This window comes from Myxine glutinosa, chromosome 1 (genome assembly GCF_964187855.1).
Source record: "Myxine glutinosa chromosome 1, kmMyxGlut1.1, whole genome shotgun sequence".
NCBI classification, from domain to species: domain Eukaryota; kingdom Metazoa; phylum Chordata; class Myxini; order Myxiniformes; family Myxinidae; genus Myxine; species Myxine glutinosa.
Genome location: NC_136261.1, coordinates 16898042 through 17040340, shown reverse-complemented (window position 1 = coordinate 17040340; position 142299 = coordinate 16898042). Strand labels below are relative to the sequence as shown.

At 42.6% G+C, this 142299-nt stretch overlaps 1 protein-coding gene across 1 annotated transcript; it reads left to right on the top strand.

Moving 5' to 3' along the window:
* The first annotated feature begins 57601 nt into the window (after positions 1-57601).
* Positions 57602-115537, top strand: LOC137421522 (uncharacterized). Its single transcript, XM_078785075.1, has 7 exons — positions 57602-57657; positions 71555-71608; positions 89036-89089; positions 90717-90767; positions 108372-108416; positions 110769-110819; positions 113957-115537. The coding sequence occupies exons 1-7, from the start codon at positions 57603-57605 to the stop codon at positions 115195-115197; spliced, it is 1551 nt and encodes a 516-aa protein (XP_078641201.1). The 5' UTR covers position 57602; the 3' UTR covers positions 115198-115537.
* Positions 115538-142299: the final 26762 nt, after the last annotated feature.

The following is a 142299-nucleotide window of genomic DNA, read 5'->3' as shown; positions in this document are numbered from 1 at the left end:
TCACGGAAACCCCCAATATTTCTGAAAATTGTGGTTCTACCTTGGAGACTTGGAAAGATGGTTATATTTTTGGAGACTCGGAATGGGGGTTTTTGTTTTGATGACTCGGAATGTGATACCTATCTTGGAGGCTCAACAGGAATGTGGTTATACCTTGGGAACTTGGAAAGTTGGTTTTATTTTGGAGACTCTACCTGTGGGGTCCATCTTGGAGACTCTTTGGATTCTAAAGCAATGAACAATGTTCTTTGTTTAATGACGCTTGATTTAAGCAATATCAAGAAAGTTCGAGGAAGAAAATGCTGGAAAATTCTTTCTTCCCATTTCTACTTCTTCAAACTTGAAAGCCTTGAAAGACAGAATTGGAGGAAGAGGAAAAAAAAAAAAAATACGTATTTAAAAAAAGAAGAAAAAAAAGATTATGTTAGGGTTTGGGTGGGATTTTGAATGTGAGGGTTAGGGATGGGGTTGGGTTAGGGATGGGATTTTGAATGTGAGGGTTAGGGTTGGGGTTGGGTTAGGAATGGGATTGGGTTAGGGTTGGGATTTTGAATGTGAGGGTTAGGGATGGGTTGGGTTAGGGATGGGGTTGGGATGGAGTTGGGTTAGGGATGGGGTTGGGTTAGGGATGGGGTTGGGTTAGGGATGGGGTTGGGTTAGGGATGGGTTGGGTTAGGGATGGGTTTGGGTTAGGGATGGGTTTGGGTTAGGGATGGGGTTGGGTTAGGGATGGGGTTGGGTTAGGGATGGGTTTGGGTTAGGGATGGGGTTGGGTGAGGGATGGGGTTGGGTTAGGGTTGGGTTAGGGATGGGGTTGGGTTAGGGATTGGGTTGGGTTAGGGTTTGTATATTATTATGACTCACTCACACATACACACACAAAAGTTAAGCCCCAACTGAAAAGTTGAGGAATTCTGTGTTTGGGGTTCACAGATTTAAAAACGTATCCCCATTATACATACACAAAAGTTAAGCCCCAACTAAAAAGTTGTGGGATTCTGTGTTTGGGGTTCACAGATTTAAAAACGTATCCCCATTATACACACACAAAAGTTAAGCCCCAACTAAAAAGTTGTGGGATTCTGTGTTTGGGGTTCACAGATTTAAAAACGTATCCCCATTATACACACAAAAGTTAAGCCCCAACTAAAAAGTTGTGGGATTCTGTGTTTGGGGTTCACAGATTTAAAAACGTATCCCCATTACATTTTATTTATTTATTTATTATTTTCAAGGGTATTATCTGCCTTCTTGTGTTTTTTGTAATTCTTGCGAGTAAAATGAACCCAAGATTTCTTCTCCATTTAAATCATATAATTTGTAAGTCCAAGGGACTGTATCCATTACATCAATGATTTTAAATAATTCACGAGTCCATTTTTGTGTATAACCTTTTTCAAAATGGCTTTTCCATTTGTATATTCTTACCATATCACCAACTTTGAACTTGGGTTTTTTCAAATTAATCTCCATTTCATATTTTAATTTTGTAAATGTTTCTGATGGTTTTGATTTTGTTGATGAATGAACTGTATTATTGTAATTATCAACAATATTCTGGATTAAATACACCCATTTTTGAGAACCGAGTTGTGTGAATTTTTTATATAATTTCTCTTTTAAAGTACGATTAAAACGCTCAATAACAACTGCCTTTCCTTCATTAAAGGTGCTGTATAATTTAATATCCTCCCCCTTAAGAAATTTCATAAATATTTTGTTGTAGAACTCTGTTCCCTCATCAGTCCATAACTTCTTTGGTTTCCTTTTATCCCTATCAAATATTAGCTTAAAGGCTAACATTAAAGTATTACCTCTCTTGTTTTTCAACGGAACAACCCAGGCAAATCTACTCCTCAAATCAATAACGGTTAAAGCATACCTGTATCCCCTGTCATTATTCAATTCAATTAAATCAGCGGACCATATGTGGTCGGTGTATTTAGAATAAACTTTCCTTCTTTTAAACTTTGTGATTATAGGTTTGTGTAATTCATTAGCCAAAAGCTCCTCAGTCTTGATGACATCATTGGAGTCTAATAGTTTTTTGAGGGTGAATAACCAAGACCAAGTTTCAATTTGACACTTATCATTTTTTTAACAATAAACCGATCAACTTTCTCTCTCAATGTAGGATTTTGTATCAAAGACAAATTATATAACATTTCTCTGTCTGCTTCATGTTTTTCATCCAATGTAGTGGTTTTCCCATAAGCAATATCATGCTTCATACACACTTCATCAACCCTATTTATAGGTTTAGACCAAGGTTTAGGATTGTCAGCCTCATCTAATCTTTTATCTAGGTTTGTTCCAGGACCACAGAACAAATATCCAGGTAGATGTAGTTCCCCAGGAATTCCAGTTGTTGTAAATTTACTTCCTGACAGAAACCTTTGTATGTCTCCTCCTCTTTTAGGAGAGATGAATTGGCACTTTTTAGAGCCACACACTTGACATATTCCTTTTTGATAAACTCGATTATTTTTAGCTTTAACATAAGAGATATTTTTAGATTTAGTTTTCTTTTTACATTTGAGACAATAACTCATATTTATTTATCAGAAAAATTCCGACAGAGGATCAAAACCTTTTTGGTTTTCAACATATACATTTCTATCTTAATTTTTAAAACATAAAGAATCCTAAGGAATGCCTTCACACTCTCCTCCATTTATTTACAAATAAAACTAACTAAAGTCAATAACACCAACATCATCAACCACATAATCTTTTCCTTCTTCTTCTTCTTCACCACTTTCTCGTTTAAATCTCCTCCCTGAAAGTGAAGACATTGACGTCGTTATTCTTGAAAATAATATTTCCATTAGACTTTTCATTTCTTTATTTTCCTCCTCAGTGCGTTGAGTTTGATTTATTTGCTGTAATACCTTCAATATTTTACGAATCTCACTGATTTCCATCTTTTTATATTTTTCCTCCCTCTCTCTTTGCTCCCTTTCCTCCCTCTCTTCTTTCTCTCTTTTCTCCCTTTCCTCCTCCTTTTTCTCCCTTTCCTCCCTCTCCTTTTTTTCCCTCTCTTCCTTCTCTCTTTTCTCCCTTTCCTCCCTCTCCTTTTTCTCCCTCTCCTCCTCCTTTTTCTCCCTCTCCTCCCTCTCCTTTTTCTCCCTTTCCTCCTTCTCCTTTTTCTCCCTTTCCTCCTTCTTTTTCTCCCTTTCCTCCTTCTCCTCCTTCTCTCTTTCCTCCTTCTCTTCTTCAACTCCTTCCTCATCCCTTGCTACCCTTGAGTTTGAGCCCCAAAGAATATTATACATATACTCATCTGGATTTTGAGATATTCTTGTGTCTATAATTATTTTTTTCATAATAGGATACCAATAAGATTTGTTGACGATTTCTAAAAGAGTTTTATATTTCATAACTTTGAGAAGTTCATTTTTATTTAATATTTTAAACAAGTCTCTATTTGTGGGTTTAGCAATATCAGTATAAGGCCAGTTTTTAATGACAAAATTCCCATGTATATGCTCCAAATCATAAGGTATGTAATACCGAGCACCCTTTTCTTGTAGGTATCCCTGAATACAAAAATTATAATTCTCTTGTAGCCTTCTTCCTGCCATTTATGTATCAGAAATATATGTGAGATTAATATTATGACAGGAAATACCACCCCATCTTCCCACTACCAAATTGGTTTGTATTCCTTGGCTTTCTAATCCTTATCTCATGACCTTCCTTCTTTGTCATGCTAACCATCGCTATACTATCATATATTTTTCTTTTCTTAAAACCATGTATTTGTTGTTTATTAATTGTACTTCCACATAAATCCTTATCCTCACCAAGTGGATAATATTCTTCTTTACGAGACTGATTAAAATCATGTAGGTCTTCTATGTTTATTGAAAAAGACCAATTATACCCTAAATCAGGCATATCATACCCCCATTTATTAATTCGCATATTAACTATATGTCCTTCTTTATAAAATTCAATTGTAAGCAGGTAGTTAAATTCAATGAGGAAAGGTGTATGGTCAGTATAACCAGGTGTTGTGGTTGTAAATTTTACTTGTTAAACAAAACGTGCTGTTTTCTTTAAAAATATATATTGTGATAAATCACTAAATCTAATTAAGTCATTCGCATCTGTAGGGTTTGGATAATTGATTAATTTATAAGTATTCTTCATATTAATATTTTTACTTACACTATATTTTTGTCGTTCAGCCTGTGCCTTTGTATAATAATTTGATAAATCAATATCCTGAGAGGATTTTCCAAAGATAGAACCATCTTTTCCAACATAAGTCATTTATATTAGATTTAAAATGATATCATAAAAATTTTCATTATTGTTGAGTTGAAATAATACATATAAACATAATTGACCACAACATTTAGAATTAATTTCTTGAACTTGAAATGTTTGATAAACACCATTCTGTAAGAATTGTATTACTTCAACAGGTGGTGGCATACCATAACTATCAAAATAATATTTATCCTGACTATTATGAATACAAACCCAATGAGAACCATTCTGTGTGTCTAAATTCATAATAATGTTCTTTGTATTCTTATTTATATGTATTAATTCATCTCTCATACAAATAACCACCTTATCAATTTTTAGTGTTTTACAATACTTAGCTAGTTCTATATTTGACGTTGTATTCTTTCCAAATTGTTTAAACCATTTATCCATTTATTTATGAGAAAGATACAATCCATTACCCCGTTTAGTTAGTTTAACACCCGCTTGAGCGATAGAGGAAAGCATATCTCCAACCAACAATCTAGCTTTATCAGGTAGACTTTCAAGTTTTTGAGCAAAATCTACAATTACACCATTTCCACTAATTTGTTTCTCCAACTCCTTGTTATGTCTTTCCAATTCTTTTTGAGCTTTTAGTTGTGCCTTCCTTTCGTTAGCAGTTTTTACCGCTGCTGAAATACCACCAGTCAATGCTCCAGCCGCACTCAAACCAGCAAATAAAGGAATTAGAAACGGGAGAAATCCTCCTCTTGACTCGTCTATTGAATATTTCTTTAACATAGGTTTTGTCATTTTAATTTTAAGTGAACCAGTATCATTTAGTGTTTTTACTTGTGTGTGTGTGAGTAAAACATCAATTCTTCCTGCTCCTTTTCTTTGACTGGTATTAACATTAATAATACAAGGCTTTTGATTTTGAATTCAAGATGTTAATTTATTAAGATTGATTTGATTAACATATACCACAACCATTTATTTATGAGAAAAAACCTATGTGATATTAATCATAACACCATTATCTGTATTAATCTGTAATTCTGTTTCCTCCAAAAGCAAACAATATGCATTAACCTCTTCACTCTCCCCTCTTTCAATGTATAGAGAAGTATCCACTCGATTAGACTTTATAGTTTCCTTTTGAGAACTCAGGTCAATTGCGTAGATTGTATAAAGTTTTTGAAACGCAACCATATCCAAAATAGGATCATTATTACCATTACTTTCACACACCTTTTGGTAGGACTTGTAGGCTTCCGCATAATCATTTTTTTCCCAATCAATTTCCAATCTATCTCGCGGATAAAATGTGCCATCAAGAGAAACCCGAAGTTGTTTCACCTTAGCATTAACACTCAGGGCATTATTCTTATTCGTACCGTCCTCTCCATCTGGTTTTTTAAAAATGAGCCAGAGGTATCGTGGCTTTCCTTGAAGAACACCCAAATTCCAAGTGTAGGTAGTGTGTTCCAGTTTAACGTGTTGACATCTTCTTTTAAGGTATGATACATTTAGCGGTTTCTTTGAGTTAAGTCTTCTATTTAACATCTCTTCCGTTTTAAGATTAGGAGTATATTCACTGATATACCAACACAAATCATTAATAACAAATTTATTATTTTCTCCAAAAGCATTTTCAACCCCAAAAAGCAATCTATTTACATTATCATTCCTTTGTAGTTGAAATCTAATTTTAAGCCCATACAAAACTATATCATAATCACAAAATCCAAATATACCTTTCAGAGGTACTGCTACGGTAAAACTATTCTCAGCTTTTGCGTCATCATTATACATTGACTTCCTTTGACTATAACCAGGGTCTGCGTTTGTACCCGTTGACATATCAGGAATAAAACCTTCAACAGCTCCCTTACCCATTCTATCACTAAACGAATATAGTGTAAATTTCATCATTTCAGATGTAGCAGAGACATAATCAACCGCTTCAACCTCTTGTGTTCCAATATACAGGCGGACACTATCAAACATTTTCCAGAAGAAATCATTTACGAGTGTAGCATTAGTATTATTCGCAGCCTTAGTGAATTTAAATTTACACAGCAAGAAACTATCAGCTATATTCAAGTAAGTTTGTTGATTATTTATTTCAAAACTTTTTGTTCCGTTTGAATTCCAGTCTGTTCCTGTAATAGCATTTACCTTAAAATAGTCTTCCTTTTTAGTGGAGTTTGAAATGATAATCGTATCATCCAAATGATAGATACTATCAATCGCTTCCATACTTGTATTTATAAAGCATTAAAATTGTTGAAACCCTGACCCAAGTATTTTAATGATTTTTTGTCGTTCTTGTGAAGATAGTTGAGTTTTACCTTTTTTAATTTCTTTGATTGCTTGTAATTTATGAGACTCCTTTTGAGCATCTTTTATACTCTTTATAGCACCCGCAACTGAGCCCACGGCAGAAGCAGTTGAACCAATTAGGTCTTTATGTTTAAGGATGGTTGAACCAATACCCATTAGAGTATCAATTATACCATCTCCTTTATTTCTAAATTGATGTCCCACACCCTGTTGTCTCTTTGGTTTATAGTATCCTCTACCCACATACCTTGAATAGTATGGTGAAAGGAACATCCCATCCCCTGTAATTATTTTATCTTTTCCAAACTCGTGTTTTCTCACAATAACCATTATTTATTTGTTGAAAAACTTCACGTAGGTGAATTCTGATGGATATAATTTCATCATTGAAGGAGATCATACGATTATCTTGGTCGGTTATCCTAAAATTTACTCTGTATATGGTTTTTCCTGACGCAGGTAAATAGACAAGATTTTTTGGTTCCATATTAAATTTATAACCAATCGGGGTTGAGTATGCACTGAATGAAAATATTGTATTTGTTCTTATTCCATCGTTATAAGCACCATCAATCAAATCACAATGAATGAATACTGAATTTATACAGGAGGATATTTGAATGACATTATCACTGTAAGACGTCCCGTTAGTTTCAATCTTTTTTGAAGAGAAACCCAATAGCTCTCTGAACGAATTTTCAATCGTGAAATCAACTTCATAATTATTTTTAAGTTTAATCGTTGATTTTGAAGTGTGTTTTTGAATATCTATTACAATATTTTTTGGCTCATCACCTTATTCTTTCATAAGGCGAGAGACTTCAGAAGATATTTGAGAAATCTCGTAAGCTCCGGGTGAAACGGTTGTAATTTTATATCCACTTCCTGGATTATAACTAAACTTGTTGTTTTTCTCTGTGATATTAAACAAGGTATTATAAGTTTCCATCGACAATAAAGATGCCTCATATGAGGTAAGGGGGTCAAGTTGTAGTGGGTAAGGGAATGATGCTGTGTAATCACTCGTTGTAAAATTAAAACTAAGAATTGTGCTTCTCATCTTATTTAATATCTAATAAAATATCTTTGTATTGACATTTATTAATTATTTTCATATTCATAAACTGATCTAAAATGGCAGATGTTTCATTAAAACAATTGTTGTTTCCAGCCTTCTTACTACCTAACAACAATAATAGCCTATTAACTAATTGTGATGGGTCATTTGGAAGAAAGCTAACACCCGAACCAAGCTTACTTAAAGCATCAATAATATGTTTCTCCTTCTCATTCTTCTTACTTTTACCAGCAACAGAAACTCTATAATCAAGTGCGTTTAGTAAATCAATATATACCCTATCTTCCTCTCTTTCCATATCAAGTGGTTCCTCAAAATATTTTGAACCGCTGAATCCGGAGTTTGTTAGAAGAAACAATAATCTTGGAGATAATTCAACATTTGGTTGAGCAGAACTTAAGAACACCAATTTATCATTAAATATCAATAACTTTTCTTTCACAAGATGGAACTGTGCTGGTTCTTCTGTTGGAATGAGACCTGCTCTGGTTTTTGAACCTGCCGAATACTCATTGTTTTGAAGAGCTTCCACAACATAATTAGGTGGTTGATTTACCTCCTCAAGTTTCCGAAATAATCCCTCGTCATCATATTCTAATTCACCAAGTTCTTGCTCTGTCATTTGACTAAAATCTTTGATCATTTGAAGTTTTTTTGGAGTAAATTCTACTGTGGGAACTGTAGGTGAGTGTTGAGTTTTCAAAAGTGGTTAAAAAAATTTCTCTTGTTTTCTTTCAAAGGCTTCTTCACCAGTTAGTTTCTGTCTCCGTTTCTTCTTTATCTCTTCCTGTTGCTTTACAACTTTTGAAGCCAACTCTTGATGTTCCTTAAACTTTCTCGCTCTTTCTTCGGCATTCATTTAGTATTGAAAAATATCATTTAATGAATTGTAAAGGTCAATGGGAAAATTTTCCTTTTCTTCATCATTATAGTAAACTAGGGCATGCCCGTACTATATCTATATCTAAAATTATATCCCCCCCCTCTATTTACATGAAATGGTTTGGTCCAAAGCGAACGGCTTGCGAGTACGGTGACAATCCCCCCCCCCTCTATTTACATGAAATGGTTTGGTCCAAAGCGAACGGCTTGCGAGTACGGTGACAATCCCCCCCCCCCCTCTATTTACATGAAATGGTTTGGTCCAAAGCGAACGGCTTGCGGAGTTTGGTAAAGAAATCGCCATAGCGTGCACAAACGCGCAGGAAAGCGAAAGAATCGCAAATTAGTTTTAATTAGTTTTAAAACATAGTTGAACGCCAACATAGTTTGCCAACGTGAAATAAATGAATACGCTCTCAAATGTGCCGTCCGAGGCAGAGTCTGTTCGGCACGTTCAGCACACGTGACAGCTCGCTGCTCTCTGATTGGTTGAATCGTTTTTTGGACATAGCTCGGTAACTACTTGTCCGATTAATATGAAACCTTGAAAAGGCACATCCTCGGGTCCCCAGCAATATACCTGGCAAGTTTCAAGTATATCGGACCCGTGGTTGTCGAGAAACAGCGGTCACAGACATACATACATACATACATACATACATACACACAGAGATTACTGGAATTATTATAGTAAATGTGTTGAAATAAATCTTTTTCTTTAAATATTTCATCAAATTCTTTATTGGTATTAATACGAGTTGTTATTTCTTCTTCACTAATACTTGTATCTCTGCTTTTCATACGTTTGCGTTGAGTCTCCTCATCGATATCAAAACCGAATGATAAAATCTTAACTCCATCACCACACAATTGTTTAATAATTTGTCTCATTCCTTCAGGATTAGTTTCTAAAATCCCAAGACCATTAGATTTTACTTTATTTAACTCACTCTTACAATGTGAATATTTTGTAGAACCAAGAGAGACCTCCTCAAATATTTGACCTTCGTTCCTCAATCGCATATGTTCCTCCATTGAAATGTAGTAATAATCTTTCCCTTCTACTTCTCCTGGTCGCTTTGCTCTGGTTGTAGTACTCACAAAACGAATCATAGGGTGTTTTTAAAAAAAACTTACAATCTTTTCATTTTTACTATTCAAGAGTTTAGATTTATGAAAGTTCTTTCCAGAAGCAGATTTACCCACAAGGTTAATAATAATTGTTGTCATTTATATATGTAATTATGTTTAAAATAAAAATACATCCTTTAATATCTCATCTTGTTTCACAACAATATATTTATATTTTCCAATCGTGTGTTTCATATAATTTTCAAATTCTTTTTTGCTACATAACGTAGAGCAATTATCTCTCCAAAAATTATTTACATCTATTGAATTTAACTTAAATAAAATAAAAGTATTGGCATTGTTTCTTATTGAGCGTCGAGGGAGTTGAAAATATGACTGACTAAGATAAATACAATTACAAGAAGAATGTCTCCCTCTTGTATAGTAGCTATCCATTACTGTTTGGTTTCTCTCATTAACACAATCATCAAAGATGACGAGGTTCTTTTTTGATTTATCTAAATCTTGAGGTGAAGGTATATCATCCGTATTATCACTGAGAATACAAGTTATGGGTTTTGGTTTAGGTTTCTGTGTATCACAAAATAGTTGTATTATATCCTCAATGTTATAATCATTTAGTTTGTTTTGAAGTTTAAATAAACCGATAATGTCTTCCTTTTTAAGACCTGCATTAAAACCCTGTGAGAGTAGTTGATACTCGGGTTGAAAACTTGACTTCGTAAAAATTATTAAATTATCATAATCTAAAAAGTTGGGGGTAAGGAGCATCTTTAAAAGCAAACAGGTTTTTCCACATCCGCTTGAACCAACTATGAGACATCTCAATGAATTTGGAATGTTTTTATGGTTATTAAATTTTATCTTATTTTCCCAAACGGGTAAAAAATCATTCATTTATATATTTGGAAAACAAGTCATCTAACTTTTTTTGAGCTATTTTAGAAACTCTATATTTTATCCTGAGTTCGGGTTTAATTTCAAAATAATTCATTATTTTATTTATGAAGTATCTTGTATTAACATTTCCATTAAAATTATTTTGAATAATAAATATCATTAAACCCTTGTACATTTCCTCAATACAAAGAGTCTCTTTCCTTGTAAGAAATGGTGTATTATCACCATGATGCTTAACATTCATCTCTCTTATTAATCTTGTAAAGTAATTCATTTTTGGTTCTAATTTAAAAGAGTTATATGTTTTTTTATATTTCTTATTATCATTAATTAGAATATAATCACAGAATAAACATTGTTTATATGAATCCTCATCATTAAGCCCCACTCTATCACAAGCTGGACAATTCTCTAATTTATCATATGGAGAGTCTGGAAATTCTAAATATCCTTCTATCATATTTATATGGTAAATTTTTACTTAAACTAAACGCAAGTTTATTCATTAATAAATACAATGTTTCAAAGCGCAAAAGACAAATTTCAATCAATCTCTACTTCGGTGAAAGATATAGAAAAATATGTCAAAGATGTTAAATTGAACAAAGATAAATATGGGAATTTTTGGGTAAAACCAGTTATGGAAAATAACATGAGCCCCTCTATTTCATTTAAAGGAAGAGCTCTAACTATACCTGGAAAGACATCCATTAAAGTAAATCTAACAAAAGTTTATTCTCTACTCCTGGCAATTTATTCAAAGCTTGAAAAAGTGATTGACCACGATACTTTGAAAAAGAATGATAAGACCATCAACAATACTCGTGGAGAAATTTGTATTTACTTTAATAATCCAAAGGGTGTAGATCTAAGTAAAATGAATGATGTTAATATTTCTGGTGAAATGTCATTTCGTTCTATGATAGTTAGAGATTATTTAAAGATAACTTTTGATATTAAAAATGTAGAGATTGAATCCGTTAATGAAAGAAAGTATATTGGTATAGATGGAAAGGTTTTTTCTGCTAATTAAATATGAGTCATTACAGCAGTGAAGATTTTACTATTTCATTGAACTCGGACGATAGTGATGATAGTATTTCATTGAACTCGGACGATGGTGATGATAGTATTTCATTGAACACAGATGATAGTTATGATACTAATAGTTTGTGCTCAAATGATAGTTATGAGAGTAGCTTTATTGATGACTCTGAGTATGATTCTGAGTATTCATGTGATAGTTATGACTTAGATGATTCTGAGTGAAAAAGTGTTTTAGTTTAAGCACAGCGATATATATAAAACGGAGCTGTAAAGCTCAAAAGTGTTTTATTTTAAGCACAGCGATATATATAAAACGGAGCTGGAAAGCTCAAAAGTGTTTTATTTTAAGCACAGTGATATATATAAAACACCACGTTTTCTCACGCTGTAAATATGGTTTATTGTGATACTTGCGAGAAGGAAGTAAAATATTATAAACAACATATTCTCACCGCAAAACATACATACAACATTCTTAACAAACTTTCCCCTCTTCCACCTAAAACAAAACATTGTAAGGTCTGTAAAACAACCATCCTCAAGAAGGGGTTTAAAGCCCATCTTAAAACTAACAAACACTTGTCAAAATTGTTTACTATTAAAAATACTGATGGTGCTTTCAAAAGACATATCAGGATTCGAATTTTTAACTTCAAACCTCCCGAACCAAAGTCTATAGTTGATGCTGTAGAAATAGTCAAACCTGCTGTTCAAACATTGATTGAAAAAACACTAAAAGAAATGAAACCACTTAAATTTTATATGGGAGTAAAATTAGAAATGACAAAGGACGAAGGAGTTATAGATACACCATACATGAGAACTGAGCCACACTTTATATCTTCATATCAAGATTTTAAAACATCAGGAGTCTATGATGAACTTATTAAACAAGAGCAAGATGTGGATAATTCAATCGTAGGAAGTGGATTCAATATAGGAAAAATTATTTACATAGACATTCATATTCTTAAATCAGATCCTCTAAAAGCTTCTTCTTACATTGATTTACCCAGTGTTATCAAAAATAGAAAAGCAGTTATCAATATCAAAAATAAAGACAATAAATGTTTTCCTGGTCTATTTTAGCACACTTACATCCTCCACATTTTCATGATGAAAGAGTATCTCATTATAAAAAAAAAGAGAATGCATTAAATACGAAAGATTTAAAGTTTCCGATGACTTTAAATGATATTCCTAAATTTGAAAAGATGAATAATTTATCAGTTAATGTTTATGGTCCAACAGAAACAAACAACATTCAGGTTTTAAAGCTTTCTGACAATTGTAAACAAACTCATATTAATCTTCTATATTTTAATAAAGAGAAAAATTCACATTATACATACATCAAAGATATTGCTAAATTAATAAAACCACAAGTCTGTAAGAGAACAAATAAAATATATATTTGTTTGCGTTGTCTTAACTTCTTCAATTCACAAGAAAGATTAGATAAACATTCAAATTATTGTGGCGAACATAAATCAACGGTAATCAATATGCCTAAAGAAGGCTCAAAGATCACATTCAAAGATGAAAATAAAAAGATCAAACATCCATTTGTTATATATGCTGATTTTGAAAGTATTCTAGAAAAAATAGATACTGCTTCTCCAGATCCAAAAGAATCATACACAAATAAATATCAAAAACATACTCCTTGTGGTTTTTGTTATTATATCAAATCATCCGTTGGTGATGCATATAACAAGTTAGAGGTGTATAGAGGCTCAAATACCCCAGAGGAGTTTGTGAAACGACTAGAAAAAGACTGTGTCCGATTAACCAAGATAATGAGAGAAACCAATAAACCAATGTCCTTAACAAGTAAAGAAAAAAGGGAATTTAGACAGCCAAAGGTTGACTGTCATATTTGTGAGAAGAAAATTGGTAAAGGTCTAAAGGTTAGAGACCATTGTCATCTCACTGGTAAATATGGAGGTCCGGCTCATCAAAGTTGTAATATTAATTATCAACTCCCCTCTTTCATTCCTGTCTTTCTTCATAACAACGCTCATTATGATACACATCTATTTATCAAGGAACTCTCAAAGACTTCTGGAAGTATCTCAGCAATTCCAAACACGGATCAGAAATACATTTCATTCACAAAAACAATTCACACATCTCCTATTACTCATATCAGATTTCTTGATACATTTAAATTCATGGCAAGTCCATTGGCTAACTTGGTTCAAAATCTAAAAGAGTTTCCATGTCTTTCAGAGTATTTTTTAGATAAAGATTTTCTAACACAAAAGGGAATTTACCCCTATGACTATATGGACTCATTTGAGAGATTCAATGAAACACAACTTCCTTCAAAAGAAAATTTCTATCACAAATTAAACAACAGTCATATATCTGATAAAGATTATGTACATGCACAAAATGTTTGGGAAAAATATAACATCAAGAATCTTGGTGAGTATCACGATTTGTATCTCAAAACTGATGTGCTTTTATTGGCCGATGTATTTGAAGCCTTTAGATCTGTTTGTCGCACTGGATATGGATTGGATCCTGCTCACTACTACACAGCACCTGGATTGGCCTGGAGTGCGATGTTGAAAATGACAAAACAAGGTTTGGATTTGATAACCGATGTTGATATGCTTTTGATGATTGAAAAGGCAAAAAGAGGTGGAATTTCACAAGTCTGCTCGAGTAGCTACGCAAAAGCAAATAACAAATATCTTCCAAATTATGATCCAACGAAAGAGAGTTCTTACTTGATGTACTATGACGCGAACAACCTGTATGGCTGGGCAATGTCTCAGGCTCTTCCTTATGGAAAACTTAGATGGGTAAAGGAAAAAGACTACAAAAAGGTTTTACAAGATGTATGTATCTCTACACAAAAAGAATTGGATAAAGAAAAAGTTGGTTATTATTTTGAAGTTGATTTGAAATATCCAGAGGAACTTCATAACCTACACAAAGATCTCCCATTTGCTTGTGAAAAGGAAAGTCCAAAGAAGGAGTGGTTAAGTGATTATCAACAATCATTTAATATAGGTGAATCAACAGAAAAATTACTTACGACATTATACAACAAGAAAAATTATGTTCTACACCAAAGAAATTTGCGACAATATTTATCAAAAGGTCTAAGAGTAGAAAAGATCCATAGGGTTCTAAAGTTCAATCAAAGTCATTGGTTAAAGGGGTACATTGATTTTATTACACAAAGAAGAACAGAGTCAAAAACAGATTTTGAGAAAGACTTTTATAAATTTTTTTTTTTTTTTTTTTTTTTTTTTTTTTTTTTTTTTTGTATACAATATCGAGGCTCGTGAAAGAGCGAACATTAATCACATGAACACACAGAAAGACAAACCGACACATAAAACATATAACATAGGGAGCGGTAGACAAGATGGGGAGAGAGGGGGAAGGACACAAACACAACATTTGAGAGCAGGGACCGAGAGACATGGAGACATCGAGAGATCTGAGAGAGGGCGAGGGCTTTGGGGGGGGGGGGCGTGGGAAGGGGGCAGTGGGAGAGGTATAAAACATATGGACACTGCCAGGACTTCCAGGAAAGAAGTTGGAATTTCAAACAAGGTGGATCTGGGGTGAATTAGCGGGGGTAGAAAAGATCAAGGTTTTGGATGGGGGAAGATAAGAGATGGTGGTGAACAGCTGTTTTAAAGACCTGGAGGGAGGAGTGGGATTGAAGGGAGTGAGGGAGTTTGTTCCAGAGGCGGGAGAAAAGAGGAATGAAAGAGTGAAGGTGAGCGGAGAGCCGAGATTTCGGCAGTTTAACCATCAGAGGGTTGCTGGCAGATCTTGTGCGACCTGTAGGAATATTTGGGGGACAGAGCACAGAGAGAGCTGGGGGTGCAAGGCCGGAGAGGAGTCGGTAGAAGACAGAAAGACCACCTACCTGCCTGCGGTGAGTGAGTGAAAGGCCCTCAGAGATAGCTTCATCGCGGGAGATTCCAATAATTCTGAAAGCTTTGGTTTCAACAGCGTGAAGCCGAGCTAGGTGTGAGGCAGGAGCACCGGCCCATAGGGGAGAACAGTATTCCATTGAGCTGCGGATGAAAGCCTTGTATGTGGTGAGGAGCTCAGGTGTGCCGAGGAAGGACTTCGCACGACGGAGGATGCCCAGTCGGCGACTGGCTTTGGAGGCCAGCTTGGAAATGTGGTTTTCCCAAGAAAGATCATGGCAGATAGTGAGACCCAAAATCTTGAGCGACAGAACTTCTTGGAGAGGATTGTTGAGAAAGTAGATGGGAGGGTTGTCCAGTCGATCTTTTCGGAGAGACATAGTAAGAGTGTGAGATTTGTCAGGATTGAAAGACATGTTCCACTTGTTTGACCAGTCTGTGATTTTGTCCAGGTCTTCAGAGAGTGAGGAGGCAGCAGACTGCCGATCTGAGGGAAGAGGAATGGAGCGGCAGAGAGTGGAGTCATCAGCAAAGAGATAGAGAGGATTTTCGAGAGAGTCAGAGAGATCATTGATGAAGACCAGAAAAAGCACGGGGCCCAGAACACTGCCTTGGGGAACTCCAGCCTGAATTCATTATTGATGAATAATGCGGTCTTTGGTAAGACCATGGAAAATGTGAGGAAAAGACAAAATATCAGCCTATCAACATCTTGGAAACAAGCATCAAAATTAATTAATAGACCGAGTTTTACTAGAGCTGAGGTCTTTACTGAGAACTTTTGTGCGATCCATTTGATTAAAGAGAGTATTGAAATGGACAAACCTATTTATATTGGAACATCAATTCTTGATTTATCAAAGTCATTAATGTATGATTACTTTTATAAGAACTTGAGGAAGAAATATCAAAATGATGTTAATCTACTTTATATGGATACAGATAGTTTTATTTTGCAAATTAATACTGATGATGTTTATTCAGACATGAAAAAGGACATTAATATCTATGACACTAGTAATTACAGTCCAGAGAGTGAGTTGTTCTCTTCTAAAAATAAAAAGGTGATTGGAAAGTTTAAGGATGAATTAGGTGGAAATGTCATGAGTGAATTTGTGGGATTGAGGTCTAAGGCTTATGCTTATAAATACATTGTGAATAACGTTGAAAAGACTGATAAGAAGTTAAAAGGCGTAAAGAAAAATGTTATTAAAGAAACAATAAACTTTAAGGATTATTATAACTGTTTAACAACAAAGAAAGAAGAGTTTCGAAAGATTAATGGAATAAGAAGTTATAAACATAAATTATATTCAGAAGAGGTGAATAAGAAAGCATTGGGGGCTTTTGATGATAAGAGGTTTATTTTAGAAAATGGAATTGATAGTCTCCCTTATGGTTATATAAGTATATAAGTGATAAGTTAAAAAGGGGGGTTAGGGATTTTAACGGGCTACCGCCACCTTTTTACTATTATATAAATGATAGAACCAAGTACCAACCAGACTAAAGAGTGGAGGTGTAATCAACCTTGGTACATAAATGGTAAACATAACGAATGTGAAAAATATCAAATAGGTATAATTGAAAAGACAACTGGTAAAAAAATTTACAAAACAAATAAGAGAATTAATTTAAATACCGGTGAATTGGGTAAAAAAGATGGAAATATTTTTGAGTGGACGGAAAACTTTGATGGTTGTCAGGAAAATATATACTTTAATTTTAAAATGGTATGTGGCACTGGAGGCGCTCAAACAAGAACATTGAGGGAGGTTTACCATTTTATCTTAGCTCAGTTAAAATATCTTAATAAAGAACCAAACTCAAACATCTTTTTTGTTAATATATTAGATGGTGAAGAGAGTGGCAAGAGAATTAAATTATTTCCCACGCATGAACAAATATTTGTAGGATCATTGTTTCAGTGGTCTACTCGGGATCATTGATAGTAAGAGACCAAGGGGGAATCATTGTTTGAGTGTCAAAAGGCTAAAAGGTTCGAGGTTTAAGAATTACAAAGTTTGTGAATGGGTCGATGTTTGAGTGGGTCAAAGATAATCTGCCAGATGATATGTAGAAGAAGGATTATAGGTCTATAAGAGAAAACAAATATTTGTAGTGTTTGAGTGGTCTAATGAACAACATTAAGGATAGGTACTATAGACAAAAGGTTCATAAAGATTAGGGTGGGAGAAATAGAGGTGTTAATGGGCAATGAGGTTAAGAGGAAATTAACATGTAAGTCAATGGGAAAATGAGAGTGTCCCAGAAGCAACATATATACACTACTAGCCTTTTCAGCCAAATCCCCAGGTCATTGGCATGTCCAAATATCAGCTTCCTAACTCAAAAGGTGCCTGAGTTAATGGTCAGAAGAGAAAGGAAATTTGATCAATTCAATATGGACTTAATAAATCGCTAATCAATAAATAACTCCTCAATTAATTGATTGATCAAAAAACAAAAAATACCCTTTTTGAGAAAGGACTTGCTCACTATTGTGCCGAAATTTCAGCTTCCTCGCTCAAAGCATGGCTGAGATATCGCCCGGACAAACAAACAAACAAGAAAGAAAACAAGAAAACAAACAAACAAGTACACATACATTCAAAGTACACCGCCCCCATGCCAAATAATTAAAGCAGCTCATAGAGGCTGCATTGGGAGGGAGAGGTGTACACTAATTGATTGATTAATTGTATAATTAAAATCAATAAAAGATTATCACAAAATATTTTCTTAATCAATTGGCTAATACCATAACAAAACCACGAGTGCTTCATCCGAAGATGTATCTTTCAGAAATGTAATCAAATAAGTCATTGATAAAAAATTTAATAATTAATTGATTAATCAATAAGTAATTCATCGATTAATCAATAAATAATAAATCGATTAAATGATTAATCAATAAATCAAAAATATCCTTGATAGCCACATCACTTGGTCACTCATGTCCAAATATTAGCTTCTGAGCTCAAAAGGTGCCTGAGATATTGTACAAACTGAGAAAGAAGATAAATAAATGATTAATAATGAAAATAATTAAATGATAATCATAAAAAAATTAAATTATTAATCAATTCGGTCACAGAACACATAAACCACCACCATTTCATCAGAATGTGACTGAATTATTTTTTATTTTTTTTAGTAATTAATCGAAGAATTAAATAATTAATCGATTAGTTGATTAATTAATAAATCAAAAATAGCCTTTGCAGCCAAATCCCCCTTTCATTGGCATGTCCAAATATCAGCTTCCTAACTCAAAAGGTGCCTCAGTTAATGGTCAGAAGAGAAAGGAAAGTTAATTAATTAAATAAGTACTTAATTAATCGCTAATAATTAAATAACTCCTCAATTAATTGATGAATCAAAAAACAAAAATACTGTTTTTGACAAAGCACTTGCTCATTATTGTGCCAAAATTTCAGCTTCCTAGCTCAAAGGATGGCTGAGATATCGCCCGGACAAGCAAACAAACAAACAAACAAGTACACATCCATTCAAAGTACACCGCCCCCATGCCAAATAATGAAATATCCTCCGGCGCCCAGCAATACTGCAGTGGAGCTCATAGAGGCAGCATTGGGAGGGAGACGTGTACACTAATTGATTGATTAATTGTATAATTAAAATCAATAAAAGATTATCACAAAATATTTTCTTAATCAATTGGCTAATAGCATAACTAAACCACAAGTGCTTCATCCGAAGATGTATCTTTTAGAAATTTAATTAAATAAGTCAATCATAAAAATTTAAATCATTAATTATTGATTAATCAATAATTAATTAATCGATTAAATGATTAATCAATAAATCAAAAAATATCCTTGATAGCCACATCACTTGGTCACTGTGATGTCCAAATATTAGCTTCCCAGCTCAAAAGGTGCCTGAGATATTGGCCAAATGAGAAAGAAAATAAATAAATGATTAATAATGAAAATAAATAAATAATAATCATTAAAAAATTAAATTATTAATCAATTCGGTCACAGAACACATAAACCACCACCATTTCATCAGAATCTGTAACTGAAAAAAAAAAAAAAAATAGTACTTAATCAAATAATTAAATAATTAATCGATTAATTGATTAATCAATAAATCAAAAATATCCTTGATAGCCACATCACTTGGTCACTCATGTCCAAATATTAGCTTTCAAGCTCAAAAGGTGCCAGTAGGGGAATAATGTTGTTCCTGGGACACCCCAAATCTCCATTCACTTGCATGTTAATTTTCCTCTCACCTTAATTTCCCATTAACACCTCTATTTCTCCCACCCTAATCTTTACGAACCTTTTGGCCTTTTGACATACTAGCTATAGCACCTATCTTCAATGTTGTTCATTAGACCACTCAAACAATGATCCTACGAATATTTGCGCCCTCTCACTCTCTTAATATCAATGATCCCGAGTAGACCACTCAAACAATGATCCTACAAATATTTGTTTATGTGTAGGAAATAATTTAATTATCTTACCACTACCATCACCATCTAATACATTAACAAAAAAGAGTTTGGTTCTTTATCAAGATATTTTAACTGAGCTGAGATAAAATGGTAAACCTCCCTCAATGTTCTTGTCTGAGTGCCTCCTGTGCCACACACCATTTTTAAATTAAAGTATATATTTTCCTGACAACCATCAAAGTTTTCCGTCCACTCAAAAATATTTCCATCTTTTTTACCCAACTCACCAGTATTTAAATTAATTCTCTTATTTGCTTATGAATTTTTTTTACTCGTAATTAAATTAACTAATCTGGGTGGGGTGGATAAAAGTATGGATGGTTGTTGTTCAATGGCTTATCAGTTTTGTTTTTTGTAATTCTTGTGAGTAAAATGAACCCAAGATTTCTTCCCCATTCATATATAATTTGTAAGTCCAAGGGAATCCATTACATCCATTACATCAACGATTTTGAATAATTCATTAGTCCATTTTTTTGTATAACCTTTCTCAAAATGGCTTTTCCATCTGTATATTCTTACAATATCACCAACTTTGAACTTGGGTTTTCTCAAATTAATCTCCTTTTCATATTCTAATTTTGTAAATGTTTCTGATGGTTTTGATTTTGTTGATGAATGAACTGTATTATTGTAATTATCTACAATATCCTGAATTAAATATACCCATTGTTGAGAACTGAGTTGTGTGAATTTTTTATATAATTTCTCTTTCAAAGTACGATTAAAATGCTCAATAACAACTGCCTTTCCTTCATTAAAGGTGCTGTATAATTTAATACCCTTCCCCTTAAGAAATTTCAAAAATATTTTGTTGTAGAACTCTGTTCCCTCATCAGTCCATAATTTCTTTGGTTTCCTCTTACTTTTATTAAATATCTGTTGGAAGGCTAACATCAGAGTATTACCTTTCTTGTTTTTCAAAGGAACAACCCAGGCAAATCTCCTCCTCAAATCAATAACGGTAAAAGCACACCTGCATCCCCTGTCATTATTCAATTCAATTAAATCAGCGGACCATATGTAGTCAGTGTCTTTGGAATAAACCTTCCTTCTTTTAAACTTGGTGATTACAGGTTTGTGTAATTCTTCAGCCAAAAGCTCCTCAGTCTTGATGACATCATTAGAGCCTGATAGTTTTTTGAGGAATAACCAAGACCAAGTTTCAATTTTGTACTTATCATTTTTTTTACAATAAACCTATCAACTTTCTCTCTCAACGTAGGATTTCGTATCAAAGACAAATTATACAACATTTCTCTGTCTGCTTCATGTTTTTCATCCAATGTAGTGGTATTCCCAAAAGCAATATCATGTTTCATACACACTTCATCAACCCTATTTATAGGTTTAGACCAAGGTTTAGGATTGTCAGCTTCATCTAATCTTTTATCCAAGTTTGTTCCTGGACCACAGAAAGAACATCCAGGTAGATGTAGTTCCCCAGGAATTCCAGTTGTTGTAAATTTACTTCCTGACAGAAACTTTTGTATGTCTCCTCCACTTTTAGGAGAGATGAATTGACACTTTTTAGAGCCACACACTTGACATTCCTTTTTGATAAACTCTATTATTTTTAGCTTTAACATAAGAGATATTTTTAGATTTAGTTTTCTTTTTACATTTGAGACAATAACTCATATTTATTTATGAGAAAAAGTCCTACATCGTGCCAAAACCTTTTTGGTTTTCAACATATACATTTCAATCTTTCTTTTTAAAACATAAAGAATCCTTAGAAATGTCTTCACTCTCTTCTCCATTTATTTATAAATAAAACTTTAACCAAAATCAATAACCCCAACATCATCAACTATATGACCTTTCTCTTCTTCATGTTTTTCTTATCCCTGAACTCATCTTAGCAAATTTAAAAACCAATATCTTCATAAGAGTCATTAATTCTTTATTTTCCTCTTCGGTGCGTTGAGATTGATTTATTTGCTGTAATACACTCAATCTTTTACGAATCTCACTGATTTCCATCTTTTTATATTTTTCCTCCCTCTCTCTTTGCTCCCTTTCCTCCCTCTCTTCCTTCTCTCTTTTCTCTCTTTCCTCCTTCTCCTTTTTCTCCCTTTCATCCTTCTCCTTTTTCTCCCTTTCATCCTTCTACTTTTTCTCCCTCTCCTCCTTCTCCTTTTTCTCCCTTTCCTCCTTCTCCTCCTTCTCTCTTTCCTCCATCTCTCTTTCCTCCTTCTCTTCTTCAACTCCTTCCCTTGCTACCCTTGAGTTTGAACCCCAAAGAATATTATACATATACTCATCTGGATTTTGAGATATTCTTGTATCAATAATTAGTTTTCTCATAATAGGATACCAATAAGATTTGTTGATGATTTCTAAAAGAGTTTTATATTTCATAACTTTGAGAAGTTCATTTTTATTTAATATTTTAAACAAGTCTCTATTTGTGGGTTTAGCAATATCAGTATAAGGCCAGTTTTTAATGACAAAATTTCCATGTATATGCTCCAAATCATAAGGTATGGAATACCGAGCACCCTTTTCTTGTAGGTATCCCTGAATACAAAAATTATAATTCTCTTGTAGTCTTCTTCCTGCCATTTATGTATCAGAAATATATGTGAGATTAATATTATGACAGGTAATACCACCCCATCTTCCCACTACCAAATCGGTTTGTATTCCTCGGCTTTCTATCCTTATCTCATTACCTTCCTTCTTTGTCATACAAACCATCGCTATGCTATCATATATTATTCTTTTCTTAAAATCATGTATTTGTTGTTTACTAATTGTACTTCCACATAAATCCTTATCCTCACCAAGCGGATAATATTCTTCTTTACGAGACTGAACTGTCTAAATTCATAATCATATTCTTTGTATTCTTGGACAACTTTGTTAATTCATCTCTCAGACAAATAACCACATTATCAATTTTTAGTTTTTTACAATATTTAGTAAGTTCTATATTTGACGTTGTATTCTTTCCAAATTGTTTAAACCATTTATCCATTTATTTATGAGAAAGATATAACCCATTACCCCTTTTAGTTAGTTTAACACCCGCTTGAGCGACAGAGGAAAGCATATCTCCAACTAACAATCTAGCTTTATCAGGTAGACTTTCAAGTTTTTGAGCAAAATCCACAATTACACCACTTCCACTAATTTGTTTCTCCAACTCTTTGTTGTGTCTTTCCAACTCCCTTTGAGCTTGTAGTTGAGCCTTCCTTTCATGAGCAGTTTTTACCACTGCCAAAATACCACCAGTCAATGCTCCCGCTGCACTTAAACCAGCAAATAAAGGAATTGGAAACGGGAGAAATCCTCCCTCTTGTATTGAATATTTCTTTAACATAGGTTTTGTCATTTTAATTTTAAGTGATCCAACATCATTTAGTGTTTTTACCTGCTCTCTTGTGAGTAAAACATCAATTCTTACTGCTCCTTTTCTTCGAATTGTATTAACATTAACAATACAAGGCTTTTGATTTTGAATACAAGATGTTAATTTATTAAGATTGATTTGATTAACATATACCGGTTCTTTCCTACTCATTTATTTATGAGAAAAAACCTATGTGATATTAATCATAACACCATTATCTGTATTAATCTGTAATTCTGTTTCCTCCAAAAGCAAACAATAAGTATCAACTTCTTCATTCTCTCCTCTTTCAATGTATAGAGAAGTATCCACTCTATTAGACTTTATAGTTTCCTTTTGAGAACTCAGGTCAATTGTGTAGATTGTATAAAGTTTTTGAAACGCAACCATATCCAAAATTGGATCATTATTACCGTTGCTTTCACACACCTTTTGGTAAGACTTGTAGGCTTCCGCATAATCATTTTTTTCCCAATCAATTTCCAATCTATCTCGCGGATAAAATGTGCCATCAAGAGAAACCCAAAGTTGTTTCACCTTAGCATGATCACTCAGTGCATTATTCTTATCAGTACCCTCTTCTCCATATGGTTTTTTTTAAATGAGGCAGAATTATTGTGGCTTTCCTTGATGAACACCCAAATTCCAAGTGTAGGTAGTGTGTTCCAGTTTAACATGTTGACATCTTCTTTTGAGGTATGATACATTTAGTGGTTTCTTTGAGTTAAGTCTTCTATTTAACATCTCTTCCGTTTTAAGATTAGGAGTATATTCACTGATATACCAACACAAATCATTAATAACAAATTTATTATTGTCTCCAAAAGCATTTTCGGCCCCAACAAGCAACCTATTTACATTATCATTCCTTTGTAGTTGAAATCTAATTTTAAGACCATACAAAACTTTATCATAATCACAAAATCCAAATATACCTTTCAGAGGTACTGCTACGGTAAAACTATTCTCTGCTTTTGTATCATCATTATACATTGACTTCCTTTGACTATAACCAGGGTCAGCATTTGTTCCCGTTGACATATCAGGAATAAAACCTTCAACAGCTCCCTTACCCATTCTATCACTAGACGAATATAGTGTAAATTTCTTCATTTCAGATGGAGCAGAGACATAATCAACCGCTTCAACCTCTTGTGTTCCAATATACAGGTGGACACTATCAAACATTTTCCAGAAGAAATCATTTACGAGTGTAGCATTAGTATTATTCGCAGCCTTAGTGAATTTAAATTTACACAGCAAGAAACTATCAGCTAGATTCAAGTAAGTTTGTTGATTATTTATTTCAAAACTTTTTGTTCCGTTTGAATTCCAGTCTGTTCCTGTTGTAGCATTTACCTTAAAATAGTCTTTCTTTTTCGTGGAGTTTAAAATGATAATCGTGTCATCCAAATCATAGATACTATCAATCGCTTCCATACTTGTATTTATATAGCATTAAAATTGTTGAAACCCTGACCCAAGTATTTTAATGATTTTTGTCGTTCTTGTGAAGATAGTTGAGTTTTACCTTTTTTTTTTTCTTTGATTGCTTGTAATTTATGAGACTCCTTTTGAGCATCTTTTATACTCTTTATAGCACCCGCAACTGAGCCCACGGCAGAAGCAGTTGAACCAATTAAGTCTTTATGTTTAAGGATGGTTGAACCAATACTCATTAGAGTATCAATTATCCCATCTCCTTTATTTCTAAATTGATGTCCCACACCCCGTTGTCTCTTTGGTTTATAGTATCCTCTACCAAGAAACATACCTTCACCCTTATAGTATGGTGAAAGGAACATCCCATCCCCTGTAATTATTTTATATTTTCCCAACTCGTGTTTTCTCACAATAATCATTATTTATTTATTGAAAAACTTCACGTAGGTGAATTCTGATGGATATAATTTCATCATTAAAGGATATTATACGATTATCTTGGTTGGTTATCCTAAAATTTACTCTGTATATGGTTTTTCCTGACACAGGTAAATAGACAAGATTTTTTGGTTCCATATTAAATTTATAACCAATCGGGGTTGAGTATGCGCTGAATGAAAATATTGTATTTGTTCTTATTCCATCATTATAAGCACCATCAATCAAATCACAATGAATTAATACTGAATTTATACCAGAGGATATTTGAATGACATTATCACTGTAAGACGTCCCGTTAGTTTCAATCTTTTTTTAAGAGAAACCCAATAGCTCTCTACACGATTTTTCAATCGTGAAATCAACTTTATAATTATTTTTAAGTTTAATAGTTGATTTTGAAGTGTGTTTTTGAATATCTATTGCCATATTTTTTGGTTCATCACCTTGTTCTTTCATAAGGCGAGAGACTTCAGAAGATATTTGAGAAATCTCGTAAGCTCCGGGTGTAACGGTTATAGTTTTATATCCACTTCCTGGATTATAACTAAACTTGTTGTTTTTCTCTGTGATATTAAACAAGGTATTATAAGTTTCCATCGACAATAAAGATGCCTCAAATTCTTTTGTGGGGTCAAGTTGTAGTGGGTAAGGGAATGATGCTGTTTAATCACTCGTTGTGAAATTAAAACTAAGAATTGTGCTTCTCATCTTATTTAATATCTAATAAAATATATTTGTATTGATATTTATTAATTATTTTCATATTCATCAACTGGTCTAAAATGGCGGATGTTTCATTAAAACAATTGTTGTTTCCAGCCTTCTTACTACCTAACAACAATAATAGTCCATTAACTAATTGTGATGGGTCATTTGGAAGAAAGCTAACACCCGAACCAAGCTTACTTAAAGCATCAATAATATGTTTCTCCTTCTCATTCTTCTTACTTTTACCAGCAACAGAAACTCCATAATCAAGTGCGTTTAGCAACTCAATATACTCTCTATCTTCCTCTCTTTCCATATCAAGTGGTTCCTCAAAATATTTTGAACCGCTGAATCCGGAGTTTGTTAGAAGAAACATTAATCTTGGAGTTAATTCAACATTTGGTTGAGCAGAACTTAAGAACACCAATTTATCATTAAATATCAATAACTTTTCTTTCACAAGATGGAACTGTGCTGGTTCTTCTGTTGGAATGAGACCTGCTCTGGTTTTTGAATCCGCCAAATATTCATTGTTTTGAAGAGCTTCCACAACATAATTAGGGGGTTGATTTACCTCCTCAAGTTTCCTAATAATCCCTCATCATCATATTCTAATTCTCCAAGTTCTTGCTCTGTCATTTGACTAAAATCTTTGAGCATTTGAAGTTTTTTCGGAGTAAATTCTACCGTGGGAACTGTAGGTGAAATCGTTTTTGAGTTTTTAAAGTGGTTTAAGAAACTTCTCTTGTTTTTACCCTCCCCCCCCCCCTTCCCACGCCTCCTCCCCCCAAGCCCTCTCCCTCCCACACATCTCCCTGCTCTTAAATGTTGTGTGCTCTCAAGTGTTTGTGTGCTTCCCCTTCTTTTGTCCTCCGCTCCCTCTTTTTATATATTTTGTTTGTCTGGTTGGTTTGTTTGTGAAGTAAATGTCAGCTCTTTCACGAGCTCGATTCAGTATACAAAAAAAACAAAAGAAAAAAACTTCTTCGCCAGTTAGTTTTTGTCTCCGTTTCTTCTTTATCTCTTCCTGTTGTTTAACAACTTTTGAAACTAATTGTTGATGTTCCTTAAACTTTCTTGCTCTTTCTTCGACATTCATTTTCTGTATTTATTTGTTGAAAAATATCAGTTAGTATCTCATCTTGTTTCACAACAATATATTTATATTTTCCAATCGTGTTTTTCATATAATTTTCAAATTCCTTCTTACTACATAATGTAGAACAATTATCTCTCCAAAAATTATTTGTATCAATTGAATTCAACTTAAATAAAATAAAAGTATCAGCATTGTTTCTTATTGAGCACCGAGGGAGTTGAAAATATGACTGACTAAGATAAATACAATTACAAGAAGAATGTCTCCCTCTTGTGTAGTAGCTATCCATTACTGTTTGGTTTCTCTCATTAACACAATCATCAAAGATGACGAGGTTCTTTTTTGATTTATCTAAATCTTGAGGTGAAGGTATATCATCCGTATTATCACTGAGAATACAAGTTATGGGTTTTGGTTTCGGTTTTGATTTCTGTGTATCACAAAATAATTGCATTATATCTTCAATATTATAATCATTTCGTTTGTTTTGAAGTTTAAATAAACCGATAATGTCTTCCTTTTTAAGACCCGCATTAAAACCTTGTGATAGTAGTTGATACTCGGGTTGAAAACTTGACTTCGTAAAAATTATTAAATTATCATAATCTAAAAAGTTGGGGGTAAGGAGCATCTTTAAAAGCAAACAGGTTTTTCCACAGCCGCTTGAACCGACTATTAGACATCGTAATGAATTTGGAAGATTTTTATGGTTGTTAAATTTTATCTTGTTTTCCCAAACGGGTAAAAAATCAATTCATTTATATATTTGGAAAACAAGTCATCTAACTTTTTTTGAGCTATTTTAGAAACTCTATATTTTATCCTGAGTTCAGGTTTAATTTCAAAATAATTCATTATTTTATTTATATAGTATCTTGTATTAACATTTCCATTAAAATTATTTTGAATAATAAATATCATTAAACCCTTGTACATTTCCTCAATACAAAGAGTCTCTTCCCTTGAAAGAAATGGTGTATTATCATCACAATACTTAACATTCATCTCTCTTATTAATCTTGTAAAGTAATTCATTTTTGGTTCTAATTTAAAAAAGTTATATATATAGATTTTTTTTTTTATTATCATTAATTCGAAGATAATCACAGAAAATACATTGTTTATATGAATCCTCATCATTAAGCCCCACTCTATCACAAGCCGGACAATTCTGTAATTTATCATATGGAGAGTCTGGAAATTCTAAATATCCTTCTATCATATTTATATCGTAAATTTTTACTTAAACTAAACGCAAGTTTATTAGCTAATAAATACAATGTAGTCCTGCGGCATAGCAGACCAATTGTTCAAATTGTTCTAAAAGCACCAAAATTGGCACACATGTAGATTAATATATTCTAAACATTTTTGGATGTGGAGGCATTCAAGATTAGCCCTGTGGAAGATATGGCGGCCATTGTTCAAAATGGCCGCCATTTACCATTAGCGTCATTACATAGACTTCATTATGTGTCGTTAGTATGGTGCTAGATGGGCCAAAATTCCTTTTTTTTTACATCAGAATTAACATCAATAAGTGTTTAACAGATATTTAGATATTTCTGTCCACGATGCATTCCTTTGAGAATGCTTCAAACTGGTCTTGGCCAATCTGCTTGGCATTACGGACTGTTTCTATGACTGCAGGGTCTGCGATCTCCTTTGTGTCGAGCACCAGCAAGTCCTGACTGTCCTCCTCGAAAGGGTTGCCCAGCTCTTCAATGACGGCCACGAGTGAGCGCACATCTCTGGCAAAAGTGTTCTGCACACTTGGTGTCTCCTCGTGGTGACGTGTCTCCTCTTGGTCGTGTGGATGCAGATTGAAGTCGTCAAATTCCACAATCACTCTAGCAACCTCTGGTCCGGCAACCATCCAGCGCCTCAGTGCAGTTGGATTGTCTGTGAGGCCGATGGCTCCTCCATCACCCTTGACATACGCGTTGTTCTGCTCATGTCCTTGGTCAATAGGGATTGCTGAAAAGATCCTCTTGGTCTTCTGGACTGTGAAGTGTCCGTTGCTAAACTCTGTGAAGACGTCTGGATGTTTGTTTGCCAGTTCTGCCATGTCCCGCAGATGCACTGGTATCCAGCGGGCATAGTTCGTGTGGTCTAGTGCGAAGAACCACGGAACCAGTTCTGTCAGAGCATCCACGTACATGCTAAAATTGGCTTCTCTCAGAGATCGCACATAGATCAGAGTGGACAGCTCCAGTGCCAAGACTGTTGACCAGTACTGAAACTGCGGGTAACTCTGTTCTCTCTGACTGCACCAGTCTTCGAAGCTTCCAGGGTGCTCATCATCTTCTGTATTGGTGGTGCTGTACTGGTCATAGGCACGCCGTTGGAGAATGTACAACGCAGCCGCTGTGACTTGGTGTGCTCTTCTGGTGCGTGTGACGTGAGCTGCTCGAAGAAATTAGTCTGCTGTTCCTGCAGTTGTGATCTCTGCTTGTACCAGTGCTTGTGTCCACCCACTTCCCTGCAACCAGTCACCCAGGGTCTTCAGTGCCGTCATCTCAATATGCAACCCCCCGAACATCACCACCAGTTGGTCTTCTCCATATGTGTCTGGCCACTTCCACTGGATCTGTTTTGCTAGAGTGAATAGTGGCTGGTCGCAAGTCAGAACTGGAGTTTGGCCTGGGTTGAGATGTTGAACTGCACTCCTGACTACATCAATAGAGTGTCTGATCATTGCCACAGTGTGAGCACTCTCCTGGAACAAGGGAAGCAGGGACGTTGGTGTGATGACTGGTTGCTTTGGATCTTGGTGCCTTGCATGGTATGCAGCCCATGATGTGTTTTCACAGGCCTCAACAGCATCTTTGAGAACACTTCTCGTGTTCTCCAGCCACATATACTCATCTTCTATGTGCTGCTCAAAGTTGTGGCGTCTAAGAGAGGTCACAGAAGTAGCTGGGATCGTTTGCCCTTTGACAGAGGAAGCAACAGGACGTACATCCGTGTAATATTCTGGTAGAGGCTCAACCGTCTTTGATCCAGTATCACGCCCAGTGAGAGCAATGCTACGATCCACTCCCTCATCTGCACACGTTGGGTGTTGCAAAAGCGAGATTCCTGTTCCATGGAATGAATTCTTGGCTGTGGTGGCACTTGGGTTGTGGTCAATGTTGTCCACAGCCGCAGTTGTGAACACATTGCCACGCAGGGTAGGCGGGCAGACCACTTGCTCTATGCGGTACAGCTGACACACGCTGTTTCCCATCTGGGCAGAAAGACGCAGGACTCTGTCATATGAGATGCTTAGGCCCAGAGAGAAGAGCTTGTCCACAAGTCCTCTCTTGCGTGTTTCAGCATGCAGCATCAGCCCAACATAGGTTGGAAGAGGAGTTTCTTGAGACGTACTGTGTCTGACAGCTGGAGGCTCCTGTGTCTTGGTTGCTCCCTGCTTCCGACTTTGCTTGACACTGTTGAACTTGAGAAGCTGCGCAATGGAAAGAGCTGCTTGTGTCGAAGAGGAATGGCTTTGGTTCTTGATGCTGGGGCCATCCAGCACCATATTTACCATTGCAACTAGTACGTTTGGCACAGAGTCCTCCTGACAACCGCCCGGGAATGATCCACGGAATCGGTCAGTGTCTTCAAACATATATCGACGAACTATCTGTGCAGCACGCGCAAGGTGAACTGCCTCAGTGTCACAGTCTTGCTCGCAGGCTTTGCCTAGCGCTTCACCAATGTCGTCATCAAACGCTAGTAGAACATCTCGGCCTTTGCTCTGGGATCTCAGGCCTGGTAACTGGGCTAACAGGCGCTCTTTCAGCCTTGTGCTATTAACTTTCTTGCACAAAGCAACCCCGAGCTGTTCCATTCTTGTCGTGTATAGCTTTGCAAGATCTGCGAGTCTGAAGACTGGGGCGGTGCCCTCTTCTAGGTGGGTTTCCTCGATATACAGGACCAGTTCAGCCAGTACGATTCTTGACATCACACCTTCATGGTCAGTTTTCTGCTCGGCTTCTACAGTGGTCTTTGCACGATAGTAAAGAGCCAACAAACACTTGGAATGGTACTTGGCCTCCAGAGCCACCATATCACCCATGCTGAGCCTGGCCATGAGTTCATTGTCCCCAGCTTGCGCTGCACACTTCCGTACGCGTGTGTCCACCTGGAAGGTTGCTACTTCATGTAGGGTCTCTGTGCCAGACTTTCCACAGAAAAAGCAGGAGGTGCCGCTGGTAGTGGCTTCTGAAGAGTGTGTTCTGGCGTGCTTGGCTGGGACATTGTCAGTACTACCAAATGCTGAGCTGCTTGCGATGAGTCTCTTCTCTGCTCTTCGTAGCATTGTGTTATTAACGCACAGGTTGTAAACCTGGTGCGTTATAGCGTTTGCCTGGGAATTTCGGGCGCTCAAAAGTGAAGCTAGTTTCTGTCACCCATTTCTGTCGCTCATTTCTGTCGCTCATTTCTGTCGCTCAGATGTGTAAACATGACGTCATCAAATCTATATTTATAGGATAGGTTATAGGAGATATATACACAAAGAATTAAGTTAAGCACCCCCCCCGTTTTTTTACAACCTCGCACATTACAAGTTTGTTGTCGTCAAAACAGTGTAATATACCCATGATATTGCTATATTTTCTGGAGAAGTGATATTATGGTCACATAACAACATAACAATCATGCCGTTTTCAATATTTTATTCTGAATAATTTAAGGTGAAAATTTTTGGGAATTTTAGGCATATTTTCACCTCAATTTAAGTATGGAGCTATAGGTCCATCACGGACAGTGTGGATGACGTTTATGTTTTCTAACGTACAGTCATTGTTCTGAGAAGACCTCTAGCGATCTTTGCGTCAATAACGTGTGTAGGACCCACGTGATCGGATCACTGACTCAACCCTACGTCTCATAGACCCTGTAAGCCGTCGTATGCGTTGCTGTGGCAGGTTGTTCCATTCCCGATGTAATGCACGTTCCAATTCATCCAGATTGGCTATTGGAGGGACCATCTTCGCAATTTGTCGTCCCAACATGTCCCAAACGTGCTCGAGGGGGTTCAACCTGCCACAGCAACGCATACGACGGCTTACAGGGTCTATGAGACGTAGGGTTGAGTCAGTGATCCGATCACGTGGGTCCTACACACGTTATTGACGCAAAGATCGCTAGAGGTCTTCTCAGAACAATGACTGTACGTTAGAAAACATAAACGTCATCCACACTGTCCGTGATGGACCTATAGCTCCATACTTAAATTGAGGTGAAAATATGCCTAAAATTCCCAAAAATTTTCACCTTAAATTATTCAGAATAAAATATTGAAAACGGCATGATTGTTATGTTTTTATGTGACCATAATATCACTTCTCCAGAAAATATAGCAATATCATGGGTATATTACACTGTTTTGACGACAACAAACTTGTAATGTGCGAGGTTGTAAAAAAACGGGGGGGGTGCTTAACTTAATTCTTTGTGTATATATGTTATAGGATAGGAATATAGGACCCAAATGACCCAGAGGACCCAAATGACCCAGAGGACCCAAATGACCCAGAGGACCCAAATGACCCAGAGGACCCAAATGACCCAGAAGACCCAAATGACCCAAATGACCCAGAGGACCCAAATGACCCAGAGGACCCAAATGACCCAGAGGACCCAAATGACCCAGAGGACCCAGAGGACCCAAATGACCCAGAGGACCCAAATGACCCAGAGGACCCAAATGACCCAGAGGACCCAAATGACCCAGAGGACCCAAATGACCCAGAGGACCCAAATGACCCAGAGGACCCAAATGACCCAGAGGACCCAAATGACCCAGAGGACCCAAATGACCCAGAGGACCCAGAGGACCCAGAGGACCCAAATGACCCAGAGGACCCAAATGACCCAGAGGACCCAAATGACCCAAATGACCCAGAGGACCCAAATGACCCAGAGGACCCAAATGACCCAGAGGACCCAAATGACCCAGAGGACCCAAATGACCCAAATGACCCAGAGGACCCAAATGACCCAGAGGACCCAAATGACCCAGAGGACCCAGAGGACCCAAATGACCCAGAGGACCCAAATGACCCAGAGGACCCAAATGACCCAGAGGACCCAAATGACCCAGAGGACCCAAATGACCCAGAGGACCCAAATTCTATGTATGTTTCTATGATGATGTATGTTTTGGTGAAAGTACATAATGTGAATACTAGTAGCAATTTTACAAAAACCATGGCATAATTTCAAATCTTGACCCGAGATGATAATTATGCTACATCATAATTTCCATGTGCCAACCTGGGCGGAATCCAAGTGGATTCACTTGACTTGTTGTATTGGAGCATACATGTTTTATGCCACTTGGCCTGGTGGGCAACCATTGTCGCCTCAACACCTTGTCCTTCATCTAGTCTCTGTAACTGAACAGTTCTTGGCAGTTTCCCTAGTTCATCAAACTTGACCAAGTTTGCAGCCATTGTCGTGTATCCACTCCCAGGGTCTCGGCGTTTAGACAGTACTGGGCAGACAAGTGACTCTGTTGTCTCCTCTTGACATACAAGACACAGCTTCCAGTTTGTCTCAGGAGGTGTTGTGGGAGTACGTTGCTCAAAAGTATCGACCAGTTGGAACTTCTTTGCCATGGCTGCAGTCTGGAACAACGCGTCTCTGATGTCAGGTGGTGCTGCTGCTGCTGCTGTAATCCACCACCAGTTGAATGGTTATCAAAGCCTCACCTGCAAAGACACAAAACACCATGTTACCACAAGCTACTACTACAAGTACCATGACTATCAACACTATACTATTACTGCAGCCGCCGTCACTGCCACCAGCGCTGCCGCTGCAAAGTAAAATTCATTTTTCTTGTAAAATGGTAGCCATTTTATTTGGTAAGCACACAAGTATGTGTAATTGTACAATACTTATCACCTCTAGCACACTTATCACCTCTAGCATCCACAAAAAGACAAATTATGGTACATATTCAATGACGCTAATGGTAAATAGCGGCCATTTTTAAAATGGCCGCCAAATGTGCTACGGGGAGAATCTTGAATGCCTCCATATCCAAAATTGTTCAGAATGTATTAATCTACATGTGTGCCAATTTTGGTGCTTTTAGAACAATTTGAACAATTGGTTTCGTATTTTTTACTATGCCGCATAGATAATGTTTCAAAACACAAAAGACAAATTTCAATCAATCACTACTTCGGTGGAAGATATCGAAAAATATGTCAAAGATGTTAAATTGAACAAAGATAAATATGGAAATTTTTGGATTAAACCCATAATGGAGAATAACATGTGTCCTTTTATTAAATTTACAGGACAAGCTATGTTAATTAATAACTCTATGAAAGTAAATTTGACAAAAGTTTCTCCACTACTACTGGCAATTTACTCAAAGCTTGAAAAGATCATTGATAAAGAAGCTTTGAAAATGAATGATAAGACCATCAACGATTCTAGAGGAAACATTTGTATATTCTTTAATAGACCCAAAGATGTGGGTGAAATTAATAATATGAATATTAGTGGTGAACTATCATTCCGTACCCTGATTATTAGAGATTATTTGAAAATAACATTTAATGTAAAAAATATTGTGGTTATTAGTTCTAATGAAAGAAAATATATAGGTATTGATGGAAGTTTAATGGTATGTAAATGAGTGATATTAACAGTCAATACTCTGACAGGTATGATACTGAATATGATACTGAGAGTCTAGGATCTGAAGATAGTTATGATACTAATAGTTTGTGTTCAAATGATAGTTATGAGAGTCGCTTTATTGATGATAATTCAGTGTACACAAATGATACTGTGTTCTCATTGAACTTAGATGATAGTGATGATGATGATTTTAGTGTTGAATTTAGTGATTAAGCGCTTTACTTTTAGTATACCTGTAAAAAGGTGTTTTACTTTAAGTATAGTTTCATATATAAAAAGCCTGTAAAAAGGCACTTTCTTCTATAAGTGTTTTACTTTAAGTATAGTTTCATCTATCTATAATTCCACTAATCTCTGTGTGTATGTTTGTTTGTATGTTTGTATGTTTGTCTGTGACCGCTGTTTCTCGACAACTACCGGTCCGATATACTTGAAACTTGCCAGGTATATTGCTGGGGACCCGAGGATGTGCCTTTTCAAGGTTTTAAATTAATCGCAGAAGTAGTTACCGAGCTATGTCCAAAAAACGATTCAACCAATCAGAGAGCAGCGAGCTATCACGTGTGCCGAACGTGGCGAACAGACTCTGCCTCGGATGGCACATTTGAGAGCGTATTCATTTATTTCCCGTCGGCAAACTATGTTGCCGTTAAACTATGTTTTAAAACTAATTAAAACTACTATCTATAATTCCACGGGTCCGATAAAAAACACCGTACTCGCAAGCCGTTCGCTTTGGACCAAACCATTTCATGTAAATAGAGGGGGGGGATTGTCACCGTACTCGCAAGCCGTTCGCTTTGGACCAAACCATTTCATGTAAATAGAGGGGGGGGGATATAATTTTAGATATATATATAGTACGGGCATGCCCTAGTATATAAAAAGCCTGTAAAAAGGCACTTTCTTCGATAAGTGTTTTACTTTAAGTATAGTTTCATATATAAAAAGCCTCTAAAAAGGTGTTTTACTTTAAGTATAATTTTACTATATAAATATGATCAAAGCAACGTATTGTGACGTTTGTGAACAAGAATATAAACAATACAAAAGACACCTTAAAACTAACAAACACACATTTAATCTACTTCACCTAATAGCTCCTATTCAGAAGGAAATTCTGTTTACATTTCAATTTACATTTCAATTTTACATTTCACTCTCTGACAACATGGACCAACTTCTATCCACTCATCCCAACTCTCTCTTCCTCATATGTGGTGACTTCAACTGTCATCATGCCACCTGGTTGGGTGTGGGTCCTCTCTCACCAGTCATGGCACCTCAGCAAAGGACTTCTGTGACTCACTGGGATTGACACAATCTGTCAATTTCCCAACCCGGATCTCAGCCAATGGAGTTTCTTCTCTTCTAGACTTGGTTATGACAAACTTCCCTGCTAATGTCTGCTGCTCTTCTTCTGCTCCAATCAGTTCTTCTGATCATGTGCTTGTCAAAGTGGACATCTCTCTGGCCATTCTCAGAGAGCCTCCTCAGCGTCGAAGAGTCTGGCATTTCACTCAGGCCGACTGGGACGGGCTTCAAGCAGCCATCAATCGTCTGGATTGGTCTCCCATCTCCACTGCCTCTGACATCAATTCTTCCTGGGAATTCTTCCAAAGCAAACCGATCTCTCTCATGCACAGATTTATCCCATCTCGTCTTCAGTTGTCTTACCCTTCCTCCCGTCCATGGTACACCGAATCTTGTGGTAAGGCAGTTGCCCTGAAACAACTTGCCTTTGCCTCTTGGAAGGCTAATCCAACTGAAGGCAATCTCAGTTCCTTCCACCAAGCTCGGAACAAGTGTGTGTCTACCCTCAGGAGTGCCAGGAAGCACTATCTCTCCTCACTCAAGAACGAACTCTCAAACCTGTCTCCTTCCTCCAAATCCTGGTGGCATCTGGTCAAATCCGTTTCTGGTGTTTGTTCCCCCTCCATCCCCTCCCTTACCTCAAATGGCCACACAGTTGACATCGCACGTGACAAAGCCGAATGCCTCAACTCTGTGTTTGCCTCAAAATCTTCAGTCCCAAACCCATCTCTCTCTGTTCCCACCTTTCCCAGTCGAACCCAACTGCTCCTGGACTCTGTGTCCTTCTCTCCTGACAAGGTGGAGGAGTTTTTGTCTAACCTCGACTCTGATTCTGCAACTGGACCAGACGGCATCAGCCCACGGGTCCTAAAATCCTGCTCTGCCGCTCTATCTCACCCTCTCTCTGTTCTTTTCACCCTATCTTTTGCTCAAGGTCATCTGCCAGCATCCTGGAAATCAGCAAACATTACCGCTTTACACAAAAAAGGTGCAAAAACAGATCCTTTTAACTACAGACCAATCAGCCTGCTCCCAATTATCAGCAAAGTCATGGAATCCATCATTGCTTCGGATATGAAATCTTTCCTCTTCTCCAATGGCTTGATCTCTGATCATCAATTTGGATTCAGACCAGGTCACTCTTCTCTGGACATGCTGCTTCTCCTGTCTCAACAATGGATGGAGGTCCTCAATGTCAAACAGGAAATCAGAGCTGTCTCCGTTGACATATCACGTGCCTTCGATACGGTCTGGCACCCAGCTCTGCTCACCAAACTCTACTCCTATGGTATCCATGGAAATCTCCATGCATGGCTTGCGGACTTCCTCTCTGGTCGTAGTCAACGTGTGGCCCTGAATGGATTTCTCTCATCTCCCCTTCCTGTTCAGGCTGGAGTTCCCCAAGGCAGTGTGCTGGGCCCTGTGCTTTTTCTGGTCTTTATCAATGATCTCTCCGACTCTCTGGAAAATCCTCTCTATCACTTTGCTGATGACTCCACTCTCTGCCGCTCCATTCCTCTTCCCTCAGATCGGCAGTCTGCAGCCTCCTCACTCTCTGAAGACCTGGACAAAATCACAGACTGGTCAAACAAGTGGAACATGTCTTTCAATCCTGACAAATCTCACACTCTTACTATGTCTCTCCAAAAAGATCGACTGGACAACCCTCCCATCTACTTTCTCAACAATCCTCTCCAAGAAGTTCTGTCGCTCAAGCTTTTGGGTCTCACTATCTGCCATGATCTTTCTTGGGAAAACCACATTTCCAAGCTGGCCTGCAAAGCCAGTCGCCGACTGGGCATCCTCCGTCGTGCGATGTCCTTCCTAGGCACACCTGAGCTCCTCACCACATACAAGGCTTTCATCCGCAGCTCAATGGAATACTGTTCTCCCCTATGGGCTGGTGCTCCTGCCTCACACCTAGCTCGGCTTCACGCTGTTGAAACCAAAGCTTTCAGAATCATTGGAATCTCCCGCGATGAAGCTATCTCTGAGGGCCTTTCACTCACTCACCGCAGGCAGGTAGGTGGTCTTTCTGTCTTCTACCGACTCCTCTCCGGCCTTGCTCCCCCAGCTCTCTCTGTGCTCTGTCCCCCAAATATTCCTACAGGTCGCACAAGATCTGCCAGCAAGCCTCTGATGGTTAAACTGCCGAAATCTCGGCTCTCTGCTCACCTTCACTCCTTCATTCCTCTTTTCTCCCGCCTCTGGAACAAACTCCCACACTCCCTTCAATCCCACTCCTCCCTCCAGGTCTTTAAAACAGCTGTTCACCACCATCTCTTATCTTCCCCCATCCAAAACCTTGATCTTTTCTACCCCCACTAATTCACCCCAGATCCACCTTGTTTGTAATTCCAACTTCTTTCCTGGTAGTCCTGGCAGTGTCCATATGTTTTATGCCTCTCCCACCCCCTTTCCCATGCCTCCCCCCCAAAGCCCTCTCCCTCCCACAGATCTCTCGATGTCTCCATGTCTCTCGGTTCCTGCTCTCAAATGTTGTGTTTGTGTCCTTCCCCCTCTCTCCCCATCTTGTCTACCGCTCCCGATGTTATTTGTTTTATGTCGGTTTGTCGGTTATGTGTCGGTTTGTCGGTTTGTCTTTCTGTGTGATAAATGTTCGCTCTTTCACGAGCCTCGATCTTGTATACAAAAAAAAACAAAAAAAAAAAAACACTGTTCTGTCTGCCATAAAAATATCCTCAAGAAAGGCTTCGAAATACATCTTAAAACAAATCTACATTTATCAAATTTTATCACAACTAAAAACTCTGATGGTGCATTCAAAGGACATATTAAAATAAGAGTCTTTAACTTCAAACCTCCTAAACCAGAGTCTATAGTTGATGCTGTAGAAATAGTTAAACCTGCTGTTCAAACGTTGATTGAAAAAACACTGAAAGAAATGAAACCACTTAAATTTTATATTGGAGTAAAATTAGAAATAACAAAGGACGAAGGAGTTTTTGATACACCATACATGAGAACTGAGCCACACTTTCTATCTTCATATCAAGATTTTAAAACATCAGGAGTCTATGATGAACTTATTAAACAAGACCAAGATGTGGATAATTCAATCGTAGGAAGTGGATTCAATATAGGAAAAATTATTTACATAGACATTCATATTCTTAAGTCAGATCCTCTAAAAGCTTCTTCTTACATTGATTTACCTAGTGTTACCTAAAATAGAAAAGCAGTTATCAATATCAAAAATAAAGACAATAAATGTTTTCTCTGGTCTATTCTAGCACACTTACATCCTCCACATTTTCAGGATGAAAGAGTATCTCATTATAAAAAATATGAGAATACATTAAATACGAAAGATCTAAAGTTTCCTATGGCTTTAAATGATATTCCTAAATTTGAAAAGATGAATAATTTATCAGTTAATGTTTATGGTCTAACAGAAACAAACAACATTCAGATTTTAAAGCTTTCTGAAAATTATAATCAAACTCATATTAATCTTCTAGATTTTAATTCAGAGGAAAATTCACATTATACATACATCAAAGATATTACAAAATTAATAAAACCACAAGTATGTAAAATAACAAATAAAATATATCTTTGTTTGCGTTGTCTTAACTTCTTCCATACACAAGAAAGATTAGATAAACATTCCAATTATTGTGGTGAACATAAATCAACGGTAATCAATATGCCTAAAAAAGGCTCAAAGATCTCATTCAAAGATGAAAAGAAAACAATCAAACATCCGTTTGTTATATATGCTGATTTTGAAAGTATTCGAGAAAAAATTGATACTGCTTCTCCAGATCCAAAAGAATCATACACAAATAAGTATCAAAAACATAATCCTTGTGGTTTTTGTTATTATATAAAATCATCCGTTGGTGATGAATATAACAAGTTAGAGGTGTATAGAGGCTCAAATACCCCAGAGGAGTTGTGAAACGACGAGAAAAAGACTGTGTTCGATTAACCAAGATAATGAGAGAAACCAATGTCCTTGACGAGTGAAGAGAAAAGGGAATTTAGAAAAAACAATGTCTGTCATATTTGTGAGGAGAAAATTGGTAAAGGTCTAAAGGTTAGAGATCATTGTCATCTCACTGGTAAATATAGAGGTCCGGCTCATCAAAGTTGTAATATTAATTATAAACTCCCCCTCTTTCATTCCTGTCTTTCTTCATAACAACGCTCATTATGATACGCATCTATTTATCAAGGAACTCTCAAAGACCTCTGGAAGTATCTCAGCAATTCCAAACACGGATCAGAAATACATTTCATTCACAAAAACAATTCACACATCTCCTATTACTCATATCAGATTTCTTGATACATTTAAATTCATGGCAAGTCCATTGGCTAACTTGGTTCAAAATCTAAAAGAGTTTCCATGTCTTTCAGAGTATTTTTTAGATAAAGATTTTCTAACACAAAAGGGAATTTATCCCTCTGACTACATGGACTCATTTGAGAGATTCAATGAAACACAACTTCCTTCAAAAGAAAATTTCTATAATAAATTAAATAAGAGTCATATATCTGATAAAGATTATGTACACGCACAAAATGTTTGGGAAAAATATAACATCAAGAATCTTGGTGAGTATCACGATTTGTACCTCAAAACTGATGTGCTTTTGTTGGCTGATGTGTTTGAGGCTTTCAGAACAATCTGTCATTCTGGATATGGATTGGATCCTGCTCACTATTACACTGCTCCTGGATTGGCTTGGAGTGCGATGTTGAAAATGACAAAACAAGGTTTGGATTTGATAACCGATGTCGATATGCTTTTGATGATTGAAAAGGCAAAAAGAGGTGGAATTTCACAAGTATGCTCGAGCAGATACGCAAAAGCAAATAACAAATATCTTCTGAATTATGATTCAACTAAAGAGAGTTCTTACTTGATGTACTATGACGCGAACAACCTGCATGGCTGGGCAATGTCTCAGGCTCTTCCTTATGGAAAACTTAGATGGGTAAAGGAAAAAGACTACAAAAAGGCTTCACAAGATGTATGTATCTCTACACAAAAATAATTGGATGAAACAAAGAAGGGATATTATTTTGAGGTTGATTTGAAATATCCAGAGGAACTCCATGACCTACACAAAGATCTCCCGTTTGCTTGTGAAAAGGAAAGTCCAAAGAAAGAATGGTTGAGTGATTATCAACGATCGTTTGATATAGGTGAATCAACAGAAAAATTACTTACCACATTATATAACAAGAAAAATTATGTTCTACACCAAAGAAATCTGCGACAATATTTATCAAAAGGTCGAAGAGTAGAGAAGATCCATAGGGTTCTAAAGTTCAATCGGTCATTGGCTAAAGGAGTACATTGATTTTAATACACAAAGAAGAACAGAGTCAAAAACAGATTTTGAGAAAGACTTTTATAAATTGATGAATAATGCGGTCTTTGGTAAGACCATGGAGAACGTGAGGAAAAGACAAAATATCAGACTATCAACATCTTGGGAACAAGCATCAAAATTAATTAATAGACCGAGTTTTACTAGAGCTGAGGTCTTTACTGAGAACTTTTGTGCGATCCATTTGATTAAAGAGAGTATTGAAATGGACAAACCTATTTATATTGGAACATCAATTCTTGATTTATCAAAGTCATTAATGTATGATTACTTTTATAATAACTTGAGGAAGAAATATCAAAATGATGTTAATCTACTTTATATGGATACAGATAGTTTTATTTTGAAAATTAATACTGATGATGTTTATTCAGACATGAAAAAGGACTTTAATATCTATGACACTAGTAATTATAGTCCAGAGAGTGAGATGTTCTCTTCTAAAAATAAAAAGGTGATTGGAAAGTTCAAGGATGAATTAGGAGGATATGTTATGAGTGAATTTGTGGGATTGAGGTCAAAGGCTTATGCTTATAAATACATTGTGAATAACGTTGAAAAGACTGATAAGAAGTTAAAAGGTGTAAAGAAAAATGTTATTGAAGAAACAATAAACTTTAAGGATTATTATAACTGTTTAACAACAAAGAAAGAAGAGTTTAGAAAGATTCATGGAATAAGAAGTTATAAACATCAATTATATACAGAAGACATAAATAAGAAAGCATTAGGAGCTTTTGATGATAAGAGATTTATTTTAGAAAATGGAATTGATAGTCTCCCTTATGGTTATAAGTGTTAAAATATATTTCAGTGATAAGATAGAAAAGTGATAAGATATAAGTGATAAGATATATATAAGTGATAAGATATATATAAGTGATAAGATATATAAGTGATAAGATAATGGGGTTGGGGATTTTAAGGGGCTACCGCCGCCTTTTTTTATGAATATATAAATGACAGAACCAAGTATTAACCAGACTAAAGAGTGGAGGTGTAATCAACCTTGGGATATAAATGGTAAACATAACGAATGTGAAAAATATCAAATAGGTATAATTGAAAAGGCAACTGGTAAAAAAGTTCACAAAACAAATAAGCGAATTAATTTAAATACTGGTGAGTTGGGTAAAAAAGATGGAAATATTTTTGAGTGGACGGAAAACTTTGATAATTGTCAGGAAAATAGATACTTTAATTTAAAAATGGTGTGTGGCACAGGAGGCGCTCAGACAAGAACATTGAGGGAGGTTTACCATTTTATCTTAGCTCAGTTAAAATATCTTGATAAAGAACCAAACTCAAACAACTTTTTTGTTAATGTATTAGATGGTGATGGTAGTGGTAAGATAATTAAATTATTTCCTACGCATAAACAAATATTTGTAGGATCATTGTTTGAGTGGTCTACTCGGGATCATTGATATTAAGAGAGTGAGAGGGAGCAAATATTCATAGGATCATTGTTTGAGTGGTATAATGAACAACATTGAGGATAGGTGCTACAGCTAGTATGTCAAAAGGCCAAAAGGTTCGGAAAGATTAGGGTGGGAGAAATAGAGGTGTTAATGGGAAATTAAGGTGAGAGGAAAATTAACATGTAAGTGAATGGAGATTTGGGGTGTCCCAGGAACAACATTATTCCCCTACTGGTGCCTGAGATATTGGCCAAATGAGAAAGAAAATAAATAAATTATTAATAATGAAAATAAATAAATAATAATCATTAAAAAATTAAATTATTAATCAATTCGGTCAGAGAACATGGAAAACACCACCATTTCATCAGAATCTGCAACTTAAAAAAAACAACATTTTAGTCATTAATCGAATAATTAAATAATTAATCCATTAATTGATTAATTAATAAGTCAAAAATAGCCATTGCAGCCAAATCCCCCTTTCATTGGCATGTCCAAATATCAGCTTCCTAACTCAAAAGGTGCCTGAGTTAATGGTCAGAAGAGAAAGGAAATTTAATTAATTAAATAAGTACTTAATTAATCGCTAATAATTAAATAACTCCTCAATTAATTTATTAATCAAAAAACAAAAAATAGTGTTTTTGAGAAAGGACCTGCTCAGTATTGTGCCAAAATTTCAGCTTCCTAGCTCAAAGGATGGCTGAGATATCGCCCGGACAAACAAACAAACAAACAAACAACCAGAGTGAAAACTGAGTACTCCCTTTCAGCGTGCGTCACTGCCGAGCCTCCTTCGGTGCCCAGCAATGACGATTTGCAATGCCTGGAGATGGCATAGGAAAGGTGCGGTGTACAACAACCAGAGTGAGAACTGAGTACTCCCTTTCAGCGTGCGTCACTGCCGAGCCCCCTTCGGTGCCCAGCAATGACGATTTGCAATGCTTGAAGATGGCACAGGAAAGGTGCGGTGCACAACAACCAGAGTGAAAACTGAGTACTCCCTTTCAGCGTGCGTCACTGCCGAGCCCCCTTCGCTGCCCGGCAATGACGTTTTGCAATGCCTGGAGATGGCATAGGAAAGGTGCGGTGTACAACAAGTACACATACATTCAAAGTACACCGCCCCCGTGCCAAATAATTAAATATCCTACAGCGCGGCATTGCCGGGGCGCCTCTGGCGCCCGGCATTACCGCAGTGCAGCTCATAGAGGCTGCATTGGGAGGGAGAGGTGTACACTAATTGATTGATTAATTGTATAATTAAAATCAATAAAAGATTATCACAAAATATTTTCTTAATCAATTGGCTAATAGCATAACTAAACCACTCGTGCTTCATCCGAAGATGTATCTTTTAGAAATTTAATTAAATAAGTCATTAATAAAAAATTAAATAATTAATTGATTAATCAATAAATAATTAATCGATTAATCAATAAATAATTAATCGATTAAATGATTAATCAATAAATCAAAAATATCCTTGATAGCCACATCACTTGGTCACTGTCATGTCCAAATATTAGCTTCCCAGCTCAAAAGGTGCCTGAGATATTGGCCAAATGAGAAAGAAAATAAATAAATGATTAATAATGAAAATAAACAAATAATAATCATTAAAGAATTAAATAATTACTCAATTCAGTCACAGAACACAAAAACCACCACCATTTCATCAGAATCTGTAACTGAATTTTTTTTTTTTTTTTTTAGTAATTAATCGAATAATTAATCGATTAATTAATTAATTTATTGATCAATAAATCAAAAATATCCTTGATAGCCACATCACTTGGTCACTCATGTCCAAATATTAGCTTCCGAGCTCAAAAGGTGCCTGAGATATTGGCCAAATGAGAAAGAAAATAAATAAATGTAATTAAATTACAAATGATTAATAATGAAAATAAATAAATAATAATCATAAAAAATGTAAATTATTAATCAATTCGGTCATAGAACACATAAACCACCACCATTTCATCAGAATCTGTAACTTAAAAAAAAAATTTTTTAGTCATTAATCAAATAATTAAATAATTAATCGATTAATTGATTAATTAATAAATCAAAAATAGCCTTTGCAGCCAAATCATCTGGTCATTGGCATGTCCAAATATCAGCTTCCTAACTCAAAAGGTGCCTGAGTTAATGGTCAGAAGAGAAACTAAATTAGATTAATTAAATAAGTACTTAATTAATCACTAATAATTAAATAACTCCTCAATGAATTGATTATTCAAAAAACCAAAAAATATCTTTTTTGACAAAGGACTTGCTCACTACTGTGCCGAAATTTCAGCTTCCTTGCTCAAAGGATGGCTGAGATATCGCTCGGACAAACAAACAAGAAAACAAGTACAGATACATTGAAAGTACACCGCCCCCATGCCAAATAATTAAATATCCTACAGCGCGGCATTGCCGGGCCTCCGGCACCCGGCAATACCGCAGTGCAGCTCATAGAGGCTGCATTGGGAGGAAGAGGTGCACACTAATTGATTGATTAATTGTATAATTAAAATCAATAAAAGATTATCACAAAATATTTTCTTAATCAATTAGCTAATAGCATAACTAAACCACTAGTGCTTCATCCGAAGATGTATCTTTTAGAAATTTAATTAAATACATCATGAATATAAATTAAATAATTAATCGATTAATCAGTAAATAATTAATCGAATAAATGATTAATCAATAAATCAAAAATATCCTTGACAGCCACATGACTTGGTCACTGTCATGTCCAAATATTAGCTTCCCAGCTCAAAAGGTGCCTGAGATATTGGCCAAATGAGAAAGAAAATAAATAAATGATTAATAATTTTAAAAAAAAAATTATCATTAAAAAATTAAATTATTAATCAATTTGGTCACAGAACACATAAACCACCACCATTTCATCAGAATCTGTGACAGATTTTTTTTTTTTTAGTAATTAATCAAATAATTAAATAATTAATCGATTAATTGATTAATTGATTAATCAATAAATCAAAAATATCCTTGATAGCCACATCACTTGGTCACTCATGTCCAAATATTAGCTTCCGAGCTCAAAAGGTGCCTGAGATATTGGCCAAATGAGAAAGAAAATAAATAAATGATCAATAATGCAAATAAATAAATAATAATCATAAAAAAGTAAATTATTAATCAATTCAGTCAGAGAACACATAAACCACCACCATTTCATCAGAATCTGTAACTTTAAAAAACTTTTTTTTTTTGTCATTCATCGAATAATTAAATAATCAATTGATTAATTGATTAATTATTAAATCAAAAATAGCCTTTGCAGCCAAATCACCTGGTCATTGGCATGTCCAAATATCAGCTTCCTAACTCAAAAGGTGCCTGAGTTAATGGTCAGAAGGGAAATGAAATTTGATTAATTAAATAAGTACTTAATTAATCGCTAATAATTAAATAACTCCTTAATTAATTGATTCTTCAAAAAACAAAAAATACTGTTTTTCACAAAGGACTTGTTCACTACTGTGCCGAAATTTCAGCTTCCTAGCGCAAAGGATGGCTGAGATATCGTCCGGACAAACAAACAAGAAAGCAAGAAAGAAAGAAAGCAAGAAAACAAACAAACAACCAGAGTGAAAACTGAGTACTCCCTTTCAGCGTGCGTTACTGCCGAGCCCCCTTCGGTGCCCAGCAATGACGATTTGCAATGCCTGGAGATGGCATAGGAAAGGTGTGGTGTACAACAAACAAACAACCAGAGTGAAAACTGAGTACTCCCTTTCAGCGTGCGTCACTGCCGAGCCCCCTTCGGTGCCCGGCAGTGACGATTTGCAATGCCTGGAGATGGCATAGGAAAAGAGCGGTGTACAACAAGAAAGAAAACAAACAGAATGAAAACTGAGTACTCCCTTTCAGCGTGCGTCACTGCCGAGCCCCCTTCGCTGCCCGGCAATGACGTTTTGCAATGCCTGGAGATGGCATAGGAAAGGTGCGGTGTACAACAAGTACAGATACATTCAAAGTACACCGCCCCCATGCCCAATAATTAAATATTTTACAGCGCGGCATTGCCGGGACACCCGGCAATACCGCAGTACAGCTCATAGAGAGGTGTACGCTAATTTATTGATTAATTGTACAATTAAAATCAATAAAAGATTATCACAAAATATTTTCTTAATCAATTGCCTAATAGCATAACTAAACCACTCGTGCTTCATCCGAAGATGTATCTTTTAGAAATGTAATTAAATAAGTCATTAATAAAATATTAAATAATTAATTGATTAATCAATAAATAATTAATCAATTAATAATTAATCGATTAAATGATTAATCAATAAATCAAAAATATCCTTGATAGCCACATCACTTGGTCACTCATGTCCAAATATTAGCTTCCCAGCTCAAAAGGTACCTGAGATATTGGCCAAATGAGAAAGAAAATAAATAAATGATTAATAATGAAAATAAATAAATAATCATCATTAAAAAATTAAATTATTAATCAATTCGGTCACAGAACACATAAACCACCACCATTTCATCAGAATCTGTAACTTTTAAAAAACCAAATTTTAGTCATTAATCGAATAATTAAATAATTAATTGATTAATTGATTCATTAATAAATCAAAAATAGCCTTTGCAGCCAAGTCACCTGGCCATTGGCATGTCCAAATATCAGCTTCCTAACTCAAAAGGTACCTGAGTTAATGGTCAGAAGAGAAAGGAAATTTGATTAATTAAATAAGTACTTAATTAATCGCTAATAATTAAATAACTCCTCAATTAATTGATTATTCAAAAAACAAAAAATACCGTTTTTGACAAAGCACTTGCTCACTATTGTGCCAAAATTTCAGCTTCCTAGCTCAAAGGATGGCTGAGATATCACCCGGAAAAACAAGAAAACAAACAACCAGAGTGAAAACTGAGTACTCCCTTTCAGCGTGCGTCACTGCCGAGCCCCCTTCGGTGCCCAGCAATGACGATTTGCAATGCCTGGAGATGGCACAGGAAAGGTGCGGTGTACAAAAATCACATAGATCGACACTTGGCAAAAGAGAACAAGTAGAATGGCACTCGGTAGAGAATCCTTTTAACCTCACAAATAATTGGAAATCTCCATGTATGGCTCGTGGACATCCTCTACCATCGCAGTCAACGTTTGGCTCGAAATGGAATACTCTCATCTCTTCCTGTTCAGGCTGGAGTTCCTCAAGGCAGTGTTCTGTGCCCTATGCTTTTTCTGGTCTTCAGTAATGATCTCTCCGAATCTCTGGAAATTCCTCTCCATCTCTTTGCTGCTCACTCCACTCTCCACCACTCCATATCTCAACCCTCAGATCGGCAGTCTGCAGCCTCCTCACTCTCTGCAGACCTGGATAAAATCACAAATTGGTCAAACAAGTGGAACATGTCTTTCAATCCTGACAAATCTCACACTCTAACTTTGTCTCTCCAAAAAGACCGTCTGGAAAACCCTCCCATCTACTTTCTGAACAATCCTCTGGAAGAAGTTCTGTCACTCAAGCTTTTGGATCTCACTGTCTGCAGGATCTTTCCTGGGAAAACCACATTTCCAAACTGGCTTCCAAAGCCACTCGCTCTTGCACATGCTCTCTTGCACATGCTCTCTTGCACATCCTCCCCCTGCCCGTTTCACCCTCTCATTTGCCTGACGTCATCTTCCATGTGCTTGGAAATGAGCCAACATCAATGCATTGCATAAAAAGGTGCAAAGCCGAATCTCCTCAACTTCAGACCTACCAGCTTGCTTCTAATCATCAGCAAGGTTATGGAATCCATCATCACAGTTGATATGAAATCCTTCCTTTTCTTGAACAACCTCATCTCAAATCACCAATTTGGCTGCAGACCAGGTCTCTCCATCCTGGACCAAAAGGAATTGGACTTTTTGTTGTGTCCTGGCTCCCCTTCAACAACCTCCGTCAAGGTTATGGCCCATGGCGTGATGGTCCAGACTCAGTGGCTCGGGCTCGACCCCTCACTGTACCTCACTCCACCTGCGGCAGCACCCTGGACATCTGGGGAAACTTTTCAGGTCGAATTTCTAAACTTATCATTTTTCATCAGATTGACTTGAAAATTCAACAGCGTTTGTATATTGAGTTAATAAATTGGGAAACCAACTATTTTTTATGAGAACAGCAGACGAGGAATTGTGGGTAAAAAGTCAATATTTATGTTTCGTTTTTGATCATGACGAATCTGCTTCCGCAAAATCCCGAATATGTGTTGATCGTGTCCGGCGGGTTTTTGTTCACGTGGTTTTCCGTTTAAATCCTCATCGAGTCCCGAGAGAGATGGAGGTTGTGGAAGGTGAACCCGATACCTGTGGACTACAAAACGCACCTTACCATTATTCAGGTAAGAGAACAAGTTCAAAAACAATGTTATTGTTTTCATCACGTGGTAATGTTGGGTTAACGTGACGCGTCCTTCGTACAAGAACCAATGAGATTACGACCTTCCTTTGTGTTCGGATCGACCTCGCCAGGTACCTGACGTCATAAGGTGATGTTTTGTGGTGTAAATCAGTGTACCTACCTTCTCTGTGGAGAACATGATCGGGCAATCGTGTTGGTAATGTCCACGTTACAGGTAGCTGAACTGAAAAGTCGGCTCTGGAATGGAGGGTAATACTAATAGTGAACTGTGGATCGAGGAATAATGACGGGATCAATCGGTTTGGATCAGACGAGACACCAAATTTCCTTTTATGCACAACGATTTAATAAAGCAAGGTAAAGATGGCGGTAACAACGTCACTCACCTGAGGCTTAAGCAAGAAGCCGGTTCCCAACTAAAATGTTGTCAAGGCGTGAAAAATGGACCAAAAGGCGCCAATTTTTTTTTATTGTTCAGAATCGCCTGAGGGCGTTTTTATTTTAAAAATACATAATTTGGGGTTTTACAAAAATATAACAAGGTGCTCATCGTTAAGGTGTGGATAGGTATGCTCTTTAACATTGATCATTTGTTGCGCTTGTTCTCGTTTATACACCACCCAAAGTGTGTTTCGCTTGTTCTCGTTTATACACCACCCAAATAGTGTTTTGCTTCTTATCGGTTATACACCACCTAAAGTGTGTTTTGCTTCTTATCGGTTATACACCACCTAAAGTGTGTTTTGCTCGTTGTACTTTATACACCACCCAAAGTGTGTTTCGCTCGTTCTCGTTTATACACCACCCAATGTGTGTTTCGCTCGTTCTCATTTATACACCACCAAAAGTGTGTTGCGCTTTGTGGTGAAATGAAACGATTCCAAGAACTCCAAACGTGAGCTTTTATTCACTCGAATGCAACTCATCTACAAAGAGAGTACAAAAAGCTAATAAGCAAGCATCTCTGAGCACTTTCACTACAATTACGCCGATACAGAGATATTAGCAAATGTAAAGCATGTCTTTAACAATCTTCCCAACTTGAAGGCACAAGAAAGCGGAATGATCCCTCCTTACTCACTGATGTTATATAAATTTCTCCCCGTGCGGTCGGCGCAGGAATAGCATCATAAGTAATGTGTGGAGGCGGAGGGCATCGCTCAGATGGGAACCACTAATTTCATGACATTCTCCCTCTGTTAAAGTTCCAGCTAGCATGCGGACTATCAATATAAAGGTATAAATTGAGGATAGTAGGTTAAGTAACACATCACTCCGTCACAAATCTAAACGTTGAGGTCGACGGCACGCCCGGTCGGCACGAGTCTGGTAGGTAGGCGATCCGTTCGCATTCCCATCCTGGCCGGCACGAGTCTGATTGGTGGGCGATCCGGGCGCACTTCCCGGGGACGGAGGAAACGGCGAGCCCGGAGACTCCCCCTCAGCAGTTTCCAGCGGTGTAACGTCACTCGGGCCCCGACCCATGCGAGGGGTGCCTGGAACAGAATCCCCCATTTAGGTAGGCAAATCCTCCGAGTTCAAGTCACGACGGGTGCCTTTGTCTCCGCACAGGGCTAAATGCTGGACCGACACGGTCGAAAGAAGACCGTTGCGCAGTCGGACGGTCGCATACTGCGGGTTAACCTGCACGATCTGCACCAAATCCACCGCCGGTTCGTACTTGCTTTGTCGTACCGTTTGCTTCAGATACGCGGGCCTGAGCTCGACAAGCCAACCGGGCATCGATTGACCGCTGGCGCCACAACGTTCAAAACGAAAGAGCCTTTCGTGGGGAGTTTGATTGGTGGCCGTGGATAACAAAGTACGAATAGCATGTAATGCTTCAGGCACGGCTTGAGGCCATTGGTGAAGCCCCATCGAGTGCGTGCGTAAGTGCAGCACCACGGCCTTCCAGATAACGCCATTAAATCGTTCCACCTGGCCATTCACCTCTGGACGATACAGAGTAGTGCGGCTAGCAGCTATTCCGAGGCCTTCTAGGAAGGTCCGAACCTCTTGTGACATTAATGCAGCCCCATGGTCTGAATGCACAAAACCCGGATACCCGAACAGGACAAACAGCTGACGCAGGCATCGTATAACTGTGGCTGATGTCATGTCTCAGCACGGAAAGGTGAACGGGAAATGACTGAACTCATCATCGACCGTCAACAAATAACGAGGCGCACTTTGCGTGGGTAAAGGTCCTTTAAAATCGAGACTTAATTGTTGCCATGGTTTCGTTGCTTGAATGAGCACCCGCTCCGGCGGCTTAGAGCATTGCGGTTTCAACTCCGCGCATAACGAGCATGAGCGGCATAGACGTTGGATATCCTCGATAAAGAATGGCAAATTGCGAGAGCGCACAAAATGAGCGAATTGAGTTACCCCGGGGTGACACAATGAGTCATGGATGCGCTTTAGATCCTCCGACGTGATGCCGGCACAAACCGACGGGCGAGAGAGCGCGTCAGCAACCACATTCTCGCTCCCAGGGCGGTAGATTATGTCATAACAGTAGTCAGCCAATTCAACCCGCCATCGTGAGATTTTGTCGTTCTTAATGAGTTGAGGGTGTTCGTGGCCGTACATAAATGCCACCGACTGCTGGTCAGTCAGGAGATCGAACTTCCTGCCCAGCAGCAAGTGGCACCACCGCCTGACGGACTCGACCACCGCCGCCACCTCCTTTTCCACCGCCGAATGTTTGCGTTCAGCCGAGGTCAATATCCTGGAGAAGAATGCCACAGGCCTATCCTTTTGCGTTAGTGTTGCAGCAATCGCACAATTTGAAGCGTCTGTCTCGACGAGAAATGGAATGTTATCATCAATGGAGGTCACACAGGCCCCCGCTATGTTTTCCTTCAGAAGTTGAAAAGCATCTAGCATGTTCTGCGTCAGAGGAAAGGCTTTACAGTTCACCAAAGGTCTTATTTTCTCTGAGTAGCCTTGGACCCAGCTGGAGTAATGTGTGAAAAGCCTGAGGCACCGCCTCAGGGATGTCCGATCACATGGTGCCGTCTTTTCTAGCAAAGGTTGGAGGCGCTCGGCGTCGGGTTTTATCTCCCCGTCGGTCACTGTGTACCCCCAATAAATCGATTGTTTTGGTACCATGGTGGCATTTCTCCTGGTTGAAGGTTAAATTATAATGTCGCGCCACCTCCAAGAATCATTTCAAGTTAGTGTCGTGCCCCTCCTGGGTATGTCCGCAGACTGTCATGTTATCCACGTAAACGAAGACGTCTCACAATTTCTCTTTAACCAAGATGTCGTCCATAGCGCATTGGAAACACGCTCCCCATTCGTGACTCCAAACGGTATTCTTCGAAATTGATACAGTCGCCGACCCGATTGGAATCCGGTGTAGGCCCTATCCAATTCCCGGATTGGGATCTGATGATACGCTGATTTGAGATCCAAAGTGCTGAAGACCCTCACCTTGGCGACCTCCCGGACCAGGTCATCTATTTTCGGCAAAGGAGACGCGTCCAATTGCGTAAATCTATTAATTGTCTCACTGTAATCGACGACCAGGCGTTTCCTGTGATTGTCAGAGTGTACAACCAGAACCTGCACTCTCCACGGTGATCTACTCAGCTCGATAATGCCCTTACGGAGCATACGCTCAGTCTCCTCTTCGATAAATGTGGCGTCAGCGGGAGTATACCGTCGAGCTTTCAGGGTTACAGGTCGGCAGTCGGCCGTCAGGCTGGGAAACAGAGCAGGGGGATCTATCGCCATCTCGGCTAGGCTGTAGACAAAAAGAGTGTTCTCCCCATCCCCCACACGCATCTCCAACCGGCCGTGTCTGCTCAAGAAGTCATGCCCTAACAGCACATTGGCACACAAATCAGGCATTACTGTAAGTTTCACATCCGCATACAATTTATCATTGACCACGAGTTTAAGGGAGCAAATGCCTTTGGTGCATCCACAAAGTCCAGACGAAGCCAGGCAAATTCGACGGGTATCCGATCCCATCGACCAGCCGTAATGTCGTACCAATGTGTTGCTGACATAGCGAGAAGAACTCCCTGTATCAATAAGTGCATCCGCGGGGATTCCTTCCATGAGCACAGGTAGCACAGGTAGCACGGCGCTGCGCAAGCCGCGCACCGTCCGTGAGGTGTGCGTCCCGGCGAGAGTTGAGCGCCGGGTAGTTTTTGCCGCCCGACACATTTTAGAAAAGTGACCTTTTTCCCCACAATTATGACATTCACAATTTTCGGCGGGACACGCTCAACGAGGGTGTCTCTTACTGCCACAGAAATAACATTTGGCATTCTCGGCCGCAGAGCTTGCAGCGGCGGTGTTCGGATTCCCGTTGTCTCCAGCGTTCGGCACCTCCTGAGTGGCGTCTGGAGATCCCGCGAATGACCGTTTGGTCGATGCCGTCGACTCCGGCCGGGCCTCGGCAGCGGCCCCCGCTGTGAGATAGGATCCACTGTAGGCCTCCGCGTGGGCCGCTGCCAGCTGTAGAATGCGTGCTTTGTCACACGCTTGCTGAAAAGTCACACGTCACACGTGGTTGCCTCCAGCAGCTGTAATCTGATTGCCGACGAAGCGATCCCAGCGACAAACGCATCTCGCATTAAGTCATCGTTCAACTCCGCAACGGTTCGAGGTTCCATCAAACAACCCTTCCCCAGGCGTATCAGCTCCTGGATATAGTGCTCCTGGCTCTCCGATGCTTCCTGGCGCCGCGTAGCCAACATGTGGTGACCATACAATGCACTTCGTTGCCGGACATATATGCCATGCAATGTCATCACAGCTGCATCAAAGGTGGTGCAGTGGGATATGTATTATGTACCCATAGACAGTGTCGCTGACATGACAGGTTAGAATCGATAGCCGCTGCGGCTTGGAAAGATCCGGAACCACCACGGTGTAATTCTGAAGAGAGTTGTACCAATGCTCCCTTTGGTCTGCGGCGTTCGTAGCCTGAGGGTCACCCGAGAATACCTCCAGGCGAAGCAGCTTCTCCATGGCTCCAAGCGTAGGACTGGAGTGAACAAAAATGTGGTGAAATGAAACGATTCCAAGAACTCCAAACGTGAGCTTTTATTCACTCGAACGCAACTCATCTACAAAGAGAGCACAAAACCTAATAAGCAAGCATCTCTGAGCACTTTCATTGCCATTACGCCGTTACAGAGATATTAGCAAATGTAAAGCATGTGTTTAACAATCTTACCAACTTGAAGGCACAAGAAAGCGGATTGATCCCTCCTTACCCACTGGTGGTATATAAATTCCTCCTCGCGCGGTCGGCGCAGGAATAGCATCATAAGTAATGTGTGGAGGCGGAGGGCATCGCTCAGATGGGAACCACTAATTTCATAACACGCTTGTTGTCCCCCGTCGCACCGCAGAGCGAAAGGGGGACTATGGTTTTCCCCTCCGTCCGTGTGTCCATCCATCCGTCCGTGCGGGCATGCATATGTGCGTGCGTGCATAAGCGAAGGACCGCATTCGAATTTGGTGTGTGGGTGCAACCCACGTCAAAATCCAAGATGGCCACCGCCATGTATGTCTGAACCTTGAGCGGAATATCTTGAAAAATAAACGAACTACTAACTTCTAATCTGGTGTGTGGGTGTATCTAGGCATAAGGAAGAACCCGATTGAAAATTGGGTCGCCACGTCAAAATCCAAGATGACCGCCGCCATGTATGTCTGAACATTGTGAGCGGAATATCTTGAAAAATAAGCGAAGTACCAACTTCTTATCTGGTGTCTGGGTGTATCTAGGCAGAAGGAAGAACGCTGTTGAAAATTGTGTCGCCACGTCAAAATACAAGATGGCCGCCACCATATATATGTCTGAACCTTGTGAGCGAAATATCTTGAAAAATAAGCGAAGCACCAACGTCTTATATGGTGTGTGGGTGTATCTACAAATAAGGAAGAACGCTATTGAAAATTGGGTCGCCACGTCAAAATCCAAGATGGCCGCCACCATATATATGTCTAAACCTTGTGAGTGGAATATCTTGAAAAAGTAAGCGAAGTACCAACTTCTAATCTGGTGTGTGGGTGTATCTACGTATAAGAAAGAACGCTATTGAAAATTGGGTCGCCACGTCAAAATCCAAGATGGCCACCGCCATGTATGTCTGAACCTTGTGAGCGGAATATCTTGAAAAATAAGCAAAGTACCAACGTCTAATCTGGTGTGTGGGTGTATCTAGGCAGAAGGAAGAATGCCATTGAAAATTGGGTTGCCACGTCAAAATCCAAGATGGCCGCCACCATGTATGTCTGAACCTTGTGATCGAAGTATCGTGAAATATAAACGAACTACTCATGTCTAATCTGGTGTGTGGGTGTATCTAGGCATAAGGGAGAACGCTATTGAAAATTGGGTCGCCACGTCAAAATCCAAGATGGCCACCACCATATATGTGCCTGAACCTTGTGAGCGAAATATCTTGGAAAAATAAACGAACTACTAACTTCTAATCTGGTGTGTGGGTGTATCTATGCATAAGGAAGAAGGCTATTGAAAATTGGGTCGCCACGTCAAACTCCAAGATGGCCACCGCCATGTATGTCTGAACCTTGTGAGCGGAATATCTTGAAAAATAAGCGAAGTACCAACTTCTAATCTGGTGTGTGGGTGTATCTAGGCATAAGGAAGAAAGCTATTGAAAATTGGGTCGCCACGTCAAAATCCAAGATGGCCACCTTGCGTCTTCCACTTTGTCGACTCGCATCACTTCACCGACGGGGGACCTAGGCGTAACGCTGGTTCTCGTTTATACACCACCCAAAGTGTTTCGCTCGTTCTCGTTTATACACCACCGAAATTGTGTTTTGCTCGTTTTCTTTCCCAAGCTGCGAAAACTGTTGATCATTTCGTCATTTTGATCATTTCTCCGAGTTCTCCGAGTTAGGATTTCCATCCTTTGTCACACACCGTGTGTGTGTGTGTGTGTGTGTGTGTGTGTGTGTGTGTGTGTGTGTGTGTGTGTGTGTGTGTGTGTGTGTGCGCCTGTGTGTGTGTGTGTGTGTGCCTGTGTGTGTGTGTGTGTGCCTGTGTGTGTGTGTGTGTGTGTGTGTGTGTGTGTGTGTGTGTGTGTGTGTGTGTGTCATGTTTTTTGTGGAGTTGTACTGGAGCGTTCTGATGTGGAATTTCATACACCAAAATAATCGTCATGAGCTGAGTGGATTAGACTAATTAACTACAAATAATCCGGATTAAATTCCCTGTTTTAAATGTGCATCTTGTTGATGTGTAAGGAGAGTTGTGGCATAGATAGAGTAGACGAGCAGTTTAATCGGTCCTTCCACCACGTGATATTCTAATTACAAAATAAATAACAAAAACAAAGATAACATTGTGACAAAGCCTATATTCATTAGTACTAACAATATTAACCACGATAATAATAGTTGCATAATTTGACAACAATAATATCGAACGGGAACGCATAACCCGTCTAATCCCAAACCCGAGAGAGATGGAGTCCCGACTCATGAGTGGCCACGCCCGCGGCCCGCGCTGACCCAATCACATGAGCCAATCATCGTGACGTCATCGTGCTCGGTTCAACTTCGAAAATATGCTCCAGTTGTTTTCACCGAATGACGAGTGTATGAGTGCACTGCAAAGAGAAATTGAAAAAGAGTGCAGCGCCTTCATGGAGAGCAAAATAGCCCCATTTTTGACGATGCACGGCACTTTTTTCTGTGGCACGGCAGGCAAGCCCCAAAGGAGCCCAATTGTGCGCTTCGGGCACGGTGTTGGCAACCCTGGCAACAAGCCTGACCCCCTACCCACTTTCAGGTGGAAATAAATGAAAAGAAAAAGGCAAAAATCACAGGCTCACACTACAACGACATGGCATCAACAGATTGCATGAAAACATTTCTAAGCACAGCAGTAAAAAGGTTCACGCATATAAACATAGCAGCAAAGACAGGTGTGTTATTCCTGAGTGTCACAGATGTGTTATTCCTCGATTTAATAGTTAACGCGAAAGGTTTGACTCGGAATTGTTAGGGCGTGTTAATTGCTGTTGCTTGGTATGAAGACTGTGGCTGCTGGTTACATCGTTTTGGGAAGCACTGCTTATGTTCTGTGCCGCTGATGCGGTGCCTCGGTTACCAGTAAGCTGGTACCAATTTTACCGACGTTGGAAAGAGGACAGAAGACTGAGTCAACCCACCTGGTGTTGTTTCAACAGCAGGACAGGTGCTCAAACTCAACACCCGAAGATCTTCAGCCAGCCGCCCTACCGGTTAAGCCAGCACAGCCTTGGAATTGTGGGTAAAAACTCAATATTCCTGCTTTGCTTTTGAACGTGACGAATCTGCTTCCGCAGAATCCCCAATATGTGCTTGCTCGTGTCCGGCGGATGTTTTATCACGAGGTTTTTGGTTAATATCCTCCTCGTGTCCTCTTGTCCTCAGAGAGAGACACAGAGATGGGGGTTATGGAAGGTGAACCCGATACCTGTGGGCTGCAAATCCCACCTTCCGATTATTCAGGTAAGAGAAGTTCAAAAACCATGTTGATGCTTTCGACTTCGTCACGTGGTAATAATGTTGGGTGAACGTGACGAGTCCTTCGTGCAAGGACCAATGAGATTACAACCTTGCTTGGTGTTCTGATCGACCTCGACAGGTACCTCACCTCACAAGGTGATGTTTTATCGTGTAAATCAATGCACCTTCGCTGTGTAGCACAGTACAGGTGAACGTTGCATGTGGCTGATGTACCTTGAAGGTCCTTTTACATTTTTCGTTCCATGACCAATAAACCATCTTGCCTTCCCCAAGTTGGTTTGTCCCAGCCAAAGTTTCCCATTGAATTACGTTTTGGGGTAAGGATTCTTGTCCACCTCTCCTTTCCTATTCCTCTCCAGGCGCTGCATGACGTCATTACTGGGCCCCGAAGGGTGCACGTGTCGGAATTTACGACTCCCGAGATTAGATTACGTCATGGTTCCTCTACTCCTTCCCATCTTCTATTCTCCCAAAGTCCCAAATCTCATTCTCTTCTGCTCTCCTCCACTCATTTTGTTCCTCTTTTTTTCCAGCCTGTGCAACCAACTTCCACATTCTCTTAATCTCATTCTTCTCTCCATGTTTTCAAAACAGCTGTTCACCATCATTTCGGACCATCCCTCGTCCAAAACTATATTAGGCCCCATAAAAAAAGTATTATCTTATCACCCTCCCTATCCAGGTAGAAATTATGCGATGAGATGATGATGATGATGATGATGATGATGATGATGATGATGATGATGTGATGAGCTGGAGAAGTGATGAGGGAGGGCGGTTTTTTTTTTTTTTGGTTTTTTTTCTTTTTGCACACACAAAGGATCGAACAGTCATTGTGGTAACTGCGCATGCGCATAAAATAAAAACTATCGATCCGATGACTTCCGGAGCGTGAAAGGAATCGTTCGTTGTTATTAGGAAGGAATCGGCCACTTTTGGAGCAAAAAAAAGACCGAAAAGGCGATCGAAAAAAATAATAATCGGAATTTCACCAAAAGTGATGCGCGCGAGGGTGATAAGCTAATACTTTTTGTCCCCCGGTGCACTGCGGAGCAAAAGGGGGGGCTATGGTTTTCCCCTCCGTCCGTCCGTCCGTGTGGGCGTACGTGTGTGCATAAGCGAAGGACCGCATTCGAATTTGGTGTGTGGGTGCAATCCACGTCAAAATCCAAAATGGCCGCCGCCTTGTATGTCTGATGCCATGTATGTCTGAACATTGTGAGCGGAATATCTTGAAAAATAAGCGAAGTACCAACTTATATTCTGGTGTGTGGGTGTATCTAGGCACACGGAAGAACGCTATTGAAAATTGGGTCGCCACGTCAAAATCCAAGATGGCCACCACCATATATATGTCTGAACCTTGTGAGCGAAATATCTTGAAAAATAAGCGAAGTACCAACTTCTAATGTGGTGTGTGTGTGTGTGTGTATCTCGGCATAAGGAAGGACCCTATTGAAAATTGGGTCCCCACGTCAAAATCCAAGATGGCCGCCGCCATGTATGTCTGAACCTTGTGAGCGAAATATCATATCATAGCATGTTTTCTGCGTCTTCCACTTTGTCAACTCGCATCACTTCCCCGACGGGGGACCTAGGCGTAACGCTTGTTTTTATGGGGCCTTATCTGTCCTTGTTAATCCTCCCACCAACAAGCCCAAATCCTTCCAAAAGTTTTTCCGTCCTCCCCAAACCCTTTTTCCTCCCAATATCCCTTCATAGTTTCACCCAAAAGGAGTTGTGAGACAATGTAACACCACTCTCTATCCAGATGTATTTTTGCTTTAAAATTTTGTTTTCTTTGCAACTGCCTGTCCGATCAATGCAAAACCTTTAACATAGGAGGGATTACCCTTGGAGAATATTTTATTTACAATTCTGACATCATCGGTCACATGGTAGGGCAGCCATATTGGATTAAAGGGAAAAAAAATGGACAACTCCGAATCTGCTCAACGAAAAAGATTGAAGCTTGCCAGATGTCATCAACCCCCCACATGGTACAGAGGGTGATAATGATGACATCATCAGTGAAGTGGTATTCCAGCTAAAATTGGTTGAATCAAAACCCTTCTCCTGAAACTTCATGTGTCTGTTCTGTGAATGAAGAAATAGATTGATGATGTAATCGGTCACGGGCTCTGGTGGCCATATTGGATTGAAAATAATGTGAACAAGTAGAGCTGCATTCAAAGTACACCGCCGCCATGCCAAATAAATAAATTAATAAACACTTGATAAACGGATAATAATTAAGTAATTAATGAATCAAAATCAATAAACACTTCCGTTTCCGGTTCCCCGGGTGAGGTTGTGTGTCGTGGGCGATCAGTTAAGGTGTTTTTTTTTCTTCTCGAAGTTAAGTATTTTGTTTTGCTGTGTACGTGTCTGCTATGTTTCTGGTTCGATTGTGTTTTGCATTACATGAAAAATTGTGTATTAATCAGTCAGTTTGGTCGTACATGTTTGGGTCCTGGTTGGCCTTTGCTTCCCTGCAAATGTCCCAGTCGTGTCATATGGTCTTTTGTTATTCACGTTCGATCTCTCGCTGGATTTTTTTTTTTCACCCCCTCTTTTTTCTCTAACTTCTTATGCTTTTTTGATGTGTTAAAAACAAAAAGAAAAAAAAATAATAATAATAATTACGGTCTCCCCTCCCCCGCCTGTGTACACATGTTCAACCGACGGTTTTGCTTTAGAATGTTTAACTCCCCCCTGCCATGTTGTATTAATTTGTATACCACAACTCTACTTTTTTTTCTTCCTGTTCAAAAGGCTGCAATCAATTTGCTCATTAAATCTTTTCATCACGAAAAAAATTCAATCTCGTACAATTCTTCCTTTCTTCATTCTCCAAACTCATTTTCATTCCTCCCCTCCTCAAACATATCTCTGATTTGAATATTTCAAGAAACCCAGTCTGTGACAAATCTTAGATTTTCTTTAATCATTCAAAACTTCAAATCTCTCCCCTCACCCCTCTCCTTCAAAACTCCCAACCCACCCCTCCCCCATAAAACTCCCAACTCACCCCCTCCCCATCACAACTCCCAACTCGCACCTTCCACTCAAATTTCTCCCCTCAAATCTCCCACGTCACCCCTCTCCTTCAAAACTCCCAACCCACCGAACCCCCATAAAACTCCCAACTCATCCCCTCCCGCCTCCCCATCACAACTCCCAACTCACACCTTCCACTCAAATTTCTCCCCTCAAATCTCTCCCCTCACCCCTCTCCTTCAAAACTCCCAACCCACCCTCCCCCATAAAACTCCAAACTCACCCCCTCCCCATCACAACTCCCAACTCACACCTTCCACTCAAATTTCTCCCCTCAAATCTCCCACGTCACCCCTCCTCCTCAATTCTCCCCTCGTCCCTCCCCTTCAAACCTCCCGCCTCACCATTTTTCTTCAATTCTCCCCTCTCACTCCTCCTCTAAGTTGCCTCTTAACTCCTTCACAAAGCTGCCTCCTCCCTGCTTCCTCTCCCTTCCAACTCATACCTCCGCATCCTCCAACCTTCCACTCACTCTGCCATCCCTCAAACAACACCTCACTGTGCCTCATCCCATCACCATCAAACCTTTTGTCCTCCTCATCCTTCCCCTTCTCCTTGTGCTCCTGCAATCTCCGACACACTGTCAACAGCTCTCCCCACCTCCCCCTTTCCTCCCATCCTTCCATGATGCCCCCCTCCCTCTTCCTTAACAGTGTGGACGTCAAACATCCAGGGCTTTTGCTCAAACCTGACTGATCTCTCCATACAGGTCGCTTCAGACAGAACAGACTTAATCTGCTTAACAGAAACATTCCTCCTTCAAGATATCTCTGATTCCTTAATTTCTCTTCCTGGTTACTCCCTCCTCCGGTATGATAGACTTGAGCCTCGTCCGGGTGTTGAGGTTGCTATCTTTATCAAAAACTCTCTTCCTCACTCTCTCTGCACTGCCCTCTCTCCACCTCACCCCCAGCAGTACCTCTGGCTACGGGTTCCTCTTTGCTCCCACCTTTTGTTCATATGTGTTTTGTACCGTCCACCAAACAGTGATGACTCCATTTACATCTGGCTGTGACAACATGGACCAACTTCTATCCACTCACCCCAACTCTCCCTTCCTCATATGTGGCGACTTCAAATGTCATCATGCCAGCTGTCTGGGTGCCTCTCTCAACTCTCTCACCAGTACCTCTCTCACCAGCCTTGGCACCTCAGCAAAGAACTTCTGCAACTCATTGGGACTGACACAATCTGTCAATTTTCTGACCTGGATCTCAGTCAACGGTACATCTTCTCTTCTAGACTTGGTTACGACTAACTTCCCTGCAAATGTCTGCTGTTCTTCTTCTGCTCCAATCGGTTCATCTGATCATTTTCTTGTTAAAGTGAACATCTCTCTGACCATTCTAAGAGAGCCTCATCAACATTGTCGAGTTTGTCATTTTACTCAGGCCGACTGACACGGTCTTCAATCAGCCATCAATCATCTGGACTGGTCTCCCATCTCTACTGCCGCTGACACCAACTCATTATGGGAATTCTTCCAAAGAAAATTGCTCTCTCACGCACTGATTTATCCCATCTCGTCTTCAGTTGCAATAACCTTCCTCCCATCCATGGTACACAGAATCTTGTGGTGAGGCAGTTGCCCTGAAGCAACTTGCCTTAGCGTCCTGGAAGGCAAATCAAATGGAAGGCAATCTCATTGCCTTTCACAAAGCCGGGAACAAGTGTGTGTCCACCCTCAGGAGAGCCAGCAAACAATATCTCTCTACCCTCAAGACTGAACTGTCAAACCTGTCTCCCTCCTCCAAATCCTGGTGGCATCTGGTCAAATCTGTTTCTGGTGTTTGTTCCCCCTCCATCCCCTCCCTTACCTCAAACGGCTACACAGCTGACTCCGCACGTGAAAAGCCGAATGCATCATCTCTGTGTTTGCCTCAAAATGTTGTGTCCAAACCCTCATCTCTGTGTCATCTCTGTGTTTGCCTCAAAATATTGTGTCCAAACCCCATCGCTCTCTGTACCGACTGTACCCAGTCATATCCAGCTGCTCCTGGACTCTGTGTCCTTCTCTCCTGACAAGGTGGAGAAGTTTCTTTCAATCCTCAAGGGCATCAGCCCATAGGTCCTAAAATCCTCCTCTGCCGCTCTTTAACACCCTCTCTCGATTCTCTTCAACCTCTCCTTTGCTTAAGGTCATCTGCCATCAGCTTGGAAATCAGCCAACATTACCGCTTTACACAAAAAATGTGCAAAAAAAGATCCTTGCAACTGCAGACCAATCAGCCTGCACCCAATCATCAGCAAGGTCATGGAATCCATCATTGCTTCTGATATGAAATCTTTCCTCCTCTCCAATGGCTTGATCTCTGATCGTCAATTTGGATTCAGACCAGGTCACTCTACTCTGGACATGTTGCTTCTGCTGTCTCAACAATGGATGGAGGGCCTCAATGCCAAACATTAAATCAGAGCTGTCTCCCTTGACATATCTCTTGCCTTCGATACAGTCTGGCACCCCGCTCTGCTCACCAAACTCTCCTCCTATAGTATCCATGGAAATCTCCACGCATAGCTTGTGGACTTCCTCTCCGGTCGCAGTCAACGTGTGGCCCTGAATGGAATTCTCTCAGCCCCCCCCCCCCCTTCCTGTTTAGGCTGGCGTTCCTCAAGGCAGTTTTCTGGGCCCTGTGCTTTTTTTGGTTTTCATCAATGAGCTTTCCGACTTTCTGGAAAATCCTCTATCTCTTTGCTGATGACTCCACTCTCTGCCGCACCATATCTTAACCCTCAGATCGGCAGGCAGCAGCCTCTTCACTCTCTGCAGACCTGGACAAAATCACAAACTGGTCAAACAAGTGTAACATGTCTTTTTATCCTGACAAATCTTGCACTCTCACGGTGTCTCTCCGAAAAGACCATCTGGAAAACCCTCCCATCTTCTTTCTCAACAATCCTCTTAAAGAAGTTCTGTCACTCAAGCTTTTGGGCCTCACTATCAGCCATGATCTTTCCTGGGAAAACAACATTTCCAAGCTGGCATCCAAAGCCAGTCACTGAAGTCCTTCCTTGGCACCTCTGAGCTCCTCACCACATACAAAGCTTTCATCCACAGCTTGATGGATTACTGCTCTCCCCTCTGGGCTTGTGCTCCGGCCTCACACTTAGCTCGGCTTCACGCTGTGGAAACCAAATCTTTCAGGATCATTGGTATCTCCCGTGATGAAGCTGATTCTGAGGGCCTTTCACACTCTCACCACAGGCAGGTTGGTGGTCTTTCTGTGTTCTACTGAGTCCTCTCTTGCCCAGCTTCCCCAGCTCTGTCTGTGCTATGTCCCCCAAATATTCTTGCAGGACACACAGGAACTGCCAGCAACCCTCTTCTGGTGAAACTGCGAAAATCAAGATTGTTCTCTTTCACTCTTTTATTCCTCTTTTTTCCGCCTCTGGAACAAACTCTCACACTTTCTTCAATCCCGATGCCCGATGCTCCCCCTTCCTCTTCATTAACGGTATGGACCTCAAACATCCGGGGCCTTCGCTCAAACTTGACTGACCTCTCCATACAGGTTGCTTCTGACAAACCAGATGTGATCTGCTTAACAGAAACTTTCCTCCTTCATGATGTCTCTGATGCCTTGGTATCTCTCCCAGGTTACTCCCTCCTCCGGTATGATAGACCTGAGCCTCGTCCTGGAGGTGGGGTTGCTATCTTTATAAAAAACTCTCTTCCTCACTCGCCCTCCACTGCCCTCTCTCCACCTCACCCCCAGGAATACCTTTGGCTACGGCTTCCCCTTCGCTCCCACCTTTTGTTCATATGTGTGTTGTACCGTCCACCAATCAGCGATGACTCCATCTACATCTCACTGTCTGATAATATGGACCAACTTCTATCTACCCATCCCAACTCTCTCTTCCTCATATGTGGTGATTTCAATTGTCACCATGCCAGTTGGCTGGGTGTGGGTACCTCTCTCACCAGCCATGGCTCTTCAGCAAAGGACTTCTGCGACTCACTGGGACTGACACAATCTGTCAATTTCCCGACCCGGATCTCAGTCAACGGAGCATCTTCTCTTCTGGATTTGGTTATGACAAACTTCCCTGAAAATGTCTGCTGCTCTTCTTCTGCTCCAATCGGCTCATCTGATCATGTGCTTGTCAAAGTGGACATCTCTCTGACCATTCTCAGAGAGCCTCCTCAGCGTCGACGAGTCTGGCATTTCACTCAGGCCAACTGGCACGGTCTTCAAGCAGCCATCAATCATCTGGACTGGTCTCCCATCTCTACCGCCTCTGACATCAACTCATCCTGGGAATTCTTTCAAAGTAAATTGCTCTCTCTCATGCACAGATTTATACCATCTCGTCTTCAGTTGTCATACCCTTCCTCCCGTCCATGGTACACGGAATCTTGTGGTGAGGCTGTTGCCCTGAAACAACTTGCTTTCGTCTCCTGGAAAGCAAATCCAACGGAAGGAAATCTCATTTCCTTTCACAAAGCCCGAAACAAGTGTGTGTCCACCCTCAGGAGAGCCAGGAAACAATATCTCACCATTCTCAAGACCGAACTCTCTTATCTGTCTCCCTCTTCCAAATCCTGGTGGCGTCTGGTCAAATCTGTTTCTGGTGTTTGTTCCCCCTCCATCCCCTCCCTCACCTCAAACGGCTTAACGGCTGACTCCGCACGTGAAAAAGCTGAATGCCTCAACTCTGTGTTTGCCTCTAAATCTTGTGTCCCAAACCCATCCCTCTCTGTACCCACCGTACCCAGTCGTACCCAGCTGCTCCTGGACTCTGTGTCCTTTCCTCCTGACAAGGTGGAAAAGTTTCTGGCAACCCTCGACTCTGATTCTGCAACTGGTCCTGACGGCATCAGCCCACGGGTCCTAAAATCATGTTCTTCTGCACTTTCACTCCCTCTTTCTGTTCTCTTCACCCTCTCTTTTGCTCAAGGTCATCTGCCATCTGCTTGGAAATCAGCCAACATCACCGCTTTGCACAAAAAAGGTGCAAAAACAGATCCCAGCAACTGCAGACCAATCAGCCTTCTCCCAATTATCAGCAAAGTCATGGAATCCATCATTGCTTCAGATATTAAATCTTTCCTCTTCTCCAATGGCTTGATCTCTGATCATCAATTTGGTTTCAGACCTGGTCACTCTACTCTGGACATGCTGCTTCTGCTTTCTCAACAATGTATGGAGGTCCTCAACGCCAAACAGGAAATTAGAGCTGTCTCCCTTGACATTTCACGTGCCTTCGATACGGTCTGGCACCCTGCTCTGCTCTCCAAACTCTCCTCCTTTGGTATCCATGGAAATCTCCACGCATGGCTGGCGGACTTCCTCTCTGGTCGTAGTCAACGTGTGGCCCTGAATGGGTTTCTCTCATCTCCTCTTCCTGTGCAGGCTGGAGTTCCCCAAGGTAGTGTTCTGGGCCCTGTGCTTTTTCTGGTCTTCATCAATGATCTCTCTGACTCTCTTGAAAATCCTCTCTATCTCTTTGCTGACGACTCTACTCTCTGTCGCTCCATTCCTCATCCCTCAGATCGGCAGTCTGCAGCCTCCTCACTCTCTGCAGACCTGGACAAAATCACAGACTGGTCAAACAAGTGGAACATGTCTTTCAATCCTGACAAATCTCACACTCTTACAATGTCTCTCCGAAAGGACCGACTGGACAACCCTCCCATCTACTTCCTCAACAATCCTCTCCAAGAAGTTCTGTCGCTCAAGCTTTTGGGTCTCACTATCTGCCATGATCTTTCTTGGGAAAACCACATTTCCAAGCTGGCCTCCAAAGCCAGTCGCCGACTGGGCATCCTCCGTCGTGCGAAGTCCTTCCTTGGCACACCTGAGCTCCTCACCACATACAAGGCTTTCATCCGCAGCTCAATGGAATACTGTTCCCCCCCTCTGGGCTGGTGCTCCTGCCTCACACCTTGCTCGGCTTCACGCTGTTGAGGCCAAAGCTTTCAGAATCATTGGAATCTCCTGCGATGTAGTCAACGCCGAGGGCCTTTCACTCACTCACCGCAGGCAGGTTGGTGGTCTTTCTGTCTTCTACCGACTCCTCTCCGGCCTTGCTCCCCCAGCTCTCTCTGTGCTCTGTCCCCCCAATATTCCTTCAGGTCGCACAAGATCTGCCTGCAACCCTCTTCTGGTTAAACTGCCAAAGTCTAGGCTCTCTGCTCACCTTCACTCTTTCATTCCCCTTTTCTCCCGCCTCTGGAACAAACTCCCCCACTCCCTTCAATCCCACTCCTCCCTCCAGGTCTTTAAAACAGCTGTTCACCACCATCTCTTATCTTCCCCCATCGAAAACCTTGATCTTTTCTACCCCCGGTAATTCACCCCAGAGTCCTTGCAGTGTTCATATGTTTTAATCCTCTCCCACCTCCCCCCAAGTCCTCCCGATGTCCCTGCTCTCAAATGTTGTGTTTGTGTCCTTCCCCCTCTCTTTTGTGTCCTTCCCCCTCTCTCCCCATCTTGTCTACCGCTCCCCTTGTTTTTTGTGTTTTGTGTGTCGGTTTGTCTTTTTGTGTGATTAATGTTAGCTCTTTCACGAGCCTCGATCTTGTATACAAAAAAAAAAAAAAAAAAAAAAAAAAAAAATCCCACTCCTCCCTCCAGGTCTTTAAAACAGCTGTTTAACACCACCCCTCCCACCCCCTCCCCTCCTCCCGAGCCCTCTCCTTTCCACCCGATGTCCCTGTTCTCTACTGGTGTGCTTGTGTGCTTCCCTCTCTGTCCCCATCTGATCTCCCCCTCCCTTTATTGTTTTATGTGTCCGTTTATATTTTTTGTGTTTTATGTGCTTATGTGTGTTTAATGTGCTAGCTCTTACATGAGCCTCGATCTTGTATACAAAAATATATATATTAATTGCTCAATCAAAAAGGAAAACATACTATTTTTCCAGAGCACTTGCTCACTATTGTGCCAAAATTTCAGCTTCTGAGCTCAAAGGATGGTTGAGATATTGCCCTGACAAACAAACAAACAAATGAAAAATTGGTCAGAGACCGAGGACTTGCCGGAATGTACTTTTTTATCGGCCATTTTGGGTCAAAATTGCAGGAAATCTATAGATGTATATACGCTAAGCAATGGAAAGTAACTGAGTAAGTGTATGCATATCTCTTGTCCTTTCAGAGTTATAGTGGTTTGAAATATATTTTCAATGAAAACTTGGCCCCCTGACCTTTGACCCCAAAAATTATTAAACTAAGCATTTTTGAGCATTTGCATAAGCATTTGCATTCATCGCAACGATATTTTGGGTGGGTAATCCTGGGACCCCCTGGAGTAAAATCGGCAATATTGTTTTTCCAATTTCAGCTTTGGTCTCCACCATTTTCAGGTTTGGACTCCCGCATCACGTTATTTTCCCGGGTGCCGCACAAATGGCTGCACCGATCGGCTGCACCAATCGCTGCTTGGCTGCACCGATCGCTGCACGGCTGCACCGATCGGACTCAGTGACCTCGGACAAAGACCTTTGATAAGGACATGGGTTGAAGCCTTGTTTGAGAGAATGCCAACCCTGCCATCACGGTCGTCTCTCCACCTCACAATCCCACGAGATATGTGGAAAGGACAACCCAAAACCGATTATCTTCTTGATTCGTATGTAAACATCATTAAAAGTAAATAATGACCTTTGCCAAAGTTCAAACGACAATCTCTACATGAGAGAATTCCTCCTCCCCTCCCTCAACCTCCTCCTCCTCTACCCCCTCCCCTCACCCCTCCTTCCCCCTCCCTCCTCCCCCTCCCCTCCCCTTCCCCCCTCCCTCTTCCTCCTTCCCTTTCCTCCCCCCCCTTAAGCCCCCCCTTACCCTCCCTCCCCCGCCCGGAAACGCCAGGTACTTCTGCTAGTTTCGTATAAATGTGCACAAACATGGTCGACAAATATCCTAATCTATATTACTAGGGCATGCCCGTACTATATATATATCTAAAAGTATATCCCCCCCCCCCCTCTATTTACATGCAATGGTTTGGTCCAAAGCTAACGGCTTGCGAGTACGGTGACAATCCCCCCCCCCCTCTATTTACATGAAATGGTTTGGTCCAAAGCTAACGGCTAGCGGAGTTTGGTAAAGAAATCGCCATAGCGTGCACAAATGCGCAGGAAAGCGAAAGAATCGCAAATTAGTTTTAATTAGTTGTAAAACATAGTTTAACGCCAACATAGCGGCAACATAGTTTGCCAACGTGAAATAAATGAATACGCTCTCAAATGTGCCAAAAAAAAAAAAAAACGCTACCCGTACGCTCTACCCCGCCCGTACGCCCGTAAACAAAAAAAACAACGCTCTTCGCTTCCGCCCTTCGCTCTGACTGAATTGGGAGAAATAATGCGCATAAGAAATCGAGAAATTATTATTTTCTCCGGAAGAAATCGAATTACGTACCGTAATGGCGCACGCGCTGGGCTCAGCATCAGCTCGCTCTCACATCGGCCACGCCTACGCAATAACGCGTTCTGTGATTGGATGCCGGAAGTGCAGTCCTCACTGTCCGGAAGGTCGTATATCGCAGTTACGATGAATCGCAAATTAGTTTGAATTAGTTTAATAATTAGTTTTAAAACATAGTTTAACGGCAACATAGTTTGCCGACGGGAAATAAATGAATACGCTCTCAAATGTGCCATCCGAGGCGGAGTGTGTTCGCCACGTTCGGCACACGTGATAGCTCGCTGCTCTCTGATTGGTTGAATCGTTTTTTGGACATAGCTCGGTAAGTACTTCTGCGATTAATTTAAAACCTTGAAAAGGCACATCCTCGGGTCCCCAGCAATATACCTGGCAAGTTTCAAGTATATCGGACCGGTAGTTGTCGAGAAACAGCGGTCACAGACATACAAACAAACAAACGTACAAACAAACATACACACAGAGATTAGTGGAATTATAGATAGATATAAGAGAGCCTGGTGTTGGCTTAGCGGTTAGGGTGGAGGGCTTGGGATCCTTGGATACTGGGTTTGAATCCCGGTCGATCGCTAAATTAACACCAGGGGGGTTGACTCCGCCTGTCATTCTTCCGTGGTCGGCAAATTGAGTACCAGCTTGCTGGGATGAATGATCCCGGTGTGTACCCCGGTTTAGAATAGGTACACCGTATCCCTGCGCATCGTAAGAGGCGACCAAGGGTTGGCGTCAGGAAGGGCATCCGGCCATAAAAACATTGCCTCAAACAGGGAACCATGATTGTCATGGGGCCCGCAAGGCTAACCCCTGCTCTAGCGGGGAAAATGGCCTTAAAACGATCATTCATTCATTCATTCATATTATATAAGAGGAGTGTCTGCCCGTCCCCAAACTACTCCCTCAGTTTTGGGGCTAGCCCCGCCAAACCAAATTTCGGGTGCCAGCGGATGTTGTAAGGTAGGTAGGATGTTTCAAGAATTCCTCAATAAAATTATGATTTCGAAATTAACTCGATACGAACCTGCCACAAATCCGGAAGTGGACAGATGACGGCAATGAGCTGGTTTGATAATATCTCAATACAACCGTCATTTATAACAGTATTTTGTTATAAATTTATGATTGGAATGACGTTTGGAATTGAGTGAAGACAATTACGATTTTGAATTTATAATTGTATTCACCCAACCGAACGGAACTACTCCACATTCGGATTTAAATATTTGTTTTTGTCACGAATGTTGGTAAAAGTTTTTTTAAAATATATATTAATGCTATTTCATCTGTGATTGGAGTTATGCTGTTTGGATTGAATATAGAGATATTGAGTTCAAGTGAATGACGAAATGCAGTGAAGGTTTCTACTTTCTAAGCGTGACATTCGCGGATCGCCATATGCAGATTCGCCATCGACTGGGTATAGAACCATTCAAACGGGTACGTTTTTCGTGGAAGTCTTTCACGAACCTGCTGTCCATGTCTGACGTGTGACTGAAGGTGCTACAGGAATGTGCAATTTATTGGTTTCATGCTTTAGCATTCACCGTGTCCGCATTGTTTGTTTGCTTTCAGTTCCCCAAACGTGCGTAGCACGGGCACCTTGCTCGTAATCAATATAATTATGGATAATGGCAATGTATGTGACATAATGTGGTGCATATGAATGATATAGATATATGGGCTATAATATCATTGTGCCATAATAACAGCGTATTTGGTTCACTATTTTTTTTGCTCAAAATGGTATTTTTGGTATTTTTGCTCAAAATGAGCACACGAGGCGAGACTGTGTGCTCTACCGAATGCCGTTCCTGTTTGTCCAAGTTTTCCTCGATTTTTATCATTGAGCGCTGCCATTGGTGTCCGCCCCTCCTTCTACTGGTTCTTTTGTTCTGTTACACTCTCGCTATTTTAGCCTGGTGTTGGCTTAGCGGTTAGGGTGCCGGCTTGGGATCCTGGGTTCGAATCCCAGTCGATCGCTGAATTAACGCCAGGGGGGTTGACTCAGCCTGTCATCCTTCTGAGGTCGGCAAATTGAGTACCAGCTTGCTGGGATGAATGATCACGGTGTGTACCCCGGTTTAGAATAGGTACACCGTATCCCTGCGCATCGTAAGAGGCGACCAAGGGTTGGCGTCAGGGAGGGCATCCGGCCATAAAAACATTGCCTCAAACAGGGAACCATGATTGTCATGAGGGCCCGCAAGGCTAACCCCCGCTCAAGCGGGGAAGATGGCCTTAAAACGATCATTCATTCATTCATTCACACTCTCGCTATTTTACGAGCCTTGACTTTGTGTGCAACAACAAAATACAATTCGAAAGTGAAGAGGGAATTGTTTGAGGTAGTAATGAATTTCTGCTTTAACAGTTTTGGATTTTGTCTGCACACAAACGTTATTATTAGTCTCTAATGTGATGTGTTTACAGATCTTCACATTATAAAGGTTGAACCTGAAGCTTTGGAAGCTTTGGATCGAAAAGGTGATGAGAGTTTTGCACTCTTCAAATATATTTTGTTGCTTATTGTTTTGTGAATTACTTTGTGGAGATTTCATGGTATTGTTGAATTGACTCAGTTGCATTCCTACTCAATGCTGTGCTTTTTCCATTATATTTTCTTGGGGAGTTGGAGTGGGAATATTTTGTGGTTGGGTTGGGTAGTGGAGGTGGTGCAAATTGCACTTCTGAGTTTTGCTTAAAGTAGCTTTGGGACCTGGTGTTGGGCTAGCGGCTAGGGTGCCAGCTTAGGATCCTAGGATCCTGGGTTCGAATCCCGGTCGATCGCTGAATTAACGCCAGGGGGGTTGACTCAGCCTGTCATCCTTCCGAGGTCGGCAAATTGAGTACCATTTCACTGGTAATTCCCTGTTTGTCGTAAAAAGGCGACAAAAAAGGTTGGCGGCAGGTAGGGCATCCGGTCGTAAAACATTGCTTCAAAAAGGAGACCAAAAAACAACAACAACCACAGTCCCCGAAAAAGGCTAACCCCCGCTTGCGGGGAAAAATGGCCTCTAAAGGTGGTTTTTTTTTTGGTTTTTTTAGCTTTGGAGAGCTCGTGAGTGAGTTGTTCTTCATCACTATTTATGAAATTTATATCTTGTTTTGAAATTGACTTGAGGGGGGAGGGGGGGAAGGATAAAGGGATTAATTAATTAGCAGTTATCTGCAAATTAATGTTTCCATTCGTCATCTCAACATAACCACAATTAGTCTGGTCTGTTAGGGGGATTTTAAGGGGGGATTGTGCAAATTTGTCTACAAGCATGAAACTTGGCACACTTGTAGTTTGTGACCTGCTGAATTCAAATCTGCCGGGAGCCAAAGCCAATTCTCAATGGGAGCGCCATATTTGACACTTCAAAATGGCTGCCACTCAAAAACTGACTTTTCCGTTACTAGCCAACCAAAAGTCACATAATTACAATTAAAAGCACTTTTCTAGGGTTTTGGACCTCACTGATTCTAAATCTGATGTCTGTTTGACAGTAGCCTTGACAGGGATCGCCAAATTGGAAAATCCAATATGGCCGCCGGTGAATATTATAATAAATTTTGCATAACTTTGACACTTAAAGTCATAAATCAGGAAGTAAAACAAGTAAAACCAAGAGATCAAGGTATCCTTTATTGATCAACAAAATCAGGCTAATAACCATTTTTTTTTTTTTTTTTTTTTTTTTTTTTTTGTATACAAGATCGAGGCTCGTGAAAGAGCGAACATTAATCACACAGAAAGACAAACCGACACATAAAACATATAACATCGGGAGCGGTAGACAAGATGGGGAGAGAGGGGGAAGGACACAAACACAACATTTGAGAGCAGGGACCGAGAGACATGGAGACATCGAGAGATCTGAGAGAGGGCGAGGGCTTTGGGGGGGGGGGGGGCATGGGAAGGGGGCGGTGGGAGAGGTATAAAACATATGGACACTGCCAGGACTTCCAGGAAAGAAGTTGGAATTTCAAACAAGGTGGATCTGGGGTGAATTAGCGGGGGTAGAAAAGATCAAGGTTTTGGATGGGGGAAGATAAGAGATGGTGGTGAACAGCTGTTTTAAAGCTGTAACCATTGTAACCATTTAAAGCACAACTGTAACCATTAAGCACTATGTTAATATTAATTAATTAATTTACATATATTAATAGTAAATCAATCAATAAATGTATCAATCCTATCACGTGTGACTGGTGTCACACTGATTCATGAATTCTCATTGTTCGCACATCCACCTTCGCATTTGCACAAAATTGTGCAACGAACGCCAGCTCTGCAGCACTTGCAGTTCCCTGTGCATGACTTCGCACAGCCACACTGCAAAAGGATGGAACAGGCCTTGCTGCTGTCCTCAAGGGTTGTCCAGAAGGGCAACCACCCACCACTGCTGTCCTTGTGCCACCCCCAGTCATGGAAGTCAGGGATGTCCTGGTAAACAGACGTTGCCTGACTCCAGAAGAAGCTGGCCTGCAGCATTGCTCTGCGGATGTGTTGATATAGAGCAGCTTGTGTTGGTGGTAAGGCCTCTAGTGTCTTCTTCCCACTTGTGAAGAGTCGAAGCCTAGCCTCATTGACTCTTTTCAGACCACAGCCCTTGCTGTACATGACTACAACAAAGCGCTCTAGAGTGCGCATGTGCTGGGACTGTGGGCTGAGCTCTTGGGGTTCACTGGTGAGGGCAACAAGGGTGTCCGTCAGTCCTGGTGTGCTCTGCCAGGCTGACCAGGCTGACTTCTTACCACATCCCAGGAAGTGTGACACAGTGTCACAGCCTGTGACCGCGTGGAATAGTGGCAGTGCCAGGCACGTTGATGGTCCCAGCTGGGCAGAGAGAGTGTGGATAGGAATGTCACGCATCTTCTTCCCACTGCCGAGACAGACCCACAACTGGGACAGCCCAAGTGATGAAAAGAAGTGAATGGCCAGGATGACCATATCACTGTCGACTGTGCGCACCAAGGCAACCTGGTGGCGCTGCTGTGCTGCATGGGCAAGATGGAGCAGTATCCTGGTATCAGCCTCAGTGTGGTTACATGGCTGAAGACCAGACACGTCATGTTGTTTGTTGGAGAGAACACTCTCCTTGTTGGTGCTGAGGAGAAGTCTCCCACCCAGATCCTGCTTTACAAGCTGTGCACTCAGGAAGGGGAACAGTTCCCTCTTGTTGTCAGTATTCTTGAGGAACCCAGTGTTCCAGTCCTTCTTTGGAATATGGGTCTGGCCATCCCCAATCCTGGTACATGGGCCTAAGCCACGACGATGGTGTGTCAGGGTTTTGAGGTTGTCCTCTGGGTAGGTGTCCCAGACAGCATCTACCCGTGTGACAGTTGGAGTTACCTGTGACTCCACAAATGGCACCAAATGCTGTGACACATAATCAGTGAATGTGTGTGCTGAGGTCGGCCGCACCATGTGAACAACAGCTGCCATGTCAAGTACCACAACTGTACCACAGCTGCAGCTGAGCGACCAGTGGGTGCCTTTAGGTGCTCTAGAATGTCCGACTTTTTGCCAGACCTGAGTGATCCTTGGTTTGAGAGACTAGGTGGTTCTCTCTGATTCTCATACCGGAAGAACTCTTCCATGTCTGCATCAGGTCGAGACTGCAAGGACAGGAAAAGCTTGGTTATGAGGGAAGAGTTTCTCTGAGCACTGCCTGATGTGCCTCCCTTTTTGGTGGTAACAGGGCGATTGGCAAATGTGAGGACATTTTGGTGTTTGAGAGTGTTTGTTATTGGCAAAGTGTCCTTGTCTAGAGTCTGTGTTACAAACTTGGCATGCAGATCTTTTCCAAGGTTATGAAGCTGGGCAAGCGATGCAACAACTTCATCTTTCATGACCTCCTGTGTGTGTAGAGCCACAAGCTCATGGCCATTGGCAAAGGGATTACCTAGCTGTTCAGCTATCTCCACAAATGACAGAACATCTTTCTTGTACTTAGTCTGCAAAGCACTTGCTTCTTCGTGATGGGTAGTGCGTGAGCTTGCAGTGTCCAACACAGCCTCAAACTCCTCGATACATCTAGAGCAGTCGGGACTTGCTAGCATGAAAAGAGTGAGGGCCTCAGGGTTTTCATACAGACCAACTGCACCACCATGGGCCTGAAGGTTCTGGTTTGACTGCTCATGAGATTGGTCCTTGCCAATGAGGCTGAACTTGTGAGGTGACCTCTGGACAACAAAGTTCCCCTTGAGAAACTCAGCATACAACTGTGGGTGCTTCTCAGGCAACTGGACCATATTCCGCACATGCACTGGTAGCCAACGAGCATAGTTTGTGTGGTCCATCACATGGAACCAGGAGCACAGCTCATCACAGACCTGCACATACAGCAGGAAGTCTCCCTCACAGAGAGAAAGGATGAAGCGGCACATTAGGAGCTCCAGGTCCACGATTGTAGACCAGAACATGAACATGGGATTGTGAGTTCTGGACCTTTGAGCCCAGATCTCTAGAGACTCAGGTGGTCCCTCAACACCAGAGCAGTAATTGGAGTATGACTTCTGTCTGAGGAGATACAGACCCATGACAGAGACCTGGTGAGCATAGCGAGTGCGCTTTATATGATGCTCATGAAGCACAGACTGGGCACGGCCAGATGTGAGGACCTGGGCCTGAGTAAGAATGTTGCTCCACCCAGAGTCCCGCAGCAACTTACCAATCATCTGGTGCATTTTGTCCTCTATGTGTAGAGCGCCCATCATCAGGACCAGCTTATCTTCCCCCATTGTGTCAGGGAATGACCACTGCAGCTGCTTAGCGATGGCATACAGAGGCTGGTCACCACCAAGCACAGGAGTTTGACCAGGGTTGAGGGCCTCTGTGCCTTGCATTGTGAGATGCATTGCATGTTTCATCATAGAAGGTGTGGCTGCTTTGTCAGGGAACAGAGGTAGAACCCCTATCAATGCCTTAGGCTTCACAGAGTCATCACTCATGAGTCGGGAGTTGTAGCCTGACCAGGTGATGACTTCACCTTCTGGCAATGTGTCCTGTTTCAGCACTGTGGACACATGTGCCATCCAGGACTCATCCTTGAATTTGGCTCCATGTAGCAGATTATGAGATGGCTGAGAATTGAGATCTGGAGTACATGGTACATGCAAATCATTGCTTGAGAATTCAGCTGGCTGAACCACTGTGTAGGATTCAGGAAGTTGTGGTACAGTAGTGTCTGTAGGATCCAGCTCGATAGAGGGTCGCTGTACTCCTTGGTTGTCCCAAGACAGGTGGTTTGTCACGCTGATTGCTGTCCCATGGAACTCATCATGGGAGAAGTTACCTTGGTTGCTGCTATCCAAGTTGTCTACATCAAAGGTCACGAAGACCCCACTACGGATGCTTGTGGGCAGCACAACTCCATCCTGGACAAACTGTTTGACGTGTGCTCGTGCCATGGATCGCCTGATCTCCAAGACACGACTGTAAGACACAGAAACCCCAAAGGCATTGGCATTATTGATCTCTTTCTTCCGCCTACCCTCACCATGCAGCTTGAGGCCCTGGTACAAAGGGAAAGGGGTCTCATGTTCTTTGTTGTGACGGATGTTGCTGGACTTTGTGGCATGATGTGAACCACTGCAGGTATTATAAATAATCTGCTGGGCAATGGCGCTTGCAACTCTTGCCCTGCCTTGTACCTGCGCCTGCAACTCCTCATTGCTCTGTTCACGCAAGATTGAGGGGCCCTGGAGCAGGATGTTGAGGAAGCTTCTCAGCTGTCCAGGGATGGGAGATGTCAGGGAATCAGAGGCAAAAGAACCAGTAAATGGTTCTTGCCTCTGGAGACAGCATTTCCTAAGTATTACTGCTGCTCGCATCAACAACAAAGCATCATCCTGACCTATCTGGGACTTATGGGCTTCAGCTATTAGATCTCCAACGTTCTGGTTGCTAGAGATATAGACTTCCTTGCCCTGGGAGAACTCTGTCGACTCAGGAAGCAGCTTCAGAAGATACTCCTTGAACCGTGTGGCATGTGGTTCCCTGGTATCAGAACAGGGAATTCCCTGTTGCTCCACAAGTGTTCTATATAACTGTCGCAAAGCAGACAGTTTGAAGACTGAGTCAGAGTCCTCGACTAAAGCAACAATTTGCGCAATGGCAACTGAATTGAAGTGAGAGGCAGGAGGACCTGCAGATGATCTGCGATCCTCAGCACGAGCTGAGTCTCTCAGGTGCAAGTAACACTGTACATGATAGTAAGTGTCACCAGCGTGGGCATCAGCTGCATGGGCAATCAGTTTGCCCAGAAGATTGAAATTGTTGGTGCTCTGAGCCCAGGTCTTTAAGTTTGTGTCTACATTAAATGTTTCAACTTTACATAGATTCTTTTGGTCCTGTCCCTCACATATTATGCAACAAGGAGACTTCTGAGGAGCAGAAGACACTGCAAAACTGGACCGTAGTTTCTTAGGTGAGTTTGGGTCACTAGAATCCTATTTTTCAGTGAACCTTCTCAGGCGAGAGTTACTGCAGTAGGTTCTGCAAACTTTGTGATATTTGGCATTGTGTGTCTGAAGCGTCTTAGCAATGCCCTGGCCCTCATCAAGCTGAGCCCATGACACTTTCAAACAAGAAGGCATGACACCAATGGCTTTAAAACCATTCAGATCTTTCTCAATTGAAGCAAGGCCCTCTTCCGTTGGCGTCTGCAACCGTTCATCCTTTTCTTCTTGGCAGACACAGCAAAGCTCCCAGTTGATGGCATCCATCCTTGCCATCCACCACCAGTACAGCTAGGACTTCTATTCTCTATTCTTCTATTCCCACAGCAGAACGACAGGCACCTGAAAAAAAAAAAATTTTTAAATTAAAAAATTAAAATTTAAAAAAATTGTCAAGCATAAAAAAAAAAAATGTTACATTTCCTGTCAAGGCTACTGTCAAACAGACATCAGATTTAGAATCAGTGAGGTCCAAAACCCTAGAAAAGTGCTTTTAATTGTAATTATGTGACTTTTGGTTGGCTAGTAACGGAAAACTGAATAAAAACCCGTCAACTGAACATGCACCTCCAGTTGAAGATGGAGACCAGTCAAAGGGTGCGTCACAAGCTGGAAACCAGTCAGATGGTGCGTCAAGTGAACCTCTATCGAGCTGGATCCTACAGACACGACTGTACCACAACTTCCTGAATCCTATACAGTGGTTCAGCCAGCTGAATTCTCAAGCAATGATTTGCAGTTGGAGTATTGGATCTAGAGGGGCAATTCACCATCCGAGCTGCTGTAGGTGGCAGTTAGAGTCGAGTAGTGGCCTCGAAGATTGGAGCCAGACTTCATGCTGTACTGGTTTGGGGAATGTACTGATGAGCACGCCTCCATTCCAGTCCAACTGACCTCACTCTGTGCCACCCTCCAGCACCTCAAAGGAGGGAAGGCCCTCCTCGACATCCCCATCTTCTTTCTCTTCCCCATCTCATGTCCTGTATTAGCCGATGATCCAATTCCAGAAAGAGCTCTATTTAAGGAGTTTGCTGCACCCCCCACCCCTCCCCCCCCCCCCCCCCCCCCTGCTACCAAGGTTTGACGATTGATTATTGTTCCTGAGCTATTTCGGAGTGGCAATCCACTTGTTGTCAATCCCAAAGCCTGCAAGGGAAAAATGTCAACAGCACTTTATGTTAGGTGGGTAGGGTTGGATAAGCGTAAATTTTCACATGCTTCAAAATGGGGGGTATGGGTGTTATAGAGTCTATAGTGCTTCTTGGTATACATTAATCATGACATATCATACACATACACCACTGAAAGAGGAATGAAATACATAATCTATGGTATATCCTTGGAATAAATCAGACAATAATTGAGGTGAATATGACAATTTGTGTATCTTGTCCGTAAATATGCGTAGCCGTTAAAAGCGAACATTTCGACTAAAGCATATCTTACAATCAATCAGGAACCGCTATAAACTGCCAAAGGTCAACTAGATCTATTACATTAGAAGCCTGAGGGTGCCATATGAATAAAACAGAATAAATACATTGAAAATATACCGATGAATGTACACTTTCAACCGTTTTTACATTGCTACCCAGAAATCTGTGAATACGGTTCGCCCGATTGCCACTTGGGGGTGGGGTTGCTTTTCTGGCTGCCTTCTTAATTTGAATTCGTTGACCACTACGTGATATGTATCGCATGAAAGCAGACTGAATTACTGATCCAATGGTGTATTAATGATCACTTTCAGATAAATGTTAACCTCGACAAGGGACTTCACATCACAATTATCATTAATAGCTCATGCCGCATTAGCGGACATTTGTGTTTGGGATTGCTTTTCAGACTTAACTTCAATTTGACTTCCCTGAACAATAATTGTTGCATGTCAATAACATCATTGTCAATGTTGTGATGCAGCACTTAAATACCGGTTAAAACTGGCTTAAATACCGGTTGCTCCAAGGAGGATTCTTTGCTGTCCAGCGCAGTCCTGGCAGTGCATTTGCTCAAGTAGCCGTAGATCAAACCATCAAGCAAACGATGAACAGAGATTCCAAAACGAGTGGAGGGATAGTTGGTATCAGTCTCAACCGAGGTGCTGTGCAACGATGGATTCTAACTGTCCATGACAGAGCAATGATTCTGCAGTTGTGCAAGGGAATGGCAGACTTGACTGATGCTGGAGGTCACATACAAAAAGATTCCAGTGCTCCACGCATTCTGAAGGATGAACGTGATGTGCGCAAGGTGATCGAGACCATCGACAGTTGGGTGAATCCATTCTTTACAAGGGATACATCTGAGCCTCTTATCAACATTGCGTCTGGAGTTACAGCAACTGAGGAAATATCGGTCGACCTATTGCCTGCAGCACAACAGGCACACCATGCCTTCACCAACTTTGTGAAGATCCGCATTCAATCCAATGAAGTCTATTTCTTTGGTCCACTACCAAAAGCTTCCCTCAAGTCATTTGGTAACCTGGTGAAGTCGAAGACAACCAAGTTGGCCTCCACAGACATAGTCATCAAAGCTGATCGAGGACTGTTTGCCAAAATGGTCATCATTGCTCAACGTCGGCAAATGAACATGCAAGATGTCTTCAAGTACCCACTGGGACCATTGCCATGGTCACTGGCAACTCCGGATGGTGCTCCCGCTAAAACATCAAAGGCCACTCTGCTACATCTCCTTGAAGGGCAGATCGATCCAGTTGAAGATGTTCCAGTGTCAGCTGTACTCATCCTTGACGGAATGGAAATGCTGCACTCGCTGAAGACCATTCCCAAGACTTTCAGCGATTTAGCTAAATATGTCTTCCAGCTCGTAAAAACATACTCACACAATCGAGACAGGATAGACTTCGTCATGGATCAGTACCCTGCGGTTTCGATCAAAAATCCAGAGCATATCAAGCGAGCGACAGGGGGAAGTCTTCAAGTGAAAATCATAGGGAGGTAACCAGAAGTGCCCCACGCAGTGGAAGAGGTTCCTGAGCAACGGCAGTAACAAAATGAATTTGGCCCACTTTCTGGCCAAAGAATGGCAACAGCCACCTTCTGTTGCCCTGTATGCAGGCCTTGGTCCGCTGAATGTGACACATGGCGAGGAATGTCACCAACTTGTCATTACCGAGAATCTCATCACTTCCATCCGTATTGATCCGTTATGCACTAAACAGGAAGAAGCCGATACATGGATACTGCTCCATGCCAGCCATGCAGCATCTCAAGGACATGACTGCATCATTATCAGGTCACCAGACACAGACGTAGCCAGCTGTGTTAGCATGTGCCTTCAGTCACACCATAGGAGCAAGACTTCTGTTCTGCACAGGAACCAAACAGCGACTGAGATACATCGATGCCACAGCTATGGGCACCTCACTTAGCGTAGATGTATGCCAAGCACTTCCTGGGATGCATGCATTCACTGGATGCGACAGCACAAGTGCTTTTGTCGGAAAAGGAAAGAAGCAAGCGTTCCAGTTGAAGAAGCCGATACATGGATAGCCGAAGCCGAAGCCGAAGAAGCGATTGGGTCATCATTCGACATAAGCGAAGAACAGCTTGATGGGTGTGAATGCTTCGTATGTGCACTGTATGGATACATGGACACTGACATCAACACTGTCAGGTACAAACTGTTCTGCAGTAAGAATGCACAAACATGTCATCTGCCACCAATGAAGGATGCCCTCAAACACCATGTTGCGCGAGTAAACTATCAGACAAGCATCTTGAAGAGTTCGCTCCAATGTGATGCAGCAGCAGCAACACAAAGTCCAAATGGCTATGGGTGGGATGTGGCCGACATCAAGATCACCATCCACTGGACAGACCAGCAACCAGCCCCAAAAGCAATCCTGCAACTCATCAGCTGCAAGTGCAAGAAGGACCAATGCGTGGGCCCCAGATGCTCTTGTCGGAAGACGGCCATGCCATGCACCGATGTGTGCGGATGTAAGGAGTGTACAAACAGTCCAAACACAGAGCACAATGACTTGGGTTCGAGTGATGACTCCAGCGGCAGCGGAGATGAAGACTAACTGGTCGTACCAGTGGAAGGCCATCAGGGATAACGGAATCATCAGATGGGGAATACTAGGAGGGGGAGAGTGTAGTTTGAATGGTGTGGATGAAGACAGGATGGTTATTGCATGACAGATGCATAATTGTATAATTTCTCGGAGTGTTTGAGGTTTGGAATGATGAGGTGGGAGGAGGTGCAAGAAATTGATGACGTTGTGTAGTGTGGTATACGGGGGGCGAGTGGGAGGGGGAGGAGGGAGGTTATTGTACATAGTAAATTTTGTAGTTCCGTTCTGAAAAAAGTATTAATGTGATCAGTGGGACGGGTGCGATGTTTCCGGGGCGGTTTCTGGTGTTGGGAGTCGGATCGGATGGGACTGAAGTGCTGTTGTGCTGTTTAGTGCATAACGGATCAATACGGATGGAAGTGATGACATTCTCGGTAACAACAAAGTGCTGTTGACATTTTTCCCTTGCAGGCTTTGGGATTGACAACAAGTGGATTCCCACTCCTGAATAGCTCAGGAACAACAATAATCATTCGTCAAACCTTGGTAGCAGGGGAGGTGCAACAAAAGTGAACAAATCTGGAAGTGGCCCGGGAGCTATATCTGTCTGTGTCTTGAGGATTAGTTTTAAGATCGGCAGGAGAACCTTTTCACTTTATGCAAGCAGTTACTGTCGGGCTCATTGTTCCTGTGTTTTCACTCTAATTGATTATGCTTTCTTCTCCCCACACATTGTTATGAATTTTGGGTAGGGGGGATATATAGATCCAGGTAGATCTGCATAGGTAGGTGCTCTGATGTCATGGAGAAGAAGAACCATTTTGATGTACAGTAAGTCAGGGACCTGTCTAGCCCGGTTTGTCTATTTAAGTGTATATCTGTGATCATACAAGGATCATCATGTGATAGGTAGAGTAGGGATTATGCTAATTCACCCATAAGTCAAACCTGTGATCATCCATTTGTCCTGTATGGCAACACGCATCGACACATAGGTTAGGAATCCCCCCATAAAAAGCAACACACACAGCATTTAATAAAACCTGACTGGAAGAACAGAAAGGAAGCGGCCGCACATTACGCCAGCATGGCGATGGAACATTGAACAGGCAGGAAATAGCCACGCCCAGAAGGACAGGGGGGAGGAGAGAGTGAGAAGCAGGTCGCCGATTGGCAGAGTAGGGAAGGACTGTGATTGGTCAGGGGAGGGGCCGAAAGCTTCCCCGTGATTGGTGGAAGGAAGGTGAAGGACGTGCCACACTGATTGGGCACTGACTGATGATGGAACGCCAAAGGCGCGAAGCGCTCTGCCAATCAGAGAGGAGGGCGCGAAATTTCTTGTCCCCACACGACACGCTGATTGGAAGCGAAGTGCGAGTGACGTCAGACCACGTCTGATAAAAGTGAGCGGAGACTGACATTTTCGCTTCTTTCTTCTTCTCTCTTCGCCTCTGCCTCTCCTCCCTTCTTGCCTTCTCTTGCGCTTGAACCTGTTCTTGCCTTCGGACTTTGGTGGAGAGACGGAGCTCCTACGATTCTCTTCCCCTGCGTTCACATACGAACGACGAGCAAGGCTTGCGGTTGGAGCGTTGACGATTCTCCTTCACTGCGTTCACGCATTGGTTAGGAATCCCACCATAGGTTGGGAATAAAAGGAGGGTGAGTGCCGCTCCGCGCCAACGTCCAGGCAGTTCCCGCCAACACCAGCGCTGCGTCAGACGAACGTGCTCGATCTCTGACGATTCTTGACGAACCACAAAGATAAGCCCGCACCACAGAGCAAAACATTTTCTTTCATTTATCCTTCCATTTGTCTTGTTGTTGAAGTCTGTGAGTGGGATCCCAACCTAGGTTTAGTTTTTATCGTTGCGTTTCCTTGTCCCGATAGTTATTGAAAATAAACCCTTTTATTATTTTTCCTTTCTATTCTAAATCCCATGTTCGTGTGAGTTTAATCACTTTGCAGGGTGAAGATGCCTGCACTCGGGACCTTCAGGTAAATCTCGCCGCTTCTTCTTCTTTCCTTCTTCCTCCCGCGCATCTTGCTATAATTCACCAAATGTCTGTCGGTTCGTCCGTCCGTTCCCAGGTACCGCAAAAACGGCTGAACCGATCCAACGATATTTTGGGTGGGTAATCCTGGGACCCCCTGGAGTAAAATAGGCTATATTGTTTTTCCAATTTTCCAATTTTCCAGTTTTTCCAAACATGATGGAATAATATTTACCGATATGAACAGTGATGTGGCTTTTATTGAAATTCTACAAATACTGTTTAGATTTTGATGAGAATTATGAGCCTGCCGCGAATGCGGAAGTGGACAGATTATGCAATGAGCTGGTTTGATAATATCCCAATACAACCGTCATTCAATCGTAGTGTTAATCGTTTTGCTAAAGTATCAATTGATGATTGGAATTGAGTGAATACAATTGCGATTTTGAACTCGTAATTGTGTTCACCCAACCATACGGAACTTCACATCAGGATTTAAATATTTGTTTATGTCACGAATGTTGTTAAAAGTTAATTTTTTATATTAATGTTATCTAATTTGTGATTGGAGTTATGCTGTTTGGAATGAAAAAAAAGAGATATAGAGTTCAAGTGAATGACAAAATGCCGTGATGGTTTCTACTTTCTAAACGTGAAATTTGCGGATTGCCATATGTAGATTCGCCATTGACTGGGAATAGAACAAACGTACCCATTTGTTTGCGAACGGGTACGTTTTTCATGGAAGTCCTTCACGAACTTGCTGTCCATGTCTGACATGCAACTGAAGGTACGACAGGAATGTGGAATTTATTGGTTTCATGCTTTAGCATTTGCCGTTTCTGCATTGTCTGTTTGCTTCTGGCCTCCCACCCGTGCGTAGCATGGGTACCTCACTAGTAGAGTGAAATCCGCCATTGACACGAACACCTCAAGTAAGCTCGATTGCTATCCGTGATTTCCTGGCGGTCTTCACCGAAGGGAATCACACGACAATATATAAGGAAGAAAGTGTATTTGTATGTTTGTTTGTGCATTCGTACCCTGCAGGAACCAGTACAACCAAACTTTTCATGGCCTCTTCTTTCATCCAGAGGAAGGTCGAGGTCTCTGCTTGGAAAAAAGAAAATCACCCCAGATAAAAGCAGATAATTGCTCTTCATGCCTTTGTCGTGTCTTGTGCTTATACACTGCCTGGGTTTTTTCCCAGAAGCGATCGAGTAATTTTACTTGTGAAGATCGTATATTTAGGTTGAAGCGATTTGTTGTCAACAACACAATTTTAATTGTCACGAGTACACGCGTTCCCTGCGGGAGCGGCAGGGATTCACGTTATTATCGTTATTATAATTGCTAATTATTCGTACAATTACTTATGTTACATCAGGTCAATGAAAAGATCAGACCGTACCTCAATCATTCTAAATTCCTGATAATAAAATTTACTTCCATGATGGTGTTTGGGAGAGGGTGGCAATATCGCAAGTCAAAAAAACACTTGGGGAGTGGGGATATTGTTTCGTCATATCAATAATATTATGATGTTATAATATTATCATAAATGTTGTTATTACCCTCACCTGAGGAGAGGGTATTGCATTTGAGTCTGGCTGTCTGTCTGTTTGTTTGTCTGTCTATTTGTCTGTTTGTCTGTCTGTTTGTTTGTTTGTCCGCACAGAATAAATATGATTTTCTCTGCAACCGTTAGTCCGATTGACAGGAAATTTCCACTACAGGTGCAACTCCACCTGCAGAATTTTTTCATGATAATGATGACGTCATAGGGCAAGTGGTTTGGCCGCCATCTTGGAAAAACCTAAAAACTTTTCTCCTCTATATCTCTGAAAGTGCTGAATATAAAAAATTGACGGCTCGTTGTGAAGAACTCTCCATGGGGAATAAAATATGTTAATGATGATGTCATAGGTGCCTCCATTTTGACGTCATAATTCGACAAGTACAAAACTTCATCCAATCAAGATGAAATTTCTTGAGCGTCATGTCGGCATAAATTGGTGGAGGAAAAAAGTAATGATGACGTCATCGGTCACATTGGTTCGGCCGCCATATTTGTTTTTAACACAAAAGCCTTAAAAACCACTGAAATACATCCTGGTGAGTGTTTGCAATCTCTGATTGCTCTTGCTTGTTACTTTTGTAATAAGAAGCAGCTTTGGAAGAATGCCACAAAAAACGCCTGAGAAAAATTCCACAAACGGCAGGAAGGGTTGTGTAATTGATCTTTGTGGTGTATATAGACTGCAGTAGATCTTCGTCAGGTGTGTTCATCGACGTAATAAGCATAGATTGATGCACGCATTCCTCCAAATTTATTTTAGTTTAGTGTTAAACAGCATTAGCAACTGTTTATAAAGGTAATCAAACATGTTTGTGGTTTACAATATTATTACTTCTGGTTGGGGTCGTTGCTGCCACAAACACTGCAAGATAAGCTGTTTATAAACGTCAACCCGGCATTTGGCCAATGAGGAAACACTCCTTGGGGAAGTGGGATATTATTCCTGTTAATATTATTTTACAATAACATTAATACTAGTACCCTACTGCAAAGCCGCAATGAGCCAGCGAAGCCAAAGCCTCTTGCCACTATTTTACCCATCACCATGGCATCAGTAGGTTAGGTAGTTGGTAGTAGGTAGGTGTAGTAGGTACCGTACCTAGTTCAAAATAACACCATCTGCATTCTGGATGAGATTAAAATTTATAAAATTTCCTTCTTGATTAATTCGGTGAATTCCGTCTCAACTTCGGATATTTCTGGCCGTGAAAAACTATCCCCTACAGCCACGAGATTTCTAAAAAATAATTCTTCGTCAATTTTAGAATATTTGAAGCCGTTTTCAGCGTCCGAAATGTGGTAAAAAGCTTTTTTGAAATATTTTTTCAAATGCTCGAATCTCATTGGTTCCGGTGTTTGGTGACGATTTTCGTTGAAGATAACCAGGGCCCGTGCGGGCCCGGGGAACGAGGTTGGTCTTAAAGTATTTTAATTACAAATTAGAGGTGCATAAGATTGTGAATCAAAAAAAGACGGGTGAAACAAACTCCTATTAAACTTTTTATCAATTTTTATGCATACTTCCGCATCCGCAAGATGGCGGCCTCCATGGAGCAATTTGGTTTTTTAAATATTTTTTCAAATGCTCGAATCTCATTGGTTCCGGTGTTTGGTGACGTTTTTTGTTGAAGATAACCAGGGCCCGTGCGGGCCCGGGGAACGAGGTTGGTCTTAAAGTATTTTAATTACAAATTAGAGGTGCATAAGAATGTGAATCAAAAAAAGATGGGTGAAACAAATTCCTATTGAACTTTTTCGCAATTTTTTATGCATACTTCCGCATCCGCAAGATGGCGGCCTCCATTGAGCGATTTGGTGCGTCAAAGCTTCGAAATTCTCAAATGATTCAGCAAAATCTGGCTTTTCAACATAATACGTTCGCGTTCATTCACAACACCAGCTTCGCTGGCTATTACGTGATGATCATAAGTTTTGTTATGAGAAGAGTCCTTGTCAAACCGCCGTGATTAAGCTAACTTTTAACACTGAAATACACCTCAACACGCAACCCCATTGGCGGGGAAGATCCCTTTGGCGGAGAAAACTCCCTTTGGGAATGAGGTAAATGAATTCACGACAACCTTCATTGTGTGACCTGGTGTTGTTGGCTTAGCAGTTAGGGTGCACCTCGGGATCTTAGGATCCTGGGTTCGAATCCCAGTCGATTGCTGAATTAATGCCAGGGGGGTTGACCCAGCCTGTCATCCTTCCTAGGTCGGCAAATTGAGTACGAACGAGTTCACTGGTAATTCCCTGTGTGTCGCAAGAGGCGACCAACAGGGTTGGTGGCAGTAAGGGCATCCAGTCATAAAACATTGCTTCAAAAAGGGGACCATGGTGCCAGAAAAAGGCAAACCCCTGCTCTGTGGGGAAAAGTGGCCTCTGAAGGTGGTTCTTCATTGTGTGACCCTTCGTTTGTCCTCCTGTCAAGTTTGGTTGAGATTGGATAAGTAACGACCGAATGCATCACGGTCAAATATCGTCAGAAAGACATCAAATTGCGTATTTTAGTATGATGGTGTTTTTGAGTCCTGTTGTCAATTGTGTCCTCTTGTCAATTTTGATTGGATACACATCACGGCCAATCAGAAACAATAAAACTGACCAGTCATGCTTCTCCTTTTCTTCTCAGTATTTTTCCACCCCAAGATCCCACCATTTCCTTTCATTTGTTCATCTCATTCAATTCAACACCTTTACGTGAAAAGCGGGGTTAAGCAATTGGTTCATGTCCGTTCGTCTGTCTGTCTGTCTGTCTACCAATGCCAGTTTATGATTGAGGAACAACTTGTTTAAATTTAATGTTATATGATGAACACGAATCGGAATATGAATCGGAAAACAATCCTGCTATTTAACAGTACCTTGGTTCTGAATTTGTCCCAATCCCGCATGTACAGATAGCATTGAGATAATTATTTTAATCTGTCTGCCTGTCTGGCTGTCCAACAAAATTGAAAATCATTCCTGATTGATTTTAATCTGTTTTAAACTATGTCATATCGACATTGCTTCAACGGTGTGAAAACAGGAAATTCCAGAATTAATTAATTTCGATAACTTTCACACTCTTTATTTCATTTAAATTGGATGACATACTTGATCACTGAAGAACACAAATATCATCCTTTGCACCTCCAAGAACCTCCAGTTTTGCAGTATTTGGATATGTTAAACGTAATTCAGAGACGCACTCACATGGGTCGACCAAGGGTTTATCTCGACAAGGATTCACCGTCTGCCCATGTTTTTCAGTTTCATATCCAGAAAATAAACAGAGATATCAAATGAATCAAATGAAAATTGACGATTTTGTGACGTAGACCTCTTGACCTTTTGCCCCTCACAAACAACAGACTTTGAGTTTGTCACTGCCTCCACTGGGTGTTAAAATTTTGTGAGGATCAGCGTACATCTCCTGCAGGCGATTAATATACATTCAGACAGACAGAGGTAAAACGATAACCTCGTCAACCTTTAGTGGTTGAGGAAACAACAAGGATGTAAATACAGTTTCATACAAATTAATTTCATTATTTTCTCATCCACATTTTCTTGAATTACAAGTCTTCATTCAACTCGGTCCTTTCACCCTGAAGCTGTTTACCTGCAATGTCGAGAATTCCGAGTGCAATTCACATCTGTGCAGGTAATTCGTGCCCTTTTAAATGCATGCTTGCCGTGCAGTACCTGTCCAGCATCTGTTGTTTTTGGTAAAACGTGGAGAATCTCTGATTGTTGGGGAAAGAAAATGTTACTGTTTAAGGCAGGAATGTCTGTTTTTATAATTCTCGATTTTATCTGCACACAAACGTTGTCATTAGTCTCTCATGTGATGTGTTTGCAGATCTTCACATTATAATGGTGGAACCTGAAGCTTTGGAAGCTTTGGATCAAAAAGGTGATGAGAATTTTTGGACTCTCTTTAAACTTATTTTGTTGCCTTTCGATTTATGAATCACTTTCTGGAAATTATACAGTAATGCTGAAAGTATTTAATAACATTGCGATTCACTGCTTTGCTTTTGCCATGATATTCTGCCACGGAGGGGAGTGGGTATGTTTGAATGAGTGGTGCTGGGCGAGGTTGTGAGTGGACGGTTATTCAATAAAATTTTCACATATACAGTGCCAATAGAAAGTCTACACCCCCTTTCAAAAATTTGACCTTTTGTTGTTTATCGTCTGGCATTAAATTTCATTAAATCAGACTTTTTCCACCTTTATTTACACATCGTAAACCCACAACTTCCAAGTGAAACACAAATTCTACAAATTTCAGAACATTAATCAAAAATACAAAACAAGAATATCTTGGTTGAATTATCCAGGCAATGCCATGGGCATCCTCCAACCCCTTCCCCACCCTTATCCCACCCTGTCCCCTTGCCCTCCCTCATCCCATCCTCTCCCCTTGCCCACCCTCATCCCACCTTCTCCCCTTGCCCACCCTCATCCCACCCTGTCCCCTTACTCTCCCTCGTCCCATCCTCTCCCCTTGCCCACCCTCATCCCACCCTGTCCCCTTAACCTCCCTCGTCCCTCCCTCTCCCCTTGACCTCCCTCATCCCACCCTCTCCCATTGCCCTCCCTCATCCCACCCTCTCCCATTGCCCTCCCTCATCCCAGCCTCTCCCTTTGCCCTCCCTCATCCCACCATCTCCCATTGCCCTCCCTCATCCCACCCTCTCCCATTGCCCTCCTTCATCCCATCCTCTTCCCATCCCCTTCCCTAATCCCACCGTCTCCCCTGCCTCTCTTCTCCCACACCCCTTCCCTCAGACATGCACCCTACCGTTTCCATCCACCTCCCTCCAGAATCCACCCAACCGCTTCCCCTCCCGCTTCCCTCCACCTCCCACCCCACCCTCAGGACTCCCAACCCAACCCTTTACCCCCCTCATCCCACCCACTCCCTTTGGACTTCTTCCCCACCCCTTGTATTCCCCCCTCCCTCCGAACTACCAACACCCCCCTCCCCTTACCCTTCCTCACCACTTGCCTCCTTCCACCCCACCCCCTCCAGAATCTCACTCCTTCCCCTAATTCGTAATCAACCTCCCCCTTCTCCCCTCTTTCAACCCACCTACCCCTTCCCCTCCGTCCTCCCACTCCTTCCTGGTCCTGCTTCATTCCACACGCCCCTTAATCCCATCCTCCCTCACACCCCATCCTCCCCTTCTCCCACACGCCCCTTAATCGCCTCCTCCCTCCCACCCCGCCCTCCGGACTCCCACCCATTCCCCGTGACAGTTGATGGTTCAAATGTTTATAAGTTCTGATTTGTGAGACAATGACTGTTTGAAACCCCGAGTAAGGTGTATCATGGTAAAAAAGAATGTGATCCGACATCTATTGCCAACATTCTCACAGTATCTGTGTGCTATTTGGGTATTTTGATTCATAAACATATTTGCTTTTTTATGCATTATAGTCCTTACTTTGTGACGTTATACCGATTTGATTTGGTTCTGCGTGGAATATTTCCTTACATTTTAACTCGATACTAATTTGCTCTATTTTTTCAGTTTCCTTTGTGAAGATTGAACAACCTGATTGGGATGCTGTGGACACTGCAGGTAATAATAAAGTTCCTTTCCTTGTATTTTTATCCTTGTTGAGGTGCACACTTGCACATTTAAAATATAAGAACTTCAAGTTCCCCTGCACTTGATAGAGTTTTGGTAACTTGCAAGTGGTGAACACTTGAAGCCCAGAATTGATCCTGGATTGGTGACGCTTTGTCGCTTAATGCTGGAATATCCACTCAGCATCCATGGACATCAAACCCACACCATTGACGGAAATGCAACAAGCTTTCATGCACTTACCACCAAGTTTACAAGCACTCACCACCACGTTTACAAGCACTCACCACCAAGTTTACAAGCACTCACCACCAAGGTTACATGCACTCGCCACCAAGCTTTCGTGCACTCACCACCAAGCTTTTGTGCACTCTCGGATCTCTCGGATCTCCCGAGAGGAGATCTCGCGAGATCTTGCAGGCGACGGCATGGTTTTTCGAAGCTGCACACGTTCTCCACGTTTTCAAAGTTAAGTAATTGTTCACAATTGTATTTTTGTCAAAACTGTATTTATCTTTCAGTGTGTGTACCAATAGTGTGTCCTCAGGAAGATTCTCGGTGTTAATCTTTCATAAATCAATTGTTTCTGTTTGCCGCGCATGTGCGGCCTTGTAGCCTGAGGCTTCCCCCGTCGAAGTTTGTTCACTTAAGTTTCTTCCTTCGCTGTTTTTGCTTGGTTCATACATTTTTTCCCGAATTTCCCCAAATATCTACTCTTTGTCTAACGTTTTAAACCACCCCTCCTCCTCCAAAAAAAAAAAAAAAAAAGTAAAAAACAACAACATTTATTCCCTTTCTCCACGTGTGCTTTTGTCTAATCGTGTGCTTCTGTCCACGTGCGCTATCTCGCCTTGCCCCCATTATCTCCTTGTCTTCCACCTTTTGCCCTGTTCACGTGACGCGTGGTTGTCCCTCGAGGTCCTCTCCCCGTTGGTATTTTTGTGAATATCAGATTGTTCTTCACGTGTTCTGTTTAAATATGTATAAACTTTTCCCTGCAGTGTTTTATTCAGTGGTATATTACAACACGCTGTTTTTCTTCCTATTTAAAAAGCTTTTTTCAATTTCCTCTTCAACTCATTTCACTTCAAAAAAAAATTCAATCTCTTTCTCCCTACATGCTCTATATTCACATTCATTCCACCCTTCCTCCATCGTTAAACTTAAGCAGATCGCAAACTTGAAAATCGCAACAAACCCAATTTGTTATAAATGTTTGTCTTTCATCAATCATCCACTTTCTAATCTCCCCCCTTGCTCCTCCCGTCCAAATCTCCCTCCTTGCCCCTCCACTCCGAAACACCCCCCTTGCCCTTCCCCTCCAAATCTCCCCCCTTGCCCCTCCCCTCCTAAACTCCCCCCTAACCCCTCCCCTTCAAAACTCGCCCCCAACCCCTTCCCTTCAAATCTCCCCCCCCCCTACCATCCCTCTCCAATTCTCCCCCTCCCCCTCCTCCTCAAAGCTGCCTCCTCCCCACTTCGTCTCCCTTCTATCTCGTACCTCCACCTCCCCCAACCTTCTACTTTCCTCTGCCCCCCCTCAAACAACCCCTCACTGTGCCTCATCCCATCACCATCAAACCTTTCATCCTCCTCATACTTCCCTTTCTTGTCACTCTTCTGTAATCTCTAACACGCGATCAACTGCGCTCCCTACCTCCCCCTCTCATCCTTCATCTGACCCTGTCCCCCCCCCCCCCTTCCCTGTCCTTCACCCGATGCTCCCCCTCTCTCCTCATTGACGGTATGGACCTCAAACATCCAAGGCCTTTGTTCAAACCTGATTGATCTCTCCATTCAGGTTGCTTTTGACAATCCAGACTTGATCTGCTTAACAGAAACTTTCCTCCTTCAAGATGTCTCTGATTCCTTAATATCTCTTCCTGGTTACTCCCTCCTCCGGTATGACAGACCTGAGCCTCGTCCTGGTGGTGTGGTTGCTGTCTTTATCAAAAACTCTCTTCCTCACTCTCCTTGCACTGCCCTCTCTCCACCCCACCCCCAGGAGTACCTCTGGCTACGGCTTCCTCTCTGCTCCCACGTTTTGTTCATGTGTTCTGTTCCGTCCTCCAAACAGTGATGACTCCATTTACATTTCGCTGTCTGACAACATGGACCAACTTCTATCAACTCATCCAAACTCTCTCTTCCTCATATGTGGCGACTTCAACTGTCATCATGCCAGCTGGCTGGGTGTGGGTTCCTCTCTCACCAGCCATGGCATCTCAACAAAGGACTTCTGTGACTCATTGGGACTGACACAATCTGTCAATTTACCGACCCAGATCTCAGTCAATGGAGTATCTTCTCTTCTAGACTTGGTTATGACAAACTTCCCTGCAAATGTCTACTGCTCTTATTCTGCTCCAATCGGTACTTCTGATCATGTGCTTGTTAAAGTGGACATCTCTCTGGCCATTCTCCGAGAGCCTCCTCAGTGCCGACGAGCCTGGCATTTCACTCAGGCTGACTGGCACGGTTTGCAAGCAGCCATCAATCATCTGGACTGGTCTCCCATCTCTACTGCCTCTGACATCAGTTCTTCCTGGGAATTCTTCAAAGCAAACTGCTCTCTCTCATGCACAGATTTATCCCATCCCGTCTTCAGTTTTCTTACCCTTCCTCCAGTCCATGGTACACTGAGTCTTGTGGTGAGGCAGTTGCCCTGAAACAACTTGCCTTTGCCTCTTGGAAGGCAAATCCAACTGAAGGCAAGCTCAGTTCCTTCCACCTAAGCTCGGAACAAGTGTGTCTACCCTCAGGAGTGCCAGGAAGCACTATCTCTCCACACTCAAGATTGAACTCTCAAACCTGCCTCCTTCCTCCAAATCCTGGTGGCATCTGGTCAAATCCGTTTCTGGTGTTTGTTCCCCGTCCATCCCCTCGCTTACCTCAAATGGCTACACATTTGACACCGCATGTGACAAAGCCGAATGCCTCAACTCTGTGTTTGCCTCAAAATCTTGTGTCCAAACCCATCTCTCTCTGTTCCCACCTTACCCAGTCGAACCCAACTGCTCCTGGACTCTGTGTCCTTCTCTCCTGACAAGGTGGAGAAGTTTTTGTCAAACCTCGACTCTGATTCTGCAACTGGACCATACAGCATCAGCCCACGGGTCCTGCTCTGCCGCTCTATCTCACTTTCTCCTTGTTCTTTTCACCCTCTCTTTTGCACAAGGTCATCTGCCAGGATCTTGGAAATCAGCAAACATTACCGCTTTACACAAAAAAGGTGCAAAAACAGATCTTTGCAACTACAGACCAATCAGCCTGCTCCCAATTATCAGCAAAATCACGGAATCCATCATTGCTTCAGATATCAAATCCTTCCTCTTCTCCAATGGCTTGATCTCCGATCATCAATTTGGATTCAGACAGGTCATTCTACTTTGGACATGTTGCTTCTGCTGTCTCAACAATGGACGGAGGTCCTCAATGCCAAACAGGAAATCAGAGCTGTCTCCCTTGACATATCACGTGCCTTCGATAGAGTCTGGCACCCAGCTCTGCTCACCAAACTCTCCTCCCATGGCATCCATGGAAATCTGCTCGCATGGCTTGCAGACTTTCTCTCTGGTCGTAGTCAACGTGTGGCCCTGAATGGATTTCTCTCATCTCCCCTCCTGTTCTGGCTTGAGTTCCCCAAGGTCGTGTTCTGGGCCCTGTGCTATTTCTGGTCTTCAACAATGATCTCTCCGACTCTCTGGAAAATCCTCTCGATCTCTTTGCTGATGACTCCACCCTCTGCCGCTCCATTCCTCTTCCCTCAGATCGGTAGTCTGCAGCCTTCTCACTCTCTGCAGACCTGGACAAAATCACAGACTGGTCAAACAAGTGGAACATGTCTTTCAATCCTGACAAATCTCACACTCTTACCATGTCTCTCCGAAAAGACCGACTGGAAAATCCTTCCATCTACTTTCTCAACAATCCTCTCCAAGAAGTTCTGTCGCTCAAGCTTTTGGGTCTCACTATCTGCCATGATCTTTCTTGGTAAAACCACATTTCTAAGCTGGCCTCCAAAGCCAGTCGCCGACTGGGCATCCTCCGTCGTGCGAAGTCCTTCCTTGGCACACCTGAGCTCCTCACCACATACAAGGCTTTCATCCGCAGCTCAATGGAATACTGTTCCCCCCTCTGGGCCGGTGCTCCTGCCTCACACCTAGCTCGGCTTCACGCTGTTGAAACCAAAGCTTTCAGAATCATTGGAATCTCCTGCGATGAAGCTAACTCCGAGGGCCTTTCACTCACTCACCGTAGGCAGGTTGGTGGTCTTTCTGTCTTCTTCCGACTCCTCTCCGGCCTTGCTCCCCCAGCTCTCTCTGTGCTCTGTCCCCGAAATATTCCTACACGTCGCACAAGATCTGCCAGCAACCCTCTTCTGGTTAAACTGCCAAAATCTAGGCTCTCTGCTCACCTTCACTCTTTCATTCACCCCTTTTCTCCTGCCTCTGGAACAAACTCCCCCACTCCCTTCAATCCCACTCTTCCCTACAGGTCTTTAAAACAGCTGTTCACCACCATCTCTTATCTTCCCCCATCCAAAACCTTGATCTTTTCTTTGGCTTTGCTCCCCCAGCACCCCCAGTTGCCTCCTTCCACCCCACCCCCTCCGGATCTGCAACAAGACATTCACGTGGTCAGGCAGTTTGCATTCTCATCTTAAAATTCATACAGGAGGGAGGCCTTACAAGTGCACAATCTGCAACAAGACATTCATGCAGTCCGGCAATTTGCAACCTCCTCTTCAAATTCATGCAGGAGAGAATTCTGACAAGTGCACATTCTGCAACAAGACATTCAAGCAGTCAGGACATTTGCATTCTCCTCTTAAAATTCATACAGGAGAGAGGCCTTACAAGTGCACAATCTGCAACAAGACATTCACGCAGTCATGCAATTTGCAATCTCATTTTAGAATTAATGCAGGTGAGAGGCTTTACAAATGCACAATCTGTAACAAGACATTCATGTGGTCAAGCAGTTTGCATTATCATGTTAGAATTCATACAGAGGAAATTTGCCAATGACTTTGAACTAAATGCTGCAGAAACCAAGAAAATGCTCAAATATACAATTCATCTCCGAGGGTCTTCACGGTTTGGTTACATGTCAATTACGAGTCTGACTGACAACTGGGCTGGGACTGGTTTGAGGCAGCGATTGCACCCACTCCGAACAGGAGCGGCAGGAAGGGTTATGTTTTTATCCTCTGTGTGGCCATACAGATGACAGTAGATCTGTGCTTGGGACTCAAGAATGTCAGATGTATTCATTTAGCAAGTTTCTGCCATCACGCTTTCTCTGTGGTAATAAACCTTTTTTCCTTAAAAACCTGTATGTGGTCGTTTGATGTTCGGGACTTTGTCATTAAGCGCGACATAATTCGCTTAAAAAACCCAGCAACATGTAGATTGGGAAACGCGCATATGGCACTGCTCAAAAATTACGTAACTATTTTTGAGGTGCACATTGACTTGATTAATGCTTACTCGGAATTTTACACGCAACCCAAACAAAGCCAATGGAATTGTGATGCAACAAAACCTGACATTGTGTTATAATCAACAGAGGCCGACAAAGGCCTAATGTGCTCAGCCCGGAAACAAGATGGTGGCCATTTTATTCCTCTCGGCTCTTTGGTGGGTGGAGTCAATCGACAGATATGGGTGTGGTCCAGCAGCTGTTCGACCAATGGATGCACATTTCAAAAATCGACCCCCAACAATAATCCCAGCAACAACAACACAAAGCTCTTGTAAACGTGTGACATGTCGCTGGTAAAAATGAAGTCAACAGTACCTGGAAGCTGAAGAGCACCGACACTATGCCAGTGATAGCTGGAGCAACACGAGTGATAAAGAAGACCCTCACTGATATTTTGAAAACTGTCCCGGGGATTATTATGACAAACAAGCTGTCTTTCGAGGCTGTCTGGGGTTCAGTGCTGATCCTCACAAGAACAAATATGAAAACAACAAAACTTCACAACTTCATCCTTGAAATGTGATCCTCTACTGAACTGGAGGTGTTCGAGTCCTGGGAGGACTCCTTTCCACTCATTGAAACACCCAAAAGGAGAATACAAGCAACAAGAAAGGCCATGCAAGTGCATGGTTTGCAAGAAGACATTTCTGCAATCGAGCAATTTACTATCTTGTGACATCATTCGTACCGTAGAGAAACCTAACAAGTCCACAATCTGTTACACGTCGTTTATGGAATCTTCTCCTTTGATGTACCACATCAGAATCCATGCAGGAGAAAAGAAAGAATGGAGGTGGATACTTTGAGGCCTGTTTGGTCTCCATTCCATCTCCTGAAACATACGCAGGTGTGGATATAGCAGCCAACAACGACAACAATTCACACATACATGTATATAAGGGCACACACACATGTATGTACACACACACACACACACACACACACACACACACACACACACACACTCCCCTGGGACCTGGTGAGACCTGCGAGGGCTCTGTTCCACCTTCCGAAACTCGCATATGCAGATAGCAACCAATGAGAAAAAAACCCTACGATTCCACAGTTTGCAAAAAAGCATTTTCATAATCGGGTGGAGACCCAAAAATAAATTCACAAAGCATTGCGTCTGGACATCGTGCTCAAACACAAAAAGGAAAAGACAGCATTGCTGATTGAGGTTTCAGACAACAACCAAAGAGAGGCCGCACAAGTGCACGCTTTGCAACAAGACATTTGTTAGATCGTTCAGATTGCAGCCTCATTGGTGAGCAGCTTCGCAAATGCAAAGTTTGCAGCAAGTAGTTGTCCCCTGTCGCACCGCGGAGCGAATGGGGGACTATGGTGCGTCCGTACGTGCGGGCGTGCGTGCGTAAGCGAAGGACCGAATTCTAATTTGATGTGTGGGTGCAACCCACGTCAAAATCCAAGATGGCCGCCACCATGTATGTTTGACGCCATGTATGTCTGAACCTTGTGAGCGGAATATCTTGAAAAATAAGCGAAGTACTAACTTCTAATCTGGGGTGTGGGTGTATCAAGGCATAAGGAAGAACGCTGTTGAAAATTGGGGCGCCACGTCAAAATCCAAGATGGCCGCCGCCATGTATGTCTGAACCTTGTGAGCAGAATATCTTGGAAAAATAAGCGAAGTACCAACTTCTAATCTGGTGTGTGGGTGTATCTAGGCAAAAGGAAGAAGGCTGTTGAAAATTGGGTCGCCACGTCAAAATCCAAGATGGCCGCCTTGCGTCTTCCACTTTGTCAACTCACATCACTTCACCGACGGGGGACCTAGGCGTAACGCTTGTTTCCATGGTGAACCAGCATGTTTACAATCTCACATGATCATGCATGGCGTAGAAATGTCGCACTATTGTACAACTTTTGGCATTTTCACATTTTAAAGATTTGAAAGCTGATATGTGAATTTATACAATAAATCAACCCAATGGAAGAAGAAAAAAATTAAGAGAGCAACAAGTGAAAGACGAGGCTAAAATAAGTGAATGGTCACCCTCAAATGGGGAACTTCCACCAATGCCACAATGAATGGACATGACACACTTGGGATGGACATCTGAGAGCAAACTTTCAAAGAGAATGAAACTTTCACGACCCACAAAATCTTGTACAACTAGAACGACACTCAGAAGAGAGCATACATCCAGAATCCGTCCCCAACTTTTTCAGATATTGTGCTGTATGTTGGATTTAGCCCGATCACTCAATAGTGAAGAATCTATTCCAGCAGCTGGATCTGGATATTCACCGAAATCGAATCATTTCGTCCTCGTCACACACCCAAACACTCCAAATTTCGTCTGAATCCGTCCATAACGTTTTGCGATATTCTTTTCACAGACAAACAGACAGGTGTGAAAACAAAACCTTTACTGGCAGAGGTAATGACACATACTGTATGTGGGATGGGTCACATATTGATCCATTTAACGTTTCTGCAGAGTCATCAACAAGGCTCATCAACTATAACTGAAGCAGTTGCATCACCGATGGTGGAGGAACGCATGTGTTATGCTTTGACCAAGGGAACCATTATGGCCACAACATTCATCACTGAATGTTTCGTTAAACATGAGGACGAAAAACTTCCCCAGAAGAGTCTCTATGATGCCATCACAAGATCAACGAGGTGGTATTCATAGAATACTTACCCTGCGCAGTCAACTTGGTGCGAGCCAACTCTTCTGTTTCTGAAGGGTTTTTTCTTTTCTTTTATCCAATATGGCTGCCAGACCATGTAAGCGATGATATCATTTATTTATATTCTCTGATATAATTTTTGTGCAGATCACACTTAATAAATTTCAAACTGATAAGGCTAAGTGCTGTTCTGTCGAATCATGACATCATCGTTAACAGCACTTATTCCCCATGCAGTTGCAACGTCTTTCTATTTTTCCAGGATGACGCCTGTACCACGTGACGTATGAGATCATAATTATTATATGTAAAAATTTATACAGGAGGAGGCACTCCTATGACCAAAATTTTGTGTCCATCGGACGAACAGTTGCAGAATTTGTTATTTTCATACTGATCGGATCAAGCATTTGATCAAGAACTGCAGCGCACTTGTCAAATTATGAAGTCATCATGAAGGCAATGATGACATCTTCATTGATATATCTTATTCCCCACTGGGAGTACTTGACAATGAAAATTGTCATCCCCCAAAATTGAAAGGAAAATCCTATTCAAATTTCAAGTCAATCGGATGAAAATTGACGATTTTAGTAATTTGAAAAGGTTGTTGATCTTTTGGCCAATGTTGACGTTTTGGCCAATGTTGACCTCAAAAATAAATAAGATTCTGTCGGACCATTAACTTTACCATTTGGTGAAGTTTCGTGAAGATCAGTTTGAAATTGGGACCTGTAGGCAAGTACAAGTGAGAGGACAGACAAACAAACACATGTGGGGGGGGGGGGGGGGGGGGGAAGAGGGGGGTAGGTATTGAAATACCTTAGTCCAGATAGAATTGTATGGATTAGCGTGCTTCGAATGTCGCAAAGAGGAAGAAGAAGAACCTTCATGTAACTAAGTGGGGAATCCATTTGGCCGCCTGTCCGGAAAGATCATGTATGTGTCTCCATGCGAGGAGAGGAGCTGTGCTAATTCGGTTGGGCTTAAGAATAATCCCCAGTGTGTAATTGCCCTTGTGATTTTTCCCTTCATTTCTTATAAAGCACACTCAGCCAGCCTTGACCTCGGCACATTACAACACCGACAAGCCCGACAGAAAGCCATCACATTTGCTGATTGGCAAGGGAACCCCGCCCCCAAATGTTCTCAATGGGCGTCAGGAAAGGCCGTGCGGCCCCACCCCAAAAGGAACGTTTGGTCATGGTGATGGACTGAAGTGGTGGGGCACGGTGATTGGTTTGAGGGTGATGTCAGCGAAAAGAGGAGAGGTTGCGTTCGTTCTCTCGTTCTCTCTCTCTCTCTCTCTCTCTCTCTCTCTCTCTCTCTCTCTCTCTCTCTCTCTCTCTCTCTCTCTTTGGCTCGTGACGGCTGCGTTTCATGCCGTGCGCACCTGGGGAGTTTGGGATGGTCAGGGCTCAGTGCAGCAGAGCGAGAAGGACAAGGGAGGGGCTCGGGCCTGTTCACTTCGTGTTGGGGGCTTGCGGTGAATGCGACTTTGCACCAAAGCGTGTTTTCCCACGCAGGGACGTGGTTCCTGTGATGGCCCCGGACGGTCAAGGACGCCGGAGCTGAGTACCAGGCAGACGCACCATGCTACATTTTGTTAGTTTCATTATTTTATCATCCCCTTGTGTTGTATATGATTCCGTGTGGTGGCGCCTCAATTAGGAATTGGTTTTACGGCACAATCTTTGTTATCCATGCATTTATTTTCATGAAAGACATGATTTGTTGCATTTTCAATTCCTTGTCTGTCTTGTACGTTTTTTTCATCCGTGGGTTCGCAGAATAAACTCCAGTCGCGTCCGTCAAACAGGTGAGGACCTCGCTGCACTCCACTACCCCCAAGTTTCGTGAAGATCAGCGTACAACTCCTGCAGGCGATTATCATACAGATTGACAAACATACAGGGGTAAAAAGATAACCTCCTCAACCTGAGGTGGTGGAGGAAACAACAAGGATGTAATACAGTTTGATACAAATTAATTTCATGATTTGTCATCCACATTCTCTTGAATTACAAGTCTTCAATCAACTCGGTCCTTTCACCCTGAAGTTGTTACCCGCAATGTCGAGAATTCCGAGTGCAGTTCACATCTGTGCAGGTAATTCGTGCCCTTTTAAATGCATGCTTGTCGTGGAGTACCTGTGCAGCATGTTACGTGCTCCTCCCCGACCCCCTGGTCACGGTGTACCTCCAAGCCCCGAGAGGAGTCACGGCAGGAAAATGTGTTATTCTGTATGTCAAAGATCAAGGGAGAAGCCACCCCAATTGTTACTCACAAACAAATATTGTATTAAGATCACACAAGAATAACAGTACAACCATAATAGTATTCAAAAGTACAATCAATATGTCCCATGATGGTACCATCAGTTTTGTAATATTTAACTCACTGTGCTCCAAGTGAGTGAAACACGAACATTCCCCAATGTCTCTTATTCCCGGCTTCGAGACAAAATTGATTCGCTCCAGCGATCGCCAGAACGAGGTCCAATCGAGACCAGAATCCCGTGGGGATGGCAAATACAGTCACACAGCCGAAGCTGCACAAAGGCGCCTGGGAAATCCAAAGGCGCCCTACAGGCGACTGAGAGATCACACCCTCAGGTATGGACGAATTAACCTTCAAAAAGCCACGTCACACACACGCCCCAGATCGATGTCTGAATGCGGTGGAGATGGTCGAAAAGAGACGAAACCGCGAGCGAAGCACAAGACCTGCGCGAGTCAAAATGGCCGACGACCCGGTCTCGTGGCGCACGGCACGGCGATGATTCTCTCCTGAATCGATCGCAAAACCTGACACGCAGGTTGACCGGTCACAGCGATGACAACTCTGTCGTAGGAATCCCTTTCCCGGAAACCCGAAAGTTCGCTCGTGACTCTGGCTCGCCAACGTTCGCTTCAGAACCCAGAGCAACTCGGCTTTCTTGTCCGACTCATTCGCTCCGCCCTCTTTTTCCCTCTTCTTCCTCTTCGTTGTCCGGTTCCCGATCCGGTTTCCTGTTTCTTTTAACATTTACTTTTTTACCTTTTGAAAACAGTTCATGGACAATAAACCTTTTGAAAACAATAATAGTACATGGAATTAGAAATACTTACAGTGGATGCAAACCACCACAACAGAAGTGACGAATCCGTAACACTTCCCTTTCTCAAGAAAGAAAGTTTGAACATAGTGAAAACTTTGTAGGCAAAACTCTCCCAACAAACAAAAGTAAACTCACACCCCAAATCATCAATTCCCGTGAGCAATGATACTCAATATTGCCCAAAAATAAAGCAACAAAACTTCAAACAACCAACAGAGATTTCCAAAGTTAGTTCACTCTGGACAAAGCATCAGCAACGACATTATCCCTGCCCTTTACATGCTCAATTTCCAAGCCGAACTCCTGCAAAGCCAAACTCCATCTCATCAACCTCTGGTTTTTATTTTTCATTTTTTTGAATGAAGGTTAAGGGGTTGTGATCAAAATCCAATGTCAAGCAAATCTAAAGCACTTTTTTAGGGAGGCCGAGCTGAGACAGGTTTCATGGTGGTTGGGTGGTGAGGCCTGTAAGTATTCAGTACATGGACGCCTTTAGGAACGTGGAGTTCACGGTTAATCCATGTAGGAATCTTGGCTCGGCTGCTCTGCAGCATTCAGTGCTTCAAACTCTTCCTAACTTTTATAATAATCACGGTTGGAGCGCTTGTCGCTGTAGTCACGTGAATAGCGGTCTCCTTCTCGGCCACTACCCTGATAATCATCCCTTCGGGAGCTGCCGTAACTCTGGGAGCCTCCATAGTAATCTTGACTGCGGCCGCCACCAAAACTACTGCTCCCACCCCGGGAGCCAGAGCCACCCCTGAAACTACCTCTACGTTTTCTTCCTCTGTAGCCCCCTCGACGCCCATGGACTGCCTTCTCTACTATTAAGGTCCGACCACCCAAATCCTTGCCATTCAAATCCTTTTCTGCATCTTTGGCATCCTTTGTGTTTTCAAACGTGACAAAGCCAAACCCTCTTGACTTTTGCGTCTCCCTGTCTTTTATCAGCCGCACTTCCAAAAGTGGTCCATATTGGCCGAAGACAGAGTCCAGAACAACTTCCCTTGTTTTGAAGTTCAGTCCACCTACAAAGAGCTTGCCAACATTGCCTCCATCCATGACTTGTGTGTGCTGACACTTAGTTTCTGGGCACTTGACAAGACGAGCCTGTGCAAAGCGTGACGTCAGTACCTTCCTCCTCTCTTCAGAGCGCTTCCTACCCATAGCACGAGTCGCGGTGCAGGATGGAAACAACAAACAACATGCATTTTAAAGGCCATTTTCCCTGCTAGAGCGGGGGTTAGCCTTGCGGTCCCCATGACAATCTTCTCCATTTTGCCCTATTTTCTGCATCTCTCCTTGTTAACCCCCTTGCCCGCATTTCTTCTTCCACCATCTTTAGCCAAGTCTTTCTCGGTCTTCCCCGTCTTCTACTTCCTTCTACATTCATTTCCATCACTCTTCTCAACCAGTCACTTTCATCCTTCCTCAACACATGACCAAACCATCTCAACCTGTTTCTCTTCACAGCATCAATCACAGGCTCTATTCCCATCATCTTTCGCAATTCATCATTTGTCTTCCTCTCTCTCAACGATACTCCGCACATCCGTCGAACCATTCGCATTTCCACCCTTTCCAACCTTCGTTGGGCCCGTTGCCCGTACAGCCCGTACAACCATACAGCCCGTTGCTGCTTTCCAACATATGTTCATTACCCATTACCTGCTTTCGCTATCTGCTTTGCAATCCTGAATACCGCTCTCTGACCCTCTTCCGAATCCAAGCGTTCTCCGAACATTTTCCTACATGCCTCCTGCGCCTTTGCTACCTCTTTCTTTGCAGCCTTCCTGGCTGCCTTATAACTTTCATGCTCTGCTGTTTCTGCGCCCGTACCCTTCGCCTTCTGCCACTCCTTGAACTTCTTCCTCTTCTCGTCAATCCTCTTTCCAACTTCATCATCCCACCACCATGTTTCTGAGTGCCTCGGTGGTCCTTTTGTCCATCCACATACCTCACCAACGGCTCCCAACAGACTAGCTTTCATTGACATCCAACCACTTTCAAGCTCAACCACATCATCCTCGACCCTACTCAGCCTCTCTTTTAATGCCTCCCTTAGTGTCACCTCTTTCAACCTCCACACCTTCATTCTCGGTTGGTACTTCACCCGCCGAGCTCTCCTCGCACCTTTCACCCTTACGTCGCAGACAACCAAGTGGTGCTGTGAAACAGCCTCCTCCCCCGGGATTACCTTTGTGTCTCGGAGGTGCCCCCTATCTCGCCTACGCACCATCAGGTAGTCAACGGTTGTCGTCGACCCACCTGACGTGTATGTAACAAGCTTATTATCCTCTTTCTGGAACTGAGTATTACAAATCAACAAATCAGCTCCATCAGCAAACTCCAAAATCCTTTCACCTTCTCCATTTCTCACACCATATCCGTAACCCCCATGAACTCCGTCAAAACCATCCATACTCCTTCCCACATGTCCATTTAGGTCTCCTCCTACCACAACAACTTCCTCATCTTTCACGTTTTCCATCAGCTTCTCTATCGCACACCAGAACTTGTCCTTCTCTTCATCGCTCCGACCAACCTGCGGAGCATATCCCGAGATGACGTTCACCAAGAGCTTTCCAATCATCATTTTCACCATCATCAACCTATCACTCACTCTAGTCACACTCACCACACTGTCTACAAACTCCTCAGAAAACAGGACACCAACACCATTCACGCCCTCCGGGCACCCTTGCCACACAAACTTGTATTTCTGTCCCTGCCTACCCTTCACCATTCTCACACCACTTCCCTTCCATCTCGCCTCTTGCACACAACATATGTCCACTCTTCTTCTGACCAATACTTCCACCACTTCTCCTGATCTCCCTGTCATTGTCCCTACATTCCATGTCCCAAACCTCAGAAACCGATCTCCACTTCGGGCTGTACCCTGCCCACATGTAGTTGTAATTGTCATGGTTCGCTTTTTGAGGCAATGTTTTTTTTATGGCCGGATGCCCTTCCTGACGCCAACCCTCTTAGTCGCCTCCTACGACACGCAGGGATACGGCGTACCTATTCTTATCCAGGGTACACACTGGGATGCGGTGCAGGATGGAAAGATACCCGGAATCTCCTGCTCTAACCGCAGCGCTATTTTCCATACTAGGCTTTTCAACAAACATTGGATCACCAGAAACTCGACTACCGGCCAAATCATTCCCGATAACAAAAGATATTCCCTCTACAGGTAGAGTGGCTTGTAAACCTACGGTGACGGGTCCTGACACCAAATCAGACTTTAAATGGATGACATGAAGTGGAGCTTTAACACAGCCACCAACCCCCTGTAAAAGAACACGAACACCAGTTGCCGTCTTCTCTGACAATGGCAAAATGCCCTCAAGTATCAAAGATTGATGTGCTCCTGTGTCCCTCAATACCCTAACAGGTCTCTGGTTATTCAAGTTTCCATCCAGTGACACAAACCCCTCTGAAATAAAAGGCTTGTAACCCTCTTGAACAAGGTCGTTCTGTGATGCCATAACTTTGACATGGGAACCTTCACAAGGCACTGTCCTCCAAGGACGATTTCTCGCATTTGCCAATGCATTCGGAGTTGTACTCGTCTGACTCCGCTCCTGATTTTTCCTTTCCAGGGCATAACATTGGGACATCAAATGTCCAGGTTTCTTGCAAAAAGCGCAAGTAGGCCCGGAGGAAAAACTCGTGGTCTGCCTCGAGCCCCCCAGAAGATAAGTCTGTCTTGGAACTGTAGTCTTCTGATCCCGGAAAGTCACGGTATCAGATTTGTCCTCATAGTCATCTCTAGGCCGCCCCCATGAATATTCGTTCTCCGCACCGGATGCACCATAACTCCCCTGGCGAACTCTGGGCGGGAAGTTAGGTGTGTGGAACCCCATCCTGTGTGTCAAGGCATAGTCATCTGCCACGGTTGCTGCCTCATACAACTCTGGTACCTTCTTTTCCTCCAGATGTACTTTAATGTCCTCGTGGACACACTGTTTGAATTCCTCCACCAAGATCAATTGTCGCAATAGTTCAAAGTCTTTCCCAATCCCCTTCGAATCACACCACCGATCAAACATGGTTTCTTTCATTCTTGCAAACTCGACATGGGTCTCACTCTCCCTCTTCCTGGCATTCCGAAATTTTTGCCGGTAAGCTTCAGGGACCAATTCATATGCTTTGAGAATGGCTTTCTTCACTTCCTCATAATCTGTACATTTGTCAATCGGTAAAGCCGAAAATATATCTTGCGCTTTACCCACCAGAACACTTTGCACTAACATAGTCCAGGACCCCACAGGCAATTTTAGCATTTCAGCCACTTTCTCAAAATGTAAAAAAAAAACTTGGCTACCTCCTTTTCATTGAAGGGTGGAACCAGCCTCACATGCCGACTAACATCCCAGGGGTTCTGACTAATTGTCGAACTAGCCGGCATGGATACGACTTCTCTCCGTTCTCCCATTAATTCCAGCTCCTTGAGTTTAACTTCCTTCTGATACTCCATGTCACGTTCCTTTAACTCCCTTTCGGCTCTCCTTTCCTCTGCTCTTTCCTTTTCTCTACTTTCTTCGAGTTCCCTTTCAGTTCTCCTTTCCTCTGCTCTTCTCTCCTCGGCTTCTCGTTCCTGTTCTACTCTTTTTTCCTCGAGTTCTCGTTCCTGTTCTACTCTTCTTTCCAAGAGTTCTCTTTCAGCTCTCCTTTCCTCTGCTCTTCTCTCCTCGGCTTTCCATTCCAACTCTTTTAACCTTTCCTGGCTCTGCAGTTGCATCTCCATTTTCCGGAGCTCCACCTTTTCTTTTTCCTCGGGTAACCAATCCAAGGCTACCTCTGTCCATGTTCCCTGTCCCACCAGAGATTCTACCACCATTGTCTGCATCTCTGCTTTCTTCATATGAGTTCGGACCTTCAAGTTACAATGTTTGGCCAAGATCAAGAGTTCTGATCTTTTTAACGCTGGGAACTGTGCCTCATTAGGGGACGCCGCAAACTTTTCTGCATCAAACACCATGGTGACTATTAATTAGCACCTGTTAACCTTCACACAAAAATTTCTACATTTTTTGAAAAATTTGGGAATGTTAGAAAAATTCCAAATTTGGGAATTCTGGGAATGTTCGGGAATTCTATCCCGGACGAATGTTATCAGGGAATTTTATCCCGGACGAGGATCCCAATTTCGAGCCCCCGAGTCAATTGGACGAGCCCCCAATTTCTGTTACGTGCTCCTCCCCGACCCCCTGGTACCTCCGAGCCCCGAGAGGAGTCACGGCAGAAAAATGTGTTATTCTGTATGTCAAAGATCAAGGGAGAAGCCACCCCAATTGTTACTCACAAACAAATATTATATTAAGATCACACAAGAATAACAGTACAACCATAATAGTAATCAAAAGTACAATCAATATGTCCTATGATGGTACAATCAGTTTTGTAATATTTAACTCGCTGTGCTCCAAGTGAGTGAAACACGAACATACCCCACTGTCTCTTATTCCCGGCTTCGAGACGAAATTGATTCGCTCCAGCAATCGCCAGAACGAGGTCCAATCGAGACCAGAATCCTGTGCGGATGGCAAATACAGTCACACAGCCGAAGCTGCACAAAGGCGCCCTCAAGGCCCCTGGGAATTCCAAAGGCGCCCGACAGGCGACTGAGAGATCACACCCTCGGGTATGGACGAATTAACCTTCAAAAAGCCACGTCACACACACACCCCAGATCGACGTCTGAATGCGGTGGAGATGGTCGAAAAGAGACGAAACCGCGAGCGAAGCACAAGACCTGCGCGAGTCAAAATGGCTGACGACCAGGTCTCGTGGCGCACGGCACGGCGATGATTCTCTCCTGAATCAATCGCAAAACCTGACACGCAGGTTGACCGGTCACAGCGATGACAACTCTGTCGTAGGAATCCCTTTCCCGGAAACCCGAAAGTTCGCTCGTGACTCTGACTCGACAACGTTCGCTTCAGAACCCGGAGCAACTCGGCTTTCTTGTCCGACTCATTCGCTCCGCCCTCTTTTTCCCTCTTCTTCCTCTTCGTTGTCCGGTTCCCGATCCGGTTTCCTGTTTCTTTTAACATTAACTTTTTTACCTTTTGAAAACAGTTCATGGACAATAAACCTTTTGAAAACAATAATAGTACATGGAATCAGAAATATTTACAGTGGATGCAAACCACCACAACGGAAGTGACGAATCCGTAACAAGCATCTATTGTTTTTGTAAAACGTGGAGAATCTCTGATTGTTGGGGGGAAAAAAGGTCACTGTTAAATGCAGGAATGTCTGTTTTTATGATTTCAGATTTTATCTGCACACAAACATTGTTATTAGTCTCTCATGTGATGTGTTTGCAGGTGTCCACATTTTAAAGGTGGAACCTGAAGCTTTGGATCAAAAAGGTGATGAGGATTTTTGAACTTTTGAACTCGTTGCCCATCGATTTATGAATCACTTTCTGGAAATTACACAGTAATGCTGAAAGTATTTAACATCACTGCGATTCAATGCTTTGCTTTTGCCATGATATTCTGCCAGGGATGGGAGTGGGTATTTTTGAAGGAGTGGTGCTGGGGGAGGTCGTGGGTGAATGGTTATTCAATAAAATTTTCACATATACAGTGCCAATAGAAAGTCCACACCCCCTTTCAAAAATTTGACCTTTTGTTGCTCATCAACAACAACAACATGCATTTTAAAGGCCATTTTCCCTGCTCGAGCGGGGGTTAGCCTTGCGGTCCCCATGACAATCTTCTCCATTTTGCCCTATTTGCTGCATCTCTCCTTGTTAACCCCCTTGCCCGCATTTCTTCTTCCACCATCTTTAGCCAAGTCTTTCTCGGTCTTCCCCGTCCTCTACTTCCTTCTACATTCATTTCCATCACTCTTCTCAACCAGTCACTTTCATCCTTCCTCAACACATGACCAAACCATCTCAACCTGTTCCTCTTCACAGCATCAATCACAGGCTCTATTCCCATCATCTTTCACAATTCATCATTTGTCTTCCTCTCTCTCAACGATACTCCACACATCCACCGAACCATTCGCATTTCCACCCTTTCCAACCTTCGTTGCTGCTCTACGTTCATTACCCATGTCTCGCTCCCATAAATCATAACACTTCTCACACATGCAGCATACACCTTTCCCTTCAGCTTCAACGACACTTGCTCATCGTCTGGCATTAAACAAATTCTACAAATTTCAGAACATTAATTAAAAATACAAAACAAGAATATCTTGGTTGAATTATCCAGGCAACGCCATGTGCAACCTCCAACCCCTTTCCCTCCCTCATCCCATCCTCTCTGCTTGCCCGCCCTCATCCCACCTTCTCCCCTTGCCCACCCTCATCCCACCCTGTCCCCTTGCCCTCCCTCATCCCACCCTCTCCCCTTGCCCTCCATCATCCTGCCCTCTCCCCTTGCCCTAGCTCATCGTATCCTCTCCCCTTTCCCTCCCCCATGCCACCCTCTCCCCTTACCCTCCCTCATCACACCCTCTCCCATTCCCCTCCCCCATGCCACCCTCTCCCCTTACCCTCCCTTATCACACCCTCTCCCATTCCCCTCCCCCATGCCATCCTCTCCCCTTACCCTCCCTCATCACACCCTCTCCCATTCCCCTCCCCCATGCCACCCTCTCCCATTCCCCTCCCCCATGCCATCCTCTCCCCTTACCCTCCCTCATCACACCCTCTCCCATTCCCCTCCCTCATCCCACCCTCTCCCCTTGCCCTCCATCATCCTGCCCTCTCCCCTTGCCCTAGCTCATCCTATCCTCTCCCCTTTCCCTCCCCCATGCCACCCTCTCCCCTTACCCTCCCTCATCACACCCTCTCCCATTCCCCTCCCCCATGCCACCCTCTCCCATTCCCCTCCCCCATGCCACCCTCTCCCCTTACCCTCCCTCATCACACCCTCTCCCATTCCCCTCCCTCATCCCACCATCTCCCCTGTCTCGTCTTCTCCCACACCCCTTCCCCCAGACTTGCACCCCACCTTTTCCATCCCCCTTCCTCCAGAACCCACCCGACCCCTTCCACTTCCCTCTTTCCACTACCTCCCACCCCACCCTCAGGACTCCCAACCCAATTCTTTACTCCCCCCCCCCCCCCTCATCCCACCCACTCCCTCTCGCCTTCCTCCCCACCCCTTGTTTTCCCCCTCCCTCCGAGCTACCAACTCCCCCCTCTCCTTACCATTCCTCACCCTTTGCCTCCTTCCACCCCACCCCATCCGGAATCTCACTCCTTCCCCTACTTCGTAATCAACCTCTCTCTGTCCCCCTCTCTCATCCCACCGACCCCTTCCCTTCCCTCCTCCCACTCCTTCCCGGTCCTGCTTCGTTCCACACGCCCCTTAATCCCCTCCTCCCACACACCCCTTCCTCCCCTTCTCCCACACGCCCCTTAATCCCATCCTCCCTCACACCCCGCCCTTTGGACTCCCACTCATTCCCCGTGACAGGTAGTGGTTTACATGTAAATAAGTTCTGATTTGTGAGACAATGACTGTTTAAAACCCGTAGTAAGGTGTATGTATCATGGTAAAAAAAAGAATGTGATCCTTTATCTATTGCCGACATTGTCCCATCGTCTGTGTGCTATTTGGGTATTTTTCATTCATAAATATATTTGCTTTTTTATGCAGTATCGTCCTTACTTTGTGACGTTATACCGATTTGATTTGTTTATGCGTATAAATATTTCCTTACATTTTAACTCGAACCAATTTGATCTATTTTTTCAGTTTCCTTTGTGAAGATTGAACGACCTGATTGGAATGTTGTGGACACTGCAGGTAATAATGAAGTTCCTTTCCTTGAATTTTTATCCTTGTTGAGGTTCAGACTTGCACATTTAAAATATAAGAAGTTCAAGTTCCCCTGCACTTGATCGAGTTTTGGTAACTTGCGAGTCATTAAACCTTCAAGCCAAGAATTGATCCTGGATTGGTTACGCTTTGTTGCTTAATGCTGGATTATCCACTCAGCAGCCATGGACATAAAACCCATACCATTGACGGAAATGCAACAAGCTTTCATGCACTCACCACCAAGCTTGCATGCACTCACCAACAAGCTTTCATGCACTCAACACCAAGCTTTCATGCACTCACCAACAAGCTTTCATGCACTCACCACCAAGCTTTCATGTACTCACAACTCAGCTTACATGCACTCACCACCAAGCTTTCATGCACTCACCACCAAGCTTTCATGTACTCACCACCAAGCTTTCATGTACTCACAACTAAGCCTACATGCACTCACCACCAAGCTCACATGCACTCACCACCAAGCTTGCATGCACTCACCACCAAGCTTTCATGCACTCACCACCAAGCTTTCATGTACTCACAACTAAGCTTACATGCACTCACCACCAAGCTTTCATGCACTCACCACCAAGCTTTCATGTACTCACAACTAAGCTTACATGCACTCACCACCAAGCTTGCATGCACTCACCAACAAGCTTTCATGTACTCGCAACGAAGCTTTCATGCACTCACCACCAAGCTTTCATGAACGCATCACCATGCTCTCATGCACTCACCACCAAGCTTTCATGCACTCACCACCAAGCTTTCATGCACTCACCACCAAGCTTTCATGCACTCACCACCAAGCTTCCATGCACTCACCACCAAGCTTCCATGCACTCACCACCAAGCTTCCATGCACTCACCACCAAGCTTCCATGCACTCACCACCAAGCTTTCATGCACTCAACACCACGCTTCCATGCACTCACCACCAAGCTTTCATGCACTCACCACCAAGCTTTCATGCAGTCACCACCAAGCTTTCATGCGCTCTCCACCAAGCTTTCATGTGCTTACCCCCAAGCTTTCATGCGCTCACCACCAAGCTTTCATGCACTCACCACCAAGCTTTAATGCACTCACCACCAAGCTTTAATGCACTCACCACCAAGCTTTCATGCACTCACCACCAAGCTTTCATGTGCTCACCACCAAGCTTATATGCACTTGTTGTAAATGTGGCCTGATTTCAGTTCGAACGTTTCTACCCATCTACTGTTGTACTTCCTGCACAAATCATTTCCGTACTTTTTGTCGTCCTGGGAGGATGACTATTGGATAGTTGTAATCGTGATGACGAATGTGTTTTGACATACTCATTGAAATGCGATGCATCCCCCACAACTTGGAGTGTTCCGTGTCAACTTTTGTCTTAAACCGGTCATTTGACTTTCAGACAAACCGAGTGTGTGCGATCTCAGTCAACATTGCATGCTTTGTTGGTGTAGAGGAGACCAGAGTGAGGGGTGGAGAGGAAAGCAAAGGAGAGCAGAGTGAGGGTTGGAGACGTGAAGTTAGGTATTTTAGTTATTTTGGATCTTTGGTGGTCTTTATGGTCTTAAGGGTCTTGGTGGGGGTGGGGGGGGGACTTAAAGGTCTTGGGGGACTTCAAAGTTCGAAGGGGACTCAGCAGTCTAAAGGGTCGACATGAATATTCCAACAGCAAGTAATTAATTGATGCATGTAATTAATAGCCAGGATGCAACCAATATTCAAACTACGTAATTAATAGATGCATTGTTACACAGCTTCATGGCTTCACGGACCGTGTTTTTTGGTGTTGTATGTATTTGAAGATGAGGAAATAGAAAAAAATAATCGACATTTTTACAAAACAATTAAAAAATGCAAACCTTAAATGTCTGCAGTCAATAAGTCTTCAACACCATGGCGATGCCACTCCAAATTGAGCTCAGGTGCATCCAATTTCCTTTGATCATCCTCGAGATGTCTCGACAACTTGATTGGACATGATTAAGAAACAAACACACCTATATAAGGTCCCACGGTTTACAGTGCACTTCGGTGCTGAAACTCTACCATGAAGGAACTGTCCGTAGAATTCCGAGATAATTGTGAGGAGGCACAGATCTGGGGTAGGGTATAAAACAATTTCTAATGTTGGAAGTTCCCAAGAGCACAGTGAGCTCCACCATTAGGAAATGGAAATAAAATGGAACTACCCAGACTCTTCCGAGTGCTGGCCGTCTGAGCAAACTGAGCAACCAGGCAAGAAGGACCTTGGTCAGAGAGGTGACAGAGAACCAAATTACCACTCTGACAGAACTGCAGAACTCCTTGACTGAGATGGGAGAACCTGATGGAGGGACAGGTCTCAACAGCACTTCACAAATCTTGGCTTTGTGGGAGAGTGGCCAGGCAGAAGACACACATGAGAAAAAGGCACATGACAACATGCCTGGTGCAAAAAAGGCACGTGAAAGACTCAAAGCATGAGGCAAAATATTCTGTGATCTGATGAGATGAAAAAAATTATTTTTGTTCATATGGGCAAGAATGCATACATTCGTTAATTCTCATCCGATTGATTTGATTAAATTTGAACACAATTTGCATATTGCATCATTGAATTGCTTCACCAATAAGATGCTGGGAAATCCAGTTGTTTTGAGGTAAAAAGGTCAAATGTAAAGGCCCCAAAATCGTCGATATCCATGTGATTCACTTGAAGTTTGGAGAGGGTTTGCATATTGGGTCACTGAAACCTTTTGGTTTTGACGTCTAGGGGGTAAGGTCGCATAAAATGGTCAAATATTTAAATTTAGCTGTTTTTGTCATATTTAGCACACGCAAGAGGAAGTCTCAATACAAAGCTGACGCGGACGGTCTTTGCATAATCAGATGCTTTCTAGTTTCTTTTTAGAATGGTGTGTTTTTCTTTCATTGCAACAAACTTCCATGTTTATCTAATTAATCAGATTGTTCAAGAAATTTGGACATTTGATAAATTGGACATTTGAGATGGACTTTAACTGTCCACATTGTAATTACAAGGAATAAAGATAATTTGTGTTAAAACTTTGAATCATCCTTTATTAACGAATTCAAATTTATATCTGATTTGTTTCTGCCCCTCAACCCCTCCTCAGGCAGTCAAACTGAGCATACTCAGAATAAATCTGACAGAAGTGTTCCAGGCTGCGTTCCTGATGTCCAAGTCAGACCTCGCTCGGAAAAGCAAGAACAGGAACCATGCAACAAGAAACCTAAACATAACTTTAAAAGAACTGATTATGTTGATAAGTTGAGGAAGCATCGAGAAAAATCTATTGTTGCTAAGAAGTCATCCCATTCATCAAAGTTTTTACAAGGAGAGCTGAAAGGATACATGGTGGGAAAACCACACCAGTGCAAATTTTGCAACAAATCATTTTCAAAATCAAGTCTTTTCAAAAACCACATGCTTAATCACAGGGGAGAAAAGACGCACAAGTGTACAGTTTGCAACAAGACATTCACGCGGAGACACCATTTGCAATCTCATCTTAGAATTCATACTGGAGAGAGGCCTTACATGTGCACAATCTGTAACAAGACTTTCACGCGGAGAGACAATTTGCAATCTCATCATAGAATTCATACTGGAGAGAGGCCTTTCAAGTGCACAATCTGCAACAAGACATTCACGCAGTCAGGCAGTTTGCATTCTCATCTTAAAATTCATACTGCAGAGAAGCCTTACAAGTGCACAATCTGCAACAAGACATTCACGCTGTCAGGCAATTTGCAATCTCATCTTCGAATTCATACAGGACAGAGGCCTTTCAAGTGCACAATCTGCAACAAGACATTCACGCAGTCAGGACATTTGCATTCTCATCTTAAAATTCATACAGGAGAGAGGCCTTACAAGTGCACAGTCTGTAACAAGACATTCACGCTGTCAGGCAGTTTGCAATCTCATCTTCGAATTCATACAGGAGAGAGGCCGCACAAGTGCACAATCTGTAACAAGTCATTCATGCTGTCAGGACAATTGCACTCTCATCTTAAAATTCATACAGGAGAGAGTCCTCACAAGTGCATAATCTGTAACAAGACGTTCACACTGTCAGGCAGTTTGCATTCTCATCTCAAAATTCATACTGGAGAGAGGCCTTACAAGTGCACAATCTGTAACAAGACATTCACACGGAGACACAATTTGCAATCTCATCTTAAAATTCATGCAGGAGAGAGGCCTTACAAGTGCACAATCTGTAACAAGACATTCACGCTGTCAGGTACTTTGAAATCTCATCTTAGAATTCATACAGGAGAGAGGCCTTACAAGTGCACAATCTGTAACAAGACATTCAGGTGGAGAGACAGTTTGCATTCTCATCTTTGAACTCACACAGAAGAAATTTGCCAATGACTTTGAACTAAATGCTGCAGAAACCAAGAAAATGCTCAAATACCATCATACAATTTATCTCCGAGTGTCTTTACGGTTTGGTTACATGTCAATTACGAGTCTGACTGACAGCTGGGCTGGGTCTGGTTTGAGGCAGCTAGTACACCCACTCCAAACAGGAGCGACAGGCAGGGTTATGTTTTTATCCTCTGTGCGGCCATACAGATGGCAGTAGATCTGTGCTTGGGACTCAAGAATGTCCGAGATGTATTCAGTGAGCAAGTTTCTGCTGTCCCGCTATATCTGTGGCAATAAACCTTTTGTCCTGAAAAAACCTGTACGTGGTTGTTCGATGTTCGAGACTTTGTCATTAAGCGCGACAGAATTGGCTTTAAAAACCCAGGAACATGCAGATTGGGAAACACGCATGTGGCGCTGCTCAAAAATTACGTAACTATTTTTGAAGTGCGCATGGACTTGATTAATGCTTACTAGGAATTTTTACACACAACCCAAACAAAGCCAATGGAAATCTGATGCAACAAAGCCTGACATTGTGTTATAATCAACAGAGGCCCACAAAGGCCAAATGTGCTCGGCCCGGAAACACGATTGTGGCCATTTTATTCCTTTGGCACGATGGTGGGTGGAGTCAATCGACAGATATGTGTATAGTCCGGCAGCTGTCCGACCAATGGGTGCACATTTCAAAAATCGACCCCCAGCTCTTGTGATCGATCCCAGCAACAACACCGCAAAGCTCTTGTGAATGTGTGACATGTCTGGTAAAAATGAAGTCAAAAGTACCTGGAAGCTGAAGAGCACCAACATTATGCCAGTGATAGCTGGAGCAACACGAGTGATGAAGAAGACCCTCACTGATATTTTGAAAACTGTCCCGCGGATTATTATGACAAACAAGCTGTCATTCGAGGCTGTCTGGGGTTCAGTGCTGATCCTGACAAGACCTCATATAAAAACAACAAAACTTCATAACTTGATCCTTGAAATGTGATTCTTTACTGAACTGGAGGTGTTCGAGTCCTGGGAGGACTCCTTTCCACCGACTGAAACCCCCAAATGGAGAAGACAACCAACGAGAAAGGCCAAACAAGTGCATGGTTTGCAACAACACATTCTGCAATCAAGCAATTTACGATCTTGTGACAACATTCGTACCGTAGAGAGGCCTAACAAGTGCACAATCTGTTACACGTCGTTTTTGGAATCTTCTTTGACATACCACATCAGAATCCATACGGGAGAAAAGAAAGAATGGAGGTGGATACTTTGAGGCCTGTTTGGTCTCCATTCCATCTCCTGAAACATACGCAGGTGTGGATATAGCAGCCAACAACGACAACAATTCACACATACATGCATATAAGGGCACACACACATGTATGTACACACACACACACACACACACATGGGTGTACACATTGAGACCTGGAAGGGGGATGTTCCACCTTCTGAAACCCGCATATGCAGATCACAACCAATGAGAGAAAAATCCGACGATTGCACAGTTTTCAACAAGACATTTATAATATCGATCAGATTGCAGCCTCATATGTGAGCAGCTTCACAATTGCAAAGTTTGCAGAAAGTAGTTTCCATGGTGAACCAGCATGTTTACAATCTCACATGATCATACAAAGCGTAAAAATGTCCCACTCTTGTGGAACTTTTGGCATTTTCACATTTTAAAGATTTAATAGCTGATTTGAAAGAGATGGGTGATGGGGAAGATTTGGAGGGGAGGGGCAAGGGGGTAGATTTGGAGGGGAGGGGTGATGGAGAAGTTTTGGAGTGGAGGGGTGATGGGGACGATTTGGAGGAGAGGGGTGAGATTGGATTTTGAAAAGGGTACGATTAATGGGAAACGAACATTTATTGCAAAATGAGTTTCTTGAGACCTTCGAGTCAAAAATACGTTTGAGGACGGAACTTCCACCATTTGGTTATGACTAACTTCCCTGAAAATGTTTGCTGTTCTTCTTCTGCTCCAATCGGCTCATCTGATCATGTGCTTGTTAAAGTGGACATCTCTCTGACCATTCTCAGAGAGCCTCCTCAGCGTCGACGAGTCTGGCATTTCACTCAGGCCAACTGGCACGGTCTTCAAGCAGCCGTCAATCATCTGGACTGGTCTCCCATCGCTACCGCCTCTGACATCAACTCATCCTGGGAATTCTTCCAAAGTAAATTGCTCTCTCTCATGCACAGATTTATCCCATCTCGTCTTCAGTTGTCATACCCTTCCTCCCGTCCATGGTACACGGAATCTTGTGGTGAGGCTGTTGCTCAGAAACAACTTGCTTTCGTCTCCTGGAAAGCATATCCAACGGAAGGAAATCTCATTTCCTTTCACAAAGCCCGAAGCAAGTGTGTGTCCACCCTCAGGAGAGCCAGGAAACAATATCTCTCCGTTCTCAAGACCGAACTCTCTTTTCTGTCTCCCTCTTCCAAATCCTGGTGGCGTCTGGTCAAATCTGTTTCTGGTGTTTGTTCCCCCTCCATCCCCTCCCTCACCTCAAAGGGCTACACGGCTGACTCCGCACGTGAAAAAGCTGAATGCCTCAACTCTGTGTTTGCCTCTAAATCTTGTGTCCCAAACCCATCCCTCTCTGTGCCCACCGTACCCAGTCGTACCCAGCTGCTCCTGTACTCTGTGTCCTTTCCTCCTGACAAGGTGGAAAAGTTTCTGTCAACCCTCGACTCTGATTCTGCAACTGGACCTGACGGCATCAGCCCACGGGTCCTAAAATCCTGTTCTTCCGCTCTTTCACTCCCTCTCTCTGTTCTCTTCACCCTCTCTTTTGCTCAAGGTCATCTGCCATCTGCTTGGAAATCAGCCAACATCACTGCTTTGCACAAAAAATGTGCAAAAACAGATCCTCGCAACTACAGACCAATCAGCCTTCTCCCAATTATCAGCAACGTCATGGAATCCATCATTGCTTCGGATATGAAATCTTTCCTCTTCTCCAATGGCTTGATCTCTGATCATCAATTTGGTTTCAGACCCGGTCACTCTACTCTGGACATGCTGCTTCTGCTTTCTCAACAATGGATGGAGGTCCTCAATGCCAAACAGGAAATTAGAGCTGTCTCCCTTGACATATCACGTGCCTTCGATACGGTCTGGCACCCCGCTCTGCTCACCAAACTCTCCTCCTTTGGTATCCAAGGAAATCTCCACGCATGGCTGGCGGACTTCCTCTCTCGTCGTAGTCAATGTGTGGCCCTGAATGGGTTTCTCTCATCTCTTCCTCCTGTTCAGGCTGGAGTTCCCCAAGGCAGTGTTCTGGGCCCTGTGCTTTTTCTGGTCTTCATCAATGATCTCTCTGACTCTCTTGAAAATCCTCTCTATCTCTTTGCTGATGACTCTACTCTGTCGCTCCATTCCTCATCCTTCAGATCGGCAATCTGCAGCCTCCTTACTCTCTGCAGACCTGGACAAAATCACAGACTGGGCAAACAAGTGGAACATGTCTTTCAATCCTGACAAATCTCACACTCTTACGATGTCTCTCCGAAAAGACCGACTGGACAACCCTCCCATCCACTTTCTGAATAATCCTCTCCAAGAAGTTCTGTCACTCAAGCTTTTGGGTCTCACTATCTGCCATGATGTTTCCTGGGAAAACCACATTTCAAATCTGGCCTCCAAAGCCAGTCGCCGACTGGGCATCCTTCGTCGTGTGAAGTCCTTCCTTGGCACACCTGAGCTCCTCACCACATACAAGGCTTTCATCCGCAGCTCAATGGAATACTGCTCCCCCCTCTGGGCTGGTGCACCTGCCTCACACCTAGCTCGTCTTCACGCTGATGAAACCAAAGCGTTCAGAATCATTGGAATCTCCCGCGATGAGCTAACGCCAAGGGCCTTTCACTCACTCACCGCAGGCAGGTTGGTGGTCTTTCCGTCTTCTACCGACTCCTCTCTGGCCTTGCCCCCCCAGCTCTCTCTCTGGGCTCTGTCCCCCAAATATTCCTGCAGGTCGCACAAGATCTGCCTGCAACCCTCTTATGGTTAATCTGCCAAAATCAAGACTCTCTGCTCACCTTCACTCCTTCATTCCTCTTTTCTCCCACCTCTGGAACAAACTCCCTCACTCTCTTCAATCCCACTGCACCCTCCAGGTCTTTAAAACAGCTGTTCACCACCATCTCTTATCTTCCCCCATCCAAAACCTTGATCTTTTCTACCCCTGCTAATTTCACCCCAAATCCACTTTTTTGAAATACCAACTTCTGTCCTGGAAGGTGTCCTTGTGTTTTATACTTCTCCCACCCCCCCCCCCCCCCCATTCCCACGCCTCCTCCCCCCAAGCCCTCTCCCTCCCACACATCTCCCTGCTCTCAAATGTTGTGTTTGTGTGCTTCCCCTTCTCTCCCCATCTTGTCTTCCGCTCCCTCTTTTTATATATTTTGTTTGTCTGGTTGATTTGTTTGTGAAATAAATGATAGCTCTTTCACAAGCCTCGATTCTGTATACCAGAAGAAAAAAAAAATGCCACAATGGATGGACATCTCAGAGCAAACTTTCAAAGAGAACAAAGCTTTCACGATCCACAAAATATTGTACAACTTTAACAGCACTCGGAAGAGAGCATACCTCCAGAATTCCCAAGATCTGTGCCTCGACACAATCCTGTCTCTGATCTCTGCAGGCAGTTCCTTCGACCTCATGGCTTGGTTTTTGCTCTGATATGCATTATCAGCTGTGAGACCTTATATAGACAGGTGTGTGCCTTTCCAAATCATGTCCAATCAATTGAATTTACCACAGGTCGACTCCAATCAAGGTGGAGAAACATCTCAAAGATGATCAAGAGAAATGGGAGGCCCCTGAGCTAAATTTCAAGTGTCATCGCAAAGGGTATGAATACTTATGCAATGTCATATTTCAAGTTTTTTCTTTTTAATAAATTTGCAAAACTTTCTAAAATCCTGTTTTCTCTTTGTCATTATGCGGTATTGAGTGTAGATTGATGAGGGGAAAAATGAATTTAAACGATTTCAGCATAAGGCTGCAACATAACAAAATGTGAAAAAAGTGAAGGGGTCTGAATACTTTCTGAATGCACTGTAAATTGGGGTGTGCTGTGTTGTGCACGAGGTTTGCAGAATTTACCTTTGATAACAAACTATTTGGCATGTTGGAGTATTAGTGTCGAGGTGTGATCAAAACGCTTGGCCTGTGATTGAAATCTCAAAATGTTCAAATGAGATTTTGAACATTGGGGGTGGAACGCGAATCTCAAAGAGGACGCGGGCAGGTGCGTCAGGTGACGGATCGACAAGCAGAATCGACAGTCTGGATTGAATGGGCATCTGTGAGAGCTGTACCTTTTGTGGTGGCTGAAGGAGAGAGAGAAAATGGGTTTGTTTAAAATAATCATTGGAATAATGTTTTTATATTAGATGCTTGAAAAATTCTAATTGTGGCTGTTGTCCGAAGTTTTTTTTTTTTTTTTTTTTTTTTTTTTTTTCAGCAACGGAGATGCTACAAATGGCAGGTGGGTATCCTCAGAGATGCAACACCAATAGGCTGCTCAGGGAACACCTGCACTCGCCCAGGGTGCCAAACAACCCCAGCACACCATGTTGCACACCACCAGCACACCAGCACGCAGATGCTGCTGCTGAACATGACAGAGACACCGCTAGTACAGAGCGAAGCACCACTGAAACAAGATGTATGGCCAACAATGGCAGAATAAACTTGCGCCATCCTAACAAGCAGAGATAGATTTATTTGATAACTGGAAGGGGAACATGCTAATTGAGTTCAGAGATAACTGGAGGTCCTTTTGTTAGATAGCCTCGACATCTATTAAAAAGATTAGTTGGGGTTTAACAGTAGACCGGACAAACAGGGACAAAGGGATGGCCCATTAAAAGCGAACTTCGAAATATACTCAAACCACACCCCCGGCAAGAGGCTCGATGGAGAAACGAGGAGAACACACATTTGATACCGAATGGCTCTCTAAAACTATTCAAAGATTGGGGGGAACAATTTTGAAATGGTTACTAATGGCTTTAAGTGCCGTCATAGGCTTTATCTATCTATAATTCCATTAATCTCTGTGTGTATGTGTGTTTGTATGTGTGTATGTGTGTTTGTATGTTTGTCTGTGACCGCTGTTTCTCGACAACTACCGGTCCGATATACTTGAAACTTGCCAGGTATATTGCTGGGGACCCGAGGATGTGCCTTTTCAAGGTTTGAAATTAATCGGACAAGTAGTTACCGAGCTATGGCGATTTCTTTACCAAACACCGCAAGCCGTTCGCTTTGGACCAAACCATTTCATGTAAATAGAGGGGGGGGGTTCTGTGGTCGTTGCGAATGGACCAAACCATTCATGTAAATAGAGGGGGGGGTTCTGTGGTCGTTACTGCCACGTGGTTTCAAAGTTTTTTTTTTGTTGTTGTTGTTTGCACGCATGTTTTTTTGCACCCACGTACGGGCACGCCCTAGGATGTTTACACACACACACCCCTACACAAATTTTTTTTTTTTTTTTTTTTGGCAAGGAACGGGCACCCACGTACGGGCACGTCCTAGCTTATATATAGTACGGGCATGCCCTAGTTCTCTTAAATTCTGTAATGAAGCTTTTTTTAACTGTGTGTGGCGAAGCTTTCTCCAAAAATCCTCCCAAAGAGACCCAGAAAAAACGATGGTGTTGACTGCTGCACGAGATCAAGATGCCTCCTTGCACTCCTCTGGCTCTGATTATGACTCATCTGCTGAATGGATTGTGATGTTTACAAAATCCCCTGTGGGTGCAGGAATTGTATGTCCCTGCTTTTCTTTATTCGTTTCCACAAACTCTTCGTTTGGGTCTGATAGCCCAGGAGCATTAGGTTAAGACCTAGAAGAAATTAGTAGAAAGCTGATTTTTTGCACAGAGCTTCAAAATACCATGTGGATGCCCACAATATAAGGTCCCACGAGTCCCCCACCTTGTGGCATTTTCAAAATTCAAGATGGCCACCGGTTGGATGGAAAATACATAAATATGGATAACTTCAGCCTAGAACCTCATAAAAGTGTACTTTTCGTGGCTAAATATATGTTTTAGCACACTAGGATTTTAATAGAATATATTTCAGTGACCTCAGATAATGATATGTGGATATAATCCAAGATGGCGGACAAAATTGCCACTGCTGTAATGCAAAAAAACATCAAAATCATGATAAGTTTAATTTGCTATTATTATATTTAATGCAAAATGTTTCACATTGTGACCACAAGGCCTGCAAGAGGTAAACAACACATGGGGATTTGACATTTAATTACAATACGACACAAAAGCAGACCAACTCTTTGATCCCAGTCATCCCAACCTGATTCTAGTGTTTTGGACAGTACCGTGTTAACTGAATGTCACTTTTCTTATTCCTGACTTAAACACTGTTATCACCCTCTAAATCAATGTCCCGAGAGTTTTTGCAATTATGGCCATTACAAACAGTACACAAGAGGGTACACTCCAGACCAGACTTGTAGCAAGTGCATCGTTTTCCACACCCCGCCTTGCATCCACAAGATATCATTTTCAGCACTTTCTCAGGGGTGACAGGCCTATCAGTCTCGATTGGAACAAGTAGTCCCTCTCTGTACTGCCACCCCCACTCAGTTGGCAGCAGTTCATTCCCCTGCCACTGCTGAACAGCATGGTATGCTCTGTAGCTGTGGAATTTGGTAGCTGCCGAAGTAGGTGGGAGTGATTCCAGCTTGAAACCAGATGACGTCAAAGATGTTCTATGGATTGATCGGAAGTACATGAGATATCGGTGTTTGTCCAGCGATTTCGATCGAGCTGCTCCATATAGCGTCAGCAGAAACAGCTCTCCCACTCTCGCTATTTCTTGTTGAGTGCTTTTAGATCGAGAGAAAACACTCAGGCAATCCCAGTTGTCACCATTATCCAACACTGCAAGAGCCTTCTTCTTCCCTTGATTGTAGAGGGCAGAGACGGTATCACATCCTGTTATTGAATGCACAAACATCAGGTGTTGCTTGATGTTCTGGAAGGCTGCCTGAATTGCCCCTATAGAGTACACTTGCAATGGGTTCCATCCAACATGTCTGTGGTAGCTTGTGCTACCAGCATCACAAGCAAATCGGTATCGGTCCCCACAACAACAACCGGTGCTGTATCTGCTTTGGCAGTGTCCATGGCCGTTGATACAATCAGGCAATCTGCATCTGCAGTGCTCTGCTTGACATTCACACCTTTGGCTGCAAATTTTTCCATCATCTTTTTAATCAGTCGATCCTTGTTCTTGCCATTACCCAAAAATGCTTTTTTTCTTGTGGTGGTTTTCATTTCCAGCTCAAACAGAATATCAGCTGATGTGTTCTGTTGTGTTCGTCGCTGCTGTTCTGCTACTTTTGTCGATGAGTCACTGCCATACCCATCAAACACGATTATGGTCTGCATCCCATAATGTTCAAGTACGTACAAAACGTAGTGGTCACAGACCTGATCATATGTGGCATTCTCAGGCCAGGGCAAGCTTTGAAGGAGGTGACCCCCATCGAGGATGAAGCGTGCTCCATCAGGAAGGCTGAGGTGGACACTCACTTTAGACATCAGGATACTTTCCAGGCCACTCTTCACATACTTTCTCATAAGCCCTTTATCGAACAAGGAGGGTGGTTGTTTGACAAATTCATGAAGGAGATATCCCTCCATTTCAGCACTCTCCTTGATCACACATGTGACCCTTAGGAATAGTAATGTGCTATTCACCTCCACCTCAACGCCGCGAACAGTGATCTTGTTTCTGTCACCACTGATACTAGTCACTCGATCGTTTCGTTTTAACTTCACGTCGGCATACGTTTTGCCCATCATCGCCGAAGCTGCCTTGGTGCCAACCGTAACCGCTTGATCCGCATTTACATTTTTGCCGGCAACCACCCCACTTGCTATGTTGACTAGGGAGTCATGTTCTCCATATGAGAAGGGAGAGTGCACTTCCAGCCACTGCAAGAAAGTCTCATAGTCTTTCCTGTCACGAGCTGTGCTGCTGGCGCGCAGGTCCACATGCTGGTCAGACGTGTGACTATGAACCCCAGTGAAATCTTCCAACGCATCACAAATTGGGATACATCGGGGCATGGCATGAACCCATTTGGCTATTGTGCTGTCTGTGATTCCACGACCATGAGCTAGACCTCCAGATGTTTTCAGCAATCGCATCAAATTTTGTTCGATTGTCTGGTCGCTGAAATTGCCACTCCAGAACTTTTCTGTCCGTCGAATGGTGAAGAACCCTCTTTCTGTGTGGTTATAGAACTGCACTGAAGACATGGTACTTTCAAGGTCTTTCATCTGGTCAAGGTAGAGGCGGGCAGACTTAGCATACGCAAGGTGACCAGCAGCATGGAACAGGGGGATCATTTCACTGACTGCCTGCAGATGCAAGTCCCAATGCCCAGTGCGCTCTGCTCGGATGAAACGCCTGATCATGGACACTTGCTTCAAATATTCAATCCATAGTTTACCGGTTCTACCTTGCTTTTCTGCCTTTACCATGAGAGCATCCATGATATCACTGAGCTGGTTGACACATTCCTCATCTTCCACACTTGACGTGGGGCATTCCCCATTCAGCAGGGCTTTGTGAATAGCCTTAAGATGGGGCAGATCCACACCACTGAGACATTCAGGTTGGTCAAGTAATTTTGACATTATGGCAACTGAAGACAAAAGATGAGCGCGGAGTGCACGAGCATATGCATGGCCTGTCATCATATGAATCACAGTGTTTGGAGCATACACGGTCTCCCACAGATCCTCTAAACCACTACCACCCATTACATATACAATTGCTCCCATATATGACATGAGTAGATGAAAACCCCCAAGTCTTACAACAATATTCTTCAGACCTGGGTGAGAGGATTTCACAATTTCAGCTGCCTTGATATAGAGGGGTTGGTCAAATGTGACAGGACAAAGACCCAGTCCATACTTTTCAGACAGCTTCTGGGCGAAACACAAAGCAGAATAGATGGTGTCAGGTTGAGATGGATCCTGGTTAATGAATGGCAGAATATGAATCTTACTCATTTCGTGATTTTCTCCCTTCACAGCACATTGCATAAAGCCACTCCATGACGGACATTGTGACACAGGGATACCCAGAGAGAAGCTTACTAACCAGATATTATCCAAGCATTCAGATAATTTGAGGAGGGGTGGTTTGGGTTTGGGAGGTTCATTGGGCCCTATTTTGATGGACTTGAACAGTTTTCTTTTTGTACACTTTGATTGGCACTTGTCCAAATTGACCAGTTTGGGCAACATTTTTGTCAATCCCTCTCTACTGGTAGTGGCCGGTTCCTCACCTGTAGGAGTAACACATGCAATACCACCTAGAACATGCCACGTACCATGCCCCGTGAGTGTTCTTATATTGATGTCAGCATTGTCAAAAATGAAATTTGCAAACTCGCCAGCAAGATCATACAACTGCTCATTTGTAAGAAAAGCACCATATAGACGCTGAACCTCCCGGTAATCATCTGCAAATGACAAACTACTCAGTATATCAACAAGTTCACGAGATTTGTACTTTCGGTTAATGTACACATCTATTGCTAGAAATATGGGCGATATGAAGGATCGAGGTCGGCAAGCAGATATGATACTGTGTGCAATTGCCATACGCCGGCGTTCACAGACTTCAACCTTTTCAGATTTGGACTTGATAATACCACTCAATAATCGTTTCAGAGAGTCAGGCACTAATTTGTCTCTGTCCTGCAATTTGTTCATTGCTGGATATTCAGAACTGACATATGCCTTTGACCTTATATCATCCCGTATGAGTGCCGCTGCCATATCTATGATTGAGTCTTTAGTCATGGTACCCTTCTCATAATTCTCTCTGAGGATGCAGTTGCTCTCATCAAAGAAAGTATATATGGTAGGCTTTCCAATCTCATGAGTACGTACAATGTCCTTCCCAAAATGTTCCTCCAGTTTTTGCCCCAGCCACTTTGGGTCATACCCATCTGCTCCATCTAAGTGAATGAATGATCGTTTTAAGGCCATTTTCCCCGCAGAGCGGGGGTTAGCCTTGCGGGCCCCATGACAATCATGGTTCCCTGTTTGAGGCAATGTTTTATGGCCGGATGCCCTTCCTGACGCCAACCCTTAGTCACCTCTTATGATGTGCAGGGATACGGTGTACCTATTCTAAACCGGGGTACACACTGTGATCATTCATCCCAGCAAGCTGGTACTCAATTTGCTGACCTCGGAAGGATGACAGGCTGAGTCAACCCCCCTGGTGTTAATTAAGTCGTCACTCATTAATGTTTCAAGTTCACAGAGTGAATACTGACATTCATCATTGTCACGTATGTGCTGGCACAACCTTTCGAAAGCCTCGTGTTTTGTGGCATCAACAGGTCGGCCGGCATGTTGCTGGCCATCCACGTTATCTTCATTGGGACATGGTTTACCAGCATAAAAGTTGACCTGACAGTCATGGTGATACTTGACCTCAGCGGCAACGAGATCATACTCATTTGAAATGCGAAGTTTGACAGTCTCACCCCACTCATCACCACGATCATCAGCTTTCTTGATAACGCTTTGAAGAGATTCCTTGGTCATAGCATCATGTGACCGTTCCCTTCGGTGGCAGGGTATCTTTGACTCCACACTATAGTCTCTCAGTTTCTGAGCACAGTACAAGCAGTCTTCTTTGAGGCTGAAGGTCAGGGTTTTTGAACGCAGTACTGAAGCTGAGGAGTCACTAGTGGAGGCCAACTCATCTTTCCTTTGCCTTTTGTAAGAGTTTATATTGCTGGCTCGGGTGTACTCCTTGCGGCATTTGCCATGGATGGCTAGAGGTAATTCTGATCTCTTGCCTTCAAATACAGGTTGGAAACCATCGTCCCTCTCAATACTGGCTCGGATGAGACCATCAAGTCCTTTTTCATGAACTAAAGCACGATCAGATGTAATCGGCTCACCACACGTGGGAATGCCACACAGCTCAGCCATCACTTACTCTTGGCCGGTACGCCGAAAGTCTGTAGAAGAGAAAACGGCAAGCATTAAAAATAGCAGAATACACATTCACATGGGCTATGGCTCTCATAATAATAATAGTAGCCATCTTGGATTATATTTACTCATCAATGTCAAGGGTCATACAAGGACATTCGTTTGAAATACATGGGTGACATAACAGATATATTGACAGAAAAAGCTAGGTATTACTTCATGAGGTATATAAGCAGAATAATGATAATTGCAATGTTTTATAGTACAATAGGCAGCCATCTTGGCCTCCATTTTGGATGTTATTTACACTTCATTGTGAATGGTCGTTCAGAAATATTTGATTGCAATTCCAGTATGCTGAAACAGACAAAAAAGTACACCTCTATGTGTTAAAAGAACAAAATTATCGTGATTTTAATGTTTTCTGCATTATGGCGGTGGCCATTTTGTCGGCCATCTTGGATTATCTCTGCATATCATTATCTGAGGTCACTGAAAGATATTCTATTGAAATCCTAGGATGCTAAAAAATATATTTAGACATAAAAAGTATACTTTTATGAGGTTCTAGGCTGAAGTTATCGCAATTTATGCATTTTCCGTCTAACCGGCGGACATTTTGAAAATGCCACAAGGTGGGACTCGTGGGACTTTGTACTGTGGGTATCCACATGACATTCTGGAGCTCTCAGAAAACTGAGAACAAACTCCTCAGAAAACAGGACACCAACACCATGCACGCCTTCTGGGCACCCTTGCCACACAAACGTGTATTTCTGTCCCTGCCTACCCTTCACCATTCTTACACCACTTCCCTTCCATCTCGTCTCCTGCACACAACATATGTCCACTCTTCTTCTGACCAATACTTCCACCACTTCTCCTGATCTCCCTGTCATTGTCCCTACATTCCATGTCCCAAACCTCAGAAACTGATCTCCACTTGGGGCATCAGACGTTTCGTCATCATAAATGGAATGATTTCCACCCTTGCTTCGATCGGGTTCCCCACCTTGAGTTTTGATGAGATGGAGTGAGGTCCCCCACGGGGTACTTCGGGCTGCACCCTGCCCATATGTAATTGTAATTTAAGAACAACTCTGACACTACTAAATAATTATGAAGTTTCTTGAGAGCGGTCTCAGAGGAGCTACTCAAGATTGAGGAGGATTGCAGTCCAGGAATAAGGTATATTTCTATATTCCTAACCCCCCAAACAACAACTTTAATCCTCCCATCCTTGTATAGTTGCAGATTGTGAAGTGTCAACCTATTTCGTTCAAGGGTATTATCTGCTTACCTGTGTCTTTTGTAATTCCTGTGAATAAAATGAACCTAAAATCTCTTCCCCATTCATCTCATATAACTTGTAGGTCCAAGGAACTGTAGTCACTACATCAACGATTTTAATAAGTTCATTAGTCCATCTATTTGTGTAACCTTTCTCAAAATGATTTTTCCATCTGTACATTCTTATAATATTACCAACTTTGAACTTTGGCTTTCTCAGATTAATATCCTTTTCGTAGTCTAATTTTGTAAATGTTTCCCATGGTTTTGATTTTGTTGATGAATGAACTGTATTGTTGTAATTATCTGCAATGTCCTGAATTATAGATACCCATTGTTGAGAATAGAGTTGAGTGAATTTTTTTTACATAGTCTCTTTCAAAGTGCGATTAAAACGCTCAATAACAACTGCCTTTCCTTCGTTAAAAGGTGCTGTATAATTTAATACCATTATCTTCAAGAAATTTCAAAAAGGTTTTGTGAGACAACTCTGTTCCCTCATCAATCCATAACTTCTTTGGTTTTCTTTTCCTTTTATTAAATATCCCACTAAAAGCTTTCAAAAGAGTATTACTTACCCCTTTGGCTTTTCAAAGGAGCAACCCATGCAAATCTACGACTCAAATCAATAACGGTTAAAGCATACTTTGCCAAATCAATAACGGACCAGCCATTGGAGGCCGAACCAGCTTCACCGACAATGACGTCACCAGCACATACTCCTGAGCAATTCGGTAAATTGGTAAACCAATGGGTCAAAATAATCAAATTGGTCAAAGTAAGACATTTTAAAGGTAATGATATGAACTGTCAAAATATTTATATTATGAATATACTGGACCAAGTTCAAGGTCACAAGATCCTTAAAAATCTAAGTATTTAATCTTAGCTAAATAATTACCACTGTGATGGACCTATGAATTTCTTCATTTTCAAGAAAGAAAAGAAGTTGAATTACGTCAGTGATCATACTGGATGGAAGCAGTATCAGTAAAGGTTTCCATGATCACACATCTGAAAATGTCACTTTTTCTATTTTGATTTATTGCACATTAATTTTATGACCACTTCAACCATTTACATCTGACAAAAAAAACGTACTTTTTGCATCTTGTGAAAAGACAAAACGCCCAATAAATGTGAGATCTCAATGTACAGCAAGTTTTAGACCCTCTACATAGATATTACATTAGATTCTTTTAATTCACTTTAATTAAGAACAAGAACAGCACTCTACGACGTCGACTGATATGCCTCTGCCCAGATTATTACATCATTATAACACTGATATCAAGTTTCATTTAAATACATTCAGCTGTGCCCAAGTTTGCACATTTTTACCTGACATGACCTTTGACTTATTACGTTTGTGAGAGGGTAGTGTTACGGGGTCCTCCCCTTACCTCGGGTCTCGGTCGACCTCCGAACCCCGAGAGGGTCCCCGGCAGAAAGATGTGTTATCCTTGGTTGAAATCGAGCAAATAATGAAACCCTCAATGGAAACAGCAAATGAAACAGTCAAATCAATAATGCAACCGCACCAGAAATGAACAAACAATAATATGTTAGAAATCACCCAAGAAGAGCCATACAACAATGGGGCAATCACCCCTACTATCAAATCTTATGGTGGTAACCTTATCAAGCCCCTTAACCCCAAACTCACAGCACCTCCCCAATGTCTCTGCACCCCTCCAAGGCGAAGTCCCAATGTCTCTGTGCGCTCCCGCGATCGGGGAGTCAAGGCCCGATCAAAGTCAATTGAGGCGTAGGCGATCGAGGCGACCCCGAGGTCACGTTGTTCAGCACCCAGCAATACAGCAGTGGAACGGACCCTCACAAAGACGCGCTCTGACGTACACGTTTGCGGTTCAATCCGCGAGCTTCCGTATAATTCTCAAGTGCCCTTTCTGGTACAGCCGTCCCCGGCAAACCACCGGGGAATAATGCCCAGCCGACACGACCAAACACAGTTCACTGCAGGTTGCCCGCGTGGCAAAGATGGCGGACGGCTTTCACTCCAACCCGGGCTTTGAGGCCAGGATCCTCCGTAACCGCAATGAGGATACCCGACGACACAGGCTCCACACACTCCGGCGATATCTCTTATCGCCCGAACTTCCCTTCAAGGACCCAAAGTTCACTCGCACTGAACGTCGAACGCTCGGTCCGAAGCTTCAACAACCACGTCTCTCCACGATCTCCTACCGCCTCTTCTTCCTCGCTCCACCTCTTCCGGTCATGATCCGGATTTCTGGCCACATTTTACCAGGAGCGCTTTTAAATCTTTTAACTATAATAACCCTTTCCCTTCAACCACAATCACCAGAATACTTCGAACCAACAACAATAATCATAACAACAATCATTAGGGCCGAATCCATAACACTTCCCCCCCTCAAGAAAGAAAGTTTGAACACAGCGAAAACTTTCTTTGCATGCCCTCTTTAAACAAGCCAGAGTAAATTCACAACCCAAATCAGCAATCCCCGTGGGCAACAATATTCAACCTTTCCCGAAAATAAAGCAACAAAATTTTACACAACCCCCAGAGCTTTCCAAAGTTAATTCCCTCTGGACCAAGCGTCAACAATGACATTGTCCCTGCCCCTCTGATTTTTACTTCTAGTTTCTCTTGAATGAAGGTTAAGGGGTTGTGATCAAAAACCCAAAGGCCAGCAAATCTATAGCACTTTCCCCGGGAGGCCGAGCTGAAAGCCAGTTTCCAGGGTGGTTGGGTGGTTGGGTGGTGAGGCCTAGAAGTATTCACCACATGGACGCCTTTAGGAACGTGGAGTTCACGGTTAGTCCGGGGAGGAAAGTTCACTACATGGACGCCTTTAGGAACGTGGCGTTCATGGATAGTTCGTGTAGGAATCTTGGCTCGGCGGCTCCGCAGCATTCAGTGCTTCAACTTTTCCGGACTCCTAATAATTACGGTGGGACCACTTGTCACAGTAGTCACCTGACTGGCGGTCTCCTTCTCGGCCACTGCTCTGATAATCCTTCCTTCGGGAGCTGTCATAACTTTGGAAGCCTCCATAATAATATCGCTTGCTATTACTCCGTGGTCCTCCTCTGTAGCCCCCTCGACCCCTAGGAAATGCCTTCCCGACTGTGATGGTCCGACCCTCCAACTCCTTGCTATTCAGACCCTTTTCTGCCTCTCTGGCGTCCTTTGTGTTTTCAAACGTGACAAAGCCAAACCCTCTTGACTTTCGTGTCTCCCTGTCTTTTATCAGCAGCACCTCCAAAAGCGGTCCATAGTTGCTGAAGGCAGACTCCAAAAAATCTTCCTTTGTTTTGAAATTCAGTCCACCTACAAATAACTTGCCAAGCTTGTCGCCATCCCTAACTGGTGTGTTATTTTCCCTACTGGGCTTTTTAACAACCATCGGGTTACCATAAACTTGACCACCGGCCAAATCATTCCCAATAACCACCGATACTCCCTCGACATGAAGCGTGGCTTGTAAACCGACGGTGACCGGTCCTGACACCAAATCGGACTCCAAATGGACGACATGAAGTGGAGCACTAACACAGCCACCAATCCCCTGTAAACGAACACTATCCGCAGTTGCCGCCTCCTCGGACCATGGCAAGATGCCTTCAAGCATTAAAGATTGATGTGCTCCTGTGTCCCTCAATATCCTAACCGGTCTCCAGTTAGTCGAGGCTCCATCCAGTGACACAAACCCCTCGGAAATAAATAGTTGGTAACCCTTTTGAGGGCGATTTCTCACAATGGCCATCGCATTTGGAGTCGTACTAGTCGAACTCCGCTCCTGATTTTCCTTTCCCAGAGCATAACAGTTGGACATAGTGTCCAGGTTTATGGCAAAAGGTGCAAGTAGGCCCGGAGGAGAACCTCGTGGTCTGCCAAGGCATGGGGGCGGTGGTCTGCCTCGAGCCCCCCGGACGATACGTCTGTCCTGGAACCGCAGTCTTATGATTTCTAGAAGTCGTGGTGTCAAAGTGGACCTCATTTTCCTCCCGAGGCCGCCCTCATGGATTTTCATTCTCCGCCCCTGATGTACCATAGCTCCCCTGGCTAGGTCTGGGCGAGAAGTTCGGTTTGTGGAACCCCATCCTGTGTGTTAAGGCATAGTCATCTGCCATGGTGGCTGCCTCATACAGCTTTGGTACTTTCCTTTCCTCCAGATGAACTTTAATGTCCTCGTGGACACACTGTTGAAATTCCTCCACCAGGATCAATTGTCGCAATAGTTCGAAGTCTTTCCCAACTCCTTTTGAATCACACCACCTATCAAACATGGTTTCCTTCACTCTGGCAAATTCCACATGGGTCTCACTCTCCCTCCTCCTGGCATTCCGGAATTTTTGCCGGTAAGCTTCCGGGACCAATTCATAGGCTTTGAGAATGTGTTTCTTCAATACCTCGTAATCTGCACATTGGTCAATCGGTAAAGCCGAATAAATCTCTTGAGCTTTACCCACCAGAACACTTTGCACTAGTATGGACCAGTACACCTCAGGCCATTTTAGCATTTGAGCCACCTTCTCAAAATGTAAAAAGAACTTGGCTACCTCCTTTTCATTGAAGGGTGGAACCAGCCTCACATGTCTGCCAACATCCCAGGTGTTCTGACTAGGTGTCGAACCAGTCAGCAGGGATGGTACCTCTCCCCATTCTCTCTTTAACTCCAGCTCCTTGACTTTAATTTCCTGCTGACGCGCCAATTCACACTCCTTTAACTCCCTTTCGGCTCTTCTCTCCTCTGCTTCGAGTTCTCTTGCAGCTCTCGTTTCCTCTGCTTTTTTGTCTTCTAACCTTTCCTGGAGTTCTCTTTCCACTCTCCTTTCCTCTGGTTTTTTTCTTCTTCAAACTTTCCTGCAGTTCTCTTTCCACTCTCCTTTCCTCTGTTTTTTTCTCTTCTATCCTTTCCTGGAGTTCTCTTTCCTGTACTTTTAACCTTTCCTGGAGTTCTCTTTCCTGTACTTTTAACCTTTCCTGGAGTGCTCGTTCCTGTGCTTTTTCCCTTTCCTGGCTCTGTAATTGCATCTCCAGTTTCCGGAGCTCCACATTTTCTTGCTCTTCTGGTAACCAATCCCAGGCTACCTCTTCCCATGCTTCTAATCCCACCATAGATTGTATCACCACTGTCTGCAACTCTGCCTTCTTCATATTAGTTCGGACCTCCAAGCTAAAATGTTTGGCCAATTTCCAGAGGTCCGATTTTACTAACGCTCTGAACTGTGCCTCACTAGGGGTCACTGTAAACTTCTCTGCGTCAAACTCCATAGTGACTACTGGTAACACCTGTTAACTTTCACCCAATAAATTTTTTGACAAACAAAACAAAAAAAAATATTTTTTTTTTTGTTGTTTGTTTTTGGAAAAAATTTGGGAATGTTGGAAAAAGTTCCAAATTTGGGAATTCTGGGAATGTTGGGGAATTCTTTCCCGGACTAAATTTAGGAATTTTATAGATCCCGGACGCAGACCCAATTGCGAGCCCACAAATATCAATTGGACGAGCCCCCAATTTCTGTTACGGGGGCCGCCCGTTACCTCGGGGCTCGGTAGACCTCCGAGCCCCGAGAGGGTCCCCGGCAGAAAGATGTGTTATCCTTGGTTGAAATCGAGCAAATAATGAAACCCTCAATGGAACCAGCAAATGAAACAGTCAAATCAATAATGCAACCACACCAGATGATGAACAAACAATAATATATTTGAAATCACCCAAGAAGAGCCATACAACAATGGGGCAATCACCCCTACGATCAAATCTTACGGTGGTAACCTTATCAAACCCTTTAACCCCAAACTCACGGCACCTCCCCAATGTCTCTGCACCCCTCCAACGCGAAGTCCTAATGTCTCTGTGCGCTCCCGCGATCGGGGAGTCAAGGCCCGATCAAAGTCAATTGAGGCGTAGGCGATCGAGGCGACCCCGAGGTCACATTGTTCAGCACCCAGCAATACAGCGGTGGAATGGAACCTCACAAAGACGTGCTCCGACGTACACATTTGCGGTTCAATCTGCGAGCCTCCGTATAATTCTCAAGTGCCCTTTCTGGTACAGCCGTCCCCGGCAAACCACCGGGGAATAATGCCCAGCCGACACGACCAAACCCGGTTCACTGCAGGTTGCTCATGTGGCGAAGATGGCGGACGGCTTTCACTCCAACCCGGGCTTTGAGGCCAGGATCCTCCGGAACCTCAATGAGGATACCCGACGACACAGGCTCCACGCACTCCGGCGATATCTCTTATCGCCCGAACTTCCCTTCAAGGACGCAAAGTTCACTCGCACTGAACGTCGAACGCTCGGTCCGGAGCTTCAACAACCACGTCTCTCCACAATCTCCTACCGCCTCTTCTTCCTCGCTCCAACTCTTCCGGTCACGATCCGGATTTCCGGCCACATTTTACCAGGAGCGCTTTTAAATCTTTTAACTATAATAACCCTTTCCCTTCAACCACAATCACCAGAATACTTCGAACCAACAACAATAATCATAACAACAATCATTAGGGCCGAATCCATAACAGTAGGCATTGGATTACCTGAGGGTCAGTTAGAATTGTATGGGGTGGTGTGCTCCGAATGTCGCAATGAAGAAGAACAACCCCCAAGTACCTAAGTGGGGATCCGTCAGGCCAGATGTCGTGTGAGGTTGTATTTTTGTCCCCATGACAAGGGGTGGGGCTATGTTAATTAGGTAGGGATTAAGGGTAAATCCCCTGTATGTAAATTGCCTCTGTGACCTTTTCCTTTGTTCCTTTTTCCACGGCACCACACACACACTACCTGCCAAGCAATCGGCGTGCAATAAAAACACAAAATAAAAGTAACCGGAACCAAGACATTGAAAACTACCGCCGATTCTGCCAGCCGAGCCATCACAAGGGCACAGGAGGGGCGTAAAGCCCCATGCCATGGAGTGCTAATTGGTCTGGTACCATGGGGCGAGGAGATGGACTCGCTGATTGGAGCACGCCCGACGTCATGGGATGACGTGGGAGGCCAGAGAACAAAAGACTTGCGTCCCGGCATTTTGAGCTCTTGAGCCATGGACATTGATAGCGTGCAGTCGCGCATTTTTCCACGTCTTTGGTCCTGGCTTTCGTGACAAGCAGACGCAGACGCATTCTTTTATCTTGGTGCTGGGTTTGAAAGTGAACAGTCACGGTTTTATCCTCTTTGTGTCCCGAGTTACTGCAGACGGTCACGGCTTGTGTTCTCTTTCGTTTGGTCCAGGCTATCGGTGCAAGCAGACGCATTGTCTTTCACTGGTTCATTGGTGCTGACTGCATGGTGGCTGGGTGCACCTGAGAAACCATAGGTGCTGTGCGGAGCAGACGACGAGGATGAGCTCCACCTGCTCGCTTCGCGCTCGGCGGCTGGGGTGAACGAACTGTGCGAGGAGGCCTGTTTTCCCGCACACGCACTCTGGGACCCGTGCTGTGGCTGGCGGGTGAACGGACTGTGTGCCAAAGCGTGTTTTCCCATGCGGGGATGCGGGGCCTATGACGATCCCAGATGGTCAAGGGGACCAGAGTTGAGTACACACTGTTATGGCCTGAAGCACACCAAGCCAAGCCTTCAATCACACTGTCTTTATTTATGGATTATCACACGAAAATCTCTTCCTACACCTAAAACAAAGAAGGGAGAAGAGAGGGAAAACCCAGAGTAGGCCAGTCCAAGAGTAGGCAGGTCCAGGAGTAGGCAGCTCCAAGAGTAGGCAGGTCCAAGAGTAGGCAGGTCCAAGAGTAGGCAGGTCCAAGAGTAGGCAGGTCCAAGAGTAGGCAGGTCCAAGAGTAGGCAGGTCCAAGAGTAGGCAGGTCCAAGAGTAGGCAGGTCCAAGAGTAGGCAGGTCCAAGAGTTGGCAGATCCAAGAGTAGGCCGGTCCAAGAGTAGGCCGGTCCAAGACTAGGCCCCAAGGCAGGCCCAACAGTAGGCCCCAGGGCAGGCCAAGTAGTAGGCCTCATGGCAGGCCCAACAGTAGGCCCCAAGGCAGGCCCAGCTCGAGAGGGTAGGAGTAGGCAAGTCCACGAGTAGGCCCCAAGGCAGGCCCAGCACGAGAGGGTAGGAGTCGGCAGCCAGAGTTCGATCAACGTCACCCTTCAGGTGGAGAGATTGCAGCTGGACACTCTACAACCCCAGAAAAAGCACTCTGCCATAAGCCCTCCTCCAAAATGGCCACTCACTCCTCTGAATCACGTTCCTGGCCACTCCCCTGCTTCACAGCCAATCATAGGCTTTATACACATGGACCAAACCACTTGGTCTCACTCACAGGGGGGGTGTGGGGGAAGGAAGATTGAAAAAGGTCACAAACCGTCACAACACTTTTATTACTTTCAGTTATTTTTCCCCTTGTGTTGTACATTAGTCCGTGTGGGGGCACTCCGTTTAGGAATTTTAGTTTACTGTGCATTCTTTTGTTACCGGCATTTCTTTCAGTAAAGCCGGTATTTTTGCATTTTAATTCCATGTCGGTTTGATTTGATCATTGTGGTTTGAGGACATCCAGTCGAATCCATGCAGGTAAGAGCTTCGCTTTCCTTCGCTACTCCACACGCGTGTTAACACAGCCATAGTTGGATTGAACGCTGAACGTTCACCCCCGGGAACGCCACACTATTCACCCCAAAATATAATCAGTTCATGTTTAAATCATGACACATACCTGTTCCAAGTTTTAATTTAAATCCCTTCATCTGTTCACAAGTTCTCACATTTTTACCTGACATAACCTCTGACCTTTGGCCTTTCACCTCGGGACCCTCAAAATCTAATCAGTTAATGTTTACATCATTATACATACCTGCACCAAGTTTGAATTAGATCACTTGAGCCATTTTTGAGTTATGGACCTTTTACAGACTTTGACCTCTTGACCCCAAATTCTAATCACTTCACCTTTACATCATTACACATACCCGTACCAAATTTGAATTGGATCACTTCAGCCATTCTCAAGTTATAGACCTATCACAGACTTTGACCTTGGACGTTTCACCTATGACCCCAAAATCGAATCACTTGATCTTTACATCATCATACACACCTGTACTAAGTTTGAATTAGATCACTTCAGCCATTCTCAAGTTATAGACCTATCACAGACTTTGACCTTTGACCTTTGACCTCTTGCCCCCAAAATCGAATCAGTTCATCTTTACATCATCCTACATAAGTGTATTAAAATTTCGTCAGAATCCCATCACTGGTTCACAAGTTATCGCGGTAACAGTATTGTTTCCTAACATGACCTCTGATGTAAATGTTCAAGAAGTTCACTTGAAAGAGGAAACCACACATAAATAGATCGTTGTAAAAAATTTTGAGCAATATTTTGGGAGAAATTTCTGTGATAGTGGGGCAGCTTAGCACCGAATTTCAAAGGGATGGGGACATGCCGGACAAAAGCACCAAAATTTTATCAGGCAATCTTCAGGGTCCCAGCTATGATTCTATAACCGGCGCCAAGCGATACGACCGATACGATACGACACAGTGCATAATTTGCCAACAAACTACACCTGAATCCCTGCGCTGCCCCTTGAATGCACGTGGAGCAGACACATCAGCACCGGCGGCCTATGCATCATTCCTAGAAAATGTGGCTCACTTCAGAGAACTGAACTCGTTGCCGGTGCCGCCGCATTTCGGCAGTGATATCACTGTGGATGACCTCATCAGGAATCGTGCACAGTGGCACAAATCCTGTCATTCACAGTTCAATGCAAACAGACTGGAAAGAGCAAGAAAGAGGGAGAGAGATGTTACCCCTGAAAGTGGCACTACTGAAGGCAGGCGCCGGCGGCAAGACCATCTGCATATTTTGCACTAAGCAAGATGGACTCCTGCATGAATTTAGAACTCTAGGCGCAGATGATAACGTCAGGTTTATGGCCAGCGATCTGCAAGAGAGAGAGTGAATGGACAGGATTGAAGGAGCCGGTGACCTTATTGCCCTGGAAGCAAAGTATCATCTGGCTTGCCTCGTTGGTCTTCGGAATCGTCATCGGTCTCTAGTGAGACAAAGAGAAACTTCCAAGGATGAACCTGCGAATGTGAAGAAGTTCAAAGCAAGAGCTTTCGTAGAACTCCTCACACACATTGAAAACGAGATAGAAGAAGGTACATTTTGCTTCAAGTTGGCCTCATTGAGGCACCTCTACGAGAAGCGCCTTGCAGACTTTGGTATTACCAGTGACATCAACAAGGGCCGTTTCAAGGAGCAAGTTTTGAATCACTTCCTCCACGCCCCACGCCCAAGAGCAAAATGACGGGAAACAAGTGATACTCGTGTGTGAACAAGGAATGCAGGAAATGCTGAAGCAGGCGTTCAAACAGGACTTTGAGGGAGATGCTCTGATTTTGGCGAACGCTGCCAGGATTGTACGAAATTAAATCTTCAGCTCAAGCGGGTTCAACTTTGATGGTGCCTTCCCCAATGACTGCCAGCAGAAGGCTGTCCCGACCCAACTCAAATCCCTGGTAACCATGTTGATGAAAGGGGCTGATCTGAAAGACCAGGACACAGCGGATTCACAGGCCTGTCTCACAGCTTCACAGGTCATCCTTTACAACTGCAAGAAGACCAAGAAGCGTGAGCAGAGAGCCCCAAGTGACACACAAGGGCCCCAAGTTGGCAGATCACGTCATTCATCAGACTGTGAACCACCCCTTCCGCTGTACATCGGCCTCAATGTGCACACACAGACATCATCTACAATAAGACGAGCAACTTGGACTCTGTGAACGAGGCACGTAGGGAACTCTTCTCCCAGAAGAACAGGACAATGGACAACATTCCCCCAATGCAAGAAGCCCTTCTGCAGCACACACTGCGCGCAGTCTACCAAGCTGGAATCTGGGCAACCAGTGATCAGTGTGAGCAGAAGCCTCCAACCCCAGAGGGCTTTGGATGGACTCTAGAGAGTGCAACAAAGACCTGGCGTCCTGTGCGGTCCAACCTGCCTGTGGCATCCCAGGCCTGCAGCGAACTGGTCAAGTGTGGCTGCAGAATCGCCACGTGCGGAGGACGATGCTCATGCAAGAACGCGCGGTGGAAGTGCACCGAACTATGCAGCTGCCGATGTGAGAAGTAGCTTAGCCGAGAAGTAATTTTGCACCATGTTGGGTGAATATACGCACGGTCTGAAAGAGTATCCATTTTTCTTGATTTTCGTATGTGTTAAGGGCATGCTCCGACTTTCAGGTTTTTCGGGCATAAAATTTTTCCTAATTAAGTTAGAGCGCTGAAACCAACGGCATTGAACGCGCTGTCCCGAGCCCGTTAAAATGACGTTTATTTATTTCATCTTTCTACGTTAATTATAACGTTAAAATTTTTTTGAGGAAATGCACCCGAAACACCTAATTTTCAAATATTGTTTTAAAATACTTCTAGATGTTCGATTTTAAAAACAATTACACCAAAATGATCGGAAAATATTCTCATTTCTGCAATAAAAACATTTCTTTTCCAAAAACCCCCCCAAAAAAAAAATTTCAATTTTTTTTTTCACAAATAATAAAAAATTTCAAATAAGAGTGGTCGTATCGCTTGGCGCCGGTTATAGAATCATAGCTGGGACCCTGAAGATTGCCTGATAAAATTTTGGTGCTTTTATCCGGCCTGTCCCCATCCACTACCTAAGCTGCCCCACTATGACTGTTCGAGTGCCTGTTAATGAATTCTTTTGGAATAGATGTGAGTTCAAACAAGTTGGATATACGTAGTATGTCCTTACTTTCCTTACAAGGTTACAGTTAATGTTTAGAATCTTTGTATTATATTTACAGTGGGGGGGGGGGGGGGGTGGGATGGATTGGGGTGGGGGATGGATGACGGTGGGGGTGGATGGGGTGGGGGTGGTGGATGGATGGGGGTGGGGGATGGATGGGGGTGGGGTGGATGGGGGGTGGGGGATGGATGGGGGTAGGGCGCATGGATGGGGGTTGGGCGCATGGATGGGGGTGGGGGATGGATGGGGGTGGGGGATGGATGGGGGTAGGGCGCATGGATGGGGGTTGGGGGATGGATGGGGGTGGGGTGGATGGATGGATGGGGGGGGATGGATGGGGTTGGGGTGGGGGAGTGCAGATCTCGAAACACAAAGGTTATATGTCAGACACATTCTGTTTTATTGTATAAGTGTGTATACCAAATACAGTTGTGGCCAAAAATATTGGCACCCTTGCACTTTTAAAAAATAATGCACCAAACAAGATCTGTAAAACAATCATTTGAAGGGATTTTTCATAATGGAGAGAAAGGGCCAACATTATGATTATAGCCGGCGAAGCCGGTGTTGTGAATGAACGCGTACGTATTATGTTGAAAAGCCAGATTTTGCTGGATCCCTAGAGAATTTCGAAGCTTTGACGCACCAAATCGCTCAATGGAGCCCGCCATCTTGCGGATGTGGAAGTATGCATAACAAATTGAAAAAGTTCAATAGGAGTTTGTTTCACCCGTCTTTTTTTGATTCACAATCTTATGCACCTCTAATTTGTCATTTAAATACTTTAAGACCAACCTCGGCCCGCACGGTCCTGTTTATCTTCAACGATAATCGTCACCAGAAACCGGAACCAATGAGATTCGAGCATTTGAAAAAATATTTCAAAAACCAAATCACTCAATGGAGGCCGCCATCTTCCGGATGCGGAAGTATGCATAAAAAAATTGCGAAAAAGTTCAATAGGAGGTTGTTTTACCTGTCTTTTTTTGATTCACAATCTAATGCACCTCTAATTTGTAATTAAAATACTTTTTTTTTTTCTTTTTTTTTTGTATACTGAATCAAGAACTAATATTTACTTCACAAACAAATCAACCAGACAAACAAAATATATAAAAAGAGGGAGCGGAAAACAATATGGGGAGAGAAGGGGAAGCACACAAACACAACATTTGATCGAGTAGTTGATCGAGGCATGCTTATGTAACTTGACTGTCTTTCCTGACTGACTGTCTTTCCCTCGTGGTCCCCCTGTACTGTCTTTCCCTCGTGGTCCCCCTGTGCTGTCTTTCCCTCGTGGTCCCCCTGTGCTGTCTTTCCCTCGCGGTCCCCCTGTACTGTCTTTCCCTCGCGGTCCCCCTGTACTGTCTTTCCCTCGCGGTCCCCCTGTGCTGTCTTTCCCTCGCGGTCCCCCTGTGCTGTCTTTCCCTCGCGGCCCCCCTGTGCTGTCTTTCCCTCGCGGTCCCCCTGTACTGTCTTTCCCTCGCGGTCCCCCTGTACTGTCTTTCCCTCACGGTCCCCCTGTACTGTCTTTCCCTCGCGGTTGTCAGCTCTTTCACGAGCCTCGATTCAGTATACAAAAAACAAAAATAAATAAATAATTTTTTTTGAGAGCAGGGAGATGTGTGGAAGGGAGAGGGCTTGGGGGGAGGAGGCGTGGGAAGGGGGTTGGGGGGGGGGCCCACACGGGCCCTGGTTATCTTCAACGAAAATCGTCACCAAACACCGGAACCAATGAGATTCGAGCATTTGAATAAATATTAAAAAAACCAAATCACTCAATGGAGGCCGCCATCTTCCGGATGCGGAAGTATACATAACAAATTGAAAAAAGTTCAATAGGAGTTTGTTTCACCCGTCTTTGTTTGATTCACATTCTTATGCACCTCTAATTTGTAATTAAAATACTTTAAGACCAACCTCGTTCCCCGGGCCCTGGTTATCTTCAACGAAAATCGTCACCAATTACCGGAACCAATGAGATTCGAGCATTTGAAAAAATATTTCAAA

What these genes read in the sequence shown, in the direction of transcription:
- LOC137421522 (XM_078785075.1), top strand. Translation starts at nt 57,603, where the DNA reads ATGGAAGGTGAACCCGATACCTGTGGGCTGCAAATCCCACCTTCCGAT. An exon ending in TGAAGCTTTGGATCAAAAAG is followed by an intron (nt 108,417 to 110,768) that starts GTGATGAGGATT and finishes CTATTTTTTCAG; the next exon opens with TTTCCTTTGTGAAGATTGAA. An exon ending in GAATGTTGTGGACACTGCAG is followed by an intron (nt 110,820 to 113,956) that starts GTAATAATGAAG and finishes ACCCCTCCTCAG; the next exon opens with GCAGTCAAACTGAGCATACT.